The sequence below is a fragment of the Peromyscus leucopus genome, chromosome 7 (genome assembly GCF_004664715.2).
Source record: "Peromyscus leucopus breed LL Stock chromosome 7, UCI_PerLeu_2.1, whole genome shotgun sequence".
Classification (NCBI taxonomy): domain Eukaryota; kingdom Metazoa; phylum Chordata; class Mammalia; order Rodentia; family Cricetidae; genus Peromyscus; species Peromyscus leucopus.
The window spans coordinates 20,186,118-20,330,296 of NC_051069.1; the positions used below are offsets into that span (position 1 = coordinate 20,186,118).

Genomic DNA, 144,179 nt, shown 5'->3' on the forward strand with positions numbered 1-144,179 from the left:
TTCCACAACACAAGGAACCTGACACATCACAAGATCCTCCTCAGGCTGAGTTTAGGATTTCAGGGGCAGAGTTCAGGAGTGGAACCCCAATAAACAGTTCCAAGGAATTTTTGTGGTATCTAGCCTCATATGCTTCTGTTCTGGTAATATACCCATCTAGGGCTTTGTTGTTCAGAGAAATGGTAATTGATTACTTTTAGTAAAAATTACAGCAAGAATTATTCTCTAAGGATATTTCTATCAAGCATGTGGCTACAAACTTGAACACTTAAGCTTATGGCTTTTCCACAGTCTCCCAGGATACTGATGAAGGGAGTCTAAGAGCCAAGAACCTGCTTTCACAAGCAGGTATTGGTGGTAGCAAGGGGCCTTGCCGAGGGTATCAAGTTCCTTTTCCATTCATATTCATTTCTCAGGGGATTCAGAGCAATTTTTGGCAATTAAGATATTTGTCCTTTGGTTTCTCTGGTAGGTAATGGAGCTTATAAGTGTTTTTATTCTTAAGCCTTTTCCTTAATTATGAAAATAATGCTGAGTTACTGTAGAATATAAATATGTAACATTAAAAAGAAAAGGAAAAATCACCCTTACATGTTCCAAACATACTGAATTTAGTCATTGCCCTAGTTTTCATGTACAAAAGCAACTTGAGGTAGAAAGCCTTTATTTCATCTTCAGCCTACCGTGCATCATGACAGGGGATTGTGGAGACAGGAGCTGACGAAAAGGCCATGGAGGAGTGCTGCTTACTGGCTCCCTTTTATGGTTCGCCCAGTCTGCTTTCTAATACAACTTAGGACCACCTGCCCAGGAGTGCCATGGCCTGCAGTGGGCTGGGCCCTCCCACATCAACCATCAATCAAGAAAATGCCTACAGATTTGCCTACAGGCTAAGCTGATGGAGACATTTTATCAATTAAGACTCCTTCCTCCCAGATGACCATAGTTTGTGTCAATTTGACAAAACAAAACCTAGCCAGCATAGTCACCGGCATTCAAAGACAGCCACAGTTTGGACCTGGTATTTATTCCTCTAGGGCTAGGCCTTTCTCCACTATAACCAGGTGTTTGTGAGTTGTAGAGTGTGGTGTAGAATAAGTGTGTTGCCTATTCCACATCCACTAGATTCCTCTTTCTTAAAGTCAGAACTCCAATCCTGTTGAGAGATGATAAGCCTGGTATAAATGGAGTCATCATCATGGTGGAGATAATCCAATCATGGCAGTTCTTTTTCTTCACCAGTGATGAAACTTAAAAGAAGTGAGTGTCCCAGGACACTGAGATGCATGGCAATGTCTCCTAGAAGAGGTTGATGGAGGAACCAAAGGACCTGGGGACGTTTTTTAAGGTCTCTGATTAAAAATGTAAAAATGTGTTTGAACACCAGCATTTAAAGGTGCTGTGGAGGATGAACATCCTTTTGCTACCATGAGCTACATGCTTTGAGATGCACGTCAATACCCTGAGGATAGTGGAGTGGGAAGTTGAAAGGATCTTTGGTCTTTGATGGTGCCATGGAGCTTATTCACCACTCCAGCTCCTTGTTAATAAATGATAAATATCAGAATGATGCAAACCGTGGGTGTGTGTGTTTTGTTGTTGTTACTGATGGTGAACACACACTTTCTGATATGTTCATTTGCTTTATTTCTAAACTCCTAAACAAGGTACAAGCTGTGATGTTGAAGAGGCAGTCATCATTGGAACCGGATGAACAGCTAAACACCGTCACCGTCCAGGAGATGTGCTAGCTTATGCCTGTGTTATTCAGAGATTAGATCTGGACTAAATGCTACTCTAGTGAAGGAAAATGAAGTTCAACTGAGGCTGCTCTTTCCTTGTGTGCATATGTGGTTTTGGAGCACAGATTCTTCCTGAATTATTTGCATTACTGAGCTGCTTAGAATTTATTTTGCGAAGTGTTTGAAGGTTGGCAAATGTGATGGTAGAAGCTATGCTGGCCACATTCCACTCTGGACTCGGTGAATTGCCATTTGTCTGCTCCTGGAAATGGCAGCACATTGTGCATCTGCTTTTAAACAGGTGTTGTGACATCCTGTAGAGAATGTTGTTCTGGCTACTGGTCAAGGCTCATCTGATTATAGAAGGAATCATAAAAACAAGACAGATGAGACGAATGATGAGTTTTTTTCCCCCTGAATTACACACACACACACACACACACACACACACACACACACACACACACACACAAACTCTATGGAATATGTTCTACTAAAATGAGAATGTGATAACTCAGCATTCTGAACAAGCCATATGTTGGGACTGACCCTAGCTCTACTGAGCTCCCAGAATGTGCTTATCATTTCACACTTAGCTCTTAATTTAAACCTTATAGGCAAGTGTCTTCAATTGGCTTAGAACAACAGACTGTCGAGATTCTGAAACATGAGAAAAGACTTCAAGTGGAATTGGCTCACATTAATATTTCATCTGAGCATTCTCTCAGGCTCCTATGTATCTGAGGCATTCATAAGAGTCACTTGGCTTTCTGCTGACCAACCATGATCAGTTCTATTCTGTTTGTCTGATATATCGATGCTGAGAGGAATTACAAATCAGTGTGGGAAAAAATTAAGCCTGATTCATGCTAGATAAAAAGGTCAACCTTCGAGAAGGTTGTGCATATGAATGTGAAGAGATCGTGGAGAATGTCTTCATGAATTTAAGTAAGGAAATCTTCTTCAATGGCATTAAAGATAAAGGTGATAGTCATTAAACTGAGCAACACTAAAATCAAGAATCTCTGTCCCTGAAAAGAAAAGTATCACTATGAGGGTGATAGAGCTTACTGCTTGGGCTGCTGGGGATGCTTGTTGGTGGCCACATAGCCTATGTGGCTTCCACCAGGAATTGTCTCGGTTGCAGAAGAAAGGTCATTAATAGAGGAGTTTGAGGTTGTTTGTCTGTCTCTACTGGTGTCAGATCGGAAGGGTGGGTCTGTGTGCGCTAGCTGAGGCTGCTTCTCTTAGCCAAATCCTGCATCACCAATTTGCTTCCCTCGGTGCCCTGCTCCTTTCCTGGTTTTTTCTTGATATAGATATTGAGCAGGGGAGGATTCTTGAAGAATTATTCTGCTTATTAAATTCCGTCTGCCTTCTAGGAAGGCTGGGCTTTGACATGCAATAAGAAGAAAAGCTATAGTGTCTGAGAAAGTATTTTCAATTTACCTAACTGTCAAAAGCTGCAGAAACAGAATTGTCTAAATAACTTCTGATAGTTAAGAACACCAAAGAATCCAAGGGAAAAAGAGATGAGGAGCTTGAAAAGGAGGATTTATAAAATGGCCAATAACCAAAAGGTACTAAACTTTATTAGTGATAACAAAAATATAAATAGAAAACCTATAAATAGATACCAGTACACACTGGAATTGGAAACATGTTCTCAAATATTATGCATGTTCAGCATTGGTGAGTATCTAGAGCAGCAGAAATTCTTACACGTTTCTGTTAGAGGTATATGTTGATATTTCCACTTTAGAGATTGAAGCTATATCCCCAGCCTGCTACTCTAATACTTTTAGTGCTATATCAAATTAACTGATTTATATGTTCAAAGTACTCTATTAATTTATGCTTTTCATCAATGGTTTGGTACATATATATGACTATATATGTACATGTACACATATGGATCTATATATTATGCATATAATGAAAATTTTATACACACACACACACACACACACACACATAAATAAAATAAAATCTGTCATTGTCCTTATGCTGGGGTAACAGTGGGCAATACCTCAGTCTCCTGTACTATATATTGAATTAAATAGTTTTTCCCCAAATTCATGTCCATTGGAGCCTATGAATGTGTCTTATCTGGAAGTAAGATTTTCACTCATAGTCATTAAGATGAGGTCATACTGTATCAGAGTCTTTTATATCCCACATGACCGATGTACTGATGGAAACAGGGAAATTTTGAAGCATACATATACACACATGCTGGTGAAGCACTGAGTGAAAATGGATAGTTGGGAAGGTCATGTGAGTGTTGGGAGAGAAGGGCCCTCAGTACAGAACTTGCCACTGAGCACAGAGCTTTCTTTCTGTGCAGAGCCCTCTGACAGGTGGGGAAACTCAAGCCCGAGGTTAAGGGAGACATGAGGGAAATTAAATCTCCAGATACACAAAGCCTTCAGATTTCATCAGCCAGAGCTCAGAACCTGACCATACCAGAAAAACAGCCAACTGGGACCGTCAAAGACCTCCATAGCAACCAAATGTGATGGTTACTTTTTAAAATCTCTTCCCTGAATGGCTGTATCTAACTACATGCAGTCAATCAGGGTCCATCTAGTCCTCAATGAATTTGTCTGCAGAAGTCTGGAGGAGGGAGCTAGGAAATTATCAAAGGCCAGCATGACGGGCCTGGACACTTGTGAAGTGCAGCATCCCTGTGCTTGAAGCAGAGGTCGCTGATGATGAGAGGACCCTCCTTGCCTTGGGTTTCTGCCCTAACAGGGGATTTTCCTGATTTCTTAGTGGTCCTGAGACCTCCTCAATTCCTGGCCAAACACACTGAAATGAAGTGGTCAGTTGGTGGAGGTATTAACTATCTCCACCCAGGCTCTTGCTTGATTTTCAAGAGCACAGTGGACAGGTAGCAGAGGGAAAACATGGGCAACTGTTCACTATAGGAGCATAGAGAACTCCAAGACCCTGGGCAGTAAGAGGATGTTTTGGCTCTAAGTCCTCAACAAGTCTCAGGGTGTAAGACAAATTGCTAAATGGTCTTATTAATAAAAAACCCGGAGCCAGATAATGGGGTGAAAACTGAAAGAACAGAGGAACAGGACAAGCCACAGCCAACCTCACCTTACCAACTCCTTGGCCTTCCTGTATACTCAAGGCCTATATACCTTTCTGCGTTCTGCCATCTTATTCCCTCTCTCTGCCCAGCTCTATCACTTCCTGTCTGTCTGTACAGACCTCCAGACCTCTATGGTTAACTAGTGCTGGGATTAAATGTGTGTGCCACCATGCCTGGCTCTGTTTCCATTGTGGCCTTGAACTCACAGAGATTCAGATGGATCTCTGCCTCCTGAATGCTAGGATTAAAGGCGTGTGCTACCACTGCCTGACCTCTATGTTTAATATAGTGGCTGGCTTTGTCCTCTGATCCCCAGATAAGCTTTATTGGGGTGCACAAATAAAATATCACCACATCAAAGTGCCTGGCTGAGAGGGTGCAAGTGTTACAGAGAATGGGGAGATCTTCCTTTCCTCAAGGGACAACCCTACCTTCTCAAAAGCTGTGAAATGGATCCTGATTTGGATGATTTATTCCTATGGACAGGTCACTGAGGGTACTTAGATACTTGACTAGAGGCTGGGGGTGGGGGGAATAAAATGAAGCCCAACCTGGAAGTACTGTAACTCAGTCTCTTAGGTTATTTAGAAGTTAAAAATGTCAGTGTCTGGCCCTTCAAGCCCTCCCTGAGTAGCATTTGCTTGCTTCTAGGTGATCACCGGAAGGAAGAAAATACTGTTCTGGATGTCTTGTTGAAACCCCGTCCTCTCAAAGCGCAGCAGACGGGGGTGGGGGTGGGGTGGGGTGGGGTGCTCATCTGGACAAATCTCAGAATAAGTGCTCTGCATCCAGCCCCCCCTTGCTGCTCTTCCTCTGCCATCTGTTGGTCCTCCAGGAAAGAGCGACCTGCTGTCTCCTCCACTTCTTCAGGGGAGTTTGTTCCTTTCATGTCCATGCAAAGCTACAATCGAAAGGTCACCGTGTACAGATTTGTGGCTCTCTTTGTGTTTTCTCTTCTGACTTTTTTTTGGTCCAAGATGGTCTACTGTCTGGGGTCATTAAAAGCTCTTTTATCTCTTCTGGTTGAAATGAACACTGTGGTGTGTGTGTGTGTGTGTGTGTGTGTGTGTGTGTGTGTGTGTGTGTGTGTTATACATATATATGTCAAAAGATTAGCATCAAGTATCATAGGATGAATTACCTTTGAGTGAGTGCTTCCTTCCTTTCCAGGTCTTTGAGATCCATAAGATGCATCTAAAAATTACTATTGCAAAATAGAAAGACTCCTTAGACTGAATGGGGGAGAAGGCGGCCACAGGATGATTAATTGTTCTAATATGGTCCTTTTGGTGACAAAGGGAACTTCATGTTCTCTTTCAACATCATTAAGTACAGAAGCTCCTGCACCATGACCTTGATGGCTGTACAAATTCTGTCACTTAGCCAGCACTAATGTGGCTCTTGGGTCAACTACTCCATTAAAACTATTACCTCCACCCATACTAACTTTTGTTACAGATCTTACAGAGATGGATATGTCTAGATACTCAGGTCCACAATTGCTTTTAAAGTTACATATTTGGTTTTCATAAACTATCCTTGATGTTCTCAAACTCTCAGACGTCCGTGGCTAAAAATATGAAAGAGTCTTCAGAGAAATCCAAGCTTGGGTTTGGAGAGATGGTTCAGTAGTTAAGAGGCTGGCTGCTCTTCCTGAGGACCACAGTTCAGTTTCCATCACCCAGACCAGTGGGCACACAAAACTGCCTGTAAGTCTAGATCTAGTGAAATCTAACACCCTAACAGAGGAAGGAGAAGGAGGAAGAGGAGGAGGAGAAATAGCGTTTCTCTTAACAGTACATCTTTACATCTTCATCTTTTCTGATCACAGTTTCACAGTTGGTAGATGGCAAAATTCTGATTTAGGACACTTAAGCTAGATGAGAAAAGAAGCTTGTTCCCTTTTGAAGCATTTGCTAGGGGGCTCAAAGGGATGGGCTGAGCCTCAGAGGGATACTGACTATAATTATTCCGACTGCATGCTGCCTAGGGATTGAGAGTTTGTGGAGATGAGTGTGAACTGAGACTCGGTTTGTGTTCCACCTGCAGGCCATGCACTCTCAGTTTTATTTGCTTGGAGAAAGGATTTCCTTTGACTAATTTCTACCAAGTACTATTCCTCATCAAGCCATGCACCTGCCCGAGGGCATACCTATCTCTAATCCCACAGAGACTGCAGTGAGCTGGCTCTGGCTTTGCATGCACACTGATTGAAGATATTTCGTAGTTGAATATGAAGTCAAACTCTTCTCCCCAATAGGCTACGATGGTGGATAGCCCAGGGATATTTGTATTTGGAGAACTGATCTTAAAAAGTGGTTTCAAGGCTGAAGTAGCTGCTCGTTGACAGCAAAAGGCAAATCTGTAGTTGAAATGCGGTGCTGGAACTTACAAGGATGGGAAGAACCCATCGCAGTGTGTTTGGTACATCCCACACTTGGCTTCCTGTTCCTCTGATTGCTTCCCCATCCCCTGGTCTCCCTAGAAATAGCTCTTCTGTAGGTGTTGTTAACTGCACTAGCCTGTGCTTTGTCTCAGGCACCTCCCTAGCGACTCATCCCTTATGGTCCCTGATTCCCACTTGAGCTTTCTGTCTGTGTGTGCTTTATTGTCCTTTGCAATCCAATCTCCTTGCCTCAAAAAGGAAAGAAAAATGACTTTTTAAAAAAATGATGATAAAAATAAACTACGTTTCTTCAAATTGAAGGATCTCTAAAACATTCTACAGGTACTTTCACACAATTGGTTCTGGGCTATGGTTGCTGTGGGGTACCCACCCTGTGAGGTGCTCCCTGAACACTGAATCCCATGGTTATTGGACTCACGAGCTCACTGATAACATACTAGAGACTCTGCAAGGCACTATGGAAACAATCCGATTTAACATTCATTTTTACGTTAGTGTGTGTGTGTGTGTGTGTGTGTGTGTGTGTGTGTGTGTGTGTGTGCGCGCGCGCGCGCGCGCGCATGATATAGCACCTGTGTGGAGGTCAGAGGACAACTTCTCAGAGTCAGTTCTATCCTTCCAATATGTGGGTCCTGGGGATTGAACTTGGGTTGTCTGGTTCGGCAGCAAGTACTTTTACCTACTCAGTCATCTAATTTGCCCTTATTAATGTTTTTTAATGTCCCTAAATTTGATAATGCAGACTTTGATAATCTTCTTTTTCTTTTTCTTTTTCTTTTTTTTTTGAGACAGGGTTTCAGGGTTTCTCTGTGTAACTGCCCTGGCTGTCCTGGAACTTGCTCTGTAGACCAAACTGGCCTAGAACTCACAGAGATCTGCTTGTCTGTTTCTGGAGTGCTGGATTAAAGGCATGGGCCAACTCCCTGCCCTCCCTGCTTTCACCTTGATAATCTTAAGCCTACTAATACTTGGTAAATCTGTGAACACCCATCACTTTACCAAGTACTACATAGAAGTAAATGACTTAATAGAAAGGGTCGTGGGCTTGAATACTCTCATCAGTTGCTCTCAGCTTGATGTCGTGGACACCGGTCATTCACCATTTCCGGTTTCAGCATCAGCTTTCTCCATGAACTTCTTCCTGATCAACCTAAGCTTCCTTCCCTCTTGCCAAGTTGAAATTGTTTCCAAAGAGCCTTGTTGTGTCCCTGGCTTTAGTCCTGGTTCTCTTCTCTCATGTAGTATCATGTGAAGTCTTCTAAACGGAACCTTTGCCTCAGATGCAGAGTTTCAAGCCTGTGCTGCACATCCAGTCTGGACTCACTGGGCTTTGGAGGAATAGAACACTTTCATTTAAGTTCAAGTATTTATGTCTCATTTAAAAAATCTTGCTGGAATCCTCAGTGCCTGATTAGCATATACTTTATATTCTGGCCTACAAAGAGTGTGCCAAATTATCTTGATTAAATTTTCCTGGGATATTTCTTGTTACTCCCAACCAAAACCTGATATTGTACCTTTACCAGGTTCCCTGCTTTTCCCTAAGTGTGATGAGTGCCTTGCACATGTGTGCAACTCCGTGTGCAGACTATGCTCAGAAGCCCCTTATTACGCTTCAAAGTCAGTCCTGAGGGCCACATCCCCAGGCGGTGCTGGTTTCCCCTTTATGCTCATGTGGCGCTTGGTGTCTAGTTACATAACACAGTCATATTGCCTTCTAGAAGGACATGGGTTTGTGTTTCTAAAATAGTTCAAACTCTGTAAACGCTGGGTCTCTGCGATTAGCTTCATGGTAAGGTGCAGAGCAGCGGCAGTCCTGGCTTCAGTACGCTGGAGGTGTGCTGTGCGAGCAGACTGCAAACAAACCTGCCCCTTCTATTTGGAGCTGAAAGGCATCCTTATCGTCTGCTCAAAGGGATAACATATGCAGATCTTTCTTCCTCCAACATTTTGCATTTTAAAATTCATGATAGTTGTTGCTAATCTCAAGTGGTACTTCCCTGACTAAATCTGGGTGTCGTTTTAGAACCCGTCTCATCACAACTCCTGGAAGATGGTACCGATTGGTTAGAATCAATGCCTAACTTCAAACCTGTTTTCTGTCCTTAATGTATTTGAAGTCTCTTATTTTACAGATGAGAGAAGAGGCATAGTAAGTTGTACAAGAGGGCTACTAGCAAATAAGTAGCAGACTTATGACATGAATTTCATTTTCAAAGCACTCATTTTTTGAGGCTGGGTCTCCTTCAGCCCAAGCTGACCTTGAATTTACTAGGAAGCTAAGGATGACTTTGAGCTCCTGATTCTCCTGCCTCCACCTCCCAAGTGCTGGGATTATGGGTATGTGCCACCATACCTTGTTTTATGCTATATGGGGAACTGAATCCAGGGCTGCATGTTAGGCAAACAATCTAGGAAGTCAGCTGCATCCCCAGCCCCAGGATACCGATGCTGGTTAATGTTTACTCCACCCACTCCCCACATTTCCTAGTCTCTTTAATGCATTTGGAACTATCTGCATGATAGGGCAAAGGGCCCCGCAATTCATATTCTTTTGCACACTATAGCTGCTCAGCATGGGGTTTTACGAATATTTAGCTTGTAATTTTCATGCAAGCTACACATTTGATGTAGTTACAAAGTCTTATTTTTCCTCCTCTGTTTAAAATACCACTTCCATCTTTTGTCTTTTCACATTCAGTATGAGTAAAGATTTTCCTAAGGGTCGGCAATCTTCGCTCAGTTCTGGCATGGTGTATCTTAAATTCCAGATGGGGGTAGAATCTTGGATGGCACACTGGGCTCTGCCAGACCACGCCACTGGCTTTAGAAACATGAAGACTCTTCACCTACACAATTGCCAGACGTTTTGTGAACACTGCATTTACAGTCATGGTCTCACTGAACATCCTCACTCCAAACTGGTCACACTGCTGGTAACATCTTAGCCACCACAGCAGGGGAAAGAAGAAACCACGTCTGCAAACCCAAGTGTTGAGCTCTGTGCAGCACAAGCAGCCTATCTCCCTTCCCTGTATGGAGTTTGTGAACATATATTTAAACAGACCAAAAACAAAACAAAACAAATAAAAACAAAAACAAACAAACAAAACCAAAAAGCCGCCCATCCCCCTTCATATACTCTTCTGGGTGTCTAGAATTTTTCTTTCTTACAGCAGCTGCTCCAACATAGCTATGCATCAAAAAATCACCAAGAAGTGTCTGCATGCTTGTGCTAATGTGATTCTCAGCTCCAAATGATCCATCTCCACAACTTCAGCCTTGACCTTGATTTGACTCGTCAGCATGATTGAAATTCTTATAACTTAAATACACTGTTTTATATCAGTGTATTTCCAGAAATAATAATAATAATGCCATAAATACCAATGGACATTTCATTGTGAAATGTTTAAACAAGCTGACTTTTCACAGAAGGTTAAGACTACAGATCCCGAATACAACAGAGGGTCAAGTTTATCAAGAATTGTTTTCACAAGCTAGTGTGCATGTAAGGTAGCACTGTATTGCTTGGGTATGGAGGTGCCAAGCCTCCCAAAAGGAGCATACAGATACTTGTTGCCCTGATCATTCTGTCAGCCCTGAGTGGTGGGTCTCCTCTCTTTCTTGCCTCACCCCTTCCCAGTCAGGAGTTCGGGTAGGTTTTCAGTGAAGAGCCCCCACATCTGCCAGGCAGGTAACTGCTGTGTTTGCCGTTGCTTGCAATGCCTCGGTGGCATCATTACTTGGCACTGGTTTTTCCCCATCTAAGTCACAAACTCTTTTTCTTTTCCTCTTTATTTATTTTTAGATGTCTAGCACTTAGTATAATGCCTGGTGCTTAGTGTGTTCTCATTAATGCTTTTGGAATAGAATTAGAGAAGATTTGACAAATGTGCAATAGATAAAAATCTGTTAATAATTCTTTTTAAGATCAAGGCCAGGTGTGGTGGTGCATGCTGTTAATCCTAGCACTTGAGCAGAGGCAGGCCAGTCTCCCTGAATTCAAGGCTAGTTAGCTTGATCTGTTTAGTGAGTTCCAAGCCAGTCAGGGGTGTATGTTGAAATTATGCCTTAAAACTAACAAACAAGCATTTCTATATTCTGGGGGCATTCTCATGAGGTAGGAAGGATGCCTCTCAATGTGTAAGCACTCATCTATCTCTTTGGGGCATTTAAAAATTGTTTTACATAAAATAGAAGAGAATAGTTTTATTTAAAAAAAAAATCCCTCACCCAAGAATCCTCTTTCTTTTTGTTCTGTCTCTCTCCCTCCCTTCCTCTCTTTCTTTCTTCCTTGGTGTTTTTTATTTACACGTTTTAGAAATAATATCAAGGCTGAAGAAATGTCTCAGTGGTTAAGAACACTGGCTGCTTTTGCAGAAGACCCAGGTTCAGTTCCCAGAACCCACTTGGCCACTCACAGGTATTTGTAACTCCTGTTCCAGGGGACCTGATGTTCTCTCTGGCTTCTGTGGGCACAAAGTATGCACATGGTATATGTATTTATATGCAAGAACACATATATATCAAAACTCAATCTGAAAAATAGATAACGACTAACATCTATTTGTTGCACAAATTAACAGGATTTACTGCTATATTTTTATATGGGTACATTTGTAGTGTCCTTTTTTCTCAGTACCTCTTAATTCCTCTTTCATTTTCAGTTCTTTTTTTCAGTTTCACGCATGTGAGAAAGATCATGTGTTACTTATTGTTCTGTGTCTGGCTTGTTTTGATTATCATGTGTCTTCTTGCTGTGAATAAGACGATCTTAGTCTTCTTTGTGACTGAATAGTATCCCATTGTGGTACATATGTGTGTATATATTCCATTCATATGTTGATGGGCATAGAGACTGACTCCCTGTCTTAGCCACTGTGGATGGTGTCACAAGAAACTCTGAGTATGCAACTATAGATTTTATTCTGTTGACTTCATTTCCTTTGGGTATGTGCACAGGAGGGGTGTGAGCCAATCATGCGGTGCTTTCTCTTTCAGATTCTGGAAGAACGTTAACAATGTTTCCACAGTATCTGTACCAATTTTCACTTCCAACAGTAGTCTTGCCTTTTACTTTTAAACTTTTATTTATTTATTATTTTACTGAATATAGATTATTTTGCATAGTATGTTCTGATTATGGTTTCCCCTCCCCCTGCTCCTCCCCTCTCCTCCCTACCCACTTCCCATCCAAATCCACACTCTTCTGTCTCTCATTAGAAAACAAACAAGCGTCTAAGGAAAAATAATAACATAAAATATAAAAACAGGGAAAGCTCCACAAATCTGCATGTCATCCTTGGGCAGGGGCCATGTTAATCTTCTCTGTGTCGTTCAGTTTTTAGTATATGTGCTGTCGAAGTGTGAATTTGCCTTTTGTTTTTATAAAAATTATTATTTCTTCCCTTTCCAAGAAATTAGACCTGGTGGATTTGTCTTTCCTTCTTCCTCCTCCTCCACATTCTCACCCTTTCCACCAGAACTGCTGCTATCAACAGGCTTAGTGTTTCGTTATCCCTGTCCTCCTTCTTCTGTGGGGGAATGATTGACAAGTACACCCTCACACTCAATCCTCACAGTGTTGTGCAACAGTCTTACTTTCCTTCTGGAAAATAAAGAACTTGGAATTCTGAGAAGTTAGCCAGGCCTCTGACCAGCCACTTATTTCTTGGTTTTATCTGAATGGATTTTCAATTCTATTCCTTGACTTCTGGAAGAAGTCAAACCATGGATGTGCATGGTTGGGGCAGTTTGCATCCACTCTAGCAGGCAGCTCTAGCAGGCAGGCACCCTTCCCGCTCCTGAGAGGCAGGGTGGATGCCCAGGATGTTTGCAGCTATGAAGCCGTTGATAGTGATCAGCCTAAAGGCCTTAGCCGGGGCTCCCCTTACTTAATGTACGGGCTTCTCCTCTAGAAACAAGTCTTCCTTTTCTTCTCTCCAGTTGGCTCTTCCCAATTCCTTATTTTAGTTCCAACTGTTTTCTTCTGGGACAAAATGTTATATTTTGCCCTGGTTTGCCTTCACCAGAGTAGCAATGATTGTTGATTTCCAGACAATCAGACTTAAACACAGTCTTACATTACTAAAGGACCTAAATTTTAAACCCAGGTCTCCAGGCAGTTACCAAGGGCTCCTGTGGCACAGGTGCACGACGGATAATTCTGCAATAGGAAGAGGAGATAAAACGCCCAAACCAAGCTAGACAATTTTCCTCCTAACTTGTTCGATTCTTAACTATCACTGACCCAGATAAATGGTGACAGATGGACTGAGAGCTAACTTGAGCTCGGATGTGGCCACTCTTGCTGTTAAGTCTCAGTTTATAGTTAAAGATGCCAACACGGAGGCCCAGAGCTGTCTGTCCCCCAGGGGCATCCTGTGCTGCAGCGTGGTAAAGGAAGCGTCTGCTCTGTATTGACCCATGCTCCTCCGTGCCTTTCCTCTCTCATAATTTCCAATGTTCTGCAAAGGTTACTTCTCTTAAGTGACGACTTCATTGCATCTTCCCCTCCCAGGGGTGATTGCTGATGCCTCAGGAGAAGTTCCTGTTGCCAGCCTTCCTTCCTTCAGCCTCTACCATCTGCTCCTGGGCATAATTCTACTAACCACATTTGCCATGGCTTTCTTCATTATGTCTCCACATCCTCACACTGTATGTGCCTTTTTTTTTTCTAAAGGGAGTTGGTGTTTCTTAGGGAGGAGAGTGGAAAGGAATGAGGGGGTTTATAGAAGTAACGAGAATGGGTTACTTTGCTTAAGGATGTTCCGAATCAACCCACTTATAAATTGACTGTTTTAGAGAGGCAGGTTTCAAAATTGGCTGGGGGAGCTAGAAGGAAAAGAAGTAAAAATACTTTGAGCTCAGCAGATATATATTTAGTTAACAGATTCAAAGAGAAACAGATGCAGAAACCCGGAGAAGCAACCGAACCCCAGTAAGTGAAAATAATACATTGCAACGGGGCCGCACAGCTGACACATGAGTAGTGAGCCCTGGCTGGGAGGGTCAGGAAGGAAGGAGTCCAAGGAGGCAGAGGTCATCTGAGAAGTTGGGGTCTGGCAGTGCAGAACGCCCTATGTCTCTCCCTGAGAAAGGTTCCGGAACCAGAGCATGCTGCCATTTCCTCTAAGCCTCAGCCTCAGAAGGAGATACACACGCTGGTCTGTAATGCCAACATCATTCTCTTTGGCTGGCCTTCGACATCTCTCTGGTCCCCTGTTGCATTTTTAAGACCCCTCCTGAGGGAGAGAAAGGGTGTTTGCAGGAGAGGTGCACACTTGTTCCTTCATCTGATCAACACACACTTACTCTCCAAGAATTATGCTGGCTGCTTGCAAATATTGATTTGTATTTGTACAGTGACTTATAGTTTGCCAGCTATGTTCCAGTACAAGCCTCTTAATAACCCAAGGAGTGGATTTGAATGCTTTCCTCTGGCAGATAGGTTAGAGATAAGGAAGCTCCAGAGGTTAAATGACTTTGTTTAAGGTCTCAGCTCCTCATGGAAAATCTGTCATCTAATGTCTCGTGCTCGGTACACAGGGCATGGGATTAGTTGTTGAGATGCCAATGATGAAGAAGACACAGTCGGTCTCTGCCCTAAGAAGATTAGAAAGCAGGATGGGAGAGCAAAGCTGAACAAAGGCTGGGTTCTGTAAGGATGATGCAAGGAGAAACTGGCTAAGATAAGAGAGCTTCTGATAAGAGAAGCATAATTGAGTGGAGACTGATAAGGATGTGAGGACTCTTCCCTCTCCAGGGCCTTTGAATTGTAGTTGAGAAGGGATGAAGCCAAATGAAGTCTCTAAGACCTAGGGGCTTGAATCAGAGGTGAGGGCATGTAGGTGGTGGCGGTGACAGAAAGGTAGGGGACATAGTTTGGGGCAGGAAATACTGTAATTCATACAACATGGAGCCCTTTCTGTTGTTAAATATGACCCTATGGTCTACGGGGTAGAGGCAAAGTGCTTTCAGGATGGATCCCCAGTGGAATTTCTTCTTAGTCTCTATTCTGTAATGTGCTTGGGTTCTGGCCTGTACTTGCAGATATAGTCTAAAAAAGTAACTCAGCCTATTGTCTACATGTGTACCATATCACCTTTTAGTCTCCAAGGCCAATTCCACTCCTCGCTATTTTTGTCCCACCAGGGGCTCATATTTCCTCTGAGCTAACTCTTAAAATGGCCTCCTCCTACACCTCTTCCTCCTCTTTCTTCTCAGTGCCTCATCAAACTTAGAGCCATGATGTTTGTTACTGCTGGGGTTGAAAGTAGTTTCTGACCTACAGAAATAAGTCACCATGTGACACTGAAGGTCACGGTGGCCAGGATATTCGTGGTGGACAACTGTAGTCCCAATGTCACGGCTTGTCCCTCCTCCCACTCTCATGTGTGTCCTGTGGTCTGCATGTCACCCCCTGTAGGTCCCTATTCTGTTCCTATTCACCTGTCTAGACCCACGCTCTACTTCACTCTTGCTACCTTGGTACACCACGCAACTTTGTGCCTTTGGACTAGAGTAGCTTTTTTTTTTCTTTTTTCTTCCCATTCTGCTTTCTTACCTTGCAAACTGAGCTCAGATGCTCTCATGGGCAGGGACTGAGTTGATTGCCTCCCTTGGAAGTGGTGAGTCCTGGCCAGTGTTTTGTATTTCAAAGGGACACAGAACTGTTGATAGAGTTTAGGTGTTGAATCATTCATTGAAAGGGAGTTAATTCATGGCCCTTCAGGTAAGATAAGGTGGTTCCCTCTTCCACCACTGAGTATCCCAGGGCCTCTGTGACTCTTGTTATTTTGCCAAAGGGGCCCCCATAGGAAGTCTTCTTATATAACCAGGTCATAAGTTCCAGCCAAAGACACCTTATCTAGTTCCTTCAGCAGATACTCTTTGCATCTTTAATAACCACTCTCCCTTTCTTTCTATTTCATTAATTGAATGCTTGTGTCCTACTTAGAGTAAACCACCAGTATAAGTTAACCAGGGCTCATAAACACACTGCGAGACAATCACTCACTTTACAAAAGGACTCTATAGAGAATCGCTTTTGACAGTCAACTCATGTTATTTTATTTAAAACGACTTGAGTACATTTTAAAAATAGAGGTAGACCATGTGTTTTGAAGAGAGTGAATTAGTAGTTGGGTACTGGTTACTTCTTCTCCCTTGGTTATTTGGAAATTAATTCATTTCACCGTAGGCCATTCTGGGCTTCTGTCCCTGTCAAATACTTTTATGCAGACAGATCAATATGTCAGTCCTCATTCTGTCTGGAAGGTGACCAGATGAGTTGTTATCTTATTGGTATGTTTTTATCATTCAGCATTTTTTAATGTTCCTATGCTAGACTGACTTATGACCTTAAAATCAGCCTTCTACTATGGAAGACAAATATATCTGTCTGTCTAGTCTCCTTGTGGCTAGTGTCTCTGCACGTGGATTTAGTATTTGCAAGTAGGATACTTTGGCCGAAATAAACTGGAAGTGAATTCTATTAAAGAAGAAGAAGAGGAGGAGGAGGAGGAGGAGGAGGAGGAGGAGGAGGAGGAGAAAACCATCATGGCAAGGGTGGTGGTGTTACACCAGGCTTCTGAAGCCAGAGGTTACAAGCATACACGCTGCACTCAGCATTAGTCACCATATTGGAGCTACGACTCGGAGTTCTCAGGCCATTGGTGGTGCTAACTGACGTTCCCAGCGAAACAGCATGGTGGCATGAATTTGCCATTACTCATGGCTGCAGACATTGTACTGTTTTTCTGACCTTCCAGGAGATTTTATATATGAACTCATATCCTTTAATAAATAATTTTTTGCATAGGATAGCTAAAGTTAGTTTCTGTGATTTGAAACTATAGACACCTTCATCTACTCATGAATTGGGAAAGTTAACTCCCCTCTTCCCTACGACCTGTTCCCTGACTGCCTGCTTCTACCTAGTCCTGACTATAAGGCCCCCGTTCATTACAGCATGAAGAAAGAGAAAATGAAGCATCTTTACACAAGGACTGAAACTAACATTATACACACACACACACACACACACACACACACACACACACACACACATTCACTCTCTCACACACACATTTACTCTTCCTCACACACATGCACACACACACTTACACACATTCATACTCTCAGACACACATTCACTCTCTCTCACACACACTCTAACACACATTTACTCTCTCTCTCTCTCTCTCTCTCACACACACACACACACACACACACACACACACACACACACACGCACACGCACACACACACACATGCACACACGCATGCACACATACCTCACACATTGTCACTTAAAATCCTAAGGCAGACTGAGACTTATAGTCTACCAGGAAACTGGAATGGAAGTCTGCCACAGAGCATCTTAATGTTTTTAGGCATCAGCAGTGTCTTTTAGAGGATTTCAGTCCTCTGCTTTTAAATTTTCTCACTCCTCTTGGTGGTCCCAAACTACCATGTTTCCTAAGAGGTATGTATTCTAGGACCAGACTCACATGGATTTGTATCCTGACACCTTCATTTATGAGCTTTCTGGAGCAATTTGCTTGCTGTCTGTTTGGGGTAGGATGACCTTCTCTATAAAGCTTGGGTACTAATAGTGCCTCCTTCAGAAGGTTTTGGTGCAGACTGAGATAATGAGTGTATGGCAGTTAACGTTTTCATGAATAATATAATTTGGGGTAAATATTACTACTTAAAATTGGTTTATTTGTCCATCCTGTCACCATGGGGACAGGTAAACAGTACCAGGTTTCCTTATCCTTTCACTCACTGTGGCTGCTGCTAGGATGCTCGAGTTGGTTATGTGGGGAGCTTGTCTCAAGGCAGAACCTAGCTCAGTGCCTCCCAGGCAGCAGGGGCTCCCCACTGATGCTTGGAGAGGCTGAGTACAAGTGCTGAGACAAAATAAACTGTAGAGCTGCAGAGATGTGGGCCAAAGGAGTGTATGGAGTGCATCTGCCCCCTGCCCAAAGATGCTGCATGTCAGAAGGCTGAAGCGTCATCCAGGATCCACTTACTAACAGTATGAGGGAGTTTTTTGATGGCTGGCAGGGAAAATGGTGGTGGAGATATGAGATCGCAGGATTGATCTCCCCCAGCCTCACCGGTGTGGAATGGTATGAAACTGGAGACATAGCTTTATTCGTAGAGTGTTTGCCTAGCAGGCAAGGAGCCCCAGTGTTTGACTCCCAGCACTGCATAAAGCACATGAGGGTAATTCTAGGACTCAGGAGGTAGGGGCAGGAAGAGCAGAAGTTCAAGGTTTGAGGTCAGGCTGGAATATAGGAGACATGTCTCAAGATAAACAAACCGAAGAAACTAGCCAACAAATCAGAAATGAAAGGGCAGGAGATGCTTGTCTTTCCGAGTCTGGGATGCTTCCCTCAATGCGATCTTGTCTAGTTCGCAACAGATGAAGACCATTACAGAAAACAATTACACACCAACACAGTAACAATGCACAACCAATCAAAATACAGAGTTGTGGAGCCCAGTCCCAATGCACGTGTTTATAAAACACTCCCACACATAAAGCTTGGGGAACATTGTGGAAAAGAACCAAAAGATTGTAAGGGCCAGAGGATCCGGGAGTTTACTGTAAGATTATGTCTTCTAGGATGGTCAGAAGCTATACCCATGGAGTCTACCAACATGAACTGAACAAGGACAGCAATAGATAGACATGCTAAAGTGGTCAGAGAAAAGTCTGTGAGGCCTCAACCCTACACAAAGAACTACAAGTGTAAGGAATGCTGAGATTGGGAGAAACAGTCTTCCCTAGGGAAGAGTACACTGACTGGCTATTCAATACCAAGTAGTCAGCCCTGAAGTCATACATACTAGTAACGTTATACAGACTGACTGGGTTATATTTATGCACTTAGAAATGTGTGTGTGTGTGTGTGTGTGTGTGTGTGTGTGTGTGTGTGTGTGTGTACATATACATATATAACAATTAAGAAAACAAAGGCCATGAATTTAAAAGACAGCGGGGAGGACTGCTCCATAGGTGGCTTGGAGGGAGCAGATGGAAAAGGGAAATGATGTAATTGCATTCTAGTAGTCTCAAAAGTAAAAGAAATAATCTTCTAAAAAAGGGAAAGAAAGCTGAGTTGATGATGCCCTGAGAAAGATGGGGTCAGTGATACAGTGGAGCAGTTCTGTGACTGCCCTTATGTGGAGCATCCTTCTTTGTAATTTGAGGGCAAGCTGAATTGATTAATTTTACCTTCCACTTGGTGCCGGGATCAACTTGGGTAACTCTCTTCATTTTTCTACACTTAGTAATTTGGGGAAAGGGCCCTGTTTTTTTTTAAGGGCCCCAGCCCATTCTTGTATCATCTCAACCCCTTCTAAAATTCAACAGAGTGTGTGTGGGAGGAGGACACCTTAAGCTGCTCCCAGTTCACTTCTCTACCTCCAGCAAGCAGGCCAGGTCCATCCCTTCCCCTCCCCTAAGAGAAGGTAGATGAGTCTAATTAAGACACAAACTCTCTTCTGTCCTCCCTCCCTCCCTCCCTCCCTCCCTCCCTCCCTCCCTCCTTCTACTTTTAGCATTTCTCACAATTCTTTTATTACTTTAAAGATGAGGTTGGGGGCGGGGTTAATGCCTTCCTTTATTGCCTCAAATGGGACATTTATACTCGGAAAGATCACCGACTTCTTCTTCAGCCTCAAGCTCCAGCACCCATCCCATCCTATCAGCTGTGTTCCGTAGCACCCCAAATGGCTGTTCTGTGAAAGAATTCAGCAACTCCTGGTCAGCTCCTTTCGTTGACATTTCTCCTCAACCTGTTTATTTGCCATTATGGGTTATGTGTCTGTGACAGCAGGGACATTGGTTTATATCTCTTTGTTTATCCGGCATGAAATACACTATCCAGCTAGAGTAGGAGCTGTATAAATATGTCTTCCATGCTTGATATCTCGTCTTTGAAAGCAGTTGAACCCCAGAGTATTTCTGTATATGTTCCACTACAGGAGATAAAGAACTCCTGGACACTGAATGGGACTTAGAAACGCATTAGACTCCACATTCACCTTTGTTGAATGGGCAGCTGAAGCCGCAAAGCTCTAGAGTGACATTCGTGAGGTCTTTGAGTGGTCATGGGCAGAGCTGAGACTTGAACACAGCCCCCTAGCTCCAAACTCAGCTCTTTTGTTACATGTGGTACCTTTGTAAAAATGGGGATACTCTGATGGCTTGTCCCAGGCCGAGAATGGTGGTAAATAAGAACTGAATAGGTTCTGAATGTTGGGTTTTTAAGGGTCCATTCAGCAGAGAAATCACCATGGCCTGCTGTTTCAACACAAAGGTATTTTCATTTCCCAGGAAATGAATCCACTGTCAAAAGGAGAAAAAAAATTATACTTGCTACTGGGCCTTTTATTCTGTTATTTCAATTCGTGGATTTATCCTCAAAAGCACAAAAGGAAGGAACCAAGGATCAGTTATTATTTAGGAACTAATCTAACCTGAAGCTGTGAAAATGCTAGACTTGTTTCTGTTGAGGGAGAAAATATCTATTTAGTAGGAGATTAAAATAGTGGCTATTTGCATTTCTTTAAAATGGACTTTGAAAGAACTCTGAGGGAATAACACACAGCCACGTGAGAAGGATGCCTGACCAATCACAGGGGGTTTGCCAGCAAAGGCTAAGAACTGGAGAATTCTGCATGAGAATTACGAAAGCCTTGAGCCTGGCCCCTCTTCAGTCAATGCATTTAGAATCTCTTTTAGAGAACTGAGCTGCCACTGTGCTCTTTGGAGTATTTTGTTTTGTTTTGATACAGGACCTGCTGACTACAGCTTTGTTTGTTTTGTTAACCATAACAATTTCCTGGGAGAAAGGGACATCACCTGATACTTACTGTCTAACCAGCCAGTAGAATGGTGGCCCTGAAAGGCACAATTGTTTCTGAAATGAAGGGAAGGGAGGACCCACAGTATTTTTGCTGATGTTTTCCCTTCCCCTAAATTCAGAGTTACTGGACACTGTGGCAGTGTGTACTTAACAAGGTCAGCACGGGGAAGAGTAGAATGGTAGAGTGTTGTCAAAATGTTTCTACCATTAACTTCCAAATCTTTGATCCTTCGATATCTTCTAGGTTCTTATAGGTTTTGGAATCACTTCAGACCTAGCCATATACTTGGATTCTGTCTGTTTGTCTGTCTCTCCCTTTTTCTCCCACGTGTGCGCGCACGCACACACACACACACACACACACACACGGTATTCTTGTATTAAACATAGCACATAGCAGGTGTAAGTGAATACCTGTTAATGAGTCCTATTGTTATTTTCCCTTCAAAGTACCTTTGTTGATATTAACCACATTTTACCCTTGAAATATGCTATCCATAAGTGCCATTTAAAATAACCATTGTATGTGCATGCCTGTGATAAATGTGAACTTTCATATGCTTGTGTTTGTATACATAGAAGGATGCAAGACATAATATGTTAAGGAAAGTCCTTTGAATGGCAAGAATTGAATATGCCATGGTAATTATTGCCACAGTGACTCAATGTGGCTGTACACTTTCAGGGTTTTCAGTTTTATCTTTGGTTTTTGGCTCCCAGGGATTTCTCTTACTTTCCTAAGAGCATAGATACATAGTTAAAAGAATGTCATATTTTGTCAAGTTCTACTGTGTCTTTACAGGAGTTTTCAAGTTGTACCCTAGAAGTGTAAATCTGCTACATTCACGGGCTAAAACAAAACGACATTATAGTTTGACTATAAACATGTTTGCTGAGGACCCATGTGCTGAAGGACTGGCTGCCCGCTGATGGGCCTTGGAGAGGTCATTGAATCCTGGGTTCTCTGACTTCACTGTTGCATTAATACACAGATTAAGTCATGGCTAATGGACTGTTGGGAGATGGGGCCTAGCTAGAGGAGTGGGTTGCTGGAGCATACCTTGGAAGGTTGTGTCTTATTCCCAGTGCTCTCCTTTCAACATTTTCCTCTGCTTCTTGTCTGTCAGAGGTAAGAAGCTCTTCTCTATCATGCCCTTCTTCCATGGTGTTCTGTCTTCTCAAACATAGGTTCAGAAAAACAGTAGCCAAGTGACCATGGAATTAAACTGTGAACCAAAACAAATCCTTCCTCCCCTAAGGTGTTTTCTGTAGAATTTTGTCATGGCAACGAAGGCTAACTAACGCAGACAGCATGCTACTCAAGATTTGAGTCTATGCTCCAAACCCCACATTCTTTTTTTTTTTTTTCCTCTTAAAATCTGAGTGTGGTAAACCGAAGAGACACTGGGTGCCCTATCAGAAGGAAAAAAAAGAAAAAAGAAAAGATCTAGATTCTTTTTGCTAAATTCCTGCTTGTGTGATCTTGGGCACGTTTTATTACTTCTCAGATCTTTAGTTCCATTATTGGCAAAATGGGAATAATATCTGCCATGTGTATTGCTGCTCTGGTGGTTAGGAGGTCCATAAATGAAAGACAGAAGTGTTTATAAAATGCAGAAAGCAGGGGGAAGAAAAAAGGCACCTTATCTTCTAAAAATGAAGCCTCTTGGGGGTGGAAGAGATAGAATGGCCGTGTTCATCCTAGGAATTCTGTTTACAGCTAACCCTTCATTTTCCTTGTCCTCTATCATCGAGATTTCCAAGCTCCGTATCGTCCTCTGCACTTCCGGTCTTTGTGCTTTTCTGTGATATTTTCAACACTTGGTTCCTCCCACCCCCCACCTCTGTTACTCAAACATTTATTAAAACCCCATCTGGAGATACAGAGTATTCGGGGATGATAATGGAATAGCCGAGTGGACACATGAAGTGCAGATGAGGGTAAGGGAGTAACAAACATGAGGGACACTAAAATGCTAGACGGGGACATTTTTATATTGCTCTCCCTGTCATTGTCTGTGAACTCTTATGGAGTCCTACCTCCAACCACATACAATGATGAGCCAGAAAAAAATGACCTAGTTTGATAGAGTTATTCTCGGGGCCATCGACTTTTTCAAGGCAGCCCCGCTCTAAGTGTAAGGAAATGTATTATATGGTGACTGTTTGGGCAGCCAGGCTAGGACAGATGCCTTAAAGGGACCCGTGTGAGTAGCTCAGACTGTTTCTCTCTAGGAGAACTATCTAACCAGTGTTGATTCCAGTGACTGTTAGGACTTTGGGGTGGGGGAGCTTCCTTTCAGGAAGTTCTGTTCATACCTGCAGCATGTACCCTGGGGTGGTCTTGTTCAAACATGTCACAGGTGTGAAGGATGACATTTGGTTTTGCAGTGACCTTTCATATGACTTGAGATGCCTCCGCTTTACAGCTCTGAGGTTATCAGTTTCAGGCTGTGGCAAGCTTGTCATATAGAAGAATACATTCAAGCAAATTAAATCAGGGGTTGGTGGAGAGAGTGGGGGTGGCTGAAAGGGGGCGACTAATCCTAGAATAGGTTAAAAAAGCAAAACACCCAAAGTAGAAATATTAAAAATAGAGAAACCTCCAGTACCAGATGGTCAGAATTATGAACAAGCCTGGGGACAAAATTAAATAAATCCTCATGGAAATATTTTGTCATCCGTTGGAAGCCTGGATGGGCACCCAGAGCTGCTGAAAGGCTTCTTATGCCCCTCTTTCATCTAGAAGCCACAGTGCTGAGAGTCTGCTGGAGTCTGACCTACTTTCCAGGAAACTTCTTATGGTTAGGAAGAAAAGAGGGAAAAAAAAAATGATATCGAGGCAGTGGGATGCAGAGATAAAAGCACTGGACTTGCTGTTAAGAAAAATATTTTTAGCAGTCGTAACTGTCAATATTGACGGGATGACAAGTAGCATTTATTGAGTGCTAAATGTGTCGTGTGCATTGTTTCATGTAACGATTACAGAACTTGGGTGTGTGGCCTGCTGCCATCCTTCTATCCAGAGGCACCAGAAGGGCTTCTGATACTTCACAACTCCTAGACGGTGGAGCCAGTACTTCCACCTGGTCCCCATCCTGCTCCATATTATGTGCCTTGCTCCATATGCCTTTCTGACTCATCTCCCCAACTGACCTTTGGAAAGTCTCCCTCGGCTTCATCTTTTTTCCTTCTTACTTTCAAGTGATCCAACTAGACTTTGCCCCATCTGTTAATAAGCAAGAGCATAATTATTGGTTTAATTTCATCTTTTCTCTCAGTGTCTAGCTGCCAGGAGGATGGAATCTTGGTTGGAATTCTTGTGTTCTAGCACCTAGCGCAGGGTGTGTCTGGCAGACAGCAGATGCTCAGTAAATATTCTTTCACTGAAAGAGAGAGTGCACCGTAACACATTTCTTTCTTTGTCTGTAAATCTCAATATTCAACAACATAAAAGTCAGCTGAGCCTCATGGCCACTCTGTCCCAATTGGGGAGGGACTTGTTCAGGTCATAGACTGGCTTCTTTGGATTCTCCTGTCTAACATCAACACCAATTTCTTCAGGATAATCTCTACTACAGGTGTTGCAACTGATGTAGTTTGAAGTCTCTGCACACATTGAGAAGTGATGACCCAATTAACGACTTCAAAAGCAGCTCGTCCAGATTGACCTTTGGGTTGGGAGGGACACCAAAGTTTACCTAACAGTGGATTAGAGCTTAAGGCCCCTCCTCTCTACCCCCCCTCCCGCAGCTGGCTTTCCCTTCTGAGGCCCACCAGGGGTCGGCTTCTTTGTCATACATTCCCACCTAATATTTTAATAACTCTTCCTTCTATTGGTGCTTGCTCCTCCACCCCTTTGGAAAAAGGTGGGATGGACAGCCTTATATAAAAGGGAAGTCTGGGAATGAAGCAGAAGGTGACCTGGCAGAGAATGAAGTTGAGGAAAAAGATGCAACGGCTGTCTTTATTCAAGCTCTGTGATGTCTCTTTTAGATGGCTGGGGGAATGTCTTTGCCTATGCCTGTCTCAGCAATGACCTTGTTGATGGCTTCTCAATGAGACTATATTGTAAACTCCCTGCTGTTGATGACTTCAGCCTGTTTTCAAATGTACTCTGAATTAGTGTAGTTAAGGTATTGAAGGCTTTTTACACACATCAAAGCCTTTTTACACACATGGTCTTCTTTCCTCCTTTTTCCTTAATTTTCTCTGTCTGAACATGAGATGCTGCATGTTCATTACTCTCTGTAGTCATTGTGGAAAAAGTGATTTCTAGAATCTCGTCTAGTGATAATATTCTGAGATTCACCTGCTTACATCTGTACTTCATTTATTTATTTGTTTGGTTTTTTATTTGTTTTTATTTTGTTTTGTTTTGAGACAGGGTCTCTCTCTCTATGTAACCCTGGCTGGCCTGGAATTCACAATGTAGACAAAGCTGACCTGGAACTCACGGATATCCTCTTGCCTCTGCCTCCTGAGTACTGGGATTAAAAGTGTGGGTCATCATGCTGACATATCTGAACTCTTAGAGGGTCATTGGAGTTAGAGTGGGCACAAAGAAGTCTGGAAGGTAAGTTTAACCTGGGAACAGTGATGCATTTCAGTCCTTTCCTTTTGTTTTTAATGTTCTAGATGAATGATGGAACATGGTGTTTGCTTTTATTCTAATCTTGAGAACCTGGCCTTGCATTTTTTTCAGGTTTTATGTTTAATTTCTAGTACAAATCTCAGATGGTTTGTGTATTAGTTACTCTTCTTATTTATATGACCACATATCTGATGAAAGGTAACTTAGAGGAAAAAGGGTCTTTTTATCTTACAGTCCAGCATGGCAGGAAAAGTATGGCACCTTCAGCTTTGGGCAGCTGGGATATCCTTGGTGAGGAAGCAGTGAACAAAGAATGTTTGTTATCAGCCAACTTTCTCCTTTTTATGCACCTTAGGACCCTAGCCCAGGAAATGATGTCGCCCACATTTAGGATAAGTGTTCCCATGATAATTAACCTAACTTAGGAAAAATGCCTCACAGACATGCTCAGGATTTATCTCAAAGTTGATTCTAAATCTTACAAACTGATGATTGCAGTTTGGGAAAGACTTTGCAGAAACATTGTGTAGAAGTGATTCATTTCCTTCATTAGATTTTCTTCAGTGTGGCAAACTCATTTCTGAAATGTTAGTTAACAAAGAAACCATTCTCATTTGCCAAGAAATGGATCAAAAACAGCCTTGCTTCAATATCTTCCAGAGACAGATGGTCACTTTCTTTATGATCCCAAACATTGTCCCCTTATCCCCCTATGAAGGGATGGGATTTTCACTCACTGTGGTGGTTTGAAAGAAAATGGCTCCCAAAGGGTGTGGCACTATTAGGAGGTGTGGTCTTGTTGGAGGAAGTGTGTCACTCTGAAGGCGGGCTTTGAGGTCTCATATATGTTCAAGCCATGCCCAGTAAGACATGCCCAGTAAGACAGACCATTTCCTGTTTGCCTGTGAGTCAAGATGTAGAACTCTCAGCTCCTTCTCCAGCACCATGTCTGCCTGCATGCTGCCTTGCTCCCCACCATGATGATAATAGACTGAACCTCTGAACTGGAAGTGAGCCGTCCCAATTATAAGAGTTGCCGTGGTCACGGTGTCTCTTCACAGCAATAGAAATTCTAACTAAGACCAAGGGACCATGTGTGGCTTAAAGATTTGCATGAAGTGGAGCAGGAGGGGAGAATTCATAATGACAAGTGACAGGGCTAAATTTTCAACTCATTTACATTTTGTGGACGTCAAGTACTCAAGTCTAGTGCTCTTGTCCTTGCTTGGAACTGTCACTTTTGCTGCCAAGAGTGTAATAAAGGAGATGTGGTGGTTCTTAGCACTCTGTGTCCCTGGTGTTTGCTTTTGTTGCCAGAATACTGCTTTCTTTTGCATCTGTCATGTCTAGATGCCTTTCCCCAGAACTGCCTTGATCCACTTAATGAGAGGGTGTATTAATGATGATCTTCTGTATTAAGAATTTGCGTGGAAAATGACAGCCTCCTGAGTTTCTTGGTAAAGCTCTGCTTCCCTAAGAACACCACTGCTCAGGGATGGTAAGTGGTGTGTGCACACTACAGCTTTGTTAGCCCTTCACCCACTGATGGACAGCTGTGTTGCTCTTGATTTGGGGCTATTGTGAATAAAGCTGTGCTGAACATTTGCATACACATTTTGGGTGAGCATAAGCTTCCATTTTCTTGGATCCAAATGCCTGTCATGAACCCCTCCAAACTTTCACTGGAGTCGCTTGCCCTAGTTTGTGGTCTCTCCAGCAGCTGATGTGTTCTCCTATATCCTTGCCAGCGTTTGATATCGCCACTGCCCTTAAATTTCAGTCATTGGCAGGTGTATTTTTGCTACTGTACGTGGTTTTAATTTATATTCCCCCCCAGAGACTGATGTTTAAACATTCTTTTGTGTACTTATTTGCTACCTGTAAATTTTCTCTGATTGTGTGTCCATTTATGTCCTTTGCCAACTGACTTTTAAAATATCATTTCTAGAGAATTTGTTTAAGGTTTTGTTTAGTTTTTCTATTAGATTTTCAGTATTTGTGTTTTGATTTACAAATTCTTCATATGTTATTAGTTTCTGCTCCTTTTCAGAGCTATTGTTATATAGGCACATCTATATATGTGTCTCATAGACATATATTTACATAGAGAGATACTGTACACATCTTCAGTCTATTATGTGATCCACTCTCTCATTCCTTTGATAGTATCGTGTGACAAATGGAACATCTTAATTTTAATGAAGTCTAGGTTATCAGAATTTTATTTTATGAGTTGTGCTTTTTGGATCCTGTCTTGGTAATCTGTGATTACTTGAAGGTCATGGAAATGCTTCCCTGTATTTTTCCTAAAATCTTACCACTTTCCTGTGTGCTTGAGGACTATGTGTGAAATTCTGCTATTGCTTTCTTCTGTAGTTAAAAGAATTTGCCACAGAGCCATTTGGGTGTGAGATTTTCTTTTGGGCTGGATTTTAAATAAGCAGTCATTTATTCTAAATAGATGTAAAACTGTTAAGACTTTTCTTTTTCAATTTTCCTTTTAGTTTTAGTAGTTTCTAAGTTTGAGAAACTTTTAAGTAAATTGTATCTTTTTTGCATAAAGGTTATATAAGATGCTTTCAATCAGACATTATTAGTGTGTGTGTGTGTGTGTGTGTGTAGTACATGTGTGTCCCTGTTTGTGTCTGTGTGCATGTCTGGGGGTGCACATGTGCCTGTGCACCTGTGTGTATGGAGGCCAGAGGTCTGTGTAGAATGTCTTCCATCCTTGTTCTCCACCTCATCTTTTGAGGTAGAGTCCCTCACTCAACTCGCGTGCTCATTGTTTGGCTGGACTGGCTGGCCAGCCAGCTCTGTCTGCCTTTATCCAGTGCTCAGGTTACAGCAGTTTTTATGTGATCACCAGGGATCTGGACTCAGAACTTCATGCGTACACAGCAAGGGCTTTGCTGGTTGAGCTACCACCTCAGCCCTTACCTTCATATAATTTTTATTTCTAAAGTATTTGAAATTGTGTGTTTCTGCTTTCATTTCTATTTGTGGTTCTTTATCTTCTTCTTTTGTAAAACTGATCAGTTTTGTGAGAAAACATTGTTGTTGTTTTAACCATCATATAATTTCTAGCATATGAGTTTATTTTGTTATTTACTTCTTTTAAACTTTTTATTCTTTAAGAATTTCATATGTGTATCCAATGAACTATGATCATGTCCATCTCTATTTTTCTCTCTCCAACTCCCCCCAGATCTTCCCCACAAGTCCACCTCCCAACTTCATCCTCTTTTTTTTCTTTTTTTAATAGCCCACTAAGTCCATGAAGTGCTGCTACCTGTATGTGCTTGAGTGTAGGGCCATCCATTTGAGCATGGGCAACCTATTAGTGACCACACCCTCAAAATTATCCACCACCACCCAGCATCCCTCCACTGCCAATAACAGTTAAAAGCAGGACCTCTTGAGTTCCGCCCCCATCCATGCTGGAGTTTTGACTGGGCATGGCTATGTTGTTTAGAGTGGCTTTGAACTAGAGCTCCTCCTGCCCCAGCTTTCTGTGTATCTAGAATTACAACTGTGTGTGACATTGTCTCGTATTATTAATTTCTGTCTACTTCTTATATATTTGGTTGTCTCCGTTTTTAGCTTAATGAAATAAAAGATTAAATAATTATGCACTTTTATTTTGTAATATGAACATATAAAGCTGATAATTTCACTCAAGGCTTTGGTTTTACTAAGATTTGTAGCTGAAGTTTTCTCTGGGCCTGCCCAGCCCCATGAACCCCACAGCCGCTTATAAAATAATCACTCAGAAGCTTATATTAATTAAAACTTCTTGGCCATTAGCTCAGGCCTACCACTGACTAACTCTTACATTGAAACTTAGCCCATTTCTGTTAATCTGTATGATGCCACATTTTCCATGACTTTACCTGTGTGCCATTACACGCTACTCCTTGGACAGTGGGCTGGTGTCTCCTGACTCAGCCTTCTACTTGCCAGAATTCTCCTCTCTTCTTGCCCCACCTATACTTCCTGCCTGGCTACTGGCCAATCAGTATTTTATTTATCAACCAATCAGAGAAACACATATTCACAGCATACAGAAAGACATTCTCCAATCACTTCCCCTTTTCTGTCTAAATAAAAGGAAGGTTTTAACTTTAACCTATTTAAATTACATATAACAGAACAATAATCAAGCAAGAATTAGTTATAATATCTGGTCTATTTGTATTTGGCAAAATTAAAGAAAATATTCTATCCATCCTATATTTGTGAATCTAAAGTTTTATATCTAATTTATCTTTTATCATAACTAAGGAAAATTATAACAATCTAGTCTTCAACTACATCAAAGACCTCAGAAGGATATAATATTACCTAAGTAAGAACATTGTAAGCAACTTTCAAAAATCTAGAATGACAAAGACAGCTGGCTGCCTGGAGAGTCACCCAAAGTTCTTTTGAAATGTTGAGGCATCCATCTTCAGCCTATAGGCTTAGCATAGCTGACAGACTCATTTGTGAAGTAGGATGTACACAAGGCCTACATTTCGACCTCACATTTGGTGTGAGTAGTCCATGTACCAGATAAACCTGAATTCTACTAATGTCCTGTCATGATCCAGGATTTTAAATTCTGGAAATTGTTGGTGTTTTGGGAATTCAGTTGTCCATTCTTCTCATCCTGTGGGTGGCTTCATCTCTTTTGTTAAATACCAGTCTGCCATTGAGAGGTTAGACTCTGTCAGCCTAGTTACTCTTTCAAGAATAACTGTTTCAGTTACTGTTCCACTGCACACCAGAAGCCATTGGTCCATTGCCTGTCTATAAAGATTGTGTATGGTGTGTGTGTGTGTGTGTGTGTGTGTGTGTGTGTGTGTGTGTTGTATGTATGTGTGTGAACTTGTTCAAATGCATGTGTAGGCCAAAAGATGACATTCAATGTCTTCCTCTATCAGTCTCTGCTTCATTGCCTGGAGAATTCTTGAATTGAGAAGAAACTGGCCAGAGAGTTCTTGGGATCCAATTATCATTCTCTCCCCATCATTTCCCCAGTGCCAAGGTTACAGCCATCCCTGGCATTTTGCTCATATTCTGGGGATTTCAACTCGGGCCTCACACTCTTACCCACTGAGCCATCTTCCCACCTCCAGAATTTATCTTATATGTCCTCTTTACCATTATTCAGTTCAAATGCTTTCTATTTTCTTCTCCCATTTTCTCTTTCTTTCTTCCTTTTCTTTTTTCTTTCTTTTTATTTTTCTTTGAGGCAGGGTCTCATGTAGTTCAGGTTGACTTTGAACTCACTGTGTAGGTAGGAATGATCTTCAACTCCTGATCCTTCTGCCTTCATACCTTGTAGTTCAAATCCAGGATTTGGCGCATAAGGGGCAGCAAGCACTCTGCCCAGGTACATTCCCAGCACAAACTGCTTCCTTTAATCAAAATTTATATATAAGTATATTGTTCAACTTCCATGTAATTAAGTTTCTTCTGTTTTGTTTGTGTTATTGTCTCTAGTTTAATTCCATATGGGCAGACAGAATATTCTGATGATTTAAGTATTTTTTTATATCAAGGCTTTCTTAATGGCAAATAATACTCTTTGAATAAAACTAAAACAGTGGAAATTTAAATATGTTTTATGAATGTGTAGAGACACAATAAAGATATCCACTATGGGACATGAAACCATGATGAACTTTGATTCAGGATGACAGTTACTTTTTGAGGTAAAAGACAGTATAAATAAGAAATGGATTCATCACCATATAGTTAGAAGTATATTATCATGACATTCTTAGCCTCCGTCTTAAGTTGTGGATCTATAAATGATTATTATGTTTTTAGTGTAAACTATTAAGCTTTTTAAAACCTCAGTTTTTGTTTAGAAATATGCTGGGCACACAAAAGTGACTCCTATATCACATAGGACCCAATTAAGTTAAAAGTTTATTGTTTGTTTAAAATCATACTTTTCTTTTTATTCATTGTAAATAATATATATCAGGTACTGTCACAGTCTTTTTATTTATCTTTATTTTTTTAAGGTTTTGAGACAGGCTTTCTTTGTGTAGCCTCGGCTCTTCTGGAACTCACTCTGTGGATCAGGCTGGCCTTGAACTCACAGAGATCCTCCTGCCTCTGCCTCCCAAGTGCTGGAATTAAAGGTGTGTGCCACCACTGCCCAGTTTTTTAATTTACTTTTCTCTTTCCTTGCAGCATTAGAAGGAAATGCTCCCAGGGCATGGCGAGTCTTGCTCCTTGGAAGTTTGTAGCCTTCCTGACATTTGCATATGTAAGTTGAGTATCCTAAATCTTCAAGCCCAAAATATGAAACCTGTGCAATGCCAAATCTGAGCTTCTCCCTTCCATCTTCTCTGACCTGGTCATTTTAGTACAAGAGGCTTAATTGCTTGCCACTGTGAAAAAAAATTATTAGGTGCCAAAAATAATTACAGCTGTGATGAATGCACTATGGTTCTTGGAATGATAATCTGTGCCTATATTTTTTGCTACTTCTTTTAGTTCTTAAATTTATAAAAGACAGACTTGGTGGTGGTATAGTGGTAAATAGCCTCTGACTGCCAGTGGCTTACTTCACAAAATTTGTGTCTTTCTTATGCTCCGTTCCCAGTCATTATGGTCACTCAGGCAAGTGAAATAGCAGCTGTTTCTATCACTGCTGGTTGTGGCCCTAGAGAGGAAAAGGTGCCTGGTATGGAGGCGGGAGTTCAGTTCTGGTCCTCAAATGACCCATTTAGTTCCATCAAAAGGCACTTTCCAAATCTTGTCATATGGCTCCACCAAATTAGGATATGGTGGTGAAACTGGAAATATTTGGGGAAACAACCATAATGCCTACCATAGCAAACACAAATCCTCTTTGTATTTCCCTCAGGGGGTCTTGGCTGGGGATGGAACACAGTGGTAGGGCACTTGCCGAGCAGTCCCAAGACTGTTCAAGCCCCAGGGTTGCCAAATGAACACAGATCAGAGTCAGAGGGCCTTGCTGCATGGCTTCAATCCACTCTCGATTTAGAAGAAAAGCAAGCACACTTCCTTCCCTTCACAATATGAAACAAGCTCGCTAAGAATACGGGGATAAAATTATGTCTTCCTGTGGCATAAAGGCAATTTTCACCTCTAAGAATATTAAAGTGAGAGAGAACTATTTTGGGGGCCCCTGATTCACACAGGAATACTTCCTTGTATGTATCTTGGATTTGATTCTTAACTCTCACAGCTTCTGTAACCTTGAATTAACAATAATAATAATAATAAAAAAAGGATGGTAGTGGGGAAACCTGGCAATAGTTAGTGAGCAATCTCCCCCAAACATGGAAGAAGCTGCAGGGATTCAATCATAGAATTCATTATGTTGCTACATTCTTGAGTTGATTTATAGATGGGGGAATGTAGACACAAGAGAAATAGGAGCTTGATCGTAGCCCTGGCTCCAATAAGCCAAGGAGTTGGGGCCTATTTTGACTATTCTGACTCAGTTTTACCACCGAGCTTCTCTACCCATTCTGTTTTAATTTCACGACAACGTTCTTTATCCAGACTCAGAACTCATGGTGTCTATGCTACTGTGCAAACGAGACCATCGTTCATCAGTGACAGTTGAGCTGGCTCCTCAGCTCTTTTTCATATGTTTCATGTTTTTAATCATTTGAGAATCTGAGCTACACTGAGATAATATCATTGATAAGGTATAATGGGTCATGACACGACTCTTCACTAACCTCCTAAAATATACCATGCACTGCATTTTCCATTATCGTGGCCATTATGGGTAAGAATATAGGACCACTTTGACATTTCATATGAGGGGGGTGTTGGTGAGGAGAGTGTTCGGGTGTGGGAAGGAAAGAATTAAATAGTGAAAGGTGAGGAGATTGGAGATCAGAAATAACAGGAGTCTGTAACTACTCTAGGACTGCAAAGACTCTGTGTGTGTGTGTGTGTGTGTGTGTGTGTGTGTGTGTGTGTGTGTGTGTGATCATGTCCAGAGTCCAGGAAGGAGGACCAGTGAGTGAGAGAAGGAAAGCTGTGCAGAGGATGTGGGCCTACTAAGCACACACTGTCTGTGGATGGCTTGAGACACTGGGACCCCTGCTAAAGACAGCTACCAAGTCAGTTCAGAGAGGGGCCTCTGCAGGGGTGGGGGGGGGTGGGGGGGTGGCGCACACCTTTAATCCCAGCGCTCGGGAGGCAGAGCCAGGCGGATCTCTGTGAGTTTGAGGCCAGCCTGGTCTACAGAGTGAGATCCAGGACAGGTACCAAAACTACACAGAGAAACCCTGTCTCAAAAAACCAAAAAAAAAAAAAAAAAAAAAAAAGGGGGGGGGGCGGGGGGTTCTGTCCTGTCTCCTCATTTCCTCTCTCTGCTGTGTTACCAGCCCCTTCCCTTAGTCAGGTACATCCAGATTCCTACTGAAAAAGCAAGTAAACAAATGTAGTTCCTAGTCTAGAAGATTCTTGGGGAAGGACAAGAAAGGCCCTGGAAAAAAACATGGCCGTGTATGCAACCACCTAGAGTTTTCTGGGGAAGAGACTCTGTGAGATCCATTGGTGTCATTAAAACTTCCATTTCTTTCCTAAGTATTTGTTAGATGATGTGATCTGTTTGAGTGATGCCTTTTGCTTTTAAAGTGATTGATTTGACATAGATACAGCCATGCTAAATATATTTTACTGTTATTTAGGAGCTGGAATTCTGCATTATAGATGAAAATGAATGACTTATGGCTCATTGCATATAATTGTATGCCCCTTTACATTTCTTTTCTAATCCTAGTTGCCTGATATTGTGATATTTTATTTAAGGCTTACTCAATGAATTTTACCGTGGACATCTAAGAATAATAGTTTTCAACTGCAATATAGGATTGTGGTCTTTAAGCACTAAGTGGAGATCTATGACTATGTCTATGTGACATGAATTTACCTTCTTAAAAAAATGAGAACAAAGTCTACTAAGCTGGCTATGGTGAGTCACATAGAACAACACTTTCCAACTCATTTTTAAACTTACCATGTAAGACTTGCTATGGAGAAAAAACAAGCTATAATAAAATAAGTTTGAGGAAGGCTACATACATTATCCCTGTTTTAGAGAAGTCACAGTGTTTAAAGGATTGATGATATTTGGGGAGAATGTTATTTAATGTAGCACTCCAAAATGAATGCGTGTTAAAAGGAGAGTCAGGCTCCTACCATCGTTCAGGTGAGAGGGAGCAGATGTCTGAATGAGGGCAGAGATCACAGGACTGCTGTGGCAGACAGTGGTGACAGTGGGGACATTTGTCTTCAGGTTGGACTGGGAGTGGTATTGGCTTGAACAGAGAAGAGAAACCAAGGGAGTCCTGGCGTTCTTGATCAAAAGAACGCTTCGTTAATGACACAGATGAGTGTGAACAATGATGCTTATTCTGGCATCATTTGTAGCAGGAAAAATTAAAAACCGTATAAATACTCATCAATAGTAATGAGCAAATAATGTGTTGGCTATAATAGTATATGTATATTATCATTTCAATCATTAATGAGGATTATCAACATCCATACTAACAGATTTGGAGTTACTTACGTGATATTCTGTAACAACACAGATTTGTAAAAAAAAAAAAGGTTCAATTTTATTTAAAAACTATATAAAAGAATTGAAAAAAGTAATATTCATCATGGAAGACTCCACTATTCTAACGGATTTAACTGTGGCCAGTCAGGCTTGCTTACTAGGGACACGCAATGGGCCATGGGAAAGGCAGGTGGACTCTGAACAAAGTACAGAAGTCACCATCTCACAGCAGGTCTGCTGGTCTTTTGTATCTTCCAACCTTTCCACCACCTCTTCTAAGATGTTCTACGAATCTGATAGGTTAGTAACCTGATCGGTTATCCAATCCCAGCTGGTTAGATATAGCACATGCACATAAGGGCAACACTAAGTGCAGTCGGTAGGTGTGTGTGTGTGTGTGTGTGTGTGTGTGTGTGTGTGTGTGTATACCAATAATTATAGAAGAGGTCATGAATCCAAGGTGGGAGAGTGAGACATGGAAATGACATAAACACAGCATAATCGTGTATGAAATTCTCGATATATATACATGTTTCATTATATAGGATATATATATATATATAATAGTCATCTATTATGAATAATTCATATATGTAATTTGAAAAAACCCCACAGAAACTGAAGTAGAGTGTTGAGTCATTTGCCCCAGTGAAATCATATGAAAAGTGAAGGGACTCCTGAGTACTGAGGGCAGAATATTCATTGCCTCTCATTTTGTAAAATGGGAGAAATAAGCCAAGGATGCAGTAAATCACTTAGAGGAGTAGAAACAGAGCCTGTCTATCACAGGACCATGCCCATGCATGCTGAGCTTGATGGCCTGTCGGGTTCTGAGCCACAGCTGACTGCATCAGGTGATGTGTTTGGTAGCTGAGGACTTCATCTCAAGGCACAACAGGAAGAGCCTCAGAAGTGTGTGTGTGTGTGGGGGGGGGATGTGCTTTTCTCTTGATCTGGCACCTCACCTTGCTTTCCTTACTCTCGATGCTCCATCAGTGAGCGGCTCTTTCCCTGGATAATTCACCTTCCAAGAGAAGATTTTATCGATTTAAGTAATTGCAGTATACAGAAGGCTCTGCCTTGGCTTCCCCATAGCTCCACATAGGCAGACTGTCGGGCACAATCATGAAAGATTAGCTTGGGGCCTACTCTTTCCTTCTCCAGGAACAAAGCAAAACAAGGAAAATTAAGTGTTTAGTATTTAATACACCAAATACTGTTTTCAGTGAAATCGGGAAATGCTTAAAACCTAGAAATCCTGAATGTCGGAACCAGAAGTGTATGCCAGACAGCTGTGGAGGAGATGTTGTTGGAGCCACTGGGGATATGAGCAAGAAGTATCAGGCATTCAAGCCTTCAGGTGGCAACACACTGAGGCAAACACTTGCAAAGCATACCGCCTTAGGAGAGAACCCAAACCCCAAGGACCAAAACAAAACTGAAGTTGCTGCTGCTATGGAGAGAATACAGCTAAATCGGACCTGGGTCAAGCAACAGTCCCCCTCACAGGGCAGATGAAAGGTGGAGGTGTGGAGAGCATCACACAGGAGACAATCACGTCAAATATACAAACTATATGGAAACCATTCTGGAGGAACCTAACAATGATTGTTTATTGAACCTCCTAAGAGACGAAGAAGCAAGAAAACCTTGAAAAATTCTGTAAAAAGCTCTTAGTAAGTACTGATTATGGAATAGTCAATGGAGAGAGAGAGAGAGAGAGAGAGAGAGAGAGAGAGAGAGAGAGAGAGAGAGAGAGAGAGAGAACAGGGACTCAGGAATAAGAAGTGTCTTGATTTCTTTATCCTGGTTCCACCTTGATCAGCTGAGTGTATACTGGTTGCAAATACTGTTTGAAGGAAACAAAAATATTGTCTATAGAAATGAAGCATGCGCAGTAAGGAACAAGATGTCTACAAGTGGCTCTTACAGATGATGTTCTAGGGATCTGTGTTTAATTTGCAGCTGTCTCGTTATGCTAATTGGACTTGTGACCATTTGCGCATGTCCTTGAAAAGATGGCTGAGGGTTAATGGAAATTAGCATGTGAGTAACCTGTCTCGAAGCCTGGCTTCATGAGGATAGCTTAGACCCTTTTACCTGGTATGACATCCTTATGTTAATGCCAACAGATGTATATTTGCCTCAGACAGAGCATTACTGAGAAACTAAAGATATGATTCCACCCAGGTCTATCCTGGTGAACCACTGAGCTTATTACACATAGATAAGGAGTTACTTAAGGAGCATGAGTGACCTTGAACAGCTGCAGCACCAAAGCTGCCTACATGCAGCCCCTTCCCCCATCCAGTTTACCTGCTCCCTCCTAGGCACTGCCACAACCCTGAGACCAGGTGCAGAATTATATCTACCTGGGCTGGGGCAGGAGGGTGTGAGTATCTATGCTCTCAGGCGAGGGTTGAATGACCCTCCCTGACCCCTCCTTTTGTGAGGAAACATCAGTAAGTCTGATCATCTTGGGAAGAGTCCCGTGGGTGTGATCTCAGTTACTCTGGTTAAGATGGTAATGGCTTTTAGACCCAGAGGCACCTCTCCCTCCCTTGGCTCTATTCAGGTTAGGCTTGATCTACAGGTAGGATTATTTGGGGGATTGATAAATATTTCCTCTTTCCTTCTTGGTCCTACATCTGCTCAGCTGGAGTTGGAGGTTGGATTTTCTGCATCCTGTAGCCCTTGCTGAGGGCAGCATTATGAAGATTTGAGGGTAGGGATGGCGGGATGGCTGGAGAGCTAATCCTTCTGTGCTCTTGAGGAGAACTGACCACGTTGTATTTTTGTACTGCTGATTTATGATGGACTTACTTTAATGAAACCTCATGGTGAGCGCTGAATAGGCTTCTCAGTAGAGTGGGAAACAAAAGGGGAAAAAGAAAAAGGTCAGTAGATTGCTTTCCCAGTAGCCTGGGGAAAGGTTTACCTTGCTCAGGAAATGTCCCTTTTGTGGTGTCTGACACCTAGAATTGCTTGACCCCCACATCCTTGGAAAATGTGAGAAGAATAACTTGCCAAGTCCCCATAATCTAGTTATATCAGAGCTCTTGTGTTATGAGCATCACAAAGACCTACCAGGAGCCAACTAGATTACCAAGATTTCACTAGGCAGACGGGAGACTGGGAAGTTTGGAAGGCATGGAGGCTGAGGAAGTTCCCAGGATGTGATCACTGCAGTGTTAGCATAGAGCAAGAGAAAGCCCACTGGAGGGGAGCTCAGGGCAGATGGTTTACTAGTTTATTTTGCTTAGGGCCAAACTTGCTGTTTCAGAAAATGGAAATTTCACATATATTGCACTGGCCTCCTTTTCCAACCATGTTCTGAAAAGCATCTTCTATCTGGGCTAAGAGGTGAAAAGAAGGAGGACAAAGGGGCAGAGAAGGGCTAGTTATTTAGGGAAGGGCTAGTTATTTAGGGAAGTCAGAGAGAGGCTACGTGAAACATCTGGGTTAAAATTGGACAGAAAGAAGCAGCAGTTAAAAGTCACTTTGTAGGAAATGAGACCAGAGGAGACATTTAAAAGCTTCGGCTTTGTCTCTGCGGATTGTCACCTTCCTGATCCTTCCCTAGCAGAAAGGGAGAACACTGAATTTTCTCTCAGCCATTGCTAGGAGCCAGGAGAGGGTGTGGTGGTGTTTGCTGCTGGTTCATGATCAGGAGAAAACCCCACGCCTTGGTCATCCCGAGTGATGGGTTGGGTAAGAAAGCTACTTAGATTTGTAGAATGGCAGCTTTGTTCATCTTTCCCCTTGATGAGGTTTAAACTTTGCTGGGGAGGATCACTGTGTACAATGCTTTGTTTAGGGTATCTTTCTTACAAGTCAACTCCTTGACACATGAGGTTGAGGGTGTAGACACGGGTTAGCATAGAGTGCGCAGTCCATGAAAAGAAAAACATGTCCACATAGATGATAGAAAATCAGTTTCCTCCAGGGTTAACCAATTCCATGTAGTTGTCCCTGGACACAAGCATGCACACATGAGCAATGCTAAATGGATTCAGTGGGTTGTATTTATGTATATGTATAGATACACATGTGTATACTTGTAACAATAATAATTAAAGAAGAGCTCATGAATTTGGGAGGGGGTATGGGAAAGGATTTGGAGGGGGAGGCAAGGATGGGAATTAGAGTGAGGAAGGAAAGGCAGAGGTGTTGTAGATGCTGTGCTCATGGATGAAGATCTATGTGCCCCCTCCCCCCCAAAAAAACAAACCAAAACAAAAAGAACTTGAGAAGGCCCTGGTGGAGCTCTGGAGTTGACCCTGAAGGGGATAAATGGGTGTAACCCCCTCATACCTCACTTGGATTAGATTTTGGATAGCCAGGAGAGCTGTAAACTTTGGTGAGGCAGATTTCATCCAATTGGTGAGCACCATATGGAATTCATCTTCCAGAGTGTTCCTCTCGGCTGGAAAAATGAATGCCATTCTGCCCTCCTTACCATCTGACACAATTCATAGTACAGTTGTTCCTCAATATCCACAGCGTATTTGTTGGTTCTAGAACCCCTATGAATCCCAGTTTCTTATAAAAAATGGCATAGTGTCTGTCTGTAACCACACACATCCTTCTGAATGCTGTAAATCACCTCTTACCATATCTGATATAAAGCAAATATTACGTACATGTTGTATTGTTATTATGCTGTATTATTTACAGAATAGCTATAGGAAAACACTTATGTCTATTGTCAGGACAAATTCTACCACGAAACTTTATTTTTGATCAAGGCTGACTGAATCTGTGGATATGGAACTCTCAGATAAGGAGGGATTAGCATTGTACAGTACCCCGAATAACTCTGAAACAAAGAATCGCCCAGTCAAGTTTGAGAAAGTTGCTTTGGCATGTAGGGTGAAAATAAGACTGTTCTGTGCAACTCCTAGCCATTCACTTGAGACATACCTCCTCCCATCCCCACCCCGTGTCCTGTGCATCTCACTTACCATACTTGGCTTTTATCTTGACTCAAATATTGTTGAATATTCATCTCATCCCTTCAGGACAGATTTGTAAATTGTTGACTTTGTGTCTCTTACAATATTGGTCACATGGTAGAAACTCCATGGAGTCAGTTATGTGTCATTGGGGGAAACAGCAACTCTTATTTAAGACATCTCTGTGACAGACATAATTGATGCAAAAAAATACATTTTGGAAGTGTCAGGTGGGCAGGTCAGAGAACAGAATTCATTACATTGACACTATACTGCAAACTATGGTAATCACAGGCCTGCCTGGTTCCTGTTTGCATCTCTCTGGAACTGAAGACCCAGGAGAAGCCAAGCCTGAAGATGGCCTACTTTGTTCCTGAGGTCCTCAGTCTCAGAGGTTTCTGGATGTCCTTTTCATTCCTCTGATACCCTGGACCTACTCACCCTTTTCCCGCCCTGAGTTTGCCGGCAGACCATTATCTTCCTTAGTTATTTGTCTCTTGGGGTCAGGGCAGCCAGTGAACCTGTATAAGGGCTGGGTTCCGGATGTATTAGTCCTTTACTGGGGAAGTAGAGATGCGACCCTTTTCTTTGCCTTCCCTTGCCTGAGAGGAAAAGGAAGAATTACTAATGAATTTTCAAAACTGGTCTTGGAATCTAGACCTTTGTCCTGTTGATAAGAACCTTGAGATCACAGACTGAGTAGTCCCAGCTTGTCATTTTAATCTTCAAACTAATTCAGTTTTTTTTTTCCCCCACCATGGGAGAAAATCGTGTTTATTTCTTCACTAGGATCTAGAATGTTAGTGCTTAAGTCTCAGGAGAATCTCTTCCAAGGATTGTAAAATTCCTTCCTCTCTAGTATCTGAAAACCTGTCTTGTGTTTGTTTGTGTTTGCAGCCAACCCTGAGGGAGGGTTGGTGGCAATGCTTTGCTAATGCCAGGAAGCTCTGTCCTGAGGAAAAGTGTTCCATTTGTAGAGCTCACTCCTCCCCATGCACCCTGGCAATCTATCATTGAATTAGATGTTTAGGATATGTCCCATTCTAGTCATAATAAAATCATTATGAAAATCCACAGAGAAATCCATTCTTCTTGGGCAGACACTGGCTTTAAATGAGAACATCTCCAATGGTTATTAATTGGTTTTGTGTGGAAATAATAGCCACAAGTGATTGAACCAAATTATGAATCAATCATCTGCCAAAGTAAATTTTTAAAAATCACTATCATGACTGGGCTATGCTAATGTGAAAGAGAAGCTATCAAACCCAGGGAACATTAACAGTGTTCTTACATGGCTAACAATTGGATTGACTCAAAGGGACAGGATGATGTTTCCCATCGATCACCCTTTTGATATCCATGCCCAGCCACTGTTCACACTTGCATGCACTCATGCAGGTATGTGCTCATGTGCACACAGACAGACAGACAGAAAGACAGAGAGACCCACACACACAGAGAAGAAAGAGACAGGAAAATAGAGAGAGAGACAGACAGACACACAACTAAACATGCTAACAACTAGCTCACACTCATTAGAGCCCCAATCTGTAAATGTATCTCCATTTGAACAATGGCCTGATACCATTAGGGATCAATGATCTAACCTAGTCACAGTTCACAGTGCCCTTGGATGTCCAATCTCAGTGTGAGAGCCTATCTTGTATTAGTGGAGAAATGCAGAATTTTAATATAACAATTCTAGGCAAGATTGGGGTTTGAAATGTTTTATTAACATAAGAGAAACTTCGATGGCTGTAAGTGCAATTCATTATTTAGATGTGAATCCAAATCTAAGTTCATAGTTTATCAGGCAGTTATGTAGAAAATGAAAAAAAAAAGGGAAATTGATGCCTTCAAAGCCACTGACTAGGACGGTAGTAAAATACAGATTTTGATGATCAGGGGTCCTATTAAATTATAGCAAGAAGATGGTATCTGTAGTCAGAACACTTAGGCTGGATATTTGATGTTTTTAAATTCCTAATTGCTGAATAAAACATCTCTGCTGGTTAGTCTTCATCAACTTGACAAGAACTAGAGTCACCTTTGTTGCTGGAGAGCTTCTCTCCAGGTTCCACCAAGCCCCGCAGTCCCACAATCCATGTATAAAATAATCACTCAGACATTTATATTATTACAAACTGTATGGCCGTGGCAGGCTTCTTGCTAAATGTTCTTATATCTTAAATTAACCCATTTTTATAAATCTATACCTTGCCACGTGGCTGGTGGCTTACCAGAGTCTTTACATGCTGCTTGTCCTGGCGGTGGCTGCAGTGTCTCTCTGCCTCAGCCTTCCACTTCCCAGAATTCTCCTCTCTCCTTGTCCCACCTACTTCCTGCCTGGCCACTGGCCAATCAGTGTTTTATTTATTGACCAATCAGAGCAATTTGACATACAGACCATCCCACAGCACTTCCCCTTTTCTTTTTTTAAAAAGGAAGGTTTTAACTTTTACACATCTCCAAAGCCAGCTTGGTATATTTGGGAATTTGGGAGTAGCTTCTCTTACTACTTCCTGCTGGAGGGGGGCGCTGTATCTTATGGGGACACAAAGAAAATTTTAGGATCATGGAGTAGTCCGTGAGACTGTATCATCTGAGCCAGTTGCCTTGAAACGATTCTGGACGTTGGATCATCTGGGCCATGGTGTCATCGGAGACCTTTCAGGTGGTCTTGGCTGGTCAAACCTGATGTATCTTAATCTGGAACAAATCCATAGCCTCTGGCTTTCTGTAGAAACAAAAGCAGAACCTCCTTTCCAAAGCAACATATCCTTACATCCAAATTTTGAAGTTAAGTTACCTTTAAAATACACATTTTGGCATAACTCAACAGCTTTTGCAATAAAATGTTTTTCTTTAGTTACAAATATCAAAGAGAACATACTCCGGATTCTCTGTGTGGTAGCCATCTTTATGTGGCTTATTTTTTATATTACCTTGAGCCTATTGCTTTAAACTGCAGCCTTTTAAGCCTGAAACGGTGCTGTGGCTGCTGGCTCCGCCCACTTCAGCTTCCCAACATGGCAGTGGTACATTTTCTGCCAGCTCTGGGAGCCATCCTGGGTCTGTGCTTTTATCCAAGCAGCGTGTAGCCCAGAAACCTCTTTTTTGTTTTGTACTAGCAAAGGCTAAATCCACCATGCAGCTTAATGTGCCACTTGCAGAGGCCTCATTCCTGCCATACTGCAGGTCGAGCGGGCATGCCAGGAACCCACCATAGTAGCTCAAACACGCACGCTGCCGCTAACTTGAGAGAAACAACTAGGAACTGTTTTAAGCTCCATTTTAGAATCTTTTTACTCAGGTTTTAGGTGGAAACTCTTGCCAACTCGTTGGGCGCCATTTGTTGCTGGAAGGCTTCTCTCCAGGTTCCACCAAGCCCCGCATCACACCTCAGAAGAAGAAACCTTAGTTGAGGAATTACCTCCATCAGATTGTCCTGTGGACCTGACTGTGGGTCATTTTCTTGATTAATGGTTCATGTGGAAGGCCCAGTTCACTGTGGCTGGTAGCACCCTTGGGCAGGTGGTCCTGGACTGTATAAGAGAGCAAGCTGAGCAAGTCAGGGAGAGAGATCCAGCAAGCAGCATTCCACCCTCGTCTCTGTTTCAGTTCCTGCCTCCAGATTCCTGATTTGAATTCCTGTCTAGGTTTTCTTCAATGATGGACCTGTAAGCCAAATCAAACCATTCCTCCCCCAAGTTGCTTTTGTCTGTGTTTCATCACAGTGACAGAAAGCAAAACAGGAACAAACTATCTGCCTTGTGAGTTGAAGCAGAAGCCCAGGAGATAATACACATGAAGGCCTTCGTAAACTCCAGGGACACATTAGCTATTCATCATCAGTGAACCTTTACCCCTTTCTTTCTTTCTTCCTTTTCTTTTTTTATTTCAGTACGAGGTTTCTCTGTGTAGCCCTGGATATCATGAAATTTACTCTGTAGACCATACTGGCCTCAGACTCAGAGATCTGCCTGCCTCCTGATGGCTGAGATTACAGGTGTGCTACCACATCTGGCATCAGTGAACCTTCTCAATACTGACCATGAACCTGACTTTCTTTAGAGAGGGTGCAAATCTGAGCCTCTAGAGAACAGCAAGCACATTTTAGAGAAAGAGAATTAATTCTTCAATCTATCTGACATCTCATTAGGAGTTCTAATGAGGTGTTCAGACCACCTCAGATTTCCATGTCTAAGGTGTTTTCCATAACTGGGACCCTCATGAACTCATTGTTGGGGCAAGGTGTGTTATCTGACCATGAAGAAATGGGCACAGGGACAGCTCATTTGATAAAGGAATGAAGTGATGGCAGTATGAATCTATCTGAGTCATAAGTCGCATGCTTGGGGTCACATGGAGTAGCCCAGAATTAGAGAACAAGACAGTGTCTTAGAAACTAAGGTGCAGGACAATATATAAGAAAAAGAAAGAAAAAAGAGCTTCAAGCCCAATGATATCAAAGACAGTTCTGTTTGCAAAGACTCATACGGCATCAGAGTTCCTTACCCAGGAAGTGCTGAGTGAATACTGACTTTATAAGTTCTTCCCACTGGTAATAAAACGCCATTCCTTTTTATACCTCTTTCGGAGGAGAAGCATGGAGAGGAGACAAAAATAGAAATGGACCAAAGTTGAGACACCGTTCTGATCATTAGTTTATCCCAGCATTCTGATGTCAGAGGAGCCAAGCTGGCACCTAGGGAAGCAGCAGATAGACAAGTAGGAAGCTTGGAGGCTGAGACAATAGCTCAGTTGGTAAAATACTTGCCACACGACCATGGGAACTTGCATTTGATCACCAGAACTGAATGGAAAAAGATCCAGGCATGCTTGCATGTGCTTGCAATTCCAGTTCTGGGGATCAAGGCCAAATGGACCCTAGGAGCTCACCGACGAGCCCACTAACCTACTTGCTGTTCTCCAGGCCAGTGAGATACCCTGTTTGAATAAACAAGGTGGACAGCTCCTGAGGAACAGTGCCTAAGATTGTCCTTTGGCCTCCACATAAGCAGCTTCTGGCCTGGGTAGCATGATGCAAGGACTCAAGTCTTCCAACACCTTGGCCTCACATCAGCATCTCGGTAGCATCTTTTCTTGTGCAGGGGCTTGCTCCTGCTTCCTTTGTGCTTTGCTGCCTGGGCTTTGATCTAATGCTTTATTTTTCTCGTGTGTGTGTGTGTGTGTGTGTGTGTGTGTGTGTGTGTGTGTGTAAACCTAGGTCCCTAACATCAGAATATAAATTATTCAAATAGCCTTTCCCTGCCTTCCCAATCACTATCCATGCTCTCCTAGAGCTGCTTCTAATCCCGGAAATAACGGGACCCTAGTACAGAAGGCAGATTGCAATTAAGCTTATCATTAAGCTAGAACACAAGTATATACAACAGGCAAACCAATTTTATTGCTGCAAGATGCTACTGAATCCAATTGAGCAACCAGCAGTTTTGACTGGGGTTGAGGGAGGAACATGAGTTGGAAATAAATTAATTAAACCAGTTGGCTTAAATTGACTGGTCATTTCAGCCCAAAACACTTTGCACTGGGTAGATACAGCCTTAGAGAGCTTCTGAAATACAGTTCCCATAGCAACTGTACAAAAGTGGCAAGAAGAAGCAGTGCATGTGGAATTTTTTATCTCCTTTGCCTGACTTCCTTTAGTCCCATCTCATATTCCCCTAGGCTCTGGCCATCTGGGCATGCTCTTTTTTTTTTCTTAGCAGTTTTTCCTCCAGGAAGGAGCTCCATTTACAGTGCTCTTTCTTACCTGGCTCCGGCTGACAGATTGAGATTGTCATCCACAATTGTGAGCTTCAGTCCTTGGACTGAAATCCTCTCTCTTCTGGCCCTGTTCTCACTTGAACTTTCCCCATTCCCTGTGCTATGGGATTAGTGAGTTTATTGCAAGAGGGATTAATATTTTTAGCTTCAAGACCTGTTCTAGGTGACTTCTCCCAGAAAGGGGCTCATCATTTTACACATGGTTGCTCCAGTAACTCCAACAACCTCAAAGAAAGAAATCCAACCCAAAGTTTCACTCCACTGGTCTCCATCGCCTTTCTTATCTGCACTGATGAGATGATTCAGAATAGTCTGTGTTTGGACAATTTACAGAGTGATGTCATTCAGCCACCTCCATCGGTCTATATCTTCACTCAAATGTCCATCTTCTGAATCTCGAAAAATTCCCAAAATGTCTTCATTCGCACCTCAGTGAACCCCCTTCTTTAAATAAACATGCAACAGAGCAGAGCATGGTGCCTCACCCACGCCCATTGCATGACTTATAGAACTGACTTAAAAAACAATCGTCTCCTTAAGAATCACCTCTCTACTATTTCTGAGACTCATGTCGTGGGGGGGGGGCGTTCTGAGTCACAGAAGCAGCTACTGTGTTTCTTAACTATTCCTCCTAGGCTATATGTCAAATTCATCTGCATCACTATTCAAAGTCTCCCAAAGCTTCATCCTAATTTACTTTTAAATTAATGCCCAAACAAGAAAGCCACAAAAGTCTTCTTCATCCAGTCATTGTGGCACTTGTCTTTAACCCTAGGATTTGGGAAGTAGAGGCAGGAGGATTAGGAGTTCAAGGTCATCCTTGACTACGTAGTAGTTTGAGATCAGTCTGGGCTACATGATACCATTTTTCTTAGAAGTCATCTGCTTTCGCTAAAACAGTTTGTTCAGTGGACCCTCAAATCACTTTGCCATCTTAAGTTGCCTATCATTGCTCATGTCATGCCTTTAGGCAAGTCAAAGGCTTTTAGATTCATAGCTTGCCAGGCAAGTGGTGGTGGCACATGCCTTTAAATCCTAGCACTCAGGCAGAGGCGGGCCGATCTCTGTGAGTTCAAAGCCAGCCTGGTTTACAGAGCGAATTCCAGGACAGGCTCCAAAGCTACACAGAGAAACTCTGTCTAAAAAAAAAAAGATTGATCAGGGCATAGCAGCATGTCTCTTAGGTAGCCCCTGGTTGTGTCTGTATTGGTGTATGGCTGTTGTCTAATAACCCACCACTAAAGTCAATGGCTTAAAACAATAAACTTTATTCTTGTCCTTGGAGGGTTGTTGATCTGTTTATCTGTTAATTACAGTGCTAGAGATTGAACCCAGGGCCACACTCATGGTAGACTAGCTCTCTATATCATTAAGCTATATTCCAGCCCAAGGTGCCATATTAGTAAGTGGGCTCAAGTGATCTAAAGTGGGCTCAGCTGGGCTGTTCTGTTTCATGGTAAGGGTCAAGAAGGGTTGAGTCCAGTTTGAAGAGGCAGCAGTCACTCGGGGGAACGTTCTCTTGGCCAGCCACAGAAGTAGAAAACAAAACACAGTAAGCAAAAGCAACAGCTGAATACTACTAAGATCAGATTGTATTTACTAAAATCCTATTGCTAAAGAAAGGTATGCAGCCAAACCCAAGCCCCAGCCAAGCAGGAAGACCAGGCTGCCACCGTGGAAGTGGGGAGGAGAATGAATGTTTGCTGAAGGCACTGTAGATTAGCACATCATTTTCTGCCTGTGGTAATGTTCACTTCCCTTGTAAATATGCTCTACCCACCCAGTTCTATAATCACCCCCTCCTTGAAGTCCTTATGACAATTGGGAATAGACTGATTTGGTTTATTATTGTTTTTTTTTTTTTTTTTTCGAGACAGGGTTTCTTTGTGTAGCTTTGCGCCTTTCCTGGAACTCACTTGGTAGACCAGGCTGGCCTCGAACTCACAGAGATCCGCCTGCCTCTGCCTCCCGAGTGCTGGGATTAAAGGCGTGCGCCACCACCGCCCGGCTGGTTTATTATTGTTAACCTCTGACCCAGCTCCCACATTAATGACTGAAAGATACCTAAACCCAGGTTAATATGTATCTATTATTTCATTGCATGTTGCAACAGCTTTAATTTTCTTAAGAATCACCAAAAATGCTGGGCGGTGGTGGTGCTCACCTTTAATCCCAGCACTAGGGAGGCAGAGCCAGGCAGATCTCTGCGAGTTAGAGGCCAGTCTGGTCAATAGAGAAAGATCCAGGACAGGCACCAAAACTACACAGAGAAACCCTGTCTCCGAAAAACTAAAAAAAAAAAAAAAAAAAAAAAGAGTCACCAAAACCTTAAGTAGAAGGTGTGTAGATTTCACATATAGCCCCTGACACTGTACATAGCATAACTTCCCCTGCAATGAACAGTTCCTACAGGAATGGGATGTGTGCCATGATTGATGAACTTGCATTGACAAATATCACCTAAAGTCCATAGTTATGCTTGGCATTGTATATCATCTGGGTGTTGACAAGTTTAAAATAATCCGTACTCACCATTATACCATTTTATTGCCCTAAAATTCGTGTGTTCCTGTTTGTTTATCTCCCCTTCCCCATAGTCCCTGGAAACTACAGATAATCTTTACTGTTCTCATAGCCTTGATTCTTCTAGAATGTCATGTAGCTTGAGTCAGATCATACGCAGCCTTCTTAGCATGGCTTCTCTCCTTTATTAATACACATCCATGTCTTTCCCCTGTGTTTAGTCAAGGTTCAATCGTTCATGAATTTTTAGTGATGAGTAATAGTCTAATACTACTCCAGACAGTGATAATCACCTGGATGTACCAGCTTGTTTATTCACCTACTGATGGATATCTTGGTTGCTTTCAACTTTAGGTAACTGCAAATGAAGCTGTGATAAAAATCCACCTGCAGGTTTTTATGTCAACCTGATTTTTCATCTCCTTTTGGTGAAATAAGGAATGCAACTTCTAGACTGTATAGAGTATGATTAGCTTTCTAAGAATCTGCCTGCCACCCAGTGTATCTACTATTCTGTACTGATAAAGCAATCAGGAGGGCTCTCGATACGCCATATCCTAGCTACTATGTGGGACATCAGCGCTCCAAATTTTGATAGTAATAATAGTTGCAAGGCACTGTTTTATCCTTTTAATCTGTGTCTCCAGGTGGCATATGTGGTATGTCTGCCATTACTTACTGCTCATTTGTAGCCCACTTCATACCCTCACTCTTACAGCACACCCGCAGCTAGCACAGCAAGAGGATGAGAGGCTCTGAGAGTGGTTCTGGGGTGATCTGGATGAGAGTGGGTCCAAAAGCATCACTAGTCTGCAGTAGGCAGCCAGGGACGATTTCCAAATCCCTAGCCATTTAAAGAGCCATGTAGCTGTACCGCCATATAGCGGTGGTTAATCAAGGTGGTAGACTGGGGAGTAGGATTTGTATTTGGATTGCACATTATGGGATCAATTTCAAAAACCAAAGCACCAAAAAAAAAAAAAAAAAAAAAAATGAGACCCCCTTCAGAGGTTTTCTTGGGTGTCATTTGAATCTATTCAAGGACAAAACATTGGATCTCTATTTTCATCTTTGTAGAAGGAATTGTAGTGAGTATAGTACATTTGGTCATAGTCTCTTAGCAAAGCACTTGCTGTCATCACAACAGATTGCTTCCTCCTTTCCACTCTCTTCTCTTTACAGCTCAGGTTGCAAGTAGCTCCTTGGGAGAATGCTTGAGTGGCGTGATGTCAACTTGCAGTGCCTCTGACGGACTGTGTCACAATCAGAATTGCCCCTGTGCTGCTGATCAGCCTGTACAAATCCTTGCCAGGGCTTTGTTCACATGGAGGAAGTTGGGCCTCCTGGGGAACTCGCAGCTGAAAGTCATTATAGTCATGGCCTAGGTTTGAAGGTAAGACAGAGTTTGAATTCTAACTCTGCCACTTTATTTCTTTGTAACCTTGAAAAAATTACTTAACCACACAGAACCTCAATTCACTTATCTGAGAAACTCTGCTTCAGCAATTTATTTTTTTAAAAAATAAATACTGCTAATAATGTACTTGGGGAATAGCTATAGAATATATTCAACAATGCATATTTTATGTAAAATGCACTTGGTGAATATGAATGCGCATCTTACCCATCTATTCTCCTACTCCTGACTCTTTTTTTGTTTTTGTTTTTGTTTTTTGAGACAGGGTTTCTCTGTGTAGCTTTGGAGTCTATCCTGGAACTTGCTTTGTAGACCAGGCTGGCCTCGAACTCACAGAGATCCACCTGCCTCTGCCTCCTGAGTGCTGGGATTAAAGGCGTGCGCCAGCACTGTCCAGATCTACTCCTGACTCTTATGAACCTCTGATTCATACACTGCACTTCCATTTTTCTCTGATTATATCTTTAATGCATTCATGTTTTTAAATTTTTATTTAGCATTAAGTAAACCATTCATCATCTAATTAATAAATAACCATAGGTATATATGTGTATTGTCATATACTTCTCTGTGGCCCATAACTATTTATTTTTGTAATAAGCTAGAAAATCTATAACTTTGGAATTATTTACTCTAGAGAGGATAAAACTTTAATCTCCCTCCAGCTCAATGGGTTTCAGCTGAGGATAATTGCTCTTTGCTCACTGGGCATTTGACAATACTGAAGACATTTTGTCATGATACAGTAGAGGACATAGTGGTGACACCGTAAGGAACACTAACTACCTCCACTTCCAGGGCAGAAGCCTGGGGGAACTTCTCTATATTCTACATTGCAACTCCTGTCCCCACAGAAGCATTTAATGGCCCCAAATTTAAGTAGAACCATAATTAAGAAATTCCAGAATCCAATCAGATGAAGGAGTCCTTCATGTGAAGAGTGGTCATTGCCTAAATCTCACTCTTATCTTAAGAATCATTGCTGAGTTCAGACAGGGTGGAGTTACCCAATGGTTGTTGAACCATTTTTAGTAATTTACATTAAAACTATCACTGTAAAAATGTGGTTCTGACTCATCCATTTTTGGTGGGACTGCAAACCTGTACAGCCAATATAGAAATCAGTAATTCCTCAGTAAGATGGAAATTGATCTACCTTAAGATCCAGATATACTATTTGTGGGCATATACCCAAGGGCACTTCATCCTACCACAGAGACATTTGCTCAACCATGTTCATTGCTATTCTATTCATAATAGCCAAAAACTGGAAGTGACCTAGATATTCCTCAACAGATGAATGGATAAAGAAAATGTGCATTTATGCAATGGAATATTACTCAGCTGTTAAAAATGAAAACATAAAATTCATAGGTAAATGAATGAAACTAGAAAAAAATCATCCCCAGTGAGGTAATATAGATCCAGAAAGACAAATATTCTATGTTTTCACTTATATGTGGATTATAGCTGCTAAGTCAATGAAAACCAAGCTACCATCCATAGAACCACAGAGGTTAGATATAGAGTAATGGACCGGGGGCAACAGGCAGATTTCCCTAGGAAAGGGAAATAAATAGATAGTTATGAATGGACGGGGATGGTGGGGGGAATGAAATGGGAGAGTCAAGTGGAGAAGGGGAGGAAAGAAGGACACGAGGAAGGGAATATGGGGAGACACAGCTAAAACTGAGATCCATTTGAAGAATAGTATGGAAACCTAATATAGTAGAAGTGTCCTAAAACATATACATATATGAAGGAGATCTAAATGAAATCACCAAATAATGGGGGGAACAGAGCTCCAGTTGGACATCTCTTGAAACTAACTTAAGCTTCCAATACTGGAAATGGATTAGATCTAATTGGGTCGTTGGCCAAAGGGGTCCCATGGGAACCACCAAACAATTCAGGCTATTGCCAACACTATAGGTTGCTCTCCACAAACTTATGACAAGGTGTTGTGGGATATTTGTAAACAGTGTGAAGGTGTGTTGCTGTGATTGGTATAATAAAAAGCTGGCCAGCCAGTAGCTAGGCAGGAGGTATATAGGTGGGACTTCCGGACAGCAAGAGAAAGTAGGAGGAGGAATCTAGGTGCACAGGAGAAGCCAGGAGACACAGAGAGGAAATAGGAGGTGCAAGATGGAAGAGAGGTAACACCATGTGAAAGAATGTTGATTCATATAAATGGGTTAATTTAAGTTATAAGAGCTAGTTAGGAACAAGCCTAAGCTATAGGCTGAGCTTTCATAATTAATAAGAAGTCTCTGTGTCATTATTTGGTAGCTGGAGAATGGGACAGAAAAAGACTCATTACAGCAAGGCCCTATAGCTGAAGACAACACCTACATAACTCATTGAGCATGGAAAAGTTGAGCTGGTGCCTACATGGAGCCTTCACCCCTAAAGGCTAGCATCTTTGGTACAGGAAGGTACTCTGCATGCTACCATAGCTACAAATCCTTCAATCTACAATAGTGTCCTGCCTGCAAGATGTGCTAGTGCAGCTGTGGCACAAAGTTTATGGGAGTAACCAACCAATATCTGATTTGATTTAAGGCCCACTCCATAACATGGAACCCAGACCTGACACTTCTTGGATGACCAAGAACCTGAAACTAGAAACGGATCTAGGGGAAACTCAAATACCACTATTCTACTAATGGAATGTCGCAATAAAATGACTCCTAATGACATTCTGCTATATTCATAGACCATGCCTTACTGATATGCCTTACTCAGCCATCATCAGAGAAGCTTCCTCCTGCAGCAGATGGGAACAAATACAGAGACTCGCAGCTGGACAATATGCAGAGATTGAAAGACTTTGGGACACTCAGACCTAAATTGGACATCTCTACCAAATCCAACCTCTCAAGACCCAGGGAACCCCACAGCAGAGAAAGTGGAAAGAGTGTAAGATCCATAGGGAATGGAGGACACCAAATAAGCAAGGCCCCTCTAAGTCAACATGATCAAAGCACATATTAACTCAGAAACTGAAGCAGCATGCACAGGGTCTATTTACAAGTCTGCCCCAGATGGGCTCCTAGAGTTGAAAGACGTGAACACATGTCCCCATCCCTACTCCAGAACCCATCTCCAACTGATAACCCTTGCTAATGAAAACTTAATTTTCTCCAAATGGGTCTCACTGGAGAAAAAAACTACTCTTAAGGATAGGCCACATGCCCAGCAGTAGATGGCCAACAGGAAACAAATTTAACCACATCTTTGGAGGTTCTGTGTGTTCACAATGTCATACCAGTGCTTTTTTATTTTATTTCATATTTGTTTCATGTTTTACGTTTATTTTATTTATGTATTTTTAAATCTTTTTTTAAAACTCTAAAGGTCCTTTTCATATATTTAATGGCTTCCGGTCTTGTGTTTCTGTGGGATTCCTGAGTGTGCAAATGAGTGGGTCTCTACATCTATGTTTCCCTTGTGCCATTTCTTGGGTTCTTTTCCTTCTGTTTTGTCCCATTCCAACATATTAGTTTTTGTTTTATCTTTTTGTATTTTATTTTATCTTTATCCCTTAGAAACCTGTTTGTTTTCTAATGAGAGACAGAAAGAGGGTGGATCCAGATTGGGCGGGGGGGGGGGGGAGATGAATTCAGAGGAGCTGAAGGAGGGGAAAACAGAACGAGTATATATTATATGAGAGAAAAAAATCTCTTTTCAATAGAAGGGAAAATATGTGGTCCCGATCACTCATACAGTTGTGAGAAGCAGAGTACCCTTGCCTTCCATTGCTAACAGACACAGGAAAGCGTGTCAGAATTTCTTGGCAGAGATTGTTGACAGCAATCTTGCTTGCAAGCTGCATAACCTGGGATGAAACACAAGCGTGAGTTAACAACAGCCACACTGGCCCTGAGCTCTCCTGCCTTCCACTTCTCACCTCAGCTTTCCTGTCGTTTGAGTTCTTGGCTGCTGTCCAGGAACTATAGGATTGAGACATTCGGGCAATTCTCACTCTCCGTAGTCAGGTTCAAGGTGAGCTGGCAGGCCCAGTTTCCCCGCTCCATACTTCAATTCTTCTTCTCCTTTCGCCTCTTACCCTGGGGGTGGGGAGCGGGAGACCATCTTGTACATTACAGGTGTCATTTGGCAAAGATGAATCCAGTTTTGAAAGGTGACCATTCAGAAGTAGATTTAATCTATCAGAGTCGGTTGCAAATGATGGGGCTTTGCTGAATGACACCAAATGGGTAGCTGGAAAGTAACAAATCAACAGGCGAGCGACATTGAAATGTAGAGAGAAAATAATGTACCCTGGCTGCTTGTTTGCCAGATCTATTTTCTTTGTGTGTCACTCATGGCAAGGTCACATCTCCCAGCCTCCTTTGCAGTGAGGTGCGGTCGTGTGGATGTCCAGTGGAACATGGGAGTAGGTGGTAGTTGCCAGTGTAGCCTGGGCATGGTGAAAAACTTTTCACACATATTCCAACTGGATTTGGAGGCTTAGAACAATCTTGAAAGCTATATGTTGAAGACTGAAGTTCTCCCACCTCCTTTAAGTAACATAACAGGAAAAGTATGATAAGCAAGAATATACCCAGAGTCCTCCTGGAAGAAGGAAGGAGACCCAAGTGAGAAGCACAGTCTTCACTCTGAAAAACCTGCTGTCAGAGGCAGATGTCACACCCTTAGCAGCATTCCCCTTTCTAGACATTCCCTTGTTCTGCTCAAATATTTTTCCTTTGTTTTGCTCCTCAAGGTACAAGGAAAGTCTTTTAAAAAACAAGAAAGCAAAGAATAGGCCTGCAGATGGAAGGAACAAACAGGTCTTTTCTGAACTTTCTGCTCAGGCACCCTTGGGTTTTAAAAACAGCCTCTTTTCCTCACTTCAACCTTAGTTTCCTAAGAAACACAGGTGCCCACAGAAATAACCTCGAAATGGCCTCGTGACTTGTTTAATGTCACTGCCTAATCACTTTCCTAAATGTCACTGATTCACAGTGCTCATTTTCTATTAAGTTTCTCTCTTGCTTCTCTTTAATCCCAGGTAGGAGACCCCTGATGTGTCTGCAAGAAAGAACAAATCTTTCTCCTGCCTGACTCCATCCCAGTCTTCCCCCTAGACTTCTGGGACAAGCTCCAGACAGGAGACATTCAGAAGATCAGGTAGTGTTCCCACTTTGGCAAGGAATGTTGTAATCTTTGACAACTGAGATTCCTTTATTTACTAAAATAAATAAATAAATAAATAAAATGGAGTTGTATATAGCTTTATGCCTCTTCTGAACTTCTGCAATATTGGCAATGTACATGCTCTTTGGCCTTTGAACCCAGAGCTCTTGAAATGTCCAAGGATAAAAGCAGAACCTCCCAGAGCCTCTCAGGTCTCTCAAAACATCTCACTGGCATACGGTTCTTTGTTCTTTCTCCAACTTCCGGCTTTAACCAAGACTTATTCTATGCTTAGCTTCCCCAACCTATTGATAGAGTTTGGCATTGTATTTTAAATATGCCACAGAATAAAAGTACAGTGTAATTCATTCTTTAGGGGCTTTAGCATAAAGGAATAGTACAAATGATGATGGGGAGAGAGCAGCTGTGTGAGAAACTTGATTCGTCCATTTCATCCCAAGTCCTCATCTTTACCCGGGGTTAAATGCTTTTACATCTTCCTCTCTCATAAGACTGTGGTTTACTGTAGTTAAATGCATTCTTTCACTCTCACTTCTTTTGGTGAAATTATTTTTGTTAGACAACATTGTGTAAAGTTATTAAGGCAAAAATATATCATAGCAAGCCTCAGTCTGAGGGAAAAGCAAGCCTTCACCATTTCACCACAGTAGGCGTCTTAGTTAGGGTTTCTATTGCTGTGAAGAGACACTAGGACCACAGCAACTCTTGTAAAGGAAAAACATTTAAATGGGTGGCTTACATTTTCAGAGGTTTAGTACAGTATCATCATAGTGTGATATAGTGGCATGCAGGCAGACATGTTGCTGGAGAAGGAGCTGAGAATCCTACTTCCTGACTGGCAGGCAACAGGAAGTGGCAATGCTGAGCCAAGTTTGGACAAAGGAGACCTCAAAGCCCACCCCCCACAGTGACACACTTTCTCCAACAAGGCCACACCCACTCCAACAAAGCCCCACCTTCTAATAGTGCCACTCCCTATTAGCTTATGGGGGCCAATTACATTCCAACTACCACAGTAGGCTTCACCACTCTGCTTACCTGGCATCAAATGCTGCCAGTCTGTGGGACTCAGAGATGGATGGAATCAGGGCCTGCTTCTCTGTGAGTTAGAGGAAGATGTTTCTTCTCACTGGTAATGGGGGAAGTGTAAATTAAAACCATGATGAGCTAAAAAGATAAAGGAATCAAAACATTTCATCACAGCAACCGAATGACTCATGCAGGAAAACATCAGGAGCAGGAAAGTAGAGTAAGAGATCTGTGAGACAGAGAGAAAACTATAAAATAACAGCAACATGTCACTCCCTGTCAACTTAGCATAAATGAGTTCGACTTCCCAGTCGAAGGAAAGAATAGCTCAATGCATAAAAAAGCTAGACCCAGCTATATTCTGTCTATAAGAAACTTCTTTGTATTTAAGGACACAGGCTGGAAACGAATAGGTAGGAAAGATAGTTTTTACAAATGGGGATCAAAACACAGCAGGAGAAGAGCCAGAATTCCGTCAGCAAAATAGACCTAAAGTCAAGAACTGCCACCAGAGACCAAGAAGAACATTCCATAGTCGCAAAAGGACAACTTTATTAGAAATATAAAACAATTCTACATGTGTGTGCATATGAATATATATGCACTCAACATCAGAGCAGTTGATGAATAAAGTAAATGTTGACAGGAATTGAGGGAGAAATAGATAATAAAATAGTGGTAGGAGTCTCTGATGTCCTGTTTTTAACAATGGAGGGATGAGAGGAAATTACTGAGGAAACATTGGACGTGAGATAAACTTTAGGTCAGAGACAAGGATAGTATTGAGATCATTCCTTACAGGTCAGCAGAACACACTCTTCTTCAGCTTATGTAGAACATTTTTAAGAAAGGTCATCTGTTTGGTCACAAAACAAGTCCTAACAAGTTTAGAAGATTAAAATTACATCAAACATCTTTTTCTAACCACCATGGCACAAAATTAGACATCGGCAATGGGGGAACTGGAAAAGTCACCAATAGTGGAAATTAAAACATCTTTTTTTTTTTTGGAGCAACCAAAGATTCAAAGAAGAAATCAGCAATTTAAAATTAAAATGCCTTGAAGTAAATAAAAATAGAAGCACAATATTCCCAAACCTAAAAATGTAGCTAGAGCAATCGTTAGAGGTAATCTTCTGGTGCTAAATAAAGTCTACATAAAGAAAAATAGGGAAGCAATCTGATGTTATATCTGAGGGAACTAGAGAAAGTGAAGAAACTAATCAACATTAGAAGAATGGAGAAATGTGAGCAGAAATCCATGAACTAGAGAAGAATAGAACTATAGAAAAGACTATTAAACTAAGAGTTGAGATTTGGAAAAAATAAACAAAATCAGCAGCTTTTAGATAAACTAAGAAAAAACTCAGAAAACTCAGCTAAAATAAGAAATCAAGAGGAAGATATTATGGCTGGTACTATGAACATACAAAAAATGCTAAGAGATTCTCATGAAAAATTATTCATAAACACCTGAGATAACACAGAATTGGATATATTTCTACATACATGCAACCTACCAAAAATGGATCATAATGAAACAGCAAATCTGAATAGTCCAATAACAAGTGAGATGCCTGAATCAGTAATAAGTATTCCATCAAAAAAAGCCCAGAACTTGACGCCTCATTGGTGAATTCTATAAAATATTTAAAGAGGAGTTGATATTAACTCCTCTCAAACTCTTCTAGACTCATTTTATGAGCCAACATTACCCTGATTCTAAAACCAGAGAAATTATGGGCCAACAATCCTGAAGACTATGGAGGCACATGACCTTAATAACCCAAGTTCAATATCTCATTAAAAGGAACATACACCATAATGAAGTGGGGTTTATCCAAACATACACAGATAACTCACACATGCAATCAATTGCTGTGATAAAAGTGCATTACTACAATGAAAGATTGAACTCAGATACTTATCTAAATATACACAAATAATTAATTACAATATAATTAAAACTGAAAACTTTTCTTTTTGGATCAGGAACAAGGCAAGGGTATTTACTCTCACTCCTATTCAACCCAGGACTAGGAGTCCTGGCCACAGTAATTAAGCAAGAAAAGAAATATGAAGCATTCATGAATCCTAGTTACTAGATTGCTTGCTTAGCATGTGCTAAGCTCTAGGTTTAATCCATGGCACCACATAAATTTGGCATGGTGGTATACCCCTATAGTCATGAGGTGGATGTATGTGGATCCAAAGTTTAGATTATCCTTGGCTATATAGTGAGCCTGGGATACATGAGACCTTGCCTCAAAACAAACACACACTAAAAGGAAAAACACCAGCTAAAATTATCTGACTGAGAAGTCTAACTACCAATGATACAATATGTAGGAAACTTTAAGTACCCTATCATAAAACTGTCAGAACTAAAACATTTAGCAAAGTTGCACAATATAAAAATCAGCATACAATATAGTTTCATTTCTATACAATAACAGCAAACTATCCAGAAGATGAATTAAGGAAAACAGTGTCACTTCTAATACTATCAAAAATAACAAAATACTTATGAATAAACATAACCAATGAAGTGAAAGATTTATACTCTCAAAACCACAAACATCATTGAAATAAATTAAAGCATATGTAAATACTTGGTTATGCTAGCATCTGTAGTTCCTGTTTATTTACTCAGATTTTCCATTTCCAGCATTCCCTCAGTTTGTGTCTTCTTCATTGCTTGTATTTCAATTTTCAGGTCTTGAACTGTTTCCTTCATCTGTTTGATTGCTTTTTTTGGCTTTCTTTAAGGGATTTATTGATTTCTTGCAATTTTTTGTTTGTCTTTTCCTCAATTTCTTTAGGAGAATTTTTCATTTCCTCTTTGAAGAGCTCTATCATCTTCATGAAGTTATTTTTACGGTTGTTTTCTTCTGCTTCTTCTACGTTGTGATGTTCAGGTCTTGCTGTTGTAGAACTGCTAGGTTCTAGTGGTGCCATATTTCTCTTTATGTTGTTGTATGTCTTACTCACTGGCGTCTACCCATCTCTTCCTTTAGTCAGTGCAAGAGGTGTCTGTGTCTGAGGGAGCTGCTCTTCATCCAATCTGTGCTGGCTGTTGCAAATACTTAGAAAGACATTCCGTGTTCACAGATTGGAAGAATGAACATTGCTAAACAGTCTGTACCTCTCAGAGTGACACACAGTTTCCACTATCTCCATCCATTTTCCTATGACACATTTTTGCACAAATAAGTAACACATTCCTTACATTCCTGTGAAATTTACAACATTTTCTACCTGACAATAGTCTATCAGTAAGTGAAGTTCACCTTGAATAGCAACCTAGAATGGTGATCCCAGACGTAATCTTAAAATCAAGAATCATCTCAGATGTCAACAAAAATACTGTTTGAAAAACTCCACTCCTTGTTGGTTGATATTGAGGAAAGCAGAGTGGGCTCTCCAGGGATTAGTATTTCATAAGGCAATAATTCCCAGGAGATTCTAGTTGGTAGCCAAGTTTGAGGATCACACCTGGGAAAAACATTCTTGGAAGAAGTACAGGGATACATACTATGTTTATTAAGGGCATGTTTTAGTAAATAATTTAAAGCCATCAAAATGTGTGTCATTTACTTTGTGCATAAAGTAACCTGTGGCATTTCCATAGAACAATACCATTAAGCCAAAAGAAACAAAAGAGATTTATATATAGCGAAGTGGACACATTGAAAATACCTCAAACAAAGCAGCAAGGCAATTACTTTCTGTAAAGCTCATTAAAACCTATGAAAACTAAACCTACAGATAACAATGCTGTTTTACAGTGCATATGCATATGGTGATTTTTTTTATATAAAAAGACACAAAAGGTGAGTTGATACCTTAGCCAGATAAATAGAGAATCGATATAAGCATCGAGGCTATCAGAATCCTAATGTAAAATATTGATAGTTTGCCAAAAGAATAGATAAAACCCTCAATTCTGCATATCAAGTTAAGAACAGGAATCACCAGCTGATAGGTGAACTCTGAGGAAAATAATTTTGATGAACTTGTTGGGACAGAAATCCAAATTTAGGAGATAATCTAACATAAGACTACCTTCCTTTGTGGATATCATCAGAAAGAATGTTAGCTGCATAAGAAATCAAAGAGGCAGGGTGCCAAGAAGGGTCTAGAGAGAAAGCTTTTCTGTGGGATTATTGAACCAATGATAGAAGGAATGAAATCTGTGGAAAGGGACAACTGAGGTCATGGAATTGTTCTTTAAAAGAAACCCCTGAAGGTAGGGGAAGGGGAGGCAGAAAGCCACAGTAACACTCAATGGGCTTCTTCAGGTCACCTGGGATATGCACTGTGAGTGTGAGTCATCCCTCCTTTTGTTTTACAACAAAGGAATGGATCACTAAGAAACATGCTAAGCTATGGGTTCCACACTCTCATCCTTGTGGATTCTTATGGACCTGAGTGAGTCTTGGGAATGTGTATTTTAACAAGGTGGGTAATGTTTATGCTCCCTGGAACTGGCTAGCACTCATTTAGGGCATAGGAGAAGAGAATACTTTTGGGTCGGAAAAAGAATGTTTCTTTTGTGGTGGGTAAAAAGCTTTAAGGATGGATGGATGCTGATAAATAGACAAGTAGACAAACAGATGACTGATGGATAATAATCGTGATAGATGTTAAATTGTAGTTGGCATTTTCTTTGGACTGCCAACCAGCTCCCAAATAAAGATGTGGAGACATTATTAATTATGAATGCTGGGCCTTAGCTTAGGCTTTTCCCACCAGCTCTTTTAACTCCATTTAACCTGTTTCTATTCGTTTATGTTTTTTCCTCAGGGCTTTTTACCTTTCTTCTTCATTTTGTATGTCCTTCTTTCCTGCTTCCTTGGGTCTGGCTGACTGGCCCTTGATATCTCTTTTTCTTTCTTCCTTGAGCTAAAATTCCTCCTCCTACTTACTCTCTCTGCCTGGAAGTTCCACCTATATCTCCTCCCTCACTATTGGCCATTCAGCTTTTTATTAGACCAATCAGGTGCCTTAGGCAGGCAAGGTAAAACAGCAACACATCTTTGCATAGTTAAACAAATATTCCACAACAATAGACAGAAGACAGACAGACAGATAGATATATGGTAAGAGATTATAAATTAGTTGGATAAATAGATATATTGGTAGATTTACTGATTAAATGTGTCCTGCATCAAATAATCTGGCCTCAAAGCTTAGAAAAAGTTCTTTTTTAGTAACTATGATCGACAGTGTTCTAAAGTGTCTTGTCCTCTCTCCAAATAGCAGTGATGTAATTAAGCTGGTTGAGAATGGGAGCTACACCTCTGACCTAAATGTCTCAAGAAGCTGCTGCTGATGGATCAGTGAGGGTCCACCCATTGCAGCAGGTCCTCTCAGCGAGAAGCAGGGACACAGAGCTGATGGTACCTGGAGAAGGATGGACACTTTCTACTGGCTGGCCCTATGTGACATGGGGCTAAGACAGAGAGAGGTTTGGGAAGGGAGAAGTATTAGGACAACTACTAATCTGAGAAAAGCCCCTATTCCGTGTCACCCACATGTGCTGTATGTCTGCTAAAATCCCATTTTCCTCTACATCCCCCTGCCCCAATATCCCAGCTGCCCAGCAAATCATGGGTTCATTCTTCAGGAATCACTTCAAGAATCATGTTCAGGACCATCTCAGAGATCTGTACTTTCTCTTTCAGTGTGTTCAGTGCATCATGATTATGTCTGCCTCTGCCCCGGATACAACCTTGCGTCTGCCTCTAGTTTAGCAGCTTTGATATCACAGTGCAGATTCTCCAATAAGCAACCACTGGCTTACTAACAAGGTAATAAACTGAGTGATATTCAGAAATAAGCCAGCCTGTGGATGTCAGTCAAATCCATGGTTGCCCATATGAGGAGCAGACAGAAGTATTCGGAAGTGGATGTGGTTGCTACTTGGGTATTCTGGAAGGCTGTGCAGTCGTTTGTCTGCCACCAATGCACCATGAGGTCTGGGTAAAGAGAAAACAGCAGGCTCAATTCTATACTGGGTAATTTGGAAGTGATTGAACTGTTCCTAGAGCATCCTGTGATAAGCTTTCTTGTTGTTCAGGGCAAAATAACCAAGGAAACTGAATTTCAAGATAATTATACCTGCTATTTTCTGATACCAATAAGAGAGAAAATCCTATGACTGTAAAGGGACTCCTTTCTAGGTAGGAAACAGATTTCTGGTTAGCTGAATATCATCATTCAGCAGCTTTCCATCACATCATTTAACTCAGTTCTCAGGGAATACTGGACATACCTGTGTATATTTCTCTACCATTATAATTATATGTGATAGGTGTGTATGTTCCATCATTGTGAAGCATATAGAAGCAATATCCCTAGGACACTTTGGTTATTGATTTTCATATGAGAGCTGTGAAATTGTAGAATGTCAGAGAACATGTTAACCCCCAAATCTCATTTTGCCAGACAACACTAAACCTTGGGAAGATATCGCTAACTTGATTTAAACTTTGTATTCGTTTGAACAACGAAATCAGGTCATTCATCCATTTAGTGACTTAATATACAAAAGTGGGTGTTAAATATACAAACGACCGAGACACTGCCCCAGATGTCAAGGATTTTGCAACCTTCCTGGGAACAAACCCATAAACAGCAGTGCGTTTTGGTTTTAATTTTTAACAGTATTGAAGTTTTTTAAATAAATGGCTTCAGTTCTTCAATTCTACTCTTAAGAATTAATTCAATGGAAACAAATGGGAGGAAAGGGAAGATTTAGTTATAAAATGCCCCCTTAAAATGTTCTTTAAAAATAGTTTATTTATTTGTATTTTATGTACAGCAGTGTTCTGCTTGCATGTATGTCTGTGTGAGGGTGTCAGATCCCCTGGAACAGGAGTTATAGACAGTTGTGAGATGCCATGTGGGTGCTGGGACTTGAACCCGGGTCCTCTGGAGAGCAGCCAGCACTCCCAACCACTGAGCCATCTCTCCAGCCCCCTTAAAAGTGTTCTCAATTTCAGGATAAAGTAGGGCTTATGATACCTTGACCTCTTTGCAGTCACTCAAATGCAGGTGAAAGAAAAATATTAACATGGAAAGATGATCATGGTATGCTATTAGAAGATCAAGTGGTAGATTCCACTGGACTATAGAGATTGTGAGTCTATCTTTTGAAGTACCTTGTTTTTATGCCTAGAGTCACTTTCAAAGTGTTACCAGTAGGCATTGCTCTTTTCCTTATGGATGCATCTTCTAAATGTTTTATGGTGCAAACACATTTACTTTAAAATAAGAGAAGAAAAATAATAATATCTGGATATTGAGGCAACACTTGAGTTCCCAAGAAGTTGATCTACGCATGTGGAGTCAGAGGACTTAGAAGTTTGACTTGAACTGATACATTCATCCATGACCCATTGGGCATTGTCTATGTGTAAAATATCATGGAGGAAAACCTAGAACAAATGTTTTATTTTTCTAAATGTTAATGAAGATGAAGATTAACAAATAAACATGTCAGAAGGAAAGACCACATTCCCAGGGCATGTGAGGGCACAATTCTGCTTAGGGAAGAGGAACTGACATTGGTCATGAGTTCTGTGTCCCTGTTGGTCTACAAGGCAGCTCCCATGTCACCTCACATCTCATTATGTCCCATGCTGGGAGTGTGTGTTTTGATGAACTGGATTCTCAGAAAATAGGTAATGCAGGCATCTGTGCTGGTTTCTTATTAGGCAGAACAATAAGTTACCCAGAACATCTAAGGTAAACAAAAATTTAGTGGTTATTTGATCACACTAATCTCTATCCTCCACAAAGTGCTTTCAACCTATTAGGGAGACATCAGCATGACATCTAAAGGAGGCACTGAGACAAATTCAATGGGAACACTGCACCAAGGACAGAATGGAAACAATATTTACCTCAGAGAGACCTCCAGGCTCTCAGACAGATTAAATTGGAATAGAACGAGCACATGCATTCCTTTATTTATTTACTTGGCAGAAGGTGCCTTATTTTATATAGATCACATAGCCATCATTGAAGATGTATTCTATTTTTAAAGTGTCACACCCTAGTGGAGAAAGCATCTGGCTTCTTGAAGGGCACAGTGCAGTCTAAGGAGATGCAGGAAAGGAGGGAGAAGTGGAGAATAAACACATACTGACCTCCTCCTGGAAGCTTCTTTTCCTTGATCCTTGCATCTTCTTTGAACCCGGCACTCAGAATTTCCAGGGTGTTACTATGGTTTTGTTTTACAGATGGACAAGCAGAGGCTGATTGTCAGAGTTAGAAACACACATGCCTATAGCTGCACTCTTCGTAGCAGAGACAGTGTTTAGGTCCAGGCCTGCCAGATCTCAAGCTTTGGACCTGTCTGCAGCATCCTGCTGTTTTGGAAGACCATGCTGCATGCATGCCATGGTGTCAGGATAAATCAAAAGGGATGCAGAAACCCTGAGTGACAGGGCATGAAGACCTGGCACTTAATGCTGAAATTCTTTAGTGAAGTTGTGGCAGGCTTTTGTTCACTGGTATCAGCAGTGCCTGAGTGGTGTCTTGTTCAAGCGGGGTAAAGCTGATCAGATTCACATGTGCATTTGCACGTACTCAGTGAGACTGACCAGCAGTGTCATTGTCTCCAATGCTGATGGTCTGCCACATGTAGAACTTGGAGAGGGCAGAGCACAGAGATCTGTCCTGGAATCCAGTGCCCAGGAAACTGGTCAAGCATGCTTCATTCTTCACTGTGGTGTCTGCTCATTCTTGAATGCCATATCCCCCTGACTCCACCCCCAACCCCTATGACTTGTATGCTATGGTCCTACCATTAGAAGTTTGTTTAATTGGGGACAGGATATTGGTGGGGAAAACATGTCTCTTTGGGTTAGAGCATAAAGACTGAGCTCAAGGTACCTGATTCCTTGCTGACCTCCAAATATGCAGTACCTTCTCTTCTGAGTGGTACCCTTGCTGTTCATTTGGCTTCTGGCCTTCTAAAAAGTTATTTTCCAGGCACCTAGACCATCTTCACCTTGAAGGCTTCTGTTCTGAGGGAAATACAGAGTCACAGTTCTCTAGGCCTCAAGTTCTCATCAAAGCTTAGGTCTATAATGTCACATTCTCTTCGGCCCTGCAAGGCCACTCCTTGTGTTTAAAAATCATGGAAATGTGACCTTGATATAGGAGCTAATAGAGTCCAATCTCATATGTCACCCAATTCAATGACTTATTCTGGAATAATTATTGGAAAGTTTGGTCTTATGTTGAGTTAAAATCAGCCTCTCAGCTATTGCTTACTCAGTTTTGCCAGGGAAGTTATAGTCTACCTGCTACAAGCTATACTTTGAAATCTTTATGAGAGAGTTGATGGTCCTGGTTGGAAAGAGAAGCTCCTTGTAGGAGGCTTGTGGTGAGAACAAGTTTTAGGCAGTATCTTCCAGGAATCACAATGGAATCCCATCATCCTGATTCCTTTGTTGAGGAGTGTTTGGGAATTTTGTTGGTTTTCTACAACCATAATGCTCTATTGGCCATCTGACCAGACTGAACTTTGATCAACAAGGGCTACCCTTATTTTCATGGTAGAGATTGGACATAGTGGCTCACACTAACATCCCAGAACTATATACTGGCCAGTTTGGACTGTCCTTTCATGGCAAGAATTGCTGCCAGGAAACTGAATACAAAGAAACTCTTCCAAATGTACCCCCCAATATTTGATGGCTCTACTTTTGTCTAAAGGGTGAATTCATTCACCCCTCTGCCAACCCTTTCCCATAATAAGTGTAGCTAGATTCCTGGGCCACAACATAACCTTCAGTGAGATGTCTTCAGTTGCACCTATTACCTACCAATCGCTCAGCTATGAATCTATCAATGGGTTAATTCACTGGTGCAGTTAATGCCCTCATGCCCCAACTGCCTTTTCATAGAGCCATTGGCTGGGACCAAGCTCCTAATACAGGAACCTTTTGGAGTGGTACTTCTCAAAACCCTAACAGGTCTACAGTTTCCCTCCTCTTCTCCCTCCCCTTGTCTACTCCCTCCCACCTTCTCTACACTTTTCCCTTTCCCTCTATTTTTCCTCTGTGACTGCTGAAGCTAAAGATGGCAACTATCCAGCCATAGCCAGAGTGACACCTTGCTGGGGGTTGGGAAAAAATTAGGAATCTTAAGTCCTCATTGGTTGATTTTGCTTCCAGTGAGTTTATTCCTAGAGGTGGTGAATTTAATGGCAACTTTCTGTTGTTAATAAAGAATAACAGATGTGCAGATAATTTTGAATTGTGTAATGCTGTGAGAAACAAATCAGCCCTATTGGCATAATACCTAATTTAAATAATGAATTAGCAGTATATTAAGTTTCAATGCCCTTGTTGAAAAGTGAAAATCTGAGAGCAAAATGTGTTGTTGTGCAATATGATACCCTAGTAATCCTGAACTGGCTTCATTCTCTTATTGAAGAAAAAAACAACAAATCAGCCTCTTTGGATTATCTGATCAAATTCCCAAGGGTAAAAGTATTACACTCTGAAGATCTTTATAAATTGACACAATTATGACACAGTATATTCTTTGATCCCCAAACAGTGGTTTAGAGTGTTAATTAGAATGTATATCCTTTCTGATTTGGGTTTATTTTATCTATGAATTATGATCATAAACCTACTTGTGAGACATTCTTTCCAATACGCATCAACTAATATTAGAGAAAAAATAAGCCATGTTTACTTTTTTATTTCCCCATCAGCTGTGAGCATGCTGTGGACTCTCCTCTTCCATGTGACATCTGCTGACCCCTAAGCATCAAAGCCAGGCCAAGGTTGACTCTTTTCTTGACCGGTGCTGATACCATCCCCTTATAATTAGAAATAACTTTATAGTTAGAAACTGAGGCTCAATGAGATTACATGATTCATTCAAGTTTTCAGAATTAACAATGACTTAGCTAGAGACTACACATACATTTTCTAGATTCAGGACTACCACACTGTCTAAATTAGCAAAATAGAGGATGATGGTCTGACTCAGCTCAAGGCCATGGTTTTTATCCTTTTTGAGATCAACACTAGGATTCACTCACCACAGTTAGCTGTTTTCAATGTACATCATATCTTTAATCCATCTCTCCTATACTCAGTAACATTTGAAGTTTGGGATTCCTATCCCTGGTCTAACCATGAGCTTTGGAGCTAGGCAGGGAAAGATTTGTCTAGATCCATCTAATTACTACCAGTATATGCACTGGGAAAAACCTCAAACCCTTTTCCTTCACACTGGAAATAAAACCTAGATTGTACAGCTGTTGCCAAATCTAAAAGGGAGCATCTGTAGAGTGCTCGGTGTCCTGTAAATATCTATACTTCCAGTGATCACCTCCCTCACTACTGTCCTTTGTAGAAAATGTTCACATATTCTCTTAGCTTTGAAGATGCTGACCCCAGAGAAGTGTTGGCTGAGGTGGTTTGAGTTGTTACTATAAGAGGATGTTGCTGGGCAGTGGTGGCACACGCCTTTAATCCCAGCACGTGGGAGGCAGAGCCAGACAGATCTCTGTGAGTTCGAGGCTAGCCTGGTCTGCAGTGTGAGTTCCAGAACAGGCACCAAAACTACACAGAGAAACCCCGTCTTGAAAAACAAAAACAAACAAACAAAAGGATGTTAACTAGAGTTCTTGACTTTATTCCTACTAAAGTATAGAATTGAGACGCACCAGATGCCAAGGAGCATGTAAGCCTAATCCTCATGCCTTGTTATGATAAACTATAATAGAAATGTTCAACAGCTACCTTCACGATCTTGGTGTGTCAACTAAAGAAGACATAGAGAAGGAGGCCATAATGGCAAGAGATACCAAGACTGGAGAGAGGTATCTTAGGGTTTGATTGTGTTTTTAAATCTAACCACTGCTTTGCTTGAGGCCTAATGGGGGTGAATTTTTTAGAGCTTGATGCAGTTACTGCCACTGCTATTGGAGGGGAGCTGGGCTCTGTCTAATTCTCAGGCAGGAAATCTAGAGGACAAATGACAGATTGCTTTGGTGGCAACACCAGGGGAGGCTGGTACAATCAAATTAGTCTGCATTCCCCAAGGTCATTCAAGGCAAAGATATGAGAGTGTCTTTCTTGTAGTGTATGTGGGCCACATGGAAGTACTTATGGGAGATATAATTGCTTCACCCCGAGATTCCTTCATCTCATTGCTGTTCCACTAATTTATAATTACAAGTAATTCTGTTCCTAAGGATTTTTAGAATTGGAGGAGACCCTTGTGGGGAAGCATCTAGGAGTGCTTCAGTGCTTCAACTTCAGTTGAAGAGGTATGAGACTTAGGTGCTGTCTACATCTGTAAATGGCTCAACTCCCTTGATTCTGAACTAGGGTGATCCTGAGGAGTGCATTTGGCACCATTTATAAAAATTCATTGGTACCTGGATTAGTAGTATTTTTTTGCATGGCTTTTCATCCTTTCCTATACCACTTTCTCACTCTAGGAGAGGTATTCAGTACAATTCCTAAATACACGACTTCTACTTCTATTCAATCTCTTGCATCATGATCTAAGGGAACCAAAACTAAAACAGAGACACTAGAAGAGAGCCTAGGAATAATTTTTTTCTGTTTCTTGTCAATCAGATGACAAAAACACCCTTCTGCAATGGTGACAAGAGAGGTGATGGGACTTCCTGGCACACTGAATATCTCAAGTACAAATGCTCCCATCAACAATGAATTGGAATGGAGTCTAGTGTTTTGCAATATTATTGGCAATCCTTAAGTATGCTACCAATGGTTGTTATGATGACTGTGGGATTGATCATTGATAAATATAATCATTACACTTAGGTTTGTTTTCAGCTAACCACCAACTAAGGGCTCAGTGTGCCTTCCAGAAGAGCTCTAATGGCATTTATGGAGAACATGTTCTCTGTAGAGAAAGGCAAAATCAGCTGAAAGACAGGTGGATTCTTTAGAAAATACCTTCCCTGTTCCAAGAAAGAAAAAAGATTTTTGCCAAAAGCATTATAAGACTCAGCTAATATGTTCTGACAGAGTCATGGAGAACATACCCAAATGCGGGCTTCTAGAGTGCTGGCCCAATAGTGAAGACGGAAAGACAGAGAAGAGAGGATCTTTGGTCTAGGGAGCATCATTCTTCCTTGGTCTCCATTCAATGTATGAGGGAAGACTGTGGGGATTAAGTCTGGTCTGCTGCAGGGAGTTCCTCTAACCTTGGGAAGTGAAGAGGTGTAGGAAATGAGGTGAAGGAGTTGTGTGCATGCCCAGGTGGGTGACATCTTAGATGGCTGTTGGATGCTCATTCCTAGAGTTTCCTCAGAGGACTAAATAGCAAGAAGTCAAAGAAAGTGGCAGATTCTTACACAGTGAAGGAATAGCTGCTGCGGGTGACAACTGAGAAGGTGAGTGACTGTAGGCTAGCCAATGGAGAAGCTGCCCATCCAGAACCAGGGGAAGCATCTTCTAGGCACAGAAGTAGAAAGCCTTCATGAGACAAAGCCAATCTCAGCCAAGTGTTCTGACCCCCTTGCCATTTTTTTCTGTCTTTATTGTATTGAATTCAGAGATTTAGGAGTCTGCCTAGTCAGTTAGGGATGGGTGACAGGTTATGTAGAGCCAAAGATGGTTTCCTTCCATGCTCCAAGCTTCCTGTCAGAAATAATCCCCATTGGGAGGCATTTTGTAAATTGTTAGGTATTGTATTTGTAGTTTAAAAATGGAGACCTATCTTTGAAATAAAAGTTGCTCCAAGAGTCATCATGCCTGTCAACTTTTCACCCAATGACTGAGAAAATACTTCCACATAATTGGCCAGAGGTACAGTGATAGCAAGCTATATTTGATGAAGCTGGAAAGAAGGAGGCCATTGGACTTTCGCCCCTTGGCTCTCAAAGTGGGTGCAAGGATCTTTATACAGAAGAACCCAGCAGAAAGCACTGGGATGACTGCCTACAATGTGGCGTTCGGTCAATAGTTCATCATACAGCAGCTACAATATCTGTGACCTAAACCAAGTGTTTCTCTCTGGCTATGCACTTTCATATTACAGAAAATAAAATCCAGGGTCTAAGACTATAGCCTGGTGTTCAAGGGCTCACGTAGCTACACACAGCCCTGACTTCCATTGCCAGCACCATATTAAAAAGAAGATGAAGGAGCTGTACAAAGTCCAAAGCTACATTCAAACCCAGGAAGCTTACCTCCTCTTTCTTAGCATGAACTTTCTTTCTTTCGTTTTTTTATTAAGGAATTTTTTTCATACATTTTACACACCAATCAAAGATCCCCCTCTTCCCTCTTCCCGCCCCCCACACCTCAGCCTCCCCTTCTAACCCATCTCTCACTCCCTCCCACAAGAAGTCATGGCCTTCCATGTGGAGCACATTCAGTAGAGGCAAATCCAAGCCCTTCCCCCTGCCTCAAGGCTGTATGGGGTGTCCCATCATAGGTAGTGGGCTCCACAAAGCCTGCTCATGTACCAGAGATGGATTCTGATTCTACCGCCAGGGGGCCTCCCAAGCAGATCAAGCTATACAGCTGTCTCATTCATTTACTGTTCTATATAAGTTAAGTTTAACTAAGACCAGGAATCGATCAAGAAGGTTTGGAAGAAAACAAATAATTCTAACACGAATTATTTCCTACCATTATAAATGAAAGTTCACATGAATGTCTTTTTCTATTTCCATATTAGAATCTATCTAAGTTAAACTTAACTAGTATAAAACAGTAAATAAAATCATGAGGACATATTGATAGAGCTCAAGATGTCAATTTCTTGCAATAGACCACTGTTTCTAACTCTTTAGTGGCAAGATGTATGTCTAGACTAGTGGTTCTAAATCAGGGGTGATTTTGTGGTCCTTTCCATTAACATTTGGCAATGGCTAGACAGTTTAGGTTGTCACACCAGGGAGAGGGATCTAGTGGGTAGGTCAGTGGGGGTAAATGTCTATATCAGCTTCTTCCTGCTGTATAAGCAATTATCTGGCTTAGCAGCAGAACCAACACTTATTTATTATTTCATGGTTCTCTTAATCAGAAGTCTGACAGAATGGTGGAAGTGAATCTACATTAGGTTCTCTTCTTAGTGACTCAGGGCACAGAATCCAGGTGTCAGCCAGGCTGGACTCTTACCTAGAGACTCAGAAAGAATATGTTTTCCAGATTGTTGGCAGAATTCAGTTCCTGGAGGTTGGGATAAGTCCTCACTTCTTGATGACTGTCAGTCACAGGCTTTGCCCTCACTTAAGCCAATACCTACCTGAGCTTGCTCCTGGCCATCCACATCTTCTAAGTCAACAGTGGCATGCTTTGAATTGCCAACTTCCTCTTTGTGTTGCTAGCAAGAGACAAATCCCTTCTTTGCAAGAAGCTTATACAATTGGATTTGCCCTATCTGCTTTATTTCTGTATCTTACAGTTAAATATTTAGGCCTTTAATTACACCTACAAAAATCCTTTCACAGCAGTACCTAGATTGGTTTTTTTCTGAGTAGCCATTGGACTTAACCTTGGGGAGCCATCTTTAGAAGTCTACTTATTATAATACCCTACAGTGCACAAGGCAGCCTTTTACAACCAAAGCATTTTATCTGCCTCTGAATGTCAATAACACTTGGTCTAGGCATATCTTTTTGTGCATGGTAAAAGTATTTCCAGTCTCTCTGTCTCATGAAAAGCAAATCCACAGCCTACAGCACTTGAAAGAAACATATGCTACAGGGTTTCTGATCACGATCCAGAACTCCCATAATCCAAGAACTGTTGGTCACAAAGATTTTATCAATTATTTGGCATCTGTTGGTCCCTCTATCTTTACCCACCCCCTCTGTTAACTTAGCGTGTGTTCTTCTATTCTTTGACATAAGTGATGTCTTACTGGAAATTTTATTGGAAATTTGGAGACGGAGAAAATTCTTTGTGTTCGGACAGATAACCAGATTGTGAGTATGTGTGTGACTAGGATTTTAGAGACCTTCCTATGGTCTCATGTAGCAGAAGTTGTGGCACAAAGTAGCCACACAGTGGGTATTTGTTGAATGTAAAAACTTCTAAAGATAATGTAGCATGAAAAAATCTTGGTGTTTTTAGATCCAGATTAAATTGGCTCTGAGACTTTATTAGAGAAACTTTGAGACATAAAGAGAAGAAATAGGAGGCTAGAAAGATTACTTAGTCAGTAACATGCTTACTATACTAGCTTGAGGACCTGAGTTCGCTTTCTAACACCTGTACACAGGTGTGATGTGGTGTGCGGTTTGCACTCCTAACCCAGCACTGGTTAGGCAGAGACCTAGTGCATTTCTGAGGCTCAGTGGCCAGTCAGTCTAGTCTGACTGGCAAGTTCCTGGTCTCAGTGAGGAACCTTGGCGGCTCTGGAGCAACAACACCTGGGGTTGGCCTCTGACCTGTGCATCTTCTCCTCAATCCATGTACATCCACACACATATGAACACACACACACACACACACACACACACACACACACACACACACACACATGAATGTACACACTCACCTGTACCCTCCTGCACACACATACACCTGTATATAAATCTCATGTGAGATGGGACAAAATATATTTTGAGTTCCTTGACTTTGACCTGAAGTCATGTTCTTTGTGTATTTCCAAGTTACAGAAGTCACCTGGTCCAAATGTCCACCCCAGTAAGATATTTTTTTGACACTCCCGAGGGGTCTAGTTTATGACTGACTCTTAAGATGGTTTAACCAAGAGGCAGATACTTCAAAGTAGTAATTCTCAAGGCTTGCTTTGCCTGTATATTCTCTGGATTAAATTTGGAAAATAGTAGACCCCTTTGAATATTTTTAGTTGCCATGTAAAACCCATATGCATAAATGCAGTAGTTGCAAAGGACATGGTTTCTAACACATTCCATATCCTATATGGAACTTATTTTACCAAACCCTTGGTGCAATAGGTGAAACCCATTCACTTTGCAGACTCTGTCTTCTATATTATCTGTCAAGAAAATCCATTTCAAATTATCAACAGAAACAGTCCAGCTAGGGCTGCTTTTCTTTTAAAAAAAAATGGGTTCATTTTTTTTCAATTTAAATGAACCATAATACTTTCATCTCTGTGACAAACATAACCACCTTTAAATGTCAAGATAAAACAATAGATGGACAGATAAGACATAGAGCCTTGCAATGCCGTTGTCCCCTACACGGTAGAAAGTATGGTTCCATCACTGTTTGTTGTTGGGTTTGCTTTCCGTTGGGTCCTGTGTTTGTGCCATTCCTTCAGGAGCTGTGTCTCCTCCAGGTTTCTCTGTTTAGTTCCCTCAAAGGATTTTCTACCCTGGGCATTGCCTAAGAGTAGGCCACCTTTTGTAAGATAGGAGAGGTGAGAAGGGGCAATAAAAGATAAGTTTGCAACCCAAATAGATGTACTGGAGGAGAAAAGTTCACATAGGAGTAGAGGGCTTGGAAACTAATTTCCTTAAAACACATTGTTCCCTTCTGGGTATGTTTTAAATATACGCTTACGGATGTGTCTCCTCCACTTTGAAGATTCTTCACACCAGGTGATAACCTACTATGTGCTTAGAGAAGTGTCCACAGTTGGGAGATGGTGAGTTGAAACATCCTTCCTACCCCAGGTCCATTCCACTGTGGTTTAGTACCTGGTTCCTGTTGATGACTGGCATTGGAAGATGTTATGGTGCATGCCCCACAGTGCATTTCTAGGGTTCATATCCCAGGCCTATGGCTGTGCATTCTCTATCATTATTTTCAGTTCCCTCACCTTCCTAGTCATCTTTACACAAGGATACTAACACTCAAAAATGAAACTTTTCTAAATTTGACTGTCTAAAACAACATAGCATAAAATGTCAATGTTTGTGATTTTCTTTATAATATAAAAAGCTACTGTTTTTAACTTTTTGCTCTATGTTTGGTACTTCAAATAGTCCTGCAAAGGAGACATTATTATCATCATTCCTGTTTTCTGCTTACAGACAAGAAGATTGAATTGGCAAAGACCTAAATGACTAGACAAAATCAAGAATTTGACTCTGTGCCTTGTTTAGTTAGCAATTGGTTAACTTATTCCTGGCTTGGTGGGGAGCTGATTTGACAGTAACATGATACCATGTAGACACATCTCTGTAGGCGTTCGGAGGGAGGAGCAGAAAAGATAAGAATAGACACAACATCAGAATTATCTGCACATTCTCTGGGAACTTCACTGAACAGCTAGAAAGCTCCTGTCATACATATAGAGTGGTGGTCGTCCATAACAACTTATCGAAGTGACCTAGTCCAGAGCAGTGGCTCCCAGACTAGACTGCCTAGTCCAAGAGAGTCTGTGGAGGTCTATGGACTGCTGAATCAAGGAGAGGATCCAAACAACAGGGACTTCCTATGTCCCCTCCTCTATCTCAAACACGTCTTCTGTTTTCTCTAGTGTTCTTTATTTAGTCCAATGAGGACTAGTTAGACATGGGTAATATAAAAGTAGAAATAGAGATACATATGTGCAGAGAGGCAGAGGACAAAGAGAGAGTAAAGAAGACGAACACAGAAGGAGGAAGGGATGTTAAAAAAAATCCATTCTGAGGGGGCTGGAGAGATGGCTCAGTGGTTAAGAGCACTGGCTGCTCTTCAGAGGACTTGGATTCAATTTCCAGCACCTACATGGCAGCTCATAACCATCTGTATAACTCCAGTTCCAGAGGATCCAATGCCCTCTCTTCTGACCTGCACAGGCACCAGGGATTCAGGGGGTGGGTGGTACAGACATACATACAGACAAAACACTCACACACATACAGTAAAAGTAAATAGTTAAAAAATATGAACTTAAGTGTCCTTATATATAGTACATACTCAAATATTTTATTTGATTTATTCTTGAGACGAGGTCTTCTGTAGCTGGTCTCATACTCCTTATGTGACTGGGGGTGGCCTTGAACTTCTGATCCTTCTGCCTTCACCACCTGAGTACCAGGGTTATAGGCATATACGAGCACACCCAGTTTTAAACAGTACTGGAGATCAAATCCAAAACTTTGAGCATGCTGAGCAAGCCAAAGACTTGTATCCTAGCACCTCAGACCCTTTTGCTGAATAAAAGTGAAGAAAGGAGAAAAGTGTACCAGGCTTTTGGCCTGAAATGTATGTCTTTAATCTACCTAAATCATTTGCAATTAAATGCTATTGTCTTCCAAATCACACTGAACTGTGGCATGATGTAAGTTATCTTTCCATGAGTTGTGTGAAATGGCACAGATAGATACCTTGAGTACTCCTAGTATAACAGACAGTCTTCATTTGTAACAAAAGAGTGAGAACAGTAGTAATTCTATGACATAATCGGGGATCAGGGAATGTAAGAAGAGTCCCACTATCAGAATATCATAATCCTATTACAAGATATTGTAGAGATACGTCTCCCTCTAGGAAAAACCCAACAACTTCCCCAAATCTAGAAAACAGAACACAAAGGGTTAATTCTGTGTAAAGATTTTTTTTTTCTTTTCTTTTCTTTTTTTTTTTTTTTTTTTTACAAGACAACTTTCTTTTTTTCTCCCTGCTCAAGATTCTCCTTAAATAGCCAGATCTCTTTTTGGAGTATTCAAAATTGGGTTTGCTTTACAACATGCTGATGAGACTCAACTTTTTAAGAATAAAGAGAGTGTGCAAAAAATGGACCACTGCCTGTCAGGTATCCAGAGTGAAGTCTCAGCTGTCACAGTGACGCATGCAAAGGTGCACTACTCTCCAAGCCCACTGAAATCAGAATCACCAAATGTGGAAGGTGCATTTAGCAGCCATCAGGTCCCCTCCTTCTGGGAAGGAAGGCTTATGTAAGCTTCTAGGTCATTGGCCATCATTGACTTTGTGACTTTGGCAGTCAAGGGGCATCAATCTGGGGTCTGCAGCAGCTGGGTATTATTCAGCATGTACTGAACTATTAGCTTAGTTTAAAACACCTTTTCTTATTGACATGGTTGTGAAGATAAAGCTGCTGCTTCCCCTCTCTCTGTAGTGCTGTGGATAGAACCCAGGGCCTTCTGCATGTTACACAAACGCTTTAACACTGCTGCTCACCAGGCCCCAGATGACTTGTCCTAAAATAAATGAAAACAGATTTGGGGTGGAGGATACGATGTATCATTCATTTATGGCAGGAGCAGAAAGAGGAAAATGAGAATTTGGAGTAGAGCTAGATGGGAACATAGGATCAGGAGATTTTTTTTTTCTCTTCGTATCAGACCCCACTTCACAAGTACAGCTGATACAAGTGGGTAAGAGGCACCTAGTGTTCCCATCAGCCTCCCCTCCTGATTCATAGCAGGAAGAGGCAGGGACACACACTTCACTGACCAACTCAGTGAGTAAATGTTGCACACTTTACTAGACTCAAAGACAGGAGGTAAACAAGATGGGAGAGGACTGTATGCCCTTAAAGACCATACAGTCTTCAGTTAGTGTTCCAAGACAACTTTTCCAATTACACACATAAGGAAAAACATTCTGTTTTGAAAATGGCTACTATAATAGAAGACACTGGTCCTGTTTCTGCAATCATCCCAAACTAGTCATCATGCGCTGGTCTCTAACATGATTTTTATAGGCTGCTGAGAGTCTAGAAGATGTATGCATTTAACTTAAAAAGCTAATGCATCAAGCACTTTGACAAAAATTAGAGTCAATGAAGGAACACTTTTGGAGCAGCACACAATGCTGGAATTTTTTTTACAGGTCATCCGTTTTCTAGACTCCTCTTTGTAATTTCCCCTTCCTGCCTTATAAGCCCATATATGCTTTGTGTGTTCACAAGGTGAGATCCTCAAAAGAGAGGGAGTGTTCAATACACTGAATGGGGCCTGGGCCTGGAGGTGAACGTGTGAGGGAAGGGATCAAAAAGCAGATGTAATGACATACATCCATACATCGGGGACTGGTGGAGACAATGGGGCCTTTGATGCGTATTTAGGTTCCTGTTTCGGATTCTGCCACAGTTGTGTTGACAAATGTCCTTGCCGTCGTCCTGGTACAAGCAGTTTATGCTTAGAACCAGAGACAGCAAAAATAGGATTTGGGGGTAGCAAGGACTCGGATCAGTCAACAGGAAGAAAGTGTGCCCCCGGGGGAGAAGCTTCTCCTGGAGCAAAACTGTGCACCTGGAGATGGGTGGCGGATGAAACACAGAGCAATGGGAGAAACTGAAGCTTGCATCTTTCCTAGGCAAAGGAGAGCTAGTGCTGAAGGTGGGTTGCTGGCAGGGTGGAGGTGGGGTGGAGGTGGGGGTGGGTTTGCTCCTCCTAGCCCCAAAGCTGGGGAACAGCAGGGAACTGGGAATGGTGTTGGCGAGGTTGTTATGCCAGGACAAGGTGTTGGGTATGAGGGTGGGTGGGGGCCTGAGGGGTGGCTTGGAGCCCTGGCGGTGGCTGCCTGACGTCACCGGCCTCTCTGGCAATAGGCTAAGAGCTGAGCTCCCTGTAGCAGTGGCGAAGGCAGCGGCGGCGGCGGCGGCGGCGGCAGCAGCAGCAGCAGCAGCCGGGCTCTGTCTTCGGTCCCTGCGCTCCGCGCCTTCTGCAGCTGCCACTGCAGCCGAGGCGGGGGCTCCTTCTCTACAGCCGGCTGGCCGTTCCAGGTAAGAGACAATGGTCCGGCTGAAGGTTTTCCATGGCTAGGGGGCCCAGCGGCAGGATGTGGGCGGGTAAGACCACTCCCGCGGCCTGCGCAGGCACCTCTGGGCAGAGCTTCGGCCCCCGCCCCTGCCCCAGCCGAGGATAGCGCTGAGCCTTGCTGCTCCGCAGTGCAACAGTTTGCACCTGCCTTTTGGGAGAGGCGAGGGAGCTGTGCTGCCTGCTGCGGGTCCTCCTGACTTGGTCCTCTGCCACAGCCTCTGGGCCCTGGGGTCAGGGCCCCGGGAAGGCTGGAGACAAGGTCGGTTCCCCAAAGTTTGCAGGCGGGAACCTTCCCCCTTCCAGTTTCTGCTCTGGAAGAAAGAAAAAGGATACAGGATGCTGTCAAGTGGGAGGCTCGGGGAGATGGGGAGGAGGGGGGCGTTTGCGAGAATGTGCCTCTGCCGAGGAGAAGAGTGCTTCAGCTGTTTTTGATGGGGAGTCAGGGGGAGGAAGGTAGCAGGGAAGAAGGCTGGAGAAAGGTCGAGCAAGATTCTGAATGCCAGATTCAGCGTGTCAGCTGGGGCCAGGGACAGAGGCAGTGGGATGTCTCCCCTGGGACTGGGACCTTGGGGCTCTGAAGGTCCAGGCTGGAAGTGTCTGGAGAGGGAGGGATGGGAAAGGAAGCCTTCATGCAGGGAGCCTGCTTGGAGGGAATGCTGGGGAGAGTGGCTGAGAAGAGGTCCACCCGGCTCAGAGAGGAGGGCAGTTGGCTTCCTGGGAAGTAGATAGAGAAAGCCAGCCTTGGCGGCCGCTGTTGGTGACAATTAGAAAGTTGTGCAGGGGGCAGGGCGCTGGCTGCCTTCTCTGCTGAGTAACCAGTGTCTCCGCGGTGCGGTGCGGTGCGGACGCCAGACCCCATCGGAGGCAGCCGAGAAGCTGGCAGCCGCTCTCCTGCGCTGCCAGGAGCGGTAGGATTGGGGTCGGTGGGTTGTGGAGATGGCAGCGCCCAGCTGAGGGCCGCTTGGCAGTGGTGGCAGATCCCCTTTCGTTCTCCTCACTTGCCTGGGCAGTGGCCGGGACCCTAACTAATCCTGTTCTCTTTGCAGCACGGTGCCTGGGGAAAGGAAACCGGGCGCTTGGAGACAAGATCAAGGAGGACCGGAGACAATCTCCCTGGGGCTACTAGCTCTGGCCAGCTTGCTTGCCGGCAGTCGCTCCCTCTGTCTTTGGCTGGAGCGCTCACTCCTTCCAGCGCCAGGGAGCAGTTGGGGTGGCGTGGGCTCGTGTCCTCGTCTTGGCTGGTGGGAACAGTGTGTCCAACAGAGGAAGCCTGGTGGGCCTGGCCCCTCTCAGCCCAGCGCCGATGAGTGCCAGGGCTCCGAAAGAGCTGAGGCTGGCGCTGCCGCCTTGTCTCCTCAACCGGACCTTTGCTTCCCACAACGCCAGTGGAGGCAGCAACGCAGGTGTCCGCACCTCGGGCGCAGGTGGTGGCACCTGCATCACGCAGGTGGGACAGCAGCTCTTCCAGTCTTTCTCGTCCACGCTGGTGCTGATTGTCCTGGTCACTCTCATCTTCTGCCTCATCGTGCTGTCCCTCTCCACTTTCCACATCCACAAGCGTAGGATGAAGAAGCGGAAGATGCAGAGAGCTCAGGAGGAATACGAGAGGGATCATTGCAGCAGCGGCAGCCACGGTGGTGGTGGGCTGCCCCGGGCAGGTGTTCAAGCCCCAACCCATGGAAAAGAAACCCGGCTGGAGAGACAGCCCCGGGACTCCGCCTTCAGCATCCCCTCCAATGCCACCTCTTCCTCCTCTTCATCCCCTGGTCTCCTGGGCCAGGGCCCCTGTGCGCCTCCTCCTCCACCGCCAGCCCCCAGTCCACACGGAGCACAGGCAGCTTCCTCCTGCTCGGACACTGCTGGCGAGGGCCTTTTGCAAACGGTGGTACTGTCCTGATTGTGTAGCCCTCTCCTGACCCCTTCCTCGTTTCCAGCATCTTTGCCATCCTGGCTTTTGTTCCTCCTTTCTTCCTTTTCCGTTTCCCTCCGGTCCCTCTTTCCTCTGCCCTCGTCCCCCACCTGCCCACCCTTTTACTGTTTCTCCTCCGCCGAGGCACTGTGCGGTATTTGTAAATATTGGGCGAGGAAAGTCTCAGAGGAAGAAATAACGCTGATAATACTTTATCGATATTTATAGTAATTATTATACTATTAATAACACAGTCCAAGCGCATGACAAATCACATCATTTCTCATCGTCAATGATGGCTGCATCTTCCCTCTCCACCCCGTGCCCCCCTCAGTAAGGAGGAGAAACCGCACAAGCTACCAAATCTATAAAAGACATGAACACAGGAGCCAAGGGAGGGGAGGGGGCCGGTGATGTTGTATATAGCTGTCAAGTGAAGGTTTAGTCGCCTTTCTGCCCCTCCCCCACGGGCTTTCACCTTTCCTTTAGCTTCTCCCGCCCCCGCCCCCTCCTCACCTTCAGCTGGGCTCAGGCATTAGTATATTATAAAGGAAACATTTACATGAAGCACCAGAGACCACAGAGAATGTCCCAGAAAAATGTTCAGGACAGGTAACCCCTCTCTAGTCAGTCATCTCTTCACTCTTTGGTTTCCCTGGGCAGAGTTACTTTACTTTTAGAAATATCTCGCTGGACGAGCGCAAAGAAACAAAACAAAAACCATACTATATGCTTCTGCTCGCCCACCCCCTTCCGCCCGGCCCCACTTGCACACTTGATTGGTGGCAGGGTTTTATTATTTGTTTATTCATCTATTGATTTCTTTATTTTTGAGCCTCAGAGACATCGGGAGCTGTCCAGCCATGTCTGGTGCTGAATATGTCTCGCCCTCATGCTTACTTCCTCTGGCTGTGCAGGCCAAAGAAGGAGCTGTTTTGGAAAGTGATTGTCTTGGTTTTGATTGGTTTCTTCTTTTTTCTACAATTGGATTAGCGTGTACTATTGTTTTGCTTATTATTAAACATTGCATAAGTTACCTTTATGTAAAAAAAAAAGTATTAGGTAATGTGCAGTTCTGAAAATGCAGTATCTAACCAAGCAGTATGTTTCTGTTTTATTTTTAGAACAAGTGCACCTTTGTTATATACTTATTATATTGGTACCAAATACAGAAGAAAACCATAGTTCTGTGATATGTCCTCCAAACTGTATATTCTTGTTCTGACTTTCCAGCTGTTGATACAATGGTTGCCACTGGCTGAGGAAGTCAGTGGTACAGGCCTGGCTTCTGTTTCCGGAAGTGTTCTTTTGTATTTTACTCTGTAGTAGACTATTATAAAAAGATGACACTCACGTTTCCCTTTTTCTTTTGTGAATAACAGAAACGGCCACACCAGAACAGAAGGAATGGATGTGCAGGAATGCCATCTATTAAACCCTGGTTAATATTTCAACAGTGCCTGTAGTTCTCTGCATGCAGTTACCACCTGGAGGCAGTGGTGTGTGTGTTTGTACTGTATGTGTTGGGGGAAAGACTGGTGGAGATGTTGGGCAATTTGGATGACGGGACATGCAAATTTCCAAGGTAAATCAGTAAATGCTTACAGGATAAAAATGTTTATAGTTTGTTTAGTTACAACTCTGTGCCTGTATCTGATATACAGCAATGGAGGATCTCTCTTCTTTCTAAGTCTGGCCTAATTAGCCTCCCTGAACACATAGAAAATGTTGAGGAAAAAAGAAAGCCAGAGAGAAGATAAATCTTTTATCTTCTCTTCAAAAGTCAGAAAACCCATCTATGTTCGACTCTGCTGCTGGGTGTAAGGCAGTGGGACCCTCACAAATATTCCCAAGCCACTAGCTGCCCTCAGTTCTCTGTTTTGTTTCAAGTTGTATGTGCTTATTATCCAGAGAAACTATTGCCTCTAATGTTTTTTTGTTACTATAAAGTTTCCCAAGCTCAGTCTGTATCTTTATAAAATAAGTTAATAAGGTTGATTTCAGTCACCCATCAGATATCATCTGAGTCCTTTTCTGAAGCACAGGCCATCATTTAAGCATGCCATGTTGTATCATTAGGAAGATCAGGTATAATCTTTGGATACAATATATTAACAATGAATCAGATTCTCTCCAGTGCCTTAGTCACTTCCTAGTAACAGGTCTGAGTGCGTTCACTCCCTCAGGCTACCAGGGAACCCATCAGTGTAACTGAGCTCCACATTGTACAACAGAATGGCTAAGGCACTGTGAAGGAGAATGTCCATCAATCTCTTTAACTTACCCTCATCCACCTATAGCTCTTAACACCTTCTTACAGAATGGGTTTTGAATGTGAAATCTGAATAGAATTAGGAACCCAGAAAGAAGGAAGTTCCATCATCTCAATGAGCTCTATTTAAGTGCATAGATATTACTTTCTTCCCATTATTTGGTGCACTTTTTTTTTTTACAGTAAATAATTTCCCATTTTATTAAAGCAATAAAGTATTCTGTTTTGAGTAGTGCTAGATGCTGATTCCACTTCCTTGGTGCTGAAGCGACTCATGTGTTCTTGCCTTATGAATCACAGTGCATTCAAGGCATGCAATAATAATCCCCTTCCAAGAAGCAGCCTGTACACCCTAGGGGGCAATGTCCTATATACTTTTCCCAAAAGAAATTGAGGGAACAAGAAATAAGCTAATTGTGTGTATTTAAAAAAAAATCTTGATACCTCTAACCATAAGCACACATCTGTAATGTGCTATCATTGTGCACCTTAAGTGTTTATGCCTTTCCCCATCAATTGACTAGGGTTTAATATTTTAATAGTGTCCTGTGTAAAGATGATGCAGCTTGTCAATCATGTTTCATACTGAGTTTAATATGCTGTGAACCTGGTGGTGTCACACAAGATTTCTGTGAGCTAGAATGAGAATTACATGAAATTCTAGTAGATCAGATCCCACACCAAATTATTGCAATAAGCATATGACAATGCAAATTTCTATAGGCTCTGTTTAGATTGCTACTTAGTGAACTCAGCTGACCCATATGACATTCAAGATTTCATTTTTATGAAACAAACGGCAATATGGAAATAGCTAAATTTACTCTAAGGATTTTATTTACCGATGTCCAGTCAAACTAATTGCTTCAACCCTCTATAGCTACAGCTCAGCTCCTGCACTTGCTATTCAGTATTAATAAGGTAGCATGCTTGACTCTTACTGTTTTAAGACATGAGAAAATAAGAGAGAGAGAATGCCAATATGTCAACTGTATGGGACTCTGACTCTTGAAGATGTAGATGGATATAATCTTTAGAATTTATATACACCCATAGATATGTATTTATATATGCATACATTTTGTACAAATTTACAATGGACTTTTTGTATTCTCTTTTCTGTCATTATAAGTATGAGACTGAAACCAAATAGTTGTTCCACCCTCTGATCCGGAGAGGATCTGAGAAGTCAGGTAAATGCATGTACTTGTTTCTTTGGGGTCAAATAGGAATGACTTTCTCTTTATTTAATGGAAGGGGAGAGTCTTCCTCGGCTTGGGAAATTGGTAATTAGATAAGCTTCCTTTCCTATATTAGTGACTCAAATGTAGCAATGATAATGAAGTTATGACCATATCAATGTGGTCCAGCTATCTAGGTGGAATAAAAAAATCTATCTAAAAAAGCTTTGGAGCCATCTAGACCATAATCATGGATTGCAATTTGATTTTTCTTTTCCTTTTTCAACATATATGTTGTATGAGATACAACATATATCTGCATATTTAAAGGTAAAATGAAAATATAACTATTATCTGTTTAGTTTGACAAGTAGCTTTTGGAAAATATGGACAATTTAGCTTTAAACATTACTTTGGTATTTGACCTTTTCTCCCTTCCTATCTGTATCCATTGAATTGATTAGACAATGACTAAAACTTCTTCTTTTTCAATGCATAGACATAGGCATTAAGTGCTTTTCTGTTGATAATGGCTGAGAAATTACTAACAGATATTGCTAAGAGTTGGGGGCTAAACCAGGAACTTTACTATGGCTTCTGAAGTCCACTCCCAGGTGAATCTAGGCTTTAATCTGAAAAGCCACGTGTTGGTGTGTGAAAGCAGAGGCTGTGGCTGACAGATATTACAGTTCATGTGAGAATGAACTGCCCCATCTACACAAGAAGATATTTCATCCCTGGGATGAATAGAAATCTGATTCTGGTTTGTTTTTCTTTCCCTTATGTGTACTATTTGAGAAGCAGATATTCTGGCTTGGCATCAATGCTTATCAATGCCACCAACCCAATGGTACCATTGGTGCCATGGAGGAATGCTTAGTAGAGAATAAGAATTGACTTAGCTTTAATTGGGGGACAATGAATTATTCAAGTTTTTTTTTTTTAACCTATGAGGCTATTTCCCCGAGACGTGTGGTCTCCCAGGATTGCTGCTATAGAGAGGTTAACAACAGTGACAGCGTCCACAGGAAAACTGACTTTTGAACTTGAGTATATCCAATAGACAGAATAAAACAGGTACTAGAATTCATGAAAAATTTGTTTTGCTTTTATATCAATAAAAGAGTTTTCTTGTTAATTGGCTTTTTGGACACTATTTCCTTATTAATTTAGTGTATAACATGCCAGGGTTATAAAATAGCTTACTCCGTTACACTTAGATACACTTTTCTAAAAGAGGCAATTAAAAATGTTTTTACAGCTTAACTGTTCTTCCACACAAACCAGCTGCATCTCAGAGAAGGTGTGTGTGTGTGTGTGTGTGTGTGTGTGTGTGTGTGTGTATGTGTGAGTGTCTGTGAGAGTGTGTGTGAGAGAGTGTGTGAATGTGAGTGAGTGAGTGTGTGTGTGTGTGTGTGTGTGTGTGTGTGTGTGTGTGTGGTGTGTACTTGGTATAACCCAGTAATCTGAGTCTACTGTGATAATTCGGTGGTCCTTCTAGGCACCAACTTGAAGTCTTGAGGTTTTACCCTCTTCTTCCCTGTTCACTGCTCTAGTCTATCAGGAAGAGATGTGTTGAGAACCATTTTTGCCATTTAAAGAGGGATGTCCCAGTTTTACACAAACCCAGAAGGGTCCTAACTGACTCCTGCTGAAATGCAGCTTGTCTGGGATGCTTCTTACTGTGTGGGGCTATTGTCCTACCCTGACTTCCTGCTGACATTCGTTACTATAGTCTTAGACCCTGACCTTTGTCTCCAGTCTGTAATTTATCACAGGACTCTTCACCCCAGGCTTACCATTCCTAGCTCGTACCACCTCCCTGTGTTGAAGATACAGTGAAGGTCCGGCTTTCCTGAGTTCTGGACCTGCATTGAAAGGCATGAATTCTTTCTGAGGATCATGAATCAAACCACTACCCCTGCCACCTCAGCTCTATGGTTCTTGTAACATGTTAGATGTCACACAGAACTGTTTCTTCTGAAGTTCTATAGCCTCACACTTCTAAGTATCTGAGTAAATGTAGGCTTGGCATTTACCCTCAAAGCTGTTTAGATGTTCATCAAATACTAACAGTCTTTTTGGCTCCTAATGATTATAGAGGAGTGACAAACTTTCATGGCTACTTACCTCCCTTTCTTCTTCTGTTTTATTTTTTTCTCAAAATTTTCCCAGACTAAAAGAAACATTTATTTTTCCTCATGGTCCCTCCTCTCTTCCAGAGATTCTTTCCACAGTGATTAGCTTTCCTCTTCCTCAGTGTACCTAGTCTCCTTATGGACATCAACTTTGTGCTTAATTCTTAGTGGCAGTTGGATCAAGAGTAGGAAACATAATTGTAAGGCAAGGTTCCCCAAACTGCTCCTGTAGCAGATTTCCTGTCATTGTAAGCTTATTGGTAAGGTCCCCCAAACTGCTCCTGTAGCAGATTTCCTCATTTTTGCAAAGCAAGTGTGATCATTGTTAAGCCTTATTCTCCTTTCCCCTAAGATTTCGACCATCCTGTATTTGTTTTGCCATTGCTACCCACTCTAACCCTTCCAGTGTGTGTAGAATACCTCATTACTGATTGGAGCTTTAATCTTAGGTCATTATTTGATCTTCAAGAAGGCTCAGCCACTTCCCTATGCTGATGCATGACAGCCCCTCTCGCCAAGCTCTGCAATTGTGTATAGGAAATTCTAACCTTGAGCTGAGATGAAATTCTATTGAGTATTGGATACTGAAGTGAAAATGAGCAACTGACTTTACCTGAAGGCAGCAGCTAGTGTGGATTAGTGATAAAAACCCAATCTCTAACCATATCTTTACTCCCAGGAGGTGTACATTTTAACCTTAGCTGTTTGGTGTAATAGAAGGAATAGAAGGATGGATATTAACACAGCTCACTCTTACTGGGATGGCATGGATTCAGTTTTTTGTTATTTGGGTTTCCCAGGCAAGGATTAATCTATGAAACATTAGCTCCATATATTTCTTTTGGGTTGAATATTGGAGTCTAATCTTTTTTCTAAAGGACTATCTCCCTATATGTCCCAGATTGGAATTGACGCAGATAATATTTTATTTCTGTCTCTAAAAACACTGGCTCATTTTCCCAAACCTTACAGATGAAGATACTTTAGAGATGAGTGTTCTTCGCTCCACTTTTTGACCTCATCATAGACATCCCTATCAACCTGTAAATTGTCTGTTTTCCTTGGCTGTGGCTTTGAGTCGGGTGGGTTAATTTTTACCTGAATGTCTGCCATCACTGCTAGGTGCATTCAGAATCTCTGAAATCCTAGGGCAGCCTTTGCATGCCTCATTGCACTGAAGTCTCAATGATGCATTGAGGTAGCAGAAGTGTTCATCCTTAGCCTACACACACGCAAAGGAATGCATCTGCTTTATTTTTCTATGACTAATCTCATTTTCCCCACAAAGTCTTATGTACTGTGTAGTTCTTTCAAGAAAATTTCCAGATGTTCCCTTCTCCTGTTTCTTTCCAAGCTGGTACCTAGATATGATTTATGTTATCTTGTTGTGACAGCATGGGAAGGTTCTTCAGACCTAAGCAATATTAAGAGGATTCTTTCTGAGTCTGGCTGGAGGGTGGCGAATCTAGTCTACATCCTGAAGTGGTGACTAGTAGGAGTCAAGTCCCTTGCAGTATCCACTGGTATAGCCCAGGACTGTGAATATTTTCATAGGGATTTGACACCTGAGTCTGCATTAACATCTGGATTCCAACTGTAGGCCTTTGCTGTTTTACCATGTCCTATTCATACCTCGAGTCCCTCAATAAGGGTTAGTGAGACTTCCTGGGTCCCTCTGTGTATCCCATTCAGATAATGGGAAACAGGAAACATTCTGCCTATTGCCACCACGGTCATTCCACTGCCACCACTTTATTGTTGGGGCAAAAAGTTCCTTCTAGCAGAACTAGGGAGACTGCTAATGTGATCACTAGCCTCAAACACCGTTGACCCTCTGACCCTAGCACAGTGACATTCACTGGGTCAAATACCTCTCGGTTAAAACCCCTTTTCCCCTCAAAGTATTTGAGAATAAAGAGCCCTGTCATGCATCTTCTTCCAGTCAGTCTGATTCCTCCTAAATGACCCCGGCTTGGAAGGTATGGGCTTTTCTACATGGTTCCTTAAGGACTTATTTGCCACAATCAGAAAGGATCAGGTAGATTTTTAGGGATTTCTGCTTTCTAAATGTTACACCCTAAAATTTGACTTCAAACTCATAGCTTAAATTGGAAAACAGGATGTGGAAGAGAAACTAGTCTGCAAGCAAACAGCCCTGCATCCGAATATGGTTCAGAAACTTTTATTGATCACCCTTGTTTGCACAAGGTGATGATTTCAGGTTGTACGTGGGGAAGATTTGATGGCCTTCCGCTACCTTCCAGTGTATGATGTTCCAACTAAGCCCTTAATTAAATTACTTAAGCAATAAACATGAACTTGATTTCAGTAGAATAGTCTTCAGACCCTTGTCAAGCATCCTTGAGAGATATATAGGTGTTGGCAGTATTTGGTGCTTCAACATAGACCAGACTTCTCAAGGGATAAGAAGAGGAAGTGAAAGTCACCAAGTACCAAAGAGGAGTCATCACTAAGAAAGAACAGAAGAGAAAGTAGGACACTGACCCCCCTAGTTTTCACTGTGCCCTGGACCACTTCCCCTTATTGTAGGGTGCTCTTCTGTGACAAAGGATGGTGTTTTTGCCCTGTCCATTGCCATGCTGTGGCAGGATCTTAACTTCAGCTCCACTGCCCTCCCTCTAAGAGCTGCAAATCAGCCTGTAGTAGTTCTGAGTGCCCAGGCACATTCTGATCTTAGTATGCACAGATAACTAATCTTAGTTTGGCCACTGATTGGGTTTTCATTGACTGATGTTATAAAAATCTTATTGATGAAATGATTCCCTAGAATCTTTCATGGTTCACTTTTAACTCTTGAAATTTCTTTCAAGTCATAGATATTCTCAGAGTCAGCTGTTTGCTAGACATCAGTTTTGGTGCCAGGCATGTCACAGTAAAGAATATAAACAAAGTATCCTGACTTCACTTTTTTGCAAGTTAGAAAATTCATAAACATACAGAGAATACAATTACTTGAGTCCTTGTATTTCAATGACCACTCCACACTTTAAACTATTTATATGTATTATAATTTTGTATGAAATTGTGACGGTATTCTTTCTAGATAAGCCTTATATAACTCCTCCTTCTATTAAGTACTCCCTATTTTAATTGTAAACAGTGAAGAGAGGCAATAAACAAAATACATAAGATTATGTAGTAGATTATGGAGTATGTTTAAGGACAAATGTGCTATAAAGACAGTGGACTAGAAAAAGGAAGACTGTGATAGGAAAGAATATTGGATTTTAAATAGAGTAGTCATGGAAGGTCTCACTGAGAAAATTATATTTGAGCAAAGACTTGAAGCAATGCAGATGTGGGCTAACAGACCAAAGATCATTTGGCTAGAAGGATTTTGAAAATTTATTTTCCCCAGGTCCTTAATCTTATAAATGAACAGATAGAGATTTTGGTAGGAAGAAGATAAGAAAATTATGTTCTCCAAACATTGTATTAGGTACTGACACAATCCATGAGCGAAGGAGGAGGTGGCCTAGAGCACTTTATAGTTTATAATCAACCAGCACACTCCCATTCAAGTTCACATATATGTGTGTCACTTTGGGGCCCCCAAAATGACGACTAAACCTGCACATGAGGGCTAAGAAGGGTTTCTCAGAGCAGATTGGTTGCTTTTGGACCTTTCAAGATGAATTAGAATTCTCCAAAAACAAAGGGAACAATTTCAGTGGAAAGAAAAGATGTGCAAAGCCACAGAGGAAGAACATTGCACAAATTTGTGGAATGTTATGATAACTAAACAGGGGAGGAAAGGCCACATCATGAAGGGTCCTACAAAAGACATCATTTGAAGGTGTGCCTTTTCCTTTGTCAGTGGAGAGATCAGTGAGAAATTTGGAATTGAGAAAAGAGTTATGTATTTGAACATATTAAAGATTATCCTTGGAGGGCCAGTGCATAGAACTGATGGAGTGGTGGCTGAAATACCAGATAACAATCTATCAATGTGTATAGATGATGAAAGCTTGAACCAGGAAGAACAGAGACAAAGAATAAGGATGCATCCAAGGGCATGCTGTGTTGTGGATCTGGTAGAGGTGATGATTAATAGATCCATAGTGTAAAGAGAAGGAAGAAAAAATGAGAAGAAAGAGCAATATAGACTTATGACTTCTGTTTTGAGGTTCAGAGCAACACTGGTTCTACTTATATGATCTGACTTAAGGACAAAGCTATTCATTAATTAAAATGAATTCCACTGGGCTCAGAGGCTACAGTTTGTGGGCACAGTCCATGATGGATTTGTCTCCAGGATATGCATACAACATGGTGAAGACTAGTTCAACAGAGGCACCTAGAATTTAATAGGTGACCTTTCCAGACTGTTCATTGTCTGACATCCTGGAGGAGTTATGTTTGGCTGGATGTGTGTTCTGGTCAGAACATCTGAGAAGGAAGGCAAGATGTTGGTGAAGGTATTAACTTATTTTCTGCTGCTGTGATAAATATCCCGCTAAAAGTAGCTTACGAAAGAGAGTTGTTCTTGCTGAGTTACAAAGGGGCCTAGTTCGTCATGGCAGGAAGCCATTATAGCAGAGGTGGTGGCGAGAGACCACCCAGTAGTCATGAAGCAGAGAGAGGACAGGAAGTGAGACCAGTCCTCCCTCCAGTAACACACTTCCTCCAACAAGGTTCCACCTCCTAATGGTTCCATGACCTACCTCCAGACTACCACTTGTTGGAGACCAAGTTTCAAACAGATGAGCATATGGGGGACAGTTACCATTCAAACCACGATAGTGAGCATTTTAAAAATCTGACACCGATGGAATATGGGGACACGGCTTGTGTTCTAATTTTGATTGTGACACATGATAGCCCTCAGACCTTGGGGGTAATTCTTAACTTCCCCATGTTTCAATTTTATGAAGGTTTGTTGAACATATTAAATGTGGAAATGGAGGGGGAAAGTTGATCATAGTGAGTGGCTAGCACATTATGGCTTCTCTTCTTGCTTTCTAGGGCTGAGTCGGGGGGGGGGGAAGGTAAAGTCATTTTCTGGTAGAGGATTGCTAGAAAACTCATGTTCCCTGTGCTTTGAAGTTGCACTGCAATCCCTAGCAAAGTGTCTAGCACACAATGGTCATTCAACAAAAATTACGTTGAATACATTGAACTCTATGGACTCATACCTGATGACGGACTTTGCTGCAGTTTTAAGGTATCTGGCCAGAATCATGTCAGCACCAGAAAAAAACAAACAAATAAGCAAAAACAAACAAATAAGCAACACAAAGCAACAGTTGTGAGGATCACCCATTTCACCTGACTCATTGTGGATAACGATATGGCGGGTGACAGCATTAAAATCTTAGCCATTTATCAGTGACATCTGTCCTCTAAGATGTTTTCCAGTAGCAATATCCTCACCCATATCTCAGCCCTGCTTAGAAAGCTTGATTTTAGGACCCGAGTCTTAGTACTGATCATGGCTTATTGGGAATCAGTGGGTCAAACAAGGGTACTGAAGCCAAAGGCACCTCAATGGAAAGAAGAGGATCAGGTGAGCTGCCAGTTTACTCACAGTCAGTCAGCCCCTGTGTACAGGGGAAATGCTAAGGAAAAAGACAGGGTCCTTCCTGTCTTAGAGCTTCTGACTCAGTGAAAGAGACAAGTCTTTCGGAGCACAACAGCAAAGGGTTAACCCAGTCGAAATGGGAGTTCGAGGCAAGTGAAGCCTAACTTGAATGAACACAATTCAGTTATCAATGGGGTTTTTATCTTTTCCTCTCGTGTCCAGAACTTCAGGTATAGGACTCATCTTTCCAGAGACACAGAGATATGGGCCTGACAATAAGGTTTGAAGTTGAGGCAATGAAAGTCACAGACTGTCCCTTCTGAGTAGAATGCAGGCCATTGCCCTTCAGTAGTTACGAAGACTAATTACCTCTGGCAGAACTAGCACAATCCATCATTCTTCCTTTTAATATTTCTACCAACTCAAAATATTGCACGTTTTCTAACTGGTCCAATGCTACATTCTGTCTTTCTCCCTCTTGAAAGTCTCTATGTCAAAAATATGTCCTTGTCCTAAAAGTTGTGCTTTATTCTCTGTTATTGTACAGGACCATACTCTGTGCAATACTGAGCATGCATATTTGGTATTAATTACCAACAATGACTAATTCACTTGAAAGAAAGCATCTCATTTTCACTAAAGGGCTCCAGCTCCTTAAATAGGGAGGGATATTTTAGAACAGGGTATTGGGTATCCAAGAACGATCTTGCTAGTCTTCTGATCTTACCAAAGAAGCGGCCTTCAATCAACTGAACTTTGCCTCTAGCAGACTTAACCACAGTTAAGACTTCAGTTCTAGATGAGAAACACACCATACTCCCAGGCCTATCCCTATCAAGTAATTTCATGTAAAAACAAAACAATATTTTAAAGTAAAAAGAAAGTCCACTGATAAAGCTCTTATTTTTCACATGGGGACTATTTGAGTCCATGTTGAAACACATTATTATTTCTTTCACATCATGTTTGTCTGATGGAAGTCTGGCTAGCACCAAACAGACTCAAGACTGTGACTTGGCAACCCAGCACATCCTCTGAGGGCTGGCCACTTGTGTTTGGCCTGAGGGGTTGGCTAAGTAAAGCTCAGTGATCAACATTTCACTCCTACTGAGCTCAGGCCCAGAGTACCAGGTGGCTCTGACTTTATTATATATATGTGGTCCCTCTTTCATGGGCCCACCCTCTCTAATACTGGCTTTTCCTCTCTCGCTCAAGTGTGAGGGTCACCTTGGCCAGCTTGAACATGAGATTGAGCATATCCCCACAGACTCCCACAGCAGGCTCTGTGCCTCTTTAGATAGCAGAGCTTCCCCAGGCCTGGTCCACAGTTGTCAGTCATCATTGACTTCTGCTGTGTCTGGATTGTACTGCTGTGGGCCTCCTGTTGTGTCTCCTCAGCCCATGTGCCTTCTATGGCAGGCCATTTGTACATCAACAACAAAACATTAGCGGAAAATCTCCAAGGAGGTCCTGTCTCCTCACTGGCACTTGGTCTGCTCGTTTCCCTGGGAGAAAGGCATCAGCAATAGGTACTTGAGCACCCTTTATGATCTTTCTTAGCCAGACATGAAGTGGGTGTCTGTCTTTGTCTCTCCTTTGCATCAGGTTAAGCGACTTCATCTAACAATAAGAGTAAAACTTCAGGGCTTGCTTCCAGTTTATGTATAAAGGTTAGAAGTTCACGGCGATTAAATCATCCCCCGCAAGGTCACTAAGTGATAGCGTCTGCATTTGAATTAAAGTGTGCCTAACTCCAAAGCCTGTGAGTCGTTCTACGCTGCTTCACCAGGGTGTGGATACTGTGGCCCAAACACTTCCTTCAGATCTTGGTGGGTCATTTATTGTTCAACTTTTGGCCACTTGCTCCATTTTTTTTTCTTTCGTTCTCAACTTTCCCACTGGAAAAAAATGGCGACCGAAAATACGTTAACATTTCTATGTGCTTCAGAAATGTCTGTTATAGGCTGGGGAGACAGCTCAGTCCCTGAAGTGTTTGCCATGCAAATGTGAGGCCCTGACTTAGATCCTTATAAATCATGTAAAAAAAAATAATAGGGCTGTGATGGTGGGTGCTTGTAATCCCAGGGCTAGGGAAGCAGATACAAGCAGATTCTTGGAGTTCACTGGCCAACCACCCTAGCCATCTCCAAGGCAATGGGAAACCCTGTCTAAGGAAATAATGTAGATGGCACCCAAGGAACGACGGGGGATGTTGTCTTCTGCATGTGCACAAAGAAAATGTCTGTCACATAGTAACTGCTTAAGGGTCAGTTAACAAGTACCAACTAAAAAGACTGCCTCAAAGCAGGACCAGCAAGGTGTTTTCTTGAAAACATGAGTTTTCTAACCAACTTTTCTATATGTGGCCACTGTGTCTTTATCACAGTGTTAAAGGTAGACTGGTTGGTAGAGTCTGATGATTTATTAACCTTGATCTGCAAATATTACATTTTAGTAACACTTCTTCCATGAAAGCCCTCAGCGTATAGACTAGACTATACCTAAAGATGAAGAGCTAAGTACAGCAAGAACTGGAAGAAAAAATAAACACACTCATTTTAAAGCATTTCTCTGACCATCAAGAAAACTTTTGTAGCTCAATATAAGCCACAGGTTATATTTGGGGAAATCTGGGTCTATACTAATATCCTCTGATAATGAGAAATGCATCCCACCTTGTGACCTGCAAAGACTATATATAAGGGGGGTTTATATGTCATCCACACTGATGGACACCAGGTATGTCCATGACAACCTTGGAGAAAGCATCCTTTGGCCATACACAAAGCAAATTAAACTCCCTTAGACTTTTAGCAAACATCTCTCTAGGACACATGTGTTTGCTGTGTTCTCATTGCTCTGATCAAATACATGACAAGAAGAAGCTTTGGTGAGGAGAGGTTTTGTTGTTGTTGTTGTTCTTTTCCTGAGTGAATACAGTCCTGCATGATGCACAGCTCTGTAAAGGCAGGAGGTACACAGCAGCTGCTTGTCCACGTCTTAGTGGACGACAAAGCAGAAAAGACAAGAACTGTGGCCAGGCTATACCTCTTAAGGTCCACCCCTTAGAGATCCACTTCCTCTACTAGGTCCTAAATCTCAAAGGTCCCACGGCCTATGGAGCATCACCACCAGCTGGGGAACCACTGTTGAAGCATAGCCTTTTGGGGAGGTGTTATGCCCAAGTCATAACCACATGAGGAGAAGCATTCTGAGCTTCAAAGAACTTAGATTTGGGAGTCGTCTGGACCTACCCTGTCAGTCACCAGACACAGGACTTGAAACAATTTGCTCAGACACACTGAGCCTTTACTTGGGTGAGTGACAAAAGGGGACAATGACATCTACATAGAAAATCACTTTGATATTTAGTATAAGAATGAAATACACCTGAAACAACTGTAATGCAAATTGTACTTTTTCCAATTATAGTCATTATATATATGTATGTGTATGTATGTATACACATACACACACACACACATACACATATATATATTTATATATATGCAGTCATAAGACATAAGTACTATTATCCTGGTTTTCTGTAAATGAGAAAATGTAAAACTGATGACATAATTTTCCTAGAGTCCCTGAACTAGGACCTAATAGAAGCACAGTTTGATCCTGACACTGTCTGAGCCTAAACTCTAGCACTGTCTTCTGGTGTGCTACTTTTCCCTCTCCATTTTTGTCATTTTGCTCTAGTTCCTTTAGACTTTTAGAGGTGACCATATGGCATTGGAGAGCACCCATTCTCATAAACACAGTATTAGCTATCCGTTAACTTGGTTTACTTCTTCATCCCTGAGACTTTCATAAATGTCAAGGCAGCTAGAGGTAAGCAGATCAGAGCCAGAGAGCAAACCCAATTGATGCCATGATGTAGTTTATCTTCCAAAGGATGATGCAGTTAAGAGCCTGGCCTTCAGCTCTTATTATCCCATAGTTCTGCAATAACATACTGTATAAAAAGTAGGCCAAATTCTATTGTCCCTAAACTGGTTTGGGAGTGCCGTATTGGCTTAATCTGAGATTGTTCATTAAAATTTGAGCAGGAGCTCATTGATGATGTTCTTACTCATTTTCTCCCTGAATATGATCTGCAAGTTACCTCCCATAGCTCACTGGACAGGGGATCCTTGCCATGAATTCAAACTGCTTTCTTTGAAAGGAAGACTCTGCACCTACCCATTTGGAAACCACTGCATCAGACCATCCAATGAACTATTAGGTTTCCAAGCATGGCTCATTCAAGTAGGGGAACCTGATATGTGATGGAATTTATGACCTACCTTAGCTTGGGAGTGAGCTAAGCAAATAGCACAGCAGTGAACAACCCCCTACACACACACACACACACACACACACACACACACACACACACACACACACACACACACGGGTGATGCTTACTGGCAGGCTTCAGAATCCAAGACATTATCCTTCGGCTTGAAACCGAAATGCAAATATGCAAAGAACAAACACCTGCGTGTATCTGATCCTGTGGGATTTATTTTCATTTCTGGTTAAGAATGCTTTTGTGAGGAAATGAGACTGTTTTCCTCTGAAGAGACTGAGGACATTCATCCTCCTAGTCTACGGGTGCTGAGACGACTTTGCTGTTCAATAGAAAAGGTAGACACATTGCTACATGTGAGTCCCTCCTTCTTAAACCACTGGTATCCCACCTTTGTCATCGTTGAATGGATCCCACGCACCATTGCAAGCTGAGCGTTTGTTTCTCAGCAGCCACCGACAAGCATCTTCAAAAGTGCTTCAGACACCTCGCACGTGGCCTCCTCTTTCTTGCTTTACCCTTTCTTGTGTTTACAGCATGCTTCACGCTGGCTAAAAAAGCTATGCGTCCTTCTGTTCCTTTGAACTCTTGCTTCCATGACCCAGTTTCAGTTTTGTGGTCTGTGGCAGATGCTGCCAGCACCTCTTCATGTCCTCCTGACATTCACTGCTCCATCATTTGTGACTTCTCACTGAAAACATCACTCTCTGCCTGAGAGCTTCCTAGGGCTGCAGGAGCGTGCCGAGCCTCCTCAAAGGGTAGGCAGAAGTCTTGGAGCTAGCATCCTGTGAGAACATCGCCAATGACAGATGGGAGTTGGCGGATTCCTTCCCCAGCGTCCTTGCTTTAAGAAGGAAGTGAATCTGAGTCTCCCGGAGACTCTCTTAACTCAGTTTCCACTTCCCCTCAGGTAATTCTAGAATCACCCAAAACAAAAGGTAGTCCTATTTAGTTGCTAGCTCAGGGCTCTCTTCTTGGGGTACCCACCTACATTTCTGTCCTGGTTTAAGACATGAGCCTTCTCTTGTTTCAGGTACTGGATTTGTGTCTGCCTCTTGAGATGCTATGACAGATGCCCAATTCTAAAGTCCTACAGTAGTTCCATGACAAATCCCTCCGTCAGAATTGATGATCATCATCCATCTGGAGATGCTGAAACTAACTAAACTGATATGCAATTTCATGATTTGTTTAAGTGATTATGTCACATAGACAGTTTGTGGAGAACTTTCCCAAATTATTTGAATGTCTCTGATCATTCTGTGCAAACCTGGCTTGTCATAGAGAGGCAGAACAATATGGAAGTGAGAACATGGGTTCTGGAACCATGTAGTATTGAGTTCAAACTCTGGTTCTGACTCTTGTTATTTGTGTGACCTTGAAACATAATATCTAACCCCATCACATTAGGGTTCCTTGGTCTGTAAAGTGGGAATAAATACTAGAACCTACTTCAGAATTCCTAAAGTTCTTATCATAGGCTGTATTAATTTGTTTTCTTTGCTGTGACAAAAACATTGACAAAACCAACTGAGAGAGAAAATGATTTGTTTCATCTTATAACTCCCAGGTCATAGTCCATCACTAAGGGAAGTTAGGGACTCGAGGCAGGAGCCTGGCAGTGATGATTGAAGCAGACACCATGGCAGAATGTTGCTTACTGCCTTGCTCCTCATGGTTTGCTCAGCCTACTTTCTTATAAGACCCAAGACCACTTGCTCAGGGATGGCACTGCCCACAGTGGGCTGGGCCCTCCTATATCATAAGTCATTAATCAAGGAAATGCCACACAGGCTTTTCTACACACAATCTGATGAAGGTGTTTTCTCAGTTGACATTGCTTTTCCCAGATGACTTTAATTTCTGTCAAGTGGACAAAAACCAAACCAAACCAAAAACTAACCAGCCCAATGGCTCAATGGTTAAAGCACATGGACCAGGGCTGCTTAGATTGACTGAACCCATGTAAAATGAGAGAGAGCAGGGTGCCTGTAATCCCAGTCTTGGAAGAGAGAGACAGGAGATCCCCAAGCAAGCCTGTTAGTGAGACTAGCCCTATGGAAGAGCTCTGTGTTTGACTGAGAGGCCTCGCTTTGGTTTATACAGTGGTGGCACTGTGCAAGATGAGTCCAGAGACCAACCTCACAAGTGACTTTTCTGATGGAGCTCAGTTTTCTTCTTTCTAAAGTTGGTACAAATTCCTCTCCCTTGGTTTCTTGTAAGGTCGTTGTATAATCAAGTGAAAACACTCCCAAAACACTTTGGAAACACCGCTCTGTAGTGAGTTAGTATTGTTCTTGTAATCATTAGTCCTTTTGTCTCTGCCTAGCTTTCAGCTTTAGAACTTTGGCTGGGATGGGTCTAACCCTAAACCGTCATCCATGAGAATCCTCAGGGATGCCAGACAGCAACTCCTTCTGTCCATGAGCATCAGCTATTAGCTAGTCAATGGCCAGCTTTCCTCTGTCTTTGTCCCCCAAATAATTCTTCTGGAATTCCAGGAACAAAGATTTTTCTCAGATTATATTAAAAACCTGAGGACAGGACAATGGAAAGATTAGATGAGATGACTGTCTAGAGACCAGTCATGTTAAGTATTTCCTATTTAAAATTTATCCAAAGTTATCCAAGACTAGCTCTCCAAATAGGTGGCAGTGATGCTGCCATACCAGTGAAGATTACATCAAAACCTATTGAAGTAGCCCACTTAGGTTAAGATAGTTATTTAGCCAACTAAAAAATTAATGACACCTATTTAGTGTGTGTGTGTGTGTGTGTGTGTGTGTGTGTGTGTGTGTGTGATGACAAACTTGTTGAAGTTAGACGGTAACCTGTAGGAATTCATTCTCTGCTTCCACCACGCGGGTCTTGGGAATAGAGCTCAGGTCTCCGGCTTGGCAGCAAGTGCCTTTACCTGCTGAGCAATCTCATGTGCCTCTTTTTAGCTTGTTGAGCTTAATGTCAAAGTTAACTTCTTTCAGATATTTTTCTAGAATATCAACTGAAATACGCACTGGGGATTTGCACTCACAAATAGGGTTAGGAACGCTTATTGACAGTAGTGAGATGTGAATATTTTACTACTTGAAGAAACTTGGCAACACAGTTTTTTTTTCATTCAGGGTCTGACATGTGGGGCTATTTGAAAAATAAACGAAACTCTTCCATATATCTTTATTTTAGTATTGCATATAAAATCTATTGCATTTATTTATACTCAAACTTACTGACTATAATCTGTGAAGAAAGGATCTTGATTAGGTGAAATGCTACCACTTCCATGTTGAGGGAAAGACAGTCTAGGAAATAAGGTTAGGAGGAGAATCCAAGGATGAGTGTGAAGGAGGAATACTGACCTGCAGAACTAAATGTGGACTGAGGATATGTCAGCCATCCATGGTGCACTGGGTTATTGGACTGGAGTTCTGCTATGCAGAGGACATTTTGGATTTTTTTAAAATTGGTACTTTATTAGCATGTGGAAGAGACTGTGGTCTTGAAGGCAAACCAGCAGATTAAATGAAGAGGTTTAGTTGATCACTGAAGTCACATAAAACCTTATCACTCAAAATGCAACACAGACTGGCCTCTTTGGCATCACCTGGGAGCTTGTTAAGCAGGATGTCAGGCCCCACTCCAGGGGTCCTGAATCAGAACTGTCATTTTAGGAGATATCTCTGTCATTTGTGCATCATGCTTGAAAAAAAATGATGTAAGAAACCAGGAAGCATCCATTAGGGCCTCTTCTTAAAGGGAGTGAGACATGAGAGCTATCGGGAAGGGAAGGAATCAGGCTCTGCTTCCAAACTTGAGGTAACCTTTGGTCTGTCCTTATTTGAGGTGCTGGGTCCCAAGCCTTGTCTAAGATAACCATGTGACAGCATCAGTGCACTCCAGCACTTACCTTGCATCTTTTGTGGCCTGTCCAGGCCTTGGTTCCCCTGCACTTGGATCTTGGTCTTAAGGGAGCTCTCCATTGCTAGGTCTGCATCTCCTGTTGCTCTGCTAAAAACTGAAATTTATCCTAATCCACAACATAGGGAAGTTTAGCTCAAATTATCCTTCCTTAGCTGAGAAAAATCACAGAAGCTTCCTGGATTTCTAAGAATCACCTAGCTAAAATGTTTTCATCACAGTATGAAATTCTCAACCAATAAAATTAAATTTAAAAAGATTTTTCATAGACATTCTTTCTGACCTTGTTAGTACTTTTCCTACACCTAGCGCTGATGTATAGCTTGTATTATGACTCTTGTTCCTTTATCCTTCATTACCTGCTTCACTCATAGAACTAAGCATGACCTGACATTAGAAAATGATGGAAGGAACTGCAGAGATGGCCCAGCAGCTAAGAGCACTGGTTGTTCTTCCAAAGGGCCTGGGTTTAAGTCCCAGCACCCACGTGGCTCCCCACAATGACTCTAAGTCCAGTTCAGGTAATCTGATGCCCTCCTCTGGTCTCTGTGGCTACTGCATGCATGTGGTACATAGCCATACATAAAGGCAAAGCATGGTTTCATTTTTTTAAAAATGATGGAAGAAGAGTTCTATTCCTCAGCAGAGCTTAATAATCTCTTGGTAGACTGACCTTCACTTTGAAACTGCAAATTCTGGAAACAAACCACAAAGGTAATAACCCAAAGACTCCAGAGAATGTACAAAGCTGGTACATTCTGGATTGGGGGTGGGGGTGTCGCCAGTGAGTTTTCTGGTGTGCCAGGGTTTAACTTGGACGTGTGTACCCAGCAGTGCTGGAGCAACAAAACTCTGGCAGAAAATCGAGAATTATTCTGGCCTCAAGAAGCAGTACCTGAACTCAGGGAGGTCATGGGTGCTGAAAGATGAGAATTGAGAGAGAGAGAGAGAGAGAGAGAGAGAGAGAGAGAGAGAGAGAGAGAGAGAGAGAGACCTGGATCAACTGTGTCTTTGTTTCCTAAACCTCAGACTGATGCCTAAAGCACTCACACACAAAGCAAATTCGTAGCACCCAACTAATAGTAAACAGACTTAGCTGCCACCCCAGAGACAGGGCTTTCAGCTTTACATTAACTGTCTTCTAAGACAAATGCTAAAGCCTTTGGGAGAAACAAGAGAACCTGGAGTCTTTGTAATGTAACATCCACAGTAAACAGGATGCCATGAAAAACAACAGGACACTTGTGTCAGCTTTCTGTCCCTGTGACTGAGTACCTGAGAGAAAGCAGCTTGAGGGAGGGAGGTTTGCCTGAACTCACGGTTCTACAGATTCATCGATTCATCACCATTGCTTTTAAGCGGTATTGAGGCAGAAACGTTGTAGCAGAAGGCTGTGACCATAGAGAGCCGTTCGCCCCATGATGGCCAAGAGACAGACAGAAAGAGAAAGAGCCTTGGAACAAGACACACTCTTCAAGGACACGCCCTCTTTGACTCAATTCCTCTAACTAGGCTCCACTTCCAAGTAGTTCGCCCAGTTCTGAGGTCACCCATTGGTTAACTTCAATGATCCTCATCTAAGAAGGCCACTAGTCAGGAGCATTGTTTTCAACACATGAGTTTATGGGGACATTTTATATTCAAACCATAATAGCGTTTTAAGAACTCAGGAGTCTGACTCACTCCTCTCTGGAATCACAACCAAGAAGTCACTGGAGGTGGGTTCAATGCAGAAAACAGCAAAGAAGGACTTCGCAGTAGCCATTACAGCTGCACTCGATGAGGTAAAGAAGCATTCTCATAGATTGCAGGAACCATCAAAGACAGCTAGAGCATTTTGAATCAAAAGGAAGACATCCCAAAATAGAATTTACTTCCTTAATGGAGAGACTTGATGGAAGGATTAGCCAACTAGAGAATAGACTGATAAAAAAGATACTATCTGAATACAGCAAAAGGTACATAAAAACAAAACAATATAATATAACAACAAAATAGAACCTAACCGAGGCAAGAGACTCTTAAAACACTATGGGAAAGGCAAACAGTTAAGTAGAGACCTTGAAGAAAGAAATAATCAGGCAGGAAAATGTTTGAAAAAAGGTGGCTGCAAATAGCTCATTTGCTGAAATATAATTTTATAGATTCAAGAAGCTCAGTTAACCCCAAGTAATAGAAGTAAGTAATAATCCTACACACATCAAAGTCAAATTTCAAAAACTGCAAATAATGAGCAAAAACTCAGTTGTTTATTTTCATCAAGAATCTCAGTTTTTATTTTAATCTTGATGCTCTTTTGTTAGACACATACATGTCCATATTGTTACACACTCCTTTTCCACTAGAACATGTTTCTTCTGAAGATTCATTTTTTAAATTGTGTGTGTGTGTGTGTGTGTGTGTGTGTGTGTGTGTGTGTGTGCACATGTGAATGCAGGTGCTTGGTGAATCCAGAAGGTGTTGGATTGCCCTCAAGCTGGAGTTACAGGCAGTTGTGAGCTGCCCAGCATGGGTGCTGGGAACCAAACTCAAGTCCTTTACAAGAACAGTAGTACATGCTCTTAACCATGCCCTAAAATGTTTCTTCCAATCTCTCTCTCTCTCTTTTATTATAAATGTTCATTCCTTTGCTGGAAACCTATTTTGTCTCATCTTATGCCAGTAAGCTTAGGGTTGGTATTTGGTTATTTTTTCTGTCTTCTTGTCTTCAGCCCACATCTTTATACTCAGTGTATCTTTTGTAGACAGTATCTAATTGCAACTCGTTTATTCTAATCTCGTTTATCAGACTCCTCCCCCTAATTACAGTGTGTGGTCTGTTAACATTCAATGTAATTGCTGGTACAATTGACACGAAAGGGAAGAACCTGCAGTCTGGTTTCTCCTTACCTAGGATTTCATTTTTTCAGTCATGACGCAATCCTGCATATCTGTCCTTTAAAAAAACTCTTAACTTGGAGAGTTTTCTGCCATTCACCTGCGGGAATTGGCTGGATTTCTAGCAGAGTCTTAGGTTTTAACCCTTTCCTGAGGTGACTTAGCTCCCACTGTCCTCTGATTTCTACATATCCAACAAGGATTGACGTTTTGTTTGGCACATATTTATGGCACACATATTCCATTCATACATCAAGTGCTATTTTAGGAGCTGAGCACACAGCAGAGAGTCCCTGTGCATTTGAAGCTTAAGTTGCTGTGGAAGCAAAGAGACAACAAATTCCTAAACTATGTAATGTCAGTATAAAGGAGACTCACAGACTTCTGGGGAGTGAAGTTTTGAGCTGTTTCTTGCGGGCTGGACAGGAAGGCCTCCCTGATGCCGTGTCCTTCTCATCTGCCAGCATTTTCAGTTTGCTTTAGCATTTTCTTTTTAACCTAAAACACATTGGTAGGGGTTGGGGAGAGAGCTCAGTGGTTAGGGCTGCTTATTGTGCAAACTGAGGACCTGAGTTCAAATCTCCAGCACCCACTCAAAAAAGCTGGGCCTGGCTGCGCCTGCCACTAACACCAGCAGTGAGTGGGAAGCAGTTAAATCCTGATAGCCAGCCCAGACATAGCAGTGAACTTGCTTTCTGGTTAAGTGAGAGACTCTGTCTTAAGGGATTAAGGAAGAGCAACACCCAGCACCTTCCTCTTACCTCTGCATGTGCTCACATTTGTGTGCATATAACATGCACACTCCCTCATACACACATATACACGTGCATACGCATATACACATGCAAACACACACTCGCACATACACACACGTGCACACTTTTTGTAGACGTTTTGGTGACGTTTTAGGAGGAAAACAAAGGTAAATGCACATGTTCAATAATAATGACTAGCCAAACTTTCTGATTACATTTGTTAGTTCTCTTGTTATTCTTTACATCTACTGAGCTAAACAAATTTACAAAAATTTCACATAGCCCTAGCTGAACTGTTTCAGGTGAGACCCTCGTAAGTTTTCTTTGATCCCCAGAGATGCTCACCACAGGGACTCAAATTCTGTTACTAAATACTAATGGAACAGCAGATCATGCCTTCTTCAGACACAACTTACTCTGTTGTGGGGCCTGGCTTTCATTTCTCTGGGTATTTAGCATTTAGATTTCTACAATGAATGGTTTGGCTCCCTCACCTCCTCATTCTAGGCCTCCAATGGAAAGGGACTCTGGCAAACACTCATTATTTTCAGCTCTTTCCCAAGGGAGCATTAACTTACCATGAAAAGGGCACATTAAAACACTATCCAAATAAGTGGCACAGTTATTAATGGGGTAATTAATAGGATGCTGGGCCTTGGTAGCCTGAAGGCCACCTAACAGCAGAGCCACCAGGAAATCACCTATTTGCTTCTTATTCCCAGGGAAAATAAAGGGCATCATGGTAAAGCTGCATCCCCAAAACCTCAAATGACACTGTTTGCTTGTGGTGAAGCATATCTCCTTTACCACAATAGGATGGTACACCTTAGGCGTTGGTTATTGGTGATGAAATGCATGCTTTTAATGCGGTGAGTACCTTGCTAACACCTGCATTATTGGAACCATTTGCTTACAATATATATACCTGTTTATTTGTTTATTCAAAAACATTTGTTTAGTGCCTCCTTTTCTCTGGCAGTGTTAGTGTTAGTAAACAAGAATCAAGAAATTCTCTTTTTGCGGCTGACAGTCAAGTATAGAGGGTTGAGTTGACCATTCTAATGCATAGCCATTATCTCCTCCCGGCTGGTATGGTACAAGTATCCCATCCCAGAGGAGCTATCTTTCCCTCTAGGATTCATGAGATTCTAGAAAGAAAGCATTTTGAGTTTCCAAAAGGAGAGAGGCATGGTGTGTTGTTGGTGAATAAGCAGAGGCTGAAACTGTGGACAGAAGGTCAGCAAGAGTACAATTCATGCTGGACATGGCCATCATACCTGTAATCCCAGCAGGTGGAGCCTGTAAGATCAGTGGTTCAAGATGGATGGTCTTTAGAGACGTAAAAGTTCATAGCCAGCTAGGATTACATGAAACCATGATTAAAAAAACAAACAAAAGCAAAGAGTACAACAAATTATGAGAAATGGGATTTTGTTTTAACAGGTCTATATTTTATATAGTGCACACTGAGCCACAATATCTGCTGATCCCCATAGCTAGCGATATTAAGAGATGTTAATATGGTATTAAAACAATCCATAAAGTTTCTATAAGAGACATTTAAAGGGAAATTAAAATTCATTTGTGGCCAATGTCAAAGATAATGTCCAACCCCCGCCCCCATGATGTAATGTCCAGTACATCCATCTAAAACACGGAGCTGGTTATTAACATTTTATATTTTCTTAGTGTTCCAGTACATTTTAAATTTTTTTTAGAAATATTTTAAAAAATTTACTTTCTTGACCATGTTCCAGAAATTGGTAGAGCACATTGTTAACCAACTTCAAATGTATTTCTGGTAAAGCTGAATTGCTTCTAGTAAGATATTGCAATGTGCCTCTGACATAATTCTGTTGCTGCCCCTGTTTTCTGCAAATCCTATCGTGTATGTTACCAAACCCAATGATAACTTTGGTAACTTACCTGTTTGTGTGACTCAGTATTTTATTCTTGAAAATCTAACACTTTAGATGAAGCACTGTAGAAACTATGGATTCTGATTTATGTATCACACTCAATCTCTGTTCATCTTTATTTCTTTGTGTAGACTGGTGTTCCTATCTGCAACATATCCCTTCCTTTTGAAGGTCTTCCTTTTATTCTAGAGCAGTGGTTCTCAACTGCTAATTCTAATAATAGGCTCCTAATTCTGCAACCCTTTAATACATTTCTTCATCTTGTGGTGACCCCCAACCATAAAATTATTTTTATTACTACTTCATAACTGTACTTTTGCTACTGTTATGAATTGTAATGTAAATATCTGTGTTTTCTGGTGGTCTCTAAGTGACCCCTGTGAAAGGGTCATTTGAATCCAAAGGGACAGACTGCCACCAACAAGCCCTCCCTCCCTCTCTCCCTCCCTCCCTCCCTCCCTCTCTCCATCCCTTCTTCCCTCCCTCTTTCCCTCTCTCCCTCCCTCCCTCTGCTCCCCCTCACCATCCTTGTTCCTCCTTCTTCATTTTATCTGCCCATGCCTTTGGCTTGTGTTTTCTAAGGAGATTTTACTGGTTACAGATCTTTGCATGCTCATTCCATCTCCACACCCGAAGACTTTGAAGGTACATACATTCTCCCTTTCACTGTTTCCGAGAAGAAGACCATTGCCATCGATTGTGTTCTTTTTCTTTACACGATGAATCATTTGTTTAATTGTGTTTCTAGTTGGGGTTCTCATGACATTCGTCTTATTGGAGTTTGGTTAGATTCATGGATTAGTAAATAAACTACTTTTTATTTTATCAGTTTTCAAAAGAGATTTATTATTATTTTCGGTGAATGTGTGTATGTGTGTGGACTTACACATGTGTACGTGTACCACATGTGAACCTGGTGTCTGTGGAAGCCAGAAGAGGGTGCTGCATCCTCTGGAACTGTAATTACAGGTGGTTGTGAACCACCCAGTGTGGGTGCTGGGAACTGAACCTTGATCCTTTGCAAGAACAGCATGCACTCTTAACTTCTGAGCCATCTTTCTGGCTCCAGAATAACATTCTTAAAATCAAATTTGGAAAGTTTCCAGCCATTGTTTTTTCAATGCTTTTTTTTTCCTATTTGGCTGTTTTCTCTTAAATTCTTCTTGGGGCTACTCTGTGGGCTTTTTGTTCACGATGCCTCACTGTTAAATTTCCATCCTGATTTCAAAACTTAGAATAATAAAGAGGAAGATTTTCTTCCACTCCCACCACCCCCAATCAAATTCATCTGTCTTCTATCCTATCCTTCAGTCAAATGGTTGCTTTCTGAGGAATGACAGCCACTTACTTCTGGGTGAAAATACTCTTTTTGATTGTGCTGGAAAGAAGCATGGGAGTGAGTCAGGAGTGGCCAGCCAAGGCCCCAGATTTTCATTACTCTTCTTTGAAGCAGACAAACTGCTTTTTCTCAAATAAATGCTTCTGAGTTGGCCATCTCATTTTTGTTGATCTCCAGAGTTCTAGCTTACATTATGGTGGGGCGTCATCTAGTCACAGCTAGGTGCTCCTTTACTTCCTACTTCTTGAAACTCTTTTTTATAACAGATTTTATGAAATATCTTATTTTTAGATCAATCACAGATATTTCTGTCTTTGTTGCCTCTTAAATGTTGAAATTTTTTCATGATTCTACTCTCAAATACTGTTTTCTTCTCATAAAACTCAAATGATTTGTTTGTGTGGAGTAATGTCTCATAACCACAGACGGAATGGACACAGAATGTGTAGAGCTAGTCAAGATGGCTGGGTCAGAAAGAAGGGAGTGGTGGACACATACCACCTTGTCCAAAGCTAAAACGTCAGTGACAGTATAAGGTGTGGAAAGAGGAGGACTGTCTGGACTCTTGAAGTGGACTCCAGTGACATGGGGCATAACTTTCTAAGTATACTTGACTAAGAAATGGAGACTGTGATCGTTATTTTAAGAGTCAGCTTGGTTGGATTAAAGAACTCACAGGGTGTCTGTGAAGCCCATCTCTGGGGATGTATATGAGGATGTTTCCAGAAAAGATTACCTGAGGATGGGAGACCTACCTTGAGTACTAACAGTATACCCCAAGGTCTGGGCATCCTAGGGTGAATTTAAAAAAAAAAGGGAAAAGTATAAGGACAGCTCACCACCAGCCTTCCTCATTTTTGGCTTCCTAATTCTTCAAGACATGAACAAGCATCTCATGCTATTGGGGCAGGAGTTGGTCCCATTGCCTTTCCGCCTGGGATGAACTATGTCTTCTGAACTGTGAGCCAAAATGAATCTTTTCTCCATTAAGTTGCTGCTTGTCAACTATTTGGTCACAACCATGAGAAGATCTTCGGCACAGAGAGTATACCTCTGGGTATGAAGATCGACACAATTCACTTAACTATTTGGTTATCCCAAAGCAGATGTTTTTCCCTCTCCTCTGCTACACCACTAGACCTGTATTTAATCTTCCAGCTGCCGAGAAATTGATCTCCAGTCTCTACCTAAGTAATAGGAGAAATATATTCATAATTACAACTCTGAATAGTCAAGCCTGAGGAGGAGACCTATGTATGTTTAAATTAAGCAGGGCATACTGCTAGCAAATATCCTAAGGGAAATTTTTAAAAAATGAAAGGGAAATGTTAATTAAGACACGAGGGAATACAGATAGAAGTAATGAGATGGCAGGGGGAAAGGCATATCAGACTGTAGCGAGTCACGACAGAAACAAGGGGGAGATCGCTAAAATCTGGAAGCTCCAAATAGGGTCAGACTCTTTCCCCGAGGAGAATACTTCATGGCTCTGCAGGGTTCTAAACCACATAGGTAGGAAAGGCCGAATGAAGCAAACCTTTAGGGCCATGTCTCTTCTCAGTCAACATGTCATGCTGTCTTCTGTATTTTTGTTTGTGAAAAATAAATGAACAAACAAACCACCAACTCTGCAGTGTTGACAAGAAAAGTTCTAGTTTGATGCCACCAGTTACACATCTCTCAAAGATGACAGGTCACAGCATGCACCTCCACACACCACTGCCCAGAACTCCCCTGGCATCTATCTGTTCCCTGCTAGCAATGTGTAAAGCTGTGCAAAGGACAGGGAACCAGGAAAAACCCACTAACTCTAGCTAGCTTATGTCTACATGAGATACATTGTTGCTAGGAACATGCTAGCTTTGGAATTCCATCATAATTTATTTAATCCTTGAAATAATTCTGTAAGGTATGTTTACTTAGGTTGATGATGACGCTGATTAATTGTCCCCAGTGATTTGTCTTTCTCCCATAAGGCAAACAGCCACCAACACCAACAATGGCCATTGGCATCTTCTACTGTTTATCTCTGTGCTATGGATATGATGTTTTCCAGCTGTAAGCTGCTCCTTTAGCCTGGTTCATGGAATAAAAATGTCTGTGAGTTGTTTGTCTAAAGATATGTGATACCACACTGCCTTCTAAACATTTGTGTTTATACCCATGGACACATGCTATATCTAGCCTTAATCAGGAAGCCTCCTTCTGCAATGAACTATGGTAAATGCAGACTCATGGCTGTTTGAAGTGCTGGGAGAAAGTGATGGTTGAGTGCTCATCTCTACATAGAACACCTATACTACCCTCTCTAAGGCTCAGGGAATATCGCTGAGGATGGAGCTGAAAGAATGTAAGAGCCAGAAGCCAGGGAGAAGGACTGAGAAAACCTATGTTCTGGTCATTACACAGCCATTGTAGACATGACCTCACAGCTGAAGACTGGGCCTGCTATTAATCAAGCATGAATCACAGAGAGACTGATGTGACCAGACCACACCCTGCTGAAATACTGGTTACTGATGGATTCTGGAGAAAAAAAACCAAACATCTATTTTCTTCATTTGCATATTCACAGGTGAGCCCACCAGGATGCAGTGGATTTTTCAAAATTCATGGTCACACAGACAAAACTGGTCAAACTCAGCAGGTCACAAGACAAAGACAGGAAAGGTGGGAGGGAGAATAACAGAGTGCATTATCTGCATGTATGGAATTGTCTTAAAGGAATAGGTATAGACATAGACATAGACATAGACACAGACACAGACACAGACACAGACACAGACACAGACATAGATATAGATATTCCATGTGATGCAGAGCCAGAGCCGTGTATGAAACAATTCATATAAGCAATTGCTGTTTGGAGCCACTAAAACTTGTGGGTTATTAAATATATATTATAACTTAATGGGAAGAGACTAATCCATCTTATTATCTACAATTTTTAGCTAATAAAACTGAATTACAAATAGTTAAACATATAATTGCCTGAGAATGTACAATTGAGAAGTGGCAGCTCTAAGATTCAAACCAACAGAGCCTGGACAATCCTTAAGGCTTTCTAGTTTTATTGTTCATATTTAACACGTTTTGTATAGATCTGACTTTGTCTTATTATCCTTCAGAACCAGCCCTGAAATCCCATGTAGTCCACTGCAAGGGATCTGATAAGAAAAATTTAAGGTTGTATAGAGTCAACTCATTGGGAAGCCAGAATAAGATAAAAATAATAGGGTTAACTTACATAATCACTTTCTTTATTGAAAATGTAAAATACACCTTTGAGTTTACTTGATTGTTCCAAGAAACAGGTAAACTTCACAAATATCCTCTATTACCTTATACGTATATGAAATTACTCTTTTTCACTACCACATGATCCAGCTATACCCACTACTAGATATTTAACCAAATGAATCAGAGTCAACACAAAATGCAAATTCCTGCATGCCAGATCTATTGAGGCACCATTCAGAATAGTTACGAGTGGAATCAATCTGTGTGTTCACAAACAAATGAATGAATAAAGAAAATGTGATATACATACACATACAATAGAGTATCATTCAACAAGAAACAAAAGCAAGATCATATCCTTTTCCGAAAAATAGGTGAAACAAGTGACCATCATGTTAAGCAAAATAAGCTAGACTCAAAAAGAGTAGGGGGGAAATAGAACATGGTATTTAGACTATGAGAATAGAGGGAAGGGGTAAGAGCTAAGGGGAGGATAAGAAAGGGAGATCAGTAAGATAAAAAGTTATATGTATATATGAACTGCCACAATGAAAGCCATTATCATATGCATTGATATGCACCAGTTAAAATCATACTCTTTGGGATCTGAGACCTCAGTCAATTCCTCTGTGTTACACTGCAGGTTTCTGAAAGAAAGCATAGCCAACAATTTGAGTTTAGGTAGTCAATGAAGCAGTAAGTTGGGGAGGAGAATGAAGCCAATCCAGACACACTAATTGGCAAAGTAAGTCTGTGGGCACCTGGGCTCAGGTCTTGCTGGGAATCTCTGGGAAGTTATTTAGAATGCATTTCACAGGGGTATAGAAGGTATAAGGAAACTTATGCACTTCTCATTCAACCATCATTTTTTTATGGGCCACATTCTCTTGGGGATTCAACTGACTGATATCCCTGTCTCATATGGACCTGACACATGAGGGGAAAATTGTAAAAAGGAATTCAGAATGGAGCAGGCACATGAAGTAGAAGCTGTCAGCATCTTTCATAGCCCTGGATGCCAGGGCAGCATGGGTGGGACACTCAACTTCTGTATATCAGTAGTGCAGGAACAATAACAGAAACATTGTTTTTTTTTTTTTAATTTCAAGTGGGAAATAGTGTTTTCAGAGACATCCTCATTCTAGAACTACACTGATAGAAAGTGTATTTGTGCAGAAAGAAACAACTTTGGAGGATGAGAAACAAATAAGCAAATTCTCCTACCTAAAAACAACACACATCACTTCTTCTATCTCATTGGCTGGCAATAGTCATTCTGGTCACCAAATACTTGGTTTTCTCTCATCATGTGTAAAAATACACTCATTTCCCTCCTTAAAGAAGGCCACATGCAAGTCCCCTCAGGTCATGTAATTGGGTAGCCCACCCCGTTTGTCCTATGCACACGGTAGAAAATGGATGGACACAAAGTGGGTAATTGCAATAGACATTCTTATTTGGAACTGGAAATAAGAAGGTATACAAAGCAATGGTGACCAGTGCCAAGCCTCACATCTTACTGTCCAGACACCTTAAAGAACATCTATAGGGAACTGGACACCATAGGATTCCGGTTCAGTGCCCAAGAATGGCTACCCTGTCTGTTTCCTGTATGAGACCAATTCTCTACGTTATATGATATGATTCATTTTTTATTATGCTCTTTGACGAGGTTTAAGGAGACAGTGAGGATATGTCTTCCACAGGGAATGAATAGATTCTTTGGTCAGCTTCTTTAGCATGGAAAGTTGAGGACCCTCATATTATTTTAAATCTATAGTAATCATAATTTCCTTTATTCTAGGTCAAGATTCTCTTGGCAAGGGTCGCACTTAAGAGCTTGGAAAGTTACTTATATGTATTTGCTTCCACCCCATTTGATAATCAAGTTAAAAATTCTTTTCAAGAGCAGTTCTCAGGTCTGGTGCCTTTCTTTCCTTCCTCTGTGTTTTTGCCTCTCCATTTAGTGAGAAGTGTTTTGAGCCAACGAAGCTTTGGTGGGAGAGTCAGTCATGCTATTTGTTCTTTTCTCACCCCTGAGGAGTTTTCTAATTAGAAGATTTGTGGGGCGCTGCCTCCATCTGCAGATTTAAGGTTTTTATCCTATTTATTTATTCATTTTTATACATGCATATATGTGTATATGCATGTGTATACCACTGTGCATACCTGGAGGTCAGAGGACAGGTCTCAGGAGTCTGTTTTCTCCTTTTATTAGGGTCCTGGGGATCAAACACAAATTGTCGGGCTTGATGACATCTCACGGCCCCCATGTGGAGGTTCTTAAAGAGCCTGTGTCATCGCTACATGCTTGACTTGAGTTTTGTTATAAATTTGAATTTGAACTTTTATTACTCAAAGCCCTTTTTATTTTCATCATTCAGTGTTTGAAGCTAAAAAGCAACTGTGACCACTCTGCTCCCCTCAATTTCTTTTGTCAGGTGTCTGGGCACAGTGAAGCAGTCACTCATACTGATAATTGATACTAAGGACTAGGTCCCTTTCTGGGATAAATATGGCCATGTGATTCTAGCCTTTTGAACTGGTTTGCAGGGAAAATGTGAAAAAGTATAGAGTTAGAGAAATCCTGGGCTGAATGACCCATTCTGAGGAGATGTCAAAAGACCAGGATGCTGAGAAACATATGGACAGTGAAAACATGGCTCATGAGGTTTCAAAGGGAAATAAGAACTCTGTTGGAAACTAGCCTACAAACCATTTTTGCTATACTCTGGCAAAAAGAAAATCTGGGTGCATTCTGCTTAGGTCCTGAAAATTTTAGCGAAGCTGAGTTTTTGTTAGGTGAAAGATATTCAAGATAGCCTAACCTTTGGGCTGTGGCATGGTTATTATTCACAGTAATTACCAAGGTTTATACCAAATTTGAATCGGGAAGATATGAGAAATGTGCACTTAGAGAGGAAGACTCATGAGTGAGTCTAAAGTTGTAGACAAGGTAGGTAAGGAGAATGAACCTGTAATTGTGTCATTAAAGAGAAACCCGGGGCTTTGAACTGGGACAATAGGAAAGGGACCACGAGGGCAAGAATTCATTCATCAAAGGCTCAAACTTGAAAAAATTCAGATTTATTCAAAGGGTGAGAGACTAAGCTGAAAATCCCATAGGAGGAGTTCCTTGTTCAAAAAATAACCATCCAGAGAAGAGTTTGTCCCAGGTTCTTCCATGGTGCAGAGAAATGATTATAATAGAGCTAGAGATTGGCAGACTGCATTTCAAACTGGCATTAGAATTTGGCAGCATGGTCTACATTGTGCTGGTTCTGCAAGCATGCAAAAAATATTAGAATTAAAGAATCAAAAGGCATGTATACGTGGCCTCGAAAGCTGATGATGGCAAGGAATACATCAGGATTGGATTCCTTTCAAGGAAATTCTGGTGGGCCATTGTGTGAAGCTGTAACAGTGAAGCCTGGGCTGCAGTAGAGACCCAAGGATGTTAAAGATGCAAGGACTGGGAGACATCCACTGAGATGGCATGTGATGGAACTCTCACAAAAGGACTATATGTATCTCAGGCAGCATATAGGTATGAGGCTATCAAGGGAGAGAGAGATCTTGCATTTATTTGTATAAATATGGGCATGGGCATGCTGTCACATGTGTGTGGAGATCAGATGACATCTTTGGATACTTAGCCTCATCTTCTACCTCATTTCATGCACAGTCTCTTGGTTACCACTGCATAATGCCAGACCAGCTGGCCCACAAGCTTCTGGGAATTCTCCTCTCTTTGCCTCCCATCTTGTGGTAACAGCTATAAGATAACCAATGTGTGTACTGTTGTATCCAGCTTAGTCTGGTTCTGGGGATTCAAACTCAGGTCCTCACACTTATGTGGCAGGTACTTTACTCACTGAGCCATCTTACCAGCCATGAAGTTACTTTTGTCTGATCATTTTATAAACCCCTTTAGCTGACCCAAAGTATAGATCTCTACCTGGTAATGCTGCCACTCGGGTCCAACTTGCTACCAGGTAGTCTGCAATAAACTGCACACTTGCAATGCTGTATAGGCCTGCCTCCCCCCCCTCCCCTAGTTTCCTAGCACTTTGGAACCAATTCTTATACACTGGGATCAGGTTGTTCTGGACCAACGTTATCTTGAAATTTGCATCAGAGTGAAAATATACTCTGGGAAATTCCACATGAAGCAAAGCAATAAGATACTCTGATTTAAAATGGACACACATTACTTCTGCTTACAACTCATTGGCTAGAAACAGTAACATGGCAGCAATCCAGCCTCAAATGACTTCCCTGTACACAGAAGAAAGAAATAATAGAAAATTTATTAAGGAAAGGAATCAATGCCAGAGTCAACTACTAGAAGCAGAGCCTTAGCACAAGAGATTCACACAGGGACATCAACCACCTCCTGGTGGACCTGAGGCAAGGAAGCATTGACTCCCACCATCTCAGTATGCCCATGGGTGACTCAATTCCATCATGGGTTCCAAGACACAGTGTTAGGAGAAGTTTTTGATACCATGCACAGTACAATTTCTAATTTTTAAGAGATTCGAAGATTGTAAATATTGTTATTCACAGATAAGTTCACCGTGAATATTGACCACTTGGTGAACATGTGGCATGTTCCAGGAAGGGGACTAAGTGACTTGTCTATGTTTTTTCATGAAATCCTTTAGATAAATTATCATTATTGTTACAAATATTTTCCATCTTAAAAACTTAGCTCTTCGTTGCTTAGCCCAATTGTCATCAGAGAGGCTTCACCCAGCAACTGATGGATACAGATGCAGAGACCCACAGCCAAAGATTAGGCAGAGCTCGGGGAATCCTGCAGAAGAGGGCAGGGAAGGATTATGGGAGCCCAAAGGGCCAAGTTCACAATGGGAAAGCACACAGAATCAACTGAACTGGGCTCATGGGAGCTCACAGAGACTGCATCCAACCAGAGAACTTACATGGGACTGACCTGGGCCCTCTGCACATGTGTTGTAGCTGTGTCTTAGTCTTCTTGTGAGACTCTTGGCTGAGGGAGCAGGGGCTGTCTCTGACTCTGTTACCTGCTCCTGGGACCCTTTTCTTCTGCTGTGTTGCCTTGTCCAGCTTTAATAGGAGAGGAGGTGCCCGGTCTAGTTGCAACTTGATATGCTATGGAATAGCATAGCAGATATACATGGAAACCGGCATTTTTCTGAAGGAAAGGGAGAGGGAGTGGATGGAGGGCATGAGGGAGTTTGCAGAGAGGGAGTGAGAGAAAGGGAGGGAGGGAGGAGAAACTGTGATTGGGCTGAGAAAAAATTAATTAATTGATTAGTTAATAAAAAATAACCCAGATCTTAACAAGGTCCAGTGGCATACCTAAGGTAGTACAGACAGTGAATGCTCTTAGATGCAAATGCATGATTACCAGAGTCCAGTATCCTCACTGTCCAACATCCCATGACAGCTTTTCCAGTGTCCACTATATTATTATTATTGGATTTTCACTCTCAGCAACTCCTATTTTAATACAATAATATATCACCCAAATCCATTTTTCCTCTTGATATCAAAACCCAGCATCTCTGAGTTAGGTGATAAGCAAAAAGAAATACCTTTGTTTAAAAAAAATACCTTTGTCTAGCTAATACCAGTACAGTCTGAACCCCCAAATCCCAAGATGTTTAATTATTGTGTCCAGATGCCGAGACAACAAGTTTTATTTACATGTGCCTAATTGATTTCCATGCTTGATCAGAGTCTTCTTTGCTCTCGATTTGTCCTTGAAGGCATTTTTGTTTAACAGAGCAAAAAGGTCAATAATCAGGACTGCTTTATTAACCTCCACCAACGGCAGAATAACTGTCTTGTTGGCTGCATTTCTGCAAATGTTAGTAGGGCTTCAGTCCTGGACATTTTATTATAGGTCTTGGTCAGGGAAAACAGATTGAAGGATTAAGAGTCCCAGAGACATGGTGGACAATGGCTGGTTCTAGCTATGCTTGAAGGCAGCGACTCCCCTGTTTATCCTGATAGGATCTCCCCTCAGGTGTGTGATAGCCTCGTGAACTACAGTATTGTGCTGCAGCTTCCACTCCTAGTCTCCTAGCAAGACTTTCTCTTCTTCCCTCACTTCTACTTGAAGAAATAGTCCCCTTTCCATCGTAGGTCACAGACTCAGTCTCCTTTCTAGGTCACAAAGTCCATGTTTGAATTCCCTTTGTAATTTGGCGATATTATGTAACCTTCTGCAAAATGATGTTCACTTTAAAACTGCTCTCGGATAGCATTATTGTTCCACATCATTAAGATAAAGAGCTTACCTTAGGAAAGAGATACCATGATAAACGAAGGCATCATGGGAATAGGGAGAAGCAGAGTGCTAGGGAAGTTCTCAGGAATCCACAAGGATGACCCCACCTTAGACTACTGGCAATAGTCGAGAGGGTGCCTGAACTGGCCTACTCTGTTGATCATATGGCTGAATACCCTGACTGTCATCATAGAGCCCTCATCCAGTGACTGATGGAAGCAGATGCAGAGATCCACAGTCGGCCCAGTGCCAGGCCGAGCTCCAGGAATCCAATTGATGAGAGAGAGAAGGGATTGATTCTATGAGCAAGGGACATTGAGATCATGATGGGAAAATGTATAGAGATGGCCAGCCAAACTAGTGAAAATGCATGAACTGTGGACCAATAGCTGAGGAGCCCCCTCGGTACTGGACTAGGCCCTCTGGATAGGTGAGACAGTTGTTTAGCTTGAACTGTTTAGGGGGCCCCTAGGCAGGCAGTGGGATTGGAACCCATCCCTGGTGCACGAGCAGGCTTTTTGGAGCCCAATGTAGCCTTGGTGCAGGAAGGAGGGGCTTAGACCTGCCTCAACTGAATGTACCAGGCTCTGCCGACTCTCCATAGGAGACCTTGCCTTGGAGGAGGTGGGAATGGTGGGTTGGGGGGAAAGGCTGGGGGAGGAGGAGGAGGAAGGAAAGGGGAATCTGTGGTTGGCATGTCAAATGAATAGAAAATCTCTTAATGATAATAATAAAGAAAGAAAGAAACCCTAACTAAGACACACACACACACACACACACACACACACACACACTCAGAATAAATCCACCCAAGGAAGTGAAAGTCCTCCACAATTGAACACCGAAGAAAGAATTGAGGAAGACAGCAGAAGATGGAGAACCCACCTATGCTCATGGGTCAGAAGATTAATCTTGTGATCTTATGAAAATGCCATTCTACCAAAAGCATTCTAAAAATTAATATAACCCTACTCAACATTCACAGACAGAGAAAAAAAATACAAATGATTATAAAGAGGCATGAAGGACCAAGGATAGCCAAAGCAATACAGAACAAACAATAAGAGGTATCACCATACCTGATTTAAAATTATACTATAGCGCCATGGTCATATAAACTGTGGTATTGCCACACAAAGCAACCACATAAGTAAATGGAATAGAACTGAGGACCCAGACTTAAACTCACACAACTACAGTTACTTGTTTTTTGACAGAGGCCAAAATATTACATTAGAGAAAACACAGCATGTTTAACAAATGGTGCAGAGAAAACTGAATTTCACCACTGTGTTGGTCTGAATGGGAATGGCCCCCATAGATTCATGTTTGAATGCCCATAGGGAGCGCACTATTAAGAGGTGTGGCTTTGTTGGAGTAGGTGTGGCTTTGTTGGAGTAGGTGTGGCTTTGTTGGAGTAGGTGTGGCTTTGTTGGAGTAGGTATGGCTTTGTTGGAGAAGCGCGTCACTGTAGAGGTGGACTTAGAGATCTCCTATGCTCAAGCTATGCCCAGTGTGGCACACGGTTCACTTCCTGTTGCCTGTGGATTCAGCTATAGAACTCTCAGCTCCTTCTTCAGCACCATGTCTGCCTGCACGCTGCCTTGCTTCTTGCCAGGATGATAATGGACTAAAGCTCTGAAACTGTAAGTGAGCCCCAATTAAATGTTTTCCTTTATAAGAATATTTTTTTTTTTAAAAAAAGAGCTTACCTTAGTTTCCTACAGTTGATATGACAAATTACCACAGACCTAAATGTTTAAGAGAACACAGAATCTTCTCTTAAGGTTCCAAAGGTGAAAAGTCACTATCACCAGACAAGAGTCACTGTATAAACTGGGCTATGAGCCCTCTGCAGCATGTTGTCACCTTCTAGGACCACGTTCCCCATGCGATTAGTTTACGGCCACTTATGGCTTCTCCAAAGCCAGCCGTGTAGAACCCTTATGGCTCTCTCCCTCCTTTTCCCTCCCCTTTCCCTCTGCAGCAAGTCTCTCTCCGCCATCCTTGGGGTTGCCTTAGAGCTTGCCTGTATAATCCACCATCACCTCTGCATTCTGAGACCCTTGCTGTTCCGATGTCTTTGGCTGCAAAGTAATATTTGACCTCCTGAGGCAATCATCACCATGTCGGTTGCTTTCCTCACCGCAGTAACAAAATACCTGACAAAGATGACCGAAGGAGGGGACAATTTTATTTTGGACTAGAGTTTGAGAGGACAGTCTGTCACCATGAGGGGTGGTGTGGTGGTTGGAGCAAGAGGCAGCAGCTCACATCGTGTCCTTAGTCCAGGCATGTAGAGATGAATGCTTAAGCCCATTCCCCACTTTGAGTCCAGTTGTGAGCTCCAGCCTATGGGATGACACGCCGAACATTTAGGGCCAGTCTTCACCTTTCAGTGAAACCTCTCTGGAAAGAGCCTCACAGGCATGCCCCGAGGTATGCCTCCTACACCTTCAGGGCAATTTTTAGCCTGCCACAGAGCCTTTTAGAAAGTTTTCTGTATTTTTTTTTAAAATAAACTCTAATTCAAGGATAATGTGTTCACAAATATATTCTCATATAATTAAGAAAACAGTTTCAAATGTCATCTTGGGAAAAAATTCTCTTAAATAATAATTAAACTTTTTGATAATTTATGTACATCTTTGTTTCAGGCATCTCACAATCTAATTTGCTGCCTAATGAATGATATATGTATACCAACTTTGTAGGTAACATATTTACCTCCTCTCCCTTTGTGGCTTTGATTTCAAACTGTAATGACTTGTTAAGCATAAATTACACACATATGTGGGTGTGTGTAGCCTAGTATAAACCATTTCATTCTTTGAAGAAAAAAAGCAGAACACCAGGCAATATGCTAGAGATATGTGTTGTTTCCAGAAAGGAAGACATATGTATAATGAGGGGGAAAGAAAGCTCATATGTGCTGGCTAGTTTTACGTCAAGTTGACACCAGTTAGGCATTTGGGAAGAGAGACCCTCAACTGAGAAACTACTCCCACCAGACTGACCTGGAGGCCAGCCTGTGGTGTACTTTCTTAGCTAGCGATTTATGAGGAGGGCCCAGGCCCCTGTAGGTAGTGGCAGGGCAGGTGGTCCTGGGATGTTAGGAAAGCAGGCTGAGCAAGCCATGAGGAGCAAGCCATTAAACAGCGTTGTCCATGGTTCCTGCTTCAGTTTCTGCTTCCAGGTTCCCGCCTTAAGTTCCTGCCTTGACTTCTCTGGATGAAGGGCAACACGATGTAAGTGAAACAAACCCTTTCCTCCCCAGGTTGCTTTTGGTCATGGTGCTTTATTTATCACAGCAATAGAAAACTAACTGAGACAACATGGTATACATCAATGTAAGCAATATCATCTCAGGGTGAAGTCAGGACCTTGTAGCATTTAAATTTTATGGGTGTTTTTTTTTTTTCTGGTAAAATATATAAATAGATGAAGGGAAGTGGAGAACACTGATGGAGTCCTTGTTGCAGAAGCATTTGTAGATCATGTGATAAAGGTTCTTTGAGCTCTTGGTGAGTGACTGGCACTGTGGTAGGTTCCTGAATACACCAGTGAGAGGAACCCCTATTACCTTGTATTTGTATTCGGGAAAGGAGATAGTTAATAATCATGACCAAAGAAGTGCAAAATCAGACCAAATTAAATAGTAAGAAATAGGATGAATATCGTCTCTTCTGGAAACATAGAGATTGCCCATATAGCTGAGATGGTGGCTTCCAACTGTGGCTGAGCTTAGTCTATAGCAATATATGGGCACATCACTGATGGCAACTCTCATGGAGGCACTTCTGGCGAAGCCTGGGATGCTGCCAGTCATACTACTGTGTGTAGGACAAACTCCTAGGACATAGTTGTTTGGTCCAAGGTATCAGAAGTGTGGGGCTCAAGAGACCCTGTGCTGGAACTTGGAGGATGAAAGTGGATTTGGTAGGGACTGGAGTCACTGGACTTGACAGAGGCCAGGGGCAGATAGCCTTTTAGCCCATTGACACTGGTAACGACTTGGACTTCATTCCATGTGTAGTGGGGAAGAAAGTTTCAGTTAAGAAAGTTAAACAGATCTTATTTACATGTTAATTGCTGGCTGTTGGATATAAAATGAACTCTAGTTGCTTCCCCAAGAATAAGAAGAAACAACAATAACTATTAGAGTAACCCACATGATTTATCATAATGACTATAGTGTTTTAAAAATATTTCCTCAAATGTTTTGAAATGTCTTTCAGGATGGTGGGGACAGGGGGTATAATTTCCCTTCTTTGATTAGCCAGATCTAGTAACTTGAGTCTCATTAATACAATACAATGGAAGTAACAATGTGAATTCTGAGAGTGATTCATAAAAGGTCAACGTTTCTCCTTTTGCTCAGTCTTCAGAGAGAGACAGAAGGCATTCATGTTAGCTTTTCTGTCATTGAGACAGAAGTCTTTAGGGAGGAAACCATTTTGGCTCATGGTTTCAGAGGTCATAGTTCGAGGCTATCTGGACTCATTGTTTTGGACCTGAGAGGAGGCAGAACGCTGTGGCGATGGGAGCATGGGCCAAGGGCTTCTTACCTTATGGTGACTAGAAGCAGAGGATGTGGGAGGAGACAAGATAAATCTTTCCAGGTAATGCCCTTAAGTGATCAACTTCCTCCAACTATGCCCCTCATCTCCCCCTTATCACCTCCAACATAAAGGCATCATATTATAAACCCATCTAGGGTCTGGTCTGTTGATTTGGTCAGAGCCCTCAGTCTCCAATCACAGCTGGCAGTTAGGTCTGACACCTGAGCCTGTGGGGGACATTTTATATTCAAACAAACAATAATGTTATGTGTAAAGAACCTCAAGATTCTGGGAGACTCCATAGACTGAGAAACAGAAGCTCTGCCTGACATCATGCAAAGGATGGAGGCTTCCATCAAAGGCTTGTCAATCAACTGTCTTGGCATCAGTCCCCTAGATTACTACAATCCTGGCTGAAGTCTCAACAGCAGCCTCATGAAATCCTGACCTAGAGTCACCCAGCTGGTTGACTCTTAGTTGGCTCACAAAACTTGTGAAACAATATTTATGTCAATTTGGGAATATTTGTTTGTGCTGTGGTGGATATTCAATTTAGATGAGCTTCCAGGATGAGCTGAGGTGCTTGCTGATGAAATATGGAATTAATAACATGTAGAAGTAGTTTTAAATACCAGCTGTGACCAAATACAGAAAGTGAGAGTATAATATTTATGACTATTTTTTCTAGTTTGATATGTTTATATATATATTAGGCAAATATTTTTGTTTTCCTTCTTTCTCCCAATCTGCCACCATCTAATATAAGATATGTTAATAATAATTAACTATATACTCAAGATGTAATAAGTGGAGCTGGCTAGAAGAAGGAACAACACCCAAATGAAACGTTTTGTCTCTTAGGGAGACAAGGGTTGGTATATTTTCGTTGGTGGGTGGGATAACGTTCATGTTGAGTGGAAACGTGATTCTGTTGTTGTCTTTATTGGGAAATTAACACGGTTGTGATTTCAAGAGCTGCGCATAAGCATCAAGCTGGCAAGGTGTTGCACTGTGATATCTGTAATGAGGCAGCTTGCCTGGAACAACCGTTTCCCAGAATCCTCTTCCCTGCATGTTTCTGGTGAGTTCTGAACCATGGACATATTTTATTAGTTTGGGATTTAAAAGTGATGGCACAGTCATGTTGCTGTTTAATGCTCAGCAGCCTGAGGCAGATGCTTCTGCAGCTTACATGTATTGATTATCTGCTAAGCCATCAGTTTGGTGTGAGATAACACTAAAGCCTGTCACTGCAGGACCTTCCCCTGAATTTTCCTTCAAGTTGTTTGACTTGTGGGCCAGATGTGTACAAAGAACACCAGCTTCTTCTATTGCAACACAACTACCCAGGGGAGATAGGAGTGATAGACATGGGTTCTAGTTCAACCTTGTGTATTTCCCTGGGCTTCTCCTCTTTAGGTATACATCCCTTTCCTGTCATGGCCTATATTTTAAGCTTCAAGCTATCAAAACCGATGCAGACAATAGCATTACCAAGACCTGTTAACAAGTCCCCTTTTAGATGCCTTCAGTATCTCTCTCTCTCTCTCTCTCTCTCTCTCTCTCTCTCTCTCTCTCTCTCTCTCTCTCTCTCTCTCTCACACACACACACACACACACACACACACATGCATGTGCATCCACACACATGCACACAGAGGAGGAAAGGAAGGCTTATATCACCTTCAGTTGAATTCCTAATGTTATAGTGTTAGTCGTGAGAAGTAGTTGGATTTTCAGTCCAGATTAAAAACAGAACCTGTTGTCTGATTGCACTTTCTCAGGGTTTTTGTCTGGCTTGGACTCTTGCTGTAACTGACTAGCTGGCATTAGAAAACCCGAGGCTAGAGCTGAGAGCATAAATAGGAAATTTAGATTTCAATGCTTTACATTTGAGATGCTTAAATAGCCAAGTGAAGGCACCATGGAAATAATTTGTAGCTCAGTAAGGAAATCCAAGATGACATTAAAAATTAGGAGTGACAGGGGCCAGGGAAAATGGTGCAGTGGGTAGGGTACTTGCTGCACAAGCATGAGGTACTGGGGTCTGAAACTGGGTCCTTATGCTTCCGCAGTAAACACTCTTGCCCCCTAAGCCATCTCTCCAGTCCTCCAGTACTTCTCTTAATGTAGTTCTTGGGGGAACACCAGTGTTCGTAATGATAACCTTCCTCACATTCCTGGAATGCTAGTTAGCTGGCTCACTTCATTGGAATAATTATCTCGTCCCCCCCCCTTCATGTCACCCACTCAATAGTTCTACCTCTTATCTCATTACTACTAACTTCAACTTCTCCATCAATTCCATCTCAAGGTTTAGTTCACTTCTTGAGTTGCTCCACATCTCAATTTCTTTTAATTTCTATGATCCACAATCCACTGATAGCAGAGCTTTTCCACAATCCTTTCAGAACTTTTCTTTTCCTCGTATTCAACTTAATTCTTTGTTCCTTGTTGGGTGTTAGCTTCTTGCCATTGCTTTGCTGTTCCAACTTTAGGAAATGGAAGAGTATTTTTTGTTCATTTGTTTATCTAAGTACAAAGTGTCATGAGAATTTCAGTTGTGTTTGGCCTTCATGAAGGAGCTTTGACTATGAATATTTTCCAGCCATCCCTGCAAGTGCCTATGTAAAAAAGTCTGTGTTCTACATACATCTCATAGTACTCAACATACTGTGACCCCACCCCTTTCTATCTGCTTCACAGTACCTTTCAGTACTTATTGGAGAAATTGCATCAGGAATGATAATAAGAACCTGCATGCCCATTTATTAATTTAGAAGGATGTGTTAAAATTCAGAAATTCAATGTTACCTTTGTTTTGGAGATTTTGGCACTAATAAAGAAGACACAGTCAAGGTGATTCTCAAATCATTTTAACAGGGTAACTAATGTAAAAGGATGAGAATTGCTATCCTGGATTGCTTTCCATTTCAAAGTTGATGAGGACACTATTCTGCTGGCAGGAAAGATAGAAAATTTATAAGGGTATGCAAGGCAGATTACACTGTGACCTAGCTGTTGAATTTTTCATCTGCATCATAAACAAAGAAGGACAAGAAACATTTGTTCTGCATTTCAAAGAACTATCCATGAAGAGCAACTGGGGTAGGAAGGCAGAGCAATTAAATTTCAATCTTTCATATGTCACCCCATCTTAGACACTTCTGTCTATGATTTCTTACTTCTACTTTTAAAATTTTTTTTAAAACTTATAAAACTCCTATCTCATTGGGAGAACGAGTCACTGAAGAGCAACAACCAAGAGATTATAGATCCCAGGTACATTATGGATTCTGTACTAAATGTCACTTGAGTATTTCAATGTGGCAGTGATTAATGTGAAGAGACGTTCTTAGCTTTATAACCCATAAAACAAAGCTTGGCAATTATTCTAAAGCCCATGTAAGATGAATTATACTCATTAATGTTGGCATAAAGTTAAAACTGGAAATACACAATTAGTACTAAAACTTGAGTAGCTATAATATTACTCTAATGAGTGGTCCAGAGATTTTTAGTGTATGTGCAAAGAATAGGCATGAAAATTAAACAAATGTTTCAATGGCCATATCAAGTGACCTTTGCAAGAGAGGATGCTTATATTCTCTGGGGCAAAATTCTCTGACATCAACTAGGTCAACTGTGTCCTTCTTTTCATATCAGGAGAGTAGTCAATGATGGCATCTGAGTTAGATACTACTATGTTTCATTTTCTGCCTTGCCTTACTGTTAGTATAAGGGTGATTACATGTGCTGGAATTGATCTTTATTTCCTTTTGTATATGCATGTGCAGTTATAGAGATATCTATAGTAAATTGTATATTTTAATTAATTTGCAATGTATGCTATTAAAGCAAGAAATGCCACCAGTATCTATGAATCACTTTAGTTTAACAAATGGCCTTATTCAGCCTTAAAACTGCCTTTTAATATACACACTAACTTCTTAACATATGATAATAAATGTTTGCACACATCCAAGGATGCTAAGAAAAACAGTCCCTGAGAAATGTTGATCATTAGGGATTTAACCAATGTATTCAATATACTCAGGCTCCTTTGAGACGCCACTACTCAGATTTTATAGGTATAAACTGAAGATCTGAAGGCATAAACAAGGCTACGATACATTGCCACAAGGCAGAAGTTGTGAGCAGGTGGCCCCAAGGGGTGTTTCCTTATGTCAATGTGGTGTTTGATATGCATTGTTTGATAAAGCATTGTTTGATTTGCCAGGGTTTTAAGATGGAGTCACAAAGGCAGCTGACTTTCTCCTTTCCTGAAATATCAGTGTATCTAAGCATATCCACATTTTTCTCCATTTGCTTGTATGCTAATAGATGCTAAACACTCTGAGTTTTTGTTTTGAGTCATGACTTGTCGCATTTCCCCGTTTCTCCAGTGTAAACTCTTTTCTGGTAACTGGTTTCAAGATGCTTATAGGATGTTGGTCAAGTGGAGTTGAAAAGAGATACATGTGGTTTATTCTTGCAAACTGGCATAAATCAGCTCTATTATACAAGGACCAATACTATTACTCAGCAAAATGGCCAGAAGTTACTAATTGGCCCTTTTAAATAAGGCAGACTCTTTAGTGCCTCACAGTGCCCAGCTCACCCACAGCATAGTTTAGATGAATTGCTAAGTTGCTTAGGGACTCATTTTATGTTTGTGATCTCTTGCATAAGGAAATTGTTATTTTTGGAGAATTAAGACCTGGAATATTAAAAATTAAATAATTACAATGTTACTTAAATGGGCACAATGTAGGGAAACGAGGTCAAGCACAGACAGGAGAAACAGACCCATGCACGGCTCTAGTGTCAGCACACGTGGTGAAGGCAGCTCAGTCTCCTGGAGAGCCTGGCCTCTGGGATGAGCAGATACTGACTGGAGCAAGGATGTGGCAATGTTGGAACTATGGAGCTGGGTCATGAGAAAACAACTGGTTTAAGACAAGAGGGACGGGTGTCATAGATGGATGCCCTCAACAACAAATATTTCTCACAGGTGTAGAGGCTTAGAAATCTAAGAATAAAGTGCCCAAAATTCTGATATTGGCTGGCAACCCACTTTATGCAGTCAGATAGGCACCTCCTTACTGTGTCTTTCACAGAGTGGACCACAGAAAGAGAGAAAGCAAGCCTCTCTGTGACAGATCTAATCTATAGGATTCCACTCTCATGACCTAATGACCCCCTAAAGGCCCCACCTCTTAATACCACTCCACTGAAAGCTAGGCTGTCAGTGTAGAGATTTTGATGCAAACAAGCATTTAGTCTATTGGAGCCGAGAGCCCAAGCAGGCATCCGTTGGTGTGAAGTGGCACGCTACCTCTCTCATATCTCTGTGAAAGGTATGGCCAGACACCTGCCCACTCTATAAGAAAAGCAACTTGCCATATCCACTCTGGTCCCCTGCTTACTCCTCCACTCTGTTTCCATGACAAAAAGGATGAACCAGCTTGGAGTTGCCATATATGTTCATGCACGGTGTACACCGTTCAACTCTAGGTGACACCTTTACTGTAGACTGTCGCTGGATACTCTCCATCACTTATTCAGTACATACTTGTGCAACATCCTTGAGGACCAATGAGAACGTTCACAGGCCGTGTAGTCTCTGTTCATCTTAGTAAGGGAGCCGGCCACTGTCACTTGTATTTTTGGTAGAGACTCCAAGGCAGGTAGGCAGTCGTAAGACGCTGTGGTAGAAAGAAGGGGATGTTTCAGATGTGCAGTGATGGGAAGGTGTTGGCGTAGAGAAGCAATTGGTTAGGTAACTGGAAACAAGAAATCCCCTGGGGATGATTAAAGGTTGGATTATTTATTTATTTGTTTGTTTCTGAACTGTAGCCAAAGCTGGCTTGGAACTCAGTATATAGCATAGGCTGTCCTTGAACTCATGTCAGTCCTCCTTCTGTAGCCTCCTACGTGTTGGGACATAGACATGAGTCACCATGCCCAGCAATGCTTAGGTTTCTCTGGTTTTACCTAAGTAAGAAGCAGGGAAACTAATGAGGGAAATAGTTATTAATCAGGCCCTAGATGTTGTGTCTAGCCATTATAAAAGTTACTACTTGGCTTCCTAGGCTATTGCTAAAGATAGCAGTCTGACTTTTTACAATTATGGTTATTGCAGACTTTTATCTTGAGCTGCTTATATTGGACCATGGGTTGATTTTCTAGGCAGGTTGTTGTATATTGAAGGCCAGAGTTATATTTTCTTTCTTTTTTAAATGATACTATCTATGTATTTTAAATATTCATATTTTATAGAAACATATAAAATTTATGTTTAATATTCATATATTTTATGTTTTCCTTTCTTTTTTTAAACTTTTATTGAGTCTTCGTGGATTTCATATCATGCATTCTGATCCTACCCATCCCCCATCCCCTCACATCTGCCCACTGCCCTTGCAACCTCTCCGCCTCAAACAAAACCAAATTTAAAAGAAAAACCAAGCCAAACCAAAAAAACAAAACAAAACAAAAAACAACAAAAAAAGAAGACTTGTCGTGGAAATGTAGTGTGGCCCCTTGAGACACACAGTTCACCCTTTAGTTCATTCATCTTTCCTTGCACGTGTTCATTTCCATGAGTCATCGGTCTGGCTGGAGGCCTCTGGTTCCTGCTGCACCACCAGTAATAGGTTCTCACTGGGGCTCCTCTTGGATATCCTGTTGTTGTCCTGTGTCATGGAGATCCTGCTGTTTTGGATCTGTAGGTTCATCCCCTTCACATGCTCCAACAGTTCATAGGTTCAGTGGATGCTGTGGGAAGGGCCAACTCCCAGTCCTGGTTCTGGGCCTGGGTGATAGCTGAGTTATTCAGCTCTCTAGCTTTCCCTCATTGTCACTACCCAGATGAGCTCTCCAGCACTGCCTCAGAGAGCTCACCCAATGCAGCCTACAGCAAGGAGTGGGGCCAGTTTTCCTGCCCTTGGGCACTCAGACCCAAGTCCCCCTCATTCATATCACCAGGGCCAGCTGAACTGCTTTGCCCAGGCAAGGTGCAGGGCCCTCTCTCCTGATTGCTGGAGGAGGAATACAAGGCAGGGGTGGGGGTGGGGATCAGCTCTTTTACTCTCCATGCCCTCAGGACTGGCTCTCCTATGACCCAGACAACAGGGTCAGTTCTAGTGTGCTGCCCAGGCAGGGTACAGGGCTCCCTCTTCTGTGTGCTGTAGCTGGTATAGGGCTCATCTAGTTCTCTCATTCTTGTGACTCTGGGGCCAGCTCTCTCCCCTGCCACAGGTAGCAAGGGGCAGAGGGGCAAGGGCATCTTTCCCTCATGCATGCCACCATATGGCAGAGGAGAGGGGGCGGAGTCAGCTCTGTTGATTTCACACTAGCAGGCTGGCTCACCAGCGCCAACAATAGGGTCAGCTCTAGTGTGCTGCCCGAGACGGGAAGTGGAGTCATATTTTCATACATTCTGGCCATCGTCCTGCTGTGTATTCACTTTCTTTTTTTTCCTTTTATTTTATTTTACAATACCATTCAGCTCTACATAACAGCCACAGATTCCCTTGTTCTCCCCCTTCCTGCCCCCTCCCCTTCCCCCCAGCATACCCCCCATTCTCACCTCCTCCAGGGCAAAGCCTCCCCCAAGGACTGAGATCGACCTGATAGACTCAGTCCAGGCAGGTCCAGTCCCCTCCTCCCAGACTGAGCCAAGCGTCTCTGCATAAGTCCCAGGTTTCAAACAGCTAACTCATGCAATGAGCCCAGGACCTGGTACCACTGCCTAGATGCCTCCCAAACAGATCAAGCCAATCAACTGTCTCACCTATTCAGAGGGTCTGATCCAGCTGGGGGCCCCACAGCCTTTGGTTCATAGTTCATGTGTTTCCATTTGTTTGGCTATTTGTCCCTGTGCTTTATCCAACCTTGGTTTCAACAATTCTCGCTCATATAAACCCTCCTCTTTCTCGCTTTCAAAACAACTCTGAGATACCACCTTATGCCTGCCAGAATGGCTAAGATCAAAAACACTGAAGTCACTTTATGCTGGAGAGGATGTGGAACTTGGGGAACTCTCCTCCACTGCTGGTGGAAATGCAAGCTTGTACAACCACTTTGGAAATCAATATGGTGCTTTCTTAGAAAATTGGGAATCAATCTGCCCCAAGATCCAGCTATACCACTCTTGGGCATATACCCAAGAAATGCTCAATCATACCACAAGAGCACTTGCTCAGCTATGTTCATATCAGCATTGTTTGTAATAGCCAAAACCTGGAAACAACCTAGATGCCTTTCAACTGAAAAATGGATAAATAAATTGTGGCACATATACACAATGGAATACTACTCAGCAGAGAAAAACAATGACATCATGAGGTTTGCAGGCAAATGGATGGATCTAGAAAAAATCATCCTGAGTGAGGTAACCCAGACTCAGAAAGACAAATATGGTATGTACTCACTCATAGAAAGATACTAGATATGGAACAAGGATGACTGGACTGCTACTCACATCACCAGTGAGGCTACCTGGAAAACAGGACCCCAAGAAAGAAACGAGGATCGCCCAGTGACGGAGAAATGGCTGAGATCTACATGAACAACCTGGACATGAGTGGGAATAATGAAGGGCGAGGGTCGAGGGAAAGAGAGTGGGAGATCCCAGTTGGATCAAGAACAGAGAGGGAGAACAAGGAATAGGAGACCATGGTAAATGAAGACCACATGAGAAAAGGAAGAAACAAAAGCTAAAGAGGCCCACAGAAATCCACAAAGATACCCCCACAAAAGACTGCTGGCAATGGTTGAGAGACAGCTGGGACTGACCTACTCTGGTGATGGGATGGCCAAACACTCTAATAGTTGTGCCAGAAACCCCATCCAAGGACTGAGGAATCTGGATGCAGACATCCACGGCTAGGCCCCGGGTGGAGCGCTGGGAGTCTAATTAGTGTATTCACTTTCTTATCTGGTGGTCCTAGCTGCCCTTCTGATGGTCTGCCTTTTCTCTGCCATACATTTTTACTTTAAGGGTACTTGCAAATAGAGTTTCATCAATACTAATTTTTCCACCAGTAAATACACACACACACATACACGCACACGTGCGCGCGCACACACACACCCCGAAAGAAAATTTTAGGTGGTGCTAGGATGTTAATGGAAATGATGTGGAATGGTCCATGTCTCAGAACTACAAAGGATAAATAGGAATAATTTAGAGAGAGAATTCAGGCCCGCTCTGAAATACGCATCTGGTGACTTCTAACTTCTTCCTTTATTGAAGGATTTTCACTGATAGCTAAACTTGTCAATGGGTATCCTGGGATGTCCAGTCTCTGGAAGGGATTAAATACACCCTGTGCATTTAACTTCCCAGACTGCACAAGTGAAAGAAAGCTAAGGAGGCTGTTGTGGAAGAATGATTGAGCGATACGAAAGTAGATAGATTACAGAAGGAGCTAGCTGTTGTCCCCTGGAGATGACATGCCCTTATGCATGCAAAGATGCCATTTCTCTTTTGAACTGAGAGCAGGAGTCGTCCTCACTCTCTGTTTGGTAATTACTCAGAGAACATGGTGGGCTCATTGACTGGGCCACTATAGTGGGTTCATTGACTGCCAAAATGTGCAGTCTTGACAAGGGAGGCGTTGTGTAAGAGGGCGCCTAAGCAAAAGGGGGGACATGCACGGAGCCAGTGAAGGTGGCTTTCTGGACAAGTCATTGCTGGGACTGAACTGAATCCTCTGGCCAATGGCATCATCTCTCCTCCTACTCCAGGATGGCACACACAAATAACACACACATACTTGACAAATGGAAAACAGGAAACTGCACTTCTAATGTCCTTGTGGTTTCATAACTGCCACTTTACTAGCCCAGCATAATACCTAACTACGTTTTAAAAATGTGTCCTTATATTTACAGAAAAGTGTAATCCTTACTCCTTATCAAGAAACCTTTTTTTTTTTTTTTGCATCAGACAGAGAACATTATAGCAAAGCACAAGCAACAACACGCAGAGCTGAAGAGCCCTGTCCCAGTGGTTATGTCTACAACCCAGCTCCTGCATCTGAGGTTCATGGAACGTTGCAGAAGAGGCAGGCAGAAATACTCTGAGAACTAGAGAGAGGATCGGGGGTCTGCTAGGAGATGCTGTCTCTCCTAGTAATGTCAGAAGATACACTCAGAAAGTCTCACCAACACGACTGCCTGAACACCAGCCAAAGAAGGACAGACACCAATAGGGATGCCAAAGTGGATGGAGAAATGCTCACGAAGCCTCAGCCTGCTGGAAGAGTTACAGGCAGCTAAGGAACGCTGAGGGAGCCTAAGTAGCCTTCCCCAGAGAAGAGCACACCGATTGGTTATCCAATGCCCAATGGTCAGCCCTGAAAACATATGCATACGAACTGAGCAGGCTGTATTTATATATTTAGGAATATGTGTATATAGACATACACACATATGTATTTAACAACAATTGGTGAGAAAGGAGGCCATGGATTTGAAAGAGATCAAAATGAGTATATGGGAGGGTTTAGAGGGAGAAAAGGGAAGGGGAAAATGATGTGATTATATAATAATCTCAAAAAGAAATGAAATCATTTTTAAAAGCTTAATAACAATATAATTACAGTGAATTGATTCTATGCAGGAAATGCAAATTTAGACACACCACTTTCAAGTTATTTCTGCTGATGTAGCATTCACATTAAAGAATTAGCTGTATAGTTGTATATTAATGTATAAATAGACAAGAACATACGTTCGTAGTATAAAACTTTTGGCTTGATTAAAATACTAAGCTTTTGAGGACTGGGGAGGTAGATCAGTCAGTAAAGTAATCATAAAGGTAATATAAAATAAAGTAAAATGTAATTACATAAAATAAATGTAATCATAAAGACCTGAGCTCTAGCTTCTGTGCCCATGGTGAATGGGTGTGGTGGCATGTGCTTGCAATCCTAGCATCGGACAGGCAGAGACAGGTGCCTCCCTGAACCTGAGGTCAGTCAGCCTCACTGAATCAGTGAGCCTTGTGTCCTAGGGAGAAATCTTGTCTTGAAAACAGGTGAATGACACTGTGGTTGACTTCTGGCCTTCACAAGCATACTCCTCTCAACACACACACACACACACACACACACACACACACACACACACACACACAAAAAAAAAACCCACAAAACCCCCCACATGCACACATAAACAAAGAAAATAGTAAGCATTTGAAAGTTTGGGTTTCGTGCAATGTGTTTTTCAGTCTATTCTGGCTTTGAAGCTCTTTATTCCTATAATATTCCACTTTATTCCAACCTTCAGAAACTGAAACTGATTTTTTCCTTTTTTCTTTTCTCTGAAATTCCCTCTTTTAATGTACTTCTGTTGCCAGAGATGATGATGCAATTTCTTTCTATTTTAGCTGTCTTTACATGAATATGAAGACCTTCCCTGCCTTTGGCTTTTCTCTTTTATGCATATCTGTGTATGTTTGTGTGAGCATGCATATGTCATGTATGTGAGAGTCCAAGGACACCAGAAGAGGGTGTCAGATCCCCTGGAAGTGGAGTTATAGGTGGTTGTGAAGTGTCCTGCATGGGTGCTGGGAACCCAACGTAAGGAGTGGGAATCCACTCTTAACTGCTGAGCCATCTCCCAGCCCATCTCTCTCCTGCTCCCCATCTCCCCTGTGGTTCTCGCTGTCTGAACTAGGGTTTTCAGATAGTGCCCATAGTTCAGACGGCAGAAATACATAATATTCATTGTGATTGCTTTCCACTGTGTCCAATATCATGTGAAATCCTTATGTTTTATGGTTCAACAATGATGCCACTGGAAATTCTGTTCTTTTTATAATATTTCCAGATGACACACTGAGTTGTTCATCTCCACATTCTCCGTGCCAAGTGTATTAATTATTCTTCTCGTGGCTGCGACGAATTACCCGACAAAGGTAACTGGAAGAAGGGAAGACTATCTGGACCTTCAGTCTGACCCACAGTCCATTGCTCTGGGGAAGGCATGGCAGTGAGAGCATAAGGCAGACAGCATTGCCTCTGTGGGCAAGACACAGAGAGGGGAGTGCTGGTGCTGGCCACGTTTCCTTTCGCGTCTGCTTTCCTTCAACCTAAGATCCCAGTATATGGGAATGTCACCGACACTGAAAAATGGGTCTTCCATCCTCAGTTCACTCAGGACACACCCTAGCAGACACGCTCACCTCATGTCTCCTTGGGATTCTAAACCAATTAGGTTACCAATGGCAGGTAACAATAACTGGGTCTTGAGCAGAAACAGCCATGTGACTTTGCGTCATTGGCCATGCTGTCTGTTTAAATGCAAGTACAGAATGCAAAGGAAACGTCAAGGACCTCAATGGCATCCCTGTTTTATCAGAACGTTTAAAGAAACTGAGAAGTCACTGACTTTTTTTCTGGAAGCATATAAAGTAAGTTGCTGACAAATGAGCAATCATTGTGCTAGATTTCAACAGAAAGATGTCCTTATGTGTGTTGGCTGCCTTTAGGCAGACTAGTCGAAAGCAAGAACAGAACGTCCCCTCTCTTCCTCACAGGAGCACATGGCTCACATGGAGCAAATTCACTCCTTCCTCTTGGTGGCCCTTGACTTAACAGATCCGAACTGGGCGAGACCAGCTTTCATCATCACTCTATTGGGATGGGCTTCCTAGATCCTGGAGCAGAAGTTTCTACAATGGTCAGCACAGTTAGGCAGCTTTGAATGCTAGCTGTGTCAGGGTTCCACCATCCATCAGAGAAGCAGACCCAAGACAGAGGTCTTACTCCAGTGAAGTGGTTTAATTGATGATAATGCTGCCTGGAGAAGGTCACAGTCCACAGGACAGGCCATCAGGGAGGGTGGTAACTCTGGATGTGGGCAGGACCTGCTTTTAGGAAGGCCTCAGGCCTGCTTTTGATGCCTTACAACTAATGGCACCAGACTTCCTGGATCATCCAGGTGAACCTGGCTCGCATAGAGCAGAGGGGCAGTAGAGTGTGACCGTATTTCTGCAAACTGCCTGGGAAGTGGCATTCAGAGTTTGTTTGAGTAGCTGGGGCCTCCATCTTAGCTCAGTTTGAGACTACCAGAGCTGTTAAGGATTACAACAACTGCCTTTTCTCTGAAAGATTGCTCTCCATGCATGGGTGCCACCTGGCTTGGGAGGCTAAGGACTTTAAGGACAGCATATAGCCAGGATGTAACTGATATGGAGTTTCTTGTCTTCAGGAAGATACAGTCTATGGTAAGCAGTGCCCCAGAGTCCCATCCACCATCAGCAAAGCCAGACTTTCCCTGGGGTTATTGGCCAATAATGTTGGCTCTTCAGCCTGGTCGTCTAGGCTTCCCTCACTTGTTACTGGGTTTCCTTGAGGCTCAGTAGATCATTGGCATCTGACTCTGCCTCAGGCCCTGGTCTACACAGCCTGATGTAGGACTGCCCAGCTCTACCAGCAGCTGTGTAAGTGAGAGGGCTTATCATTTTTTTCTTTGTGCCTCCTCACCAACCTTGTTTTTATAGAAATACTTTGTCAGACTTAGCCTATTCACATAATATCTCTAAGTGTGAAAAAGTGTGGTGTGTTTGCATGGTAAAATGTGGTTCCACTGGAACGGGCCATGGACCTGGTATGCTTGGAAAGCGTTTTAAAGAATTTTCTGTTAGTGCCTCTCTTGCCACTTCCAACCCCTGTCACCTCTACTGTGTTCCCTATTCTCTTCCTGTTAGTATTTCTGATGCCCTGAGCTGGCCAGTGGCAGCCTGTGGGCATTGCTCAGCCCAGCCATCAGCCATCACTGGTAAGAGGACTGCTAACCTTTGTTCTGTGAAATACAACATGCCCTGTCTGCTAGTCTTGTCATCACTGGCTTGTCATTGTGAGAGACAGCCACAGCAAGGGAAAGAGAGGAGAAGCTGGCTGCTCCCGTGGTGTTTGCCTTTCTGTCTCTGCTTATTTTTGGTCATCTATGGCAATTCCCTGGTGTCTCTGCAGGGACGTACTGCTATCCGCTGCCCTGTGTTAAATTAGTGTCCAGCCAGGGCTCTCATGTTGTCCCTCCCCCTGGATTTGCTGTCTAGAGACTTCAGGGGCCTTTCCTGTTACTGCTTTCCTCCACTAGTAACCAGGAGATGAAAGTTCCTTTCCCTTCCAGATTCTATAAAGAAAAATTTTAGGGCTGAATCCCGATGAAAAGGAAAGGCTATGGAGACCACGAGACTCTTGGTCTCCTTAAGCTTAAAGCCTTTGGACTCTAAGGCCAGGCAGTGGCATCCATGCCTTAGCCTATCCTCCATGGGCTATTCCAAAGAGTTCCCTGGTTATCTATCATTGAGAATCCTCACTCAGCTCAGCAACCTGAATTGGGTACTAAGGCCTGGAGGATTCTTGGAGAGCTGTTGATCTCTCCAGTGTGAGGCAGCCATTGTTGAACTATCTGGGCCACATTCTGTAAGCCAGCCTGACAAATCTCCTCTTAAGATATTCTATCAGCCCTGTTTCTTCAAAGAACCTTGACTAGCATATCAGGTCTCTCAAAACACTTGCTCTCTTCTGTCTACTAAGTGAAAGTGGAGAGAAGTACATGAAACTAGAAAGTTATTTCACACACAATCTTAAATTAACATCCTCCATGTCCTTGGTAATCAATTTTCTATTTTTTGTCCTTGGATAGACACCCTGCCTTTTTTAAATCAATAACTATTTAAAAATTACAGCCAGCCACCGTTGTAAATTTAAAATGTTATTATTCCAAATGGGGATATTCACTGAAATGATGAAGAATACTTCTGAAGAGCTATAGAAGAAATAGAAACTGTAGGAAATAAACCCTTTGAATTTTCCTCTGCTTCTCATTTACTTGCCTATTAACTTAACTACATTGATTATGTAGTTTGTATTATGGTACATATTATATCTTATATAACAGGCATATGATATAAGATTTGTTGAACAATTACCAAACAGCAAAAGCAGTTTTCTGAGCCCTCCATGCATCCTGTACTTTCACGATCCTTCTTGTGTTGTTTGCTCGGTCTAGAAAATCTTGAGGTCGACTTGGCAACCACACAGTCTTAGGTCAATTCAGCACTGTTGTTTAGAGGCATGGACCATAACTGCATACTCTTGTTCTCCGCCACTCTCACAGTAAAGATACCCAGTCAAAGTGTGTTATTTCAGGATTAAATACAATAACGTACACACATGCCTTTGACGTTTTCCCAGATTCAGAGTTAAAATGCCTAGCAGGCACTTAATAATGGTTTCACTGCCTTCTTCTTTCATTTCCCCTTATTAAAACCCTTGCAGGCTTAGCTCCAATCTGACCTCTCTGGGGTGAAATATTTTTCTTTTTTCCTCTTCAGTCACTCAGTGCAATGTGTGTTCATTTATTAAGCTTCATTTCATTTTGCCCCACGTTGGAGTTATTTGTTCATAAGTCTTATTGCTTTCTATAAGATTTTAAACCCTTCAAGGGCAGAGAAACCTTCTCATTTACCTCTGATGGTTTCTTTTTCCTCTTCAGAGCACTTAGTGAGTGCCATGCAAGTAGGAGGTCCTCAAGAATGTTTATTAAAATAGACTGGCATGAACAAAACAGGCTTTGCAAATTAAATTGACTTGCCTATTTCAAGACCCTCAAAAGAGTGTTTGGAAAGGGGAAATCAGTGAAAGGCAGAATGGTCCCTGCATGACTTGCTTGTCTCACTACCATGACAAAATACCTAACAGAAGCAATCGAAGGGAAAATCCATTTATTTCGGTTCACGGTTTAAGAGGAATACAGTCTGTCATGGTAGGAAGACAGGAGGCGGGGCTTATTGCATCTTGTCAGGAAGTCGGCCTGTTTTCCTTTTCTACTCAGTCTAGGGATCCTAGAGTCTTTTTTCCTTAATTAACCTTCTCTGGAAGAACCCTCACAGATATGCCCAGAGGTGTTTTTAGGTACTAGGCAATTTTAAATTCCAGTCAAGTTAACAATGAAAATTAACCATCCCAGGCCCAGTGTATGTTTTTTAGATCATTAACAAGGTTAAAATTAAAGGTCCGTGTTGTCTTGAGGCTGTGACAAGGGATATTTGAGGTTAAGCAAATGTTTGTAAGGAAGTCCCTCTCCATGGATTTTTCATTGCTCTGTGGATAACAAAGACATGCCTCAAAGATGTGACATTTTTCTTTCTAGAGCTCATTCCATGCATAGCGCCAGACTTGGAGCTTAATGTTGCTTGCATAATGCCTGTCAGAGCAAGGGAGAAGGCTGCAACTTCAAAGTATGAGGAAACAGTGAGGGAGAAAATAAGACACACAAAGGCAATTTTTTTCCTTTACTGTCTCAGTATTGACCACAAGTCTCAAAAATAATTGTGATGGCAAAGATTTCACAATTTAAAGGAAAACAAAAGTAGTGGATTTTAAAATTGCTTACTTTTTTTTTAAAAAAAAATCATGATTTATGATTAGGATACTCATGGAATTACAATTAAAATCTCAAATTGGATATTAATGGAATGGTAGAAATATATTATAGTCAATTTTTAAATTATTTAAGAGTTTCATACAACATGTTTTGATACTAGTCACCCCTCAGTTCTTTCCAGATCTAGCCTCATTCTCCATGACTAGTGGGACTGTACGACAACTCCCTTCTTGTTGATGGGATGTGGCCTGGCCCGGGCTTTCTCACAAGCTTGTTCCAGCAACTGTGAGTTCATATGTACAGCTTCCCGGCTGCTGCCATAAGACAAAGTTTCCTTGGAGTTGTCCACCTGCCACCCCTGGTTCCTACACTCTTTCCTCCCCCTCTTCCACAATGATCCCTGAACCTTGGGAGGAGGTGAAAGATCTAAACTTCCTCCGTTTCACAAGCTGGGTCTAAATTTCAGTTTTTTTTAAACAAAGGACTATTAATCAAAACACTCCTGACAATAGGGACGCGAGGAAGTAAACACTTACAAGGTCACAGTCAGCCCCTCAGTATCTCATAACAATGACCAAAAATAAGGACAATTCCTGCACCCCCTTGAAGCCTACCCAAGTATGTCCAAAGACAAAACCTCAGCTAATTAAAAGTATACTAGTGTAACGAATGTTTGCTTAAGCAGTTATGTCCGAGATAACCTAACTGTTCCTGAAATTTCTCTAGCTGTGCTTAAAAGGAGCCTGCACGCTCCTCACAGGGTCATCGCCATTTTGTACAGGTGTTCGACCCCACATGCACGGTGGAATAAACACTCTTTGTCTTTGCATCCTATTTGAGTCTGGGGTCTTACTTCAGCGTTTTCTTGGACCCTAAAGACCGATATGCCATTATGATCAATTCTGTGGGATGCCTTCTAACTGTGAAAGAATAACACAAGAACAAGTTAAAAGGGAGTTACTCAATTATGTATGGTCCAACAGGTATGCATATACATATGTGTACACACTGAGAAAATCTGGAAGAAAACATCAAAAGGTGTGGGTTTTTTTTTTATTGTTTAAGGTTTCTGGCTCACAATATTATGGATAACTTTGAATTTTTAATACACTCTCAATCACCATAGGATTTTCTTTTAATTTTTTCCCACTGTTTCTGAAACAATGGAAGAAATCAGAATACAGAAGCTAATTTGATTCCATGCAATCGCTGGCCTGTAGATGTTTACTATGCATGAGATATGTTTCTAAGCAATTTTCACAAATGATCTCATTTCATTTTCCTAATAAGCTTGCTGCTATTTATAGTCATTTATCAGATGAGGGGATGGAGGTATAGAAAGGCTAAGGAAAATACTCGTGGCTGATCTGGATTTCACATCAGCTAACTTACCGCAGAGCTTGATCCAGGACTCCAGGAACTCCCAGTACATAGGAGGGAATATCTGCATGGATGCATGGTCACATTCCATTAAGAAATCTATTCCTGTTGAAAACAATTAGGGATCCCATGGGTTGGTATTAGGGTAGAGGAAAGAGATCTCTGAGTTAAGATGACAAACAGGTAGGTTGCTTAATAAAACCAGCCCAACCTTAGGAACTGCAGTTTCACCTAAAACGAGTCCTTAATTATTGAAGGCCTAGATGGTGGCTACAGAATTTGCAAGTAAATTTAAAAAAAAAAATTTTAATTAACATTTTTTTCATTTATTTTACATACTGACCATAGTTTCCACTCTCTCCTCTTCTCCCATTTCCTCCCCCTTCCCAATTTCTATCTACCCCCTCCCCATCCACTCCTCCTCTCTCTCCATTCAGAAAGGGGTAGGCTTCCCATGGGCTTGAACAAAACATGGCACATCAAGTTGAGTAGGACCCAGCTCCTCTCATAAAGCCTGGATGAGATAATCCAGCATGGGGAACAGATTCCTGAAAGCCACCTAAGCACAAGGGACAGGTCCTGATCTCACTACTGGGAGCCTTACAAACAGACCAAGCTACACAACTGTCACACACATGCAGAGGGCCTAGGTTGGTCCCACACGGGTTCCCTAACTGTTGGTCCAGAGTCCACGTGCTCCCATGAGCTCAGGTCAGCTGTCTCTGTGGGTTCTTCAGTCATGACCTTGACACCCATGGCTCATACAATCCCTCCTCCCTCTCTTCAGAGCTCAGCCCAGTGCTTGGCTGTGGATCTCTGCATCTACTTCCATCACTTGTTGGGTAAAGGCTCTATGATGACAATTAGGGCAGTCACCAATCTGATTACAGGAGGCCAGTTCAGGCACCCTCTTCACTATTCCTAGGAGTCTTAGCTGGGGTCATCCTTGTGGATTCTTGGAAGTTTCCCTGGCGCCAGGTTTCTCCCTAACCCTGAAATGACCCCCTCCATCAAGATTGTAGCCAGAACTTGACCCAGTCCTGACTTGCCGAGCAGTCTGGATGAATCTCTCCCACTTGCAGTCCTGCAGCTGCTTATAAAATAATTACTCAGAGCCTTATATTAATTACAAACTGTGTGATCTATGGCTTCAACTTCTTGATAGCTAGCTCTTTTACCTCAAATTAGCCCACTTCTATACATCTATATGTTACCACGTGGCCATGGTGTTACCGGTCTGCTGACATCTTGTTGTTCCTTGGGCAGGGCAGGCTCGAGTCTTCCCTGACCCCACCCTTCTTTGTCTCTTCTTCAGTTTGAATGTACCACCTAACCTTATCAGCCCTGCCATAGGCCAGTGCAGCTTTATTTATTATCCAATGGAAGCCACACACATACTCACAGCATACAGACATCCCCCAGCAAAGATATCTCTTCTGTTACTCTCCTTCTCTGTCCCACCCCTAACCCACTCAGTCCACCCAACCTACCCCTTCAAGTTCCCATGCTCCTATCCTTCCACTCCCATCCCCAGGTTACCCAGAAGATCTCTTCTATTTCCCATTCCCAAGGATATACATGCATCCCTCTTTGGGCCCTTTTTGTTATCAAGCCTCTCTGCGGCTGAGAAATGTAGGTTGGTTATCCTGTATTTTACTCCTAATATCCACTTATGAGTGAGCACCTACCATGTTAAGAATTATTCAACATCCTTAGTCATCAGGGAAATGCAAATCAAAACAACTCTGAGATACCATCTTACACCTGTCAAAATGGCTAAGATTAATAACACTGATGGCAGCTTATGTTGGAGAGGATGTGGAGTAAGGGGAACACTCCTCTGCTGCTGGTGGGAGTGCAATCTTGTACAGTCACTTTGGAAATCAATATGGTGGTTTCTCAGAAAAATGGCAATCGATCTACCTCAAGACCCAGCTATACCAATCTTGGGTATATACCCAAGGGATATTCAATCATACTACAACACTTATTCAACTATGTTCATAGCAGCATTATTCATAATAGCCAGAATCTGGAAACAACCTAGATGTCCCTTAACCAAAGAAAGGTTAAAGAAAATGTGGTACACTTACACAATGGAGTATTACTTGGCTGTAAAAAACCAATGACTTCATGAAATTTGCAGACAAGTGGATGAAACTAGGAAAAAATCATTCTGAGTGAGGTAACCCAGACCCAGAAAGGGAAGTAAATTTTTAATTCATTTAGGAAAGTGAATTAATTGCTACATAGTCACAGGGGTGACATGTGGACCACAGAGCCTTCTATAATGCCTCCCTATGCAAAGCTCTGGCCATTGCACTATGGAACACAGGCTCTCTATTATCTAAGGCTAAAGTGTTGGGATAGCTACAATTCTACAGACATCTTTAACCAGCTAGTAACCTCATTTCTCTCCCTTTCCACCTTTAAAAGGACTTCCAGCCCTGGTATTTTGGCAGATCAGAAAGTCTCCCCAGTTCTGCACATTATTCACTGTTTCAGTCAAGATATATTTGTGGCACCCGCCTGCAGAATTGTGCTCTAAGTTTAATCATTTGGCCCCCATTAGATTCAGGAGACAACAAGGTTAAGTGCATAGGCTGCTGTCATTTTTTATAACTAAAAATTTTATAGGTTAGAGCTGTAATCATTTATTTATCTATGCATGGAACTGATTTTATGATACAATGACAGCCTAAATAGTTGCAGCACAGGCTATTTTGCAAGGCCTAATGGGCTTCACAGATAACCCTTTGGGTCAGGAGACCAACTGGTCCTTAGATGCGCTGTCACAATATCCATCCAAGATCTGCGTGGCTGTTTCTTCTCAGTGCTATCAGTGTCCAGCTGCTTTTTACTCCCTCCCTCCCTCCGCCCTTTGCTTTGGATTCACTTGAAGATGGAGGCTGGCCCTTTCTTTGGAGAATATCCTCATTGCATGAAAGGCTGAAAAGCAGAATTGCCAAAACCTAGGATATAATTATAGCTTAATAGAAACCAGTTTATACATCTCCAAAAACTGTAGTCACTTAGCGATGTTTAGTTTCAAAGAAATGGAGACAGAAAAAAAAAGAAACCAAGAAAGCGTGCCAAGTGTGACCATTAGGAAGCCACTGGTGACCTTTGGGACCACGGTGTCAGTTGAATGACAAGGATGGAAAGCAAACCTCAGGCAGCGAAGGAGATAATGATGTGGATTTCCAGAATGGGCTTAGCATTAAGGGTAAGGAGGTCAGCGCTTCCTGCCTAACTAATTTCTCATGGGCAATTTTGTGATTCAGCTTCCTTATTTAACTTCTCTACACATTAAGAAGACCTAGTTATGCTCATCATTTGTAATCAAGCAGCTGTTGCATCTGGTGGCTCTCTTTGCGGTCACAACCCACATGCTCACAGCATCTCTAATTGAGTATTTTTGCTACACATTTTTTTTCCTAAATTCTTTTTTGGGGGGATATGGGAACAAAACTATTGCCCTGGTTGGTGTTCCCTGAATCCTTGAGAACAGAAGCTGTGGAATATTAATGTGGTCCAATGTGGTGATATTGTGTTCCCCAAAATATTGTTCACCCTAATAAATGTATCTGGGGTCAGAGAACAGAACAGCCACTAGATATAGAGGTCAGAAAATGGTGGCACACATGCCTTTAATCCTAGCATTCCAGAGGCAGAGATGTGCCTTGATCTCTGTGAGTTCAAAGCCACACTGGAAACAGCCAGGCATGGTAACAAGAGCCTTTAAACTGAAGAAGTGATGGCAGAAAGCAGAAAGATATATAAGGTGAGAGGACCAGGAGCTAGGGCAGGTTAAGCTTGTAAGCTTTTAGCAACAGTTCAGCTGAGATCCATTTTGGATGAGGAATCAGAGGCTTCCAGTCTGAGGAAACAGATCAGCTGAGGAATTGGCAAGGTGAGGCTGGCTTTGGCTTGTTCTGCTTCTCTAACCTTCCAGCTTTAACCCCAATACCTGGCTTCAGGTTTGATTTTATTAATAAGACCTTTTAGGTCCAACTCTGCTAGAAGACTTAGACATCAATGGGTTTTAGGGGTTAATGAGATGGCCTTACAATTCATACCCAACATTAGACCACCAATGGCTCCCTGCTGGGCTGTCAGACTTTGTTTAAATGGACAATGAAAGGTGTTTTCCTGCCCTGCGTAAATTTTGTTCTTCAGCCTTGGGTAGTCAGTAAATGGAGCAGCAATTCAAACTGTCCCTGTCATGAACTTCCTCCCCTGTGACTTCTTGCTCATTCAGCCTCAGTCACATGCTCAACTCCCTTCCCAAGGCAGCACCTCCAGCCTTACCTGGGACCCAATTCCTTTCACCTCCTCTCTACCCACCTATCCTCTACATTTGCATTTTTAACTTTATTACCTTAGCGACAGCTTCTCTCCAATTTATAAATACGCTGAAGTCTCTTCCCAGCTAAGAACATTTTTTTCTCCACTTGACCGTGCAGGGTTTTTTTTTTTTTTTTTTCCCTGTACTTGATTTGTTTCAGGTTTTTGGTAAGTAGCTCCAGCTAGTGAAGATCACAATATAACCTTTGCCTGTCTGGAATGTGTTACTTTTACCGTCTCAGGCTCCCCAAGTGCCAATAACAGGTGTCCATGCCCAGCCCAATCTTTTGTCTTAGAAAACTTTTGAAAGAAAATGAAACACTTAGATGTTTCTTTAGTCATTGAGGTTTGACTCAAGCCTCACTTTACTGTGGAAAATACCTCGAGGAAACTCTCTTCTACCTGAACTTGTAAGCCTCCTGGATCCTTTTCTGGCATGTTCCTCAGGACCAGGTGACCTCTTTCCTTCTTATTCTCTGGTCACTTGCTTCTGACTCCTCTCCTGTGGATTTCTATTTCTCTATTTCTATTCTGGATTTTCCTTTCTTCTTTCATTTACATTTTTCCTAAACTCTTCATCCTCACTTATTATGAATTTATCATTTCCCAAGTGCCCAAGTAATCCTCAAATGCATATGAGAAATCTTGCTCCATGGTATTGAATAGAACCTTCTACTAAGTTGGAAATATTTTCTTTTCATTGTGAAATAAAGTAGCCACTTGCCACATGTAGCTACTAAAGACAGGGAATCTGGCTGATATTGTAAATAGAGTTTTTAGTCTTAACTGCTTTCAAGTTTAATGTACACGTGGTACAGCTTAAGACCCTATGATTTAAATCTACTAGCAATATCCTTTTACTTGTTCTTCTTAACATATAGCATATTAAAGTCATTGTCAAACCCCCTAGTTATCTCGCATTCCTATATCCATTATTTTGTTAAATAGTATCATTATTTATTCAAATCACACACCGGAGTCATATTTCACTTCTGTCTTTTCCTCGCTCTGTCAGCTAATTGAGTGCTTCTGTTGCTAAAATCTGACTCTTCCTTTTACTGCTAATGGTTCTCTTTCCCCCCAGCATTCATTATGAATGACTTGCAATACACTGTCCACTTGTATCATGCACACACACACACACACACACACACACACACACACACACATTTACATAGAGGACCAAGTTTGGCATTTGCCATTTTAAATGCAGTGACACATATATTTTGTTATAATGCATTCTACATGTCTCAGGAGATAAACCTAGTTTTTATTCCACATCTTTTCATCTCATCCCACTTATTTGTCTAAATCAAGAACTCATGTCCTTCTACAATGAGTAGTCTGGTCCAACAGCAACTGTCCCATTTTTAGTGACTTTATCGCATCTAGGTTTTGCTGTAGAGTGGATATGTGTGGTTTCTCAGAATCTGCTCTGGTCAAGTGTGCCAATGACTCAGTCCCTTCTTTGTACTACAGCTCACTTATTTCATCTCCTCCTTTCAAACCTAATTCCATGCTCATATTTTTCCTAAAGACATGGACTATGCTAATCTGAATGACTGTAGTTTTCTCTCTCTCCACTATGCATTTATCTTATGGTATTTTTGATGTTATTAATTGTCATATGATTATACCTGCCTATTCAGACTGTTGTCCAATTGCCTCCAATACCTGCTTCAAACAGGTGCATAGTTACTCGATGTTGGTGATAATGATTGCACTAACTATGACCTCATTGCTGTTTTCTTCATGGCTGTGACCCAAGAAAGCAACACTTGATCAGCTAGTCACCGCCCTCCATCTATTCATTTGTGTTCCTTTGGTGTTTGCTGACATTCTGCTGTATTCCAGGTCCTGGACAGACAGCAGGATTATGAAGAAAAAGATGACCTGCACTCCGGGACTTACATTTTAATGGGAGAAAACAGACTTAAAAACAAGGATGTTTAATAACATGTTTCAG

General features: G+C 42.0%; 1 protein-coding gene, 2 long non-coding RNA genes and 1 other non-coding gene across 7 annotated transcripts; 3 read left to right on the top strand and 1 right to left on the bottom strand.

Annotated features, from left to right (window-relative positions):
• Nucleotides 1–12,520: 12,520 nt before the first annotated feature.
• LOC114690388 lies at nt 12,521–12,625 on the bottom strand. Its single transcript, XR_003734070.1, has one exon. It is a non-coding gene; the product is annotated as a U6 spliceosomal RNA (small nuclear RNA).
• Nucleotides 12,626–31,885: 19,260 nt separating this feature from the next.
• LOC119088319 lies at nt 31,886–55,196 on the top strand. The gene is made up of 3 exons (XR_005091950.1): nt 31,886–31,997; nt 49,739–49,949; nt 54,991–55,196. It is a non-coding gene; the product is annotated as an uncharacterized LOC119088319 (long non-coding RNA).
• A 3,971-nt stretch (nt 55,197–59,167) lies between these two features.
• LOC119088320 lies at nt 59,168–62,007 on the top strand. 2 transcript variants are annotated; one of them, XR_005091952.1, is made up of 3 exons: nt 59,168–60,626; nt 61,428–61,567; nt 61,853–62,007. It is a non-coding gene; the product is annotated as an uncharacterized LOC119088320 (long non-coding RNA). The 2 variants fall into 2 exon arrangements; XR_005091951.1 differs by having other exon boundaries at nt 61,428–62,007.
• A 15,153-nt stretch (nt 62,008–77,160) lies between these two features.
• Nucleotides 77,161–84,344, top strand: C7H11orf87 (chromosome 7 C11orf87 homolog). Of its 3 annotated transcripts, XM_028864946.2 has the most exons (3): nt 77,161–77,421; nt 77,634–77,807; nt 78,891–84,344. In XM_028864946.2, the coding sequence occupies exon 3, from the start codon at nt 79,148–79,150 to the stop codon at nt 79,739–79,741; it is 594 nt and encodes a 197-aa protein (XP_028720779.1). In that variant the 5' UTR covers nt 77,161–77,421; nt 77,634–77,807; nt 78,891–79,147; the 3' UTR covers nt 79,742–84,344. The 3 variants fall into 3 exon arrangements, with proteins under 3 accessions (XP_028720779.1, XP_028720781.1, XP_028720780.1); XM_028864948.2 differs by lacking the exons at nt 77,161–77,421; nt 77,634–77,807 and adding an exon at nt 77,829–78,103; XM_028864947.2 differs by lacking the exons at nt 77,161–77,421; nt 77,634–77,807 and adding an exon at nt 78,225–78,752.
• Nucleotides 84,345–144,179: the final 59,835 nt, after the last annotated feature.

Bases quoted from the DNA above. Each gene is read 5' to 3' on its own strand.
- C7H11orf87 (XM_028864946.2), top strand. From the start codon at position 79,148: ATGAGTGCCAGGGCTCCGAAAGAGCTGAGGCTGGCGCTGCCGCCTTGT.